Source organism: Osmerus mordax, chromosome 8 (genome assembly GCF_038355195.1).
Source record: "Osmerus mordax isolate fOsmMor3 chromosome 8, fOsmMor3.pri, whole genome shotgun sequence".
Lineage (NCBI taxonomy): Eukaryota > Metazoa > Chordata > Actinopteri > Osmeriformes > Osmeridae > Osmerus > Osmerus mordax.
The window spans coordinates 6746474-6858284 of NC_090057.1; the positions used below are offsets into that span (position 1 = coordinate 6746474).

Sequence of the window (111811 nt, forward strand, 5' to 3'; positions counted from 1 at the left end):
AGTAGTGGGTGTGGTGGGTGTAGGATTTAATTTATTTTTTTGTGAACTTTTAAAGCAGGTGGAAGACACAGATGGATGTGGTTTGATCTCAGCTTGCTGGAAGACAAGACAGGCGGAAGGATTTGTGCAGGAGTATCCTTCATTTGTATGATGCTAATATGTAGGCCCATAGCCTAATATAAATGTGAGTAATGTAATGTTCATTTCAGTATATTCTGCCAAATATATGAATTAAAAAAATTATTATGATGAAGATGTTAATACATAAATATTACCAAGGCAGTTTTCCATCAATGTAATAGATTTGATAGACAATGAGGAGCCTTCGCTGTTACATTGTTTTATTGATTCAAGAGCTGCAGACAGACAAGCCCTGCAGTGCATAAAGATCAGGAAGGAGACACCCCAGACTAGACCCTCCCCTGCATGTGTCAGGTCAGGACTCTCCCAGTAAGGAGCAGCCACTCCAGTCCAACCAATCCAGAGTCTCCTCCCTGAGCCTCACAGAAAGCCACCGCCCCCCCTTCCCCACACACACACCAAAAGTTTATACTGTATATTCTCAGTGTTTTGATTATATAGTGAAACATGAATGGAATAATACAGTTCCATCACAGTGTTCTATGTACAGTAGAGACATTGTAATTTATTTTGCAACGTTGAAGGGAGCCAGTGGTACATTTATATACCAGACCAATTAAATGAGCATTGCCCTGTGGCCAGGACACCATCATTCCAGATGGCAGCCCATGGATTCCCTCATCATTAGTATCATCACACAGTGAGACTGTTGGGATGAGGTCCAGTGTCCCCACATCTATGTGCTCAGCAATAGCTTTTTTGCCAAACAGACAGTTTGAGAACCAAAGACAAGGTGGTTACTGGCAACCATCCCCTCCTTTCTTCTAATTATCAGTGAATCACTTTGTGTCACAGCCTCGCCCATCTGATGACAGAATCCTAGACAGATACGGGTTCTGACGAATGACAGGTAGATCTGTCAGAGACATGGTTCCCTCAATTGCAGTCAAGATGGGTTTTTATTCCCGAGTCTGTCGAAATCTACAGTGCCTTCTCTGCCTGTCTAAGATGGGGGAGGGGAGAGAGAGACAGAAAGAGAGAGAGATGCAGAGCGGGAGAGAGAGAGAGAGAGAGAGAGAGAGAGAGAGAGAGAGAGAGAGAGAGAAAGGGAGGAAGGGAGGAAGGGAGTGGAGATAGCCCTCTGAGAGTGTGAAGAGAGGGTCGAACCATTAGAAGCAGAGGAAAGGTGAAGTACTAAGACAGGAGATAACATCAGCCATAGCCTGCTCTCTGGATTTCAGTTGAATGTGGGACACAGACTGCTGCATGTGGGCATGTGTGAGTGTTCAGCCAGGGAGTGTCTCCCCCAGCCAGACCCCACTGTGACCCCCCAACTCAAACTCATACCCTGCGCTCTCATCCACCCCCCCCCACCCCACCACACACACAAACACACACACACACACATACCAAAGTATATGGCACACATGCTGGCAAGCGCATAACAGTCTCTGAGCTGTCAGCCGGCATTACGTAATGTGCTTCTTTCTGAAAAGAACAGAAAAAAAGCCTCTGGGCGTTGTCTCGCCTCCTGAAACCTGCCTGGAAACAAGGCAGGCTCAGTCTGTGCTCCAATCCTTCCAAACCTTACCACACACACACACAAAGTCACACATGCACATACAAACGCATGCACACACACACACGTCTGGTGTCTGTTAGACCCAGCAGAGCTGTATTGTTAGCCATACCAGGGAGCTGGCATGGCTAACAGAAGGTACAGAACAAAAGGTACCTTCTTAATACAAGAGTGAGACTATAGACAGGCATCCCATTACATCCAAACACCTCGCTCTCCAACACAACATCTAAAAACAGTACATGGACAGTACAGTACAGTACACCGGAACATTTACAGCTAATCAATTTGTGGTTTGCAATGATACAGCAATTCCTCACACTAGACTTTTTAATGCTCTGGTATGCTAAGCTTGTTGGCGGTGGAACTAATTCCTAACAATTCGTATTTTTAATTTATTTTTTCAGTAGCATGTGAAAGAATAAATTCTAATCAAGATTAAAGGGATTGGATGTCATTATAGCTCAATCAATTTCACACCATTGATTTGTGTGAGCTCAAAATGCTGAGTCACGTTGATGCATCGCATCCTCTTCCTGCTGGTGCACGTCACTCATCTCTGTATCGGGCTTAGTCATGCATCCCAGTCTACCTCTTCACCAGCCACTGAGGCAATGGCATGGAGCTGGCTTTCAGCCTGGATCCCAAATACCAATATAATGTTTTCTAGTGATTATAGGCTACTGGGTTGGGTAACCTGATTCCAGGTCAGCTGAAGGAGTTCATAATTATGTAAAGTTCAACAGAGATAACAACGTGAAGGGCCACATGAAACCAGCGAGAGGTGGTCCATGTCAATCATTGTTGGCATGTATTAACTTATGTGGAGGCTTTAAACATGGAGACTGCATTGTGCCCCTACCCCCATCCCCCTACCCAGCTAGATAATGAACATGCTTAATTCCCTGTGAGAGATGCTGTCGTCTATTGTACATGTGTTTCACTGTGAGAAAAAATGAGAATGAAGAAACCAGAGTTGTGTTCAAATCTTTCATCTCACGTTTCATACAGTACAAACTGATGACCTGCTTAAGAGTACTGAGAAAGAAAGTTAGAGAGATGTTATATTTTTGAAGTGTGACTATTATATATCAATCTTTGAAAATTACAGAAGTTTTCATCTATACAGCAATGAGTTGTGCGGGCAAGTAATTAGTTCTTATTAGTGCAAATATGGGAATAATATTTTATGAAAATTAGATATGGATTTTTCAGTTGAGATATCTGGCTCATTAAAGTTTGATGAAAGCTTTGCTTGGGAAAAAGCAAACATGATAAATATGTGCACTCTCTGTTCTACTTTTGGGATTCCCACAAATATAATATCTAAAACTTAATGGATATCACACTATTCTAAGATCAATCAGCAATGGAAAATACAAATTGTCTGGAGTGCAGAATGAAAAGGAAACCGTAGAGTGTATGTGAGGATAGACAGTACTGAGTTAGGGGACAGTTTGAAAAAAAGAGAAAAGAATTATGATTAAATTGATCTGTCGCCATACGGATGTATGAGGGGGCTCTAATAATTCTGTAATCAGAATGAGACGGAGGCAGGGTAATGAGAGTGAGGGAGATAAGATGACAGAGGAAATGCAGGCAGGGAGCTCAGGAAGTAGACAGATAGAGAGGAGTAGGTGTGGAGGTAGAGCAAGGCGGAGAAGCTCCATCCAGATACTGTAGATAGCTAGATATATACATTTTTTATCATCTTGACATTGTGTTCCTAGAAAACAAAAACTGTTACCATGCAAACAGATTGAGTTTATGAGTTATCTCGGTCTATGAGCTGTTTTGTTCCACAGACTCATGCTTTCTGAACGTGACTTGTTTAATTATTATCCATCAAATATTTCCCTATTCCCTCTGTGGTGAGATCAAAGATCCCGCAGACACTTTCCCCAGCGCCACACCTAAATGCCTCCCAGTGATTGAGCATGAATAAACAATGAGAAGAGCCTGACTAATGGAAGAGAACACACTGAGTCACGACGCCGGGAAATATTAGACAACAGCACAGCTTACACAAACTACACTTCAGTTCCAACTCCCCAGTCGTGCCTGTGGCTGTTAGCTTACGGTGCCCCAGAGGCCCTACCCTGCGGACCCAAGAGGAGAGCACCCGAGGAAAAAAGGGAGAGTATGGTGAACACAATCTGATAAGCAAGCTGGAATTGCCACATGCCATAACTATCTTCTTTTTTTTGCCACTATAAATGCATGTTCCGGGTGAGCGGTTGGCAGGAGCATGATGTACTGTAGAAATAGTGGGTTATTAAGTCTGTGATTGGTTGGTGTTGAGGATGTGTGGCTGCACAAAAGTGTGGGGAGGTGAGAGTTTTTTGAGCTGATATTGAGTGGGTGCTCATGCACAACTGAGGACACTGAAGTGAAGCGATCCATAGTCTGAGGGCTGTCTAGTAGCTAGAGTGACTACTCATGGCTACAGGGAGTCAGGTGGCTTAGCGGTGAGGGAGTCGGACTAGTAATCCGAAGGTTGCCAGTTCGATTCCCGGTCATGCCAACTGACGTTGTGTCCTTGGGCAAGGCACTTCACCCTACTTGCCTCGGGGGAATGTCCCTGTACTTACTGTAAGTCGCTCTGGATAAGAGCGTCTGCTAAATGACTAAATGTAAATGTACTAACCATTGCAACACCTTAAAATAATACTCATTGGTAAGTATGTACATACATAATACATGGTCGCCAGGGGGGGCCATGGCCACCATTGGTCAGAGAATGGCCACCCTGCCGCCACCCCCCCCCCCCCCCCAACCTCACAAAAGAAAAAAGTGACACAATGCATCCCTCAAAACTGACATTAGCAATGTGATACTGGATAACACAAAAATTCTTCTTGCTGATAAACTAGGTTTTCTTTTACTCCAACACCCTTTATGCAGTCACACCATGGAACTCATGTCACTGTCAAAATACAACCACAACTAACAGAACCTCAGGTAAGAATTCTACAAAAGCCTCAGAAAACTCATAAAACTACTTAAAAGAACCAGGTGTGGCCCTGCTCATAAAACAAGCCCTACTGGGAAACCAGTGGTAAGTTCGATAGATGTGCAGAGATGGTCTTCTGACACCCCTAGGCCAGCCTTAAAAATGGGTCCCTGTGTCAGTCAGGCCTTTGTTTACCTCTGCTGTTTTACCATCTCTTGGGGAAACTGTGGTTTTAAAGCCTGAAGTGGTAGTTTATGCATGTCAGTGTCATCATTTTATGTCTGCAAGTCTGGACTTAAGAAGATAGGACAGGAAGAAGTGGGCAGATGGAAAATTAACTAAACATCTCATAGACATATCTGTCTGCGTGTCTCTCTTGGTCTCTCTCCCTCTGTCTCACAGCTTTTTGATTTGATTTTGGAAAACTAAAACTCACTCCAGGGAATCCAGATGTCACCTAAAAGAAATCCAGAGAGACCAAAAAAAGAATATTAGATATCTAAGGTCATTTTTGACCAAACAATGCACTGATCAAGAGAATATTACAGAAACCCTGTGCTCTAGTCTGGTATCGCCAGACTAGAGACAGGTCTAGCAAAAGGGAAATTGTAAATTTCCAAGGGACGTTATTTATGGGCACAGACCAAAATGCCTCTGTACGCAATTTGATAGAAATGGATATGCACAACCAAACCAAGCAACAAAGCGTTATCTTGGTTGTTTACAAAAATGCATTTTAAGAAGAAAGCAGAAAGAAGAAAACAAGAAGAACCTAGTAAATTGCTACTATTTCTCTCTTTAACTTTGTATGTTTATTTAGGAGTATTAGGTCCAGGACAAATATTTAACAAATGTGAACCATGCAGTAAAGTAACCTGCGGTAAACCAGAACGAAGATAGAGTGAGACTTTTGTCTTCTTGACGGGCATGTTGTGACTGGAAAAAGAGCTGTTGTTTTAAAAGTCATCACAGTAATTAGTTTTGCTGCTGCATTCTCATGCGTCTGCTGTGCATGGATTAAAAGCCCATTAGAGGGGAATATGCTCCCACCTCAGTTTTTTTTCTCCTACACACTCTCTCTCCCCCCCCCTCTCTCTATCTCTCTCTCTCTCTCCCCCCCCCCCCCCCCCTCTCTGTCTATTTCTCTCTCTCCCCCCCCCTCTCTGTCTCTACCCCCCCCCCCCCATCTCTCTATCTCTCCCATATTCCTCTAATTACACGTGGGCTAATTTGTCTTCTGGTCTTCAGTGCATGGAAGCTAGCCATGATGGGATGGTACACAACTACTCCGACATGCACACAGCATAATGTTGTCCTTCTCGTGTGAGTGTGTGTCACATGGGCTGAGGAAATGTTGAGAGTGAGAAAGGATACTCAAAGAAGGTCTCCCATCTCTTGTGTGTCACATGCAGAGAGGCCGAGCCCCTCTTTTTATCAGCACAGAAAGAGTGACATTGATTCTAAAGATTGGCTCCCACAGGCAAGGCTCAAAAGAGGAACATCAATAATGCAGATCATTAGCTGTCTTCTTCAGGAGGCCTCCTTTTAGCTTGGGGGAAATCCATCAAACAATGGGATTTCATCGCTCTCCCTCTCTCTGTGTACATGAATCTAAGTCACCATTACCTCCTCAGACCTCTTGTGCTGTGAGACCAAACCAAACTTCAACCTAGCAGGCTGACCTGTGTTCCCTTACCTCTGAGTTCCTCACTAGGCTTTCTGGAAGCACTTGCAAATCTTGTGAAACACATAAAAAGATCACACAGTCATGTACTTTTAAAATACACATTCAGTCCCTTCCTCTCCACCATTATAAAGGTTTTATAGCCATTAAGGACTTTTGAACATGCAGCCATTCTAGGGTCATGATGAGGAATGTCACATTTGGGCGTAAGGCTGTACTTTGAGATCCCCAACTGAACAGTTTGTAACAGTGCACCCCAAGTTCAGTTGGTGCTCCATACAATACTCTGTGTTCCGATCCAATGTTCTGACTCCCATGTCTGGTTAAGCTGCCCTCCTCTATTACGCTGAGTGGAGGTTTCCTCCCCCAAAGAGAGAGAGAGATAGAGGAGAGGGAGAATACATGTGAAAAAGATAGAAATAGGGGGGAATGGGAGAAGAAGCCGTAATGCGTAATGGGGGGGGGGGAAAGAGAGAGACAGAGATAGGCAAAGAGAGAAATAAAGAGAGTGGGGGAGTATCCGAAGACACTGCCCTGCCAGTAAAGACGAGACGGAGAGATCTGAGGAGGAGAGAGGGAACGAAAGGTACAAAGATAACACATTGTAAATGTCCATACCTGTTATTTTAGATTTGTGTTCTGGATGAGTCTTTTATTGTGTGTGTGTGTGTGTGTTTGTGTGTGTGTGTGTGTGTGTTTGTGCTCCTATGCTAACTCCAGTCGTGCTTGACTAGGCCCGTGCGTGAATGTGAGTGTTCCTAATCAAATGGGTAAGTTGAAATTAGGCCTCTCAGCTCATCATCTGCCCTAATTACAGCCAATTAGCTTGTCTGTGGGGCTGCACCACCCACAGAGCTAACACAGGGCTTCCAATTCTCTGCTTCTATTTCACAGCTCAGAACAATTACCATAAATCTTTCTAGTTCATCTTTTCCCCCTTTCTTCTGCACTGACAGCATTTTTCTTCATGTGTGTGAGAGCGTTCGCCATTGTGCATACATGTGTAGTATGTGTGTATATACTGTGAGTGTGTGGTGAGCTGCCCTGAGAACACACTGGAAGATGAGGCTGTTGCTGTGTGCTTGTAGTATGGAGACCACATGAATAATTCAGATCTCTCCAAGTGGACAGCATGTTAGGTTTTGCTCACACTTTGGAAGGAGCTCTCACTTGTCATTCACTGCAGCCACGCCCATCCCCCCTCCCCCCCCCCCAAGTGTCAGGCAGAGAGTGTGTGTGATGACCTTCACCAAGGTCCCTCCTCCCTCTATCCGTCTCTCTCTCTCTCTCTCTCTCTCTCTCTCTCTCTCTCTCTCTCTGTCTCTGTCTTTATTTCTAATAATACCATCCCTTAATCCCTCCCTCCTCTCTACTTCTCATCTCTGCTCCACTTCTGTCTCAGTCCCCATCCCACCCTTCCTTTCTCCACCCTTCTGCTATCTTCTCTCTTTTCCAGACGTTCTCTCTTCTCAAGGATGCTCAGTATCTCTCACTGTTGCGTGGACTGTGTACCTGCTGTCTGCAACCAAGACAAAGGCTCACCATACTGTAACTGCTCTACTAAAAGCATTGGAGTCAAAACATATTTTGCTGTTCCTAAGGTATCTGCAACACATATTCTCAGTCCTTTCAACAGAAATAGGATATACCTCAAGAGGTATCTCAAAAGTATAAAAGACAGGTTAATGTATTCGAATAAGGTTCATTGATATGTAATAACAACAGAAACACTGTGACAGAGATAATACCAATCGGTGTCAGACGATCAGTCATATCTCATCAAATTCTGAAACAGCAAGAGTGTACTATGCAGCAAGAGTGTACTATGCAGCAATAATTTACTATGAATCACTATGTTTAAGATGAAGGTATGTCACCAGTCCTGTGTTGTAACAACGGTGTTTATTGCACACTCTGCCCACTTAGGTCTTCAACAGTCAATTAATTATGTGTTCCCAGCAACAAAGGAGGTAACTGGGGCTTCATGATGAGAAGACAACAGTGAGTTGCTATAGTAACAATAGTTAAACAAGCAGTGAGGATGAACCAGCCTGGGGGACATTTGGTGGTCAGGGTGACTTGAAGGGGTGGATCCCAAGGAAGAGAGGAGTGCATCTGTAAATTCTAATGTAAAATGTTGGATCGATTTTAAGGCTTACATTTGTGTTTGTGTGTGTGTGTGTGTGTGTGTGTAGCCTGGGACACATCTGAATAGACTTGCACAATCAAACACATGCCTTGTGTGTTCTATCTTCTTCTTCCTGCTGCCACGCTTTTCCCCAACACCATCGCAAATGCCCATTGCCACTTTAAATAGCCTCAGAGCTGTTTAAGTTGGAGATCTTTCTCAAGCTGCCTCTCAGTGAATAAGCAGGAGAGAGGGAACGGTGGAGAGTGAAAGATGGAAAGAAATAGAGTGAAAAGGAAGCACTTAAAGTGAATATATTGGATCTTCAAAGACACACAAACAGTCAAACACATGATGATAAACTAATCACTTGTTTGATCGAGTGGGAGAAGACCCATCTTAATTAAACCACCAGTGCTTAATTACACCAATAGTATTAAAGCCCAATTTGTAGCAAAGAAACAGAGTACGTGTATTTTAGAAGGACGATTGAAGAATAATCCAGTACTAAATGTAAACATTACTTATCAGTGGATGACATGATTTGATGAGTGCACTGAGCAGGTCAGTCAGATGTTGAATTGCTTAAAGATTAAAGACGAATAATGAAATATCGACAAAGAAGATGCTCAGTTAGGCTTCTGAAGTACCCAAGAGACCCAGAAAGAAACTCAAACGCAGCTTTGATGAGAACGTAGCAGTGTGAGAACATCAAGCTGTAACGCGTCCACCCACATCCCTCGCCGTCCCCGTACGGAGGAGGAGAGGAACGCAGCCATTACACAACAGGTGGGCGGCGTCCCACACAAACCCACTGAGATTAGAGTGAATTACTGTCATATGGAAAGACCCACTGCAGCTCTACCTCTCTGTTCTGCTCTTCTGCTTTTCTCATGTGTTCCACAATGCTACTGATTGCAGCGAATGGAATAAAATTTAAGCTTTAAACATGTGGACTGAAGTCATAGTGGCTAATAGACCTACCTCAACTTTAGGTATCTTTTTTACCTTTAGGTAAATGTGTGCTGATACAGGCAAATACTGTAAATTAGTATTTGTTGAGTTTATACAAGACTAACGGTACAACATAATATAAATAGTATTAATACAGTTGCTCCTTGAGTTTGTTGATGTCCTTAAGCAGCACAATGTTTGTCATGTAAAAATGATAGAGTGACTGTGAAACCTCACAGAAATATCCTGTGAGTGTGGAGCCAGATGGTCAGGTTTAGGAGCACCCTTGGCTTCGCCAGAGGAGCTGCAGGGCTTTCCTGCCACCACCGAAAACAGCCTTCTCTTCCAAGTTGGCCCTCACAGAAAACAAACCCTTTCTGTAATGTACATATAGGCTGAATGAAGGAACAGTACAGTACTTAAGACAGTACAGTAGCTCTCCACAATTTGTATGTTTTTCAACTGATCGCGGAATAGCTGTTGATTTGGCCTAAAGTGCTGGTAACTAGTGAGTGGCCCACCCACACACTGTTGTTCTGAGTGTGCAGAGGTATTAACAAGGAGAAAACCAATGCGCATGGTTTGTGTGTGTGTGTGTGTGTGTGGGGGGGGGGGGGGGGGGGGGGGAATGAAAGCTATCCGGCTCCTGCTTTCAGGAGTACTATGGATTTTTGGATGTCATCATGGCCCAGGTGGAGAGGTTGTGAGCACACATCCTGTTACAGAGGAGTCTTGTTGAGATGGAGGGGTGTCTTGTGCTTCGCTCAGTCAGAACGCAGTGGGGCTGGTCCTCTGGGACATCCCTAAACACTCCCCTACCCCCCATGGCCCTCATGTCATCTCTCCTGAGAGCATGACAACCGAGAGGACGCTGTTCATCAAGAGCTCCAGAAATAGCCGGTTCTGACTTGTGTTGTTATCTCCTCGCCTGACATGCAGCCTTCGTTTGTCGCTCAGAGCTCTCTTGGTTCACTCGATGGCTTCCCGATGACAGAGAAGTATACACAGTCTTTATTTTTGTGAAACTTTGTTTGATGCTGTATTGCATGATTACATGCTGTGCTCAGGGGGGATGGATGGAAGTTAAATGCTACAAAATGCTTTCCCTCCGTTCTCTCTCTCTCTCTCCTTACCTATCTCTCTTTTTGTTGCTCAGGTCCTTGAGGATGTTCCCCTCCAACCCTCTCTGTCTGTCTGCAGCTAATGCCATTGGACAGTGTTACCATGGAGACCCCATCCGTTTCCCCAGGCCTCCCTTTGTTGTGCCAGCCAGGCAGGGACTGCAGGGTCAGCCATGGTGGGGGGTGGGCGAGGGCGATAGCTTTTTAATGATACGGATTCAAAGCAATGTTCCTTTCTTTCTATCAGTCTTAAGACAGATAATGTCAATACACCAGTCAGCTGGTGTAAAGATATAACTACAAATATCAATAGTGACAATATTTTCAAACACGATAGCCGAAACAGTCTGCCTGGCTACGTGAAAGACATATGGTAAAAACTAAATGTTTCCTATGACCACAGAGCTGTGGTAGATCATTTAGACTTCAAATGGAAACCTTTACATTGACTGCTCTGTGCTCTGTACCGTACTATCTTTTACCAGGTTTATGAGTGTATCACCAGTAGTCAGTGAACAGGGCTATAAAGTGCTGCATAAACAGGTCAGTGATCCCAGGATGTGGTGAGCTGGCACTGGCTCTTCAGAGGTTAATGAGACAATGCCCCTCCACAGAAAGCAGGCGGGCTGACACTGCTGTGGACAGCCCTCTCTCTCCACCTGCACCATCATCACAGCAGGCCAGTCCACTCAGGTAGAGGGAGACCAGAATCACGTGGGCCCATTCTCAGGCCTGCCCCTGGGTCAATAGTCATTAGAAAAGGGGTGAATTATTGTTGACGGTATGCTGGAATAAGATTCATTAGGTACGGGGGAGGAGAGCCAGGCTTCCATAGATCTTCTGAGCATATGTGATATTAACCAATAACCTTGTGGATGATGGATCAGACTACTTTATTGTACTTTGTTGAGTGTAGCTGGTACTCCATGGTTGTTACATAAAGGCAATCAAGCTAAAAGGCTTTGTCATTGAGATCTGTTTCGCATACGAGTCTCTTAAAAGGTCTTTGCTGGTATTCTGAATGTGAAAGAACACAAAAGGTAGTCTGAGCATGAAAACTTCTGCTACAATCAAAAACATAACGTTTTTAATCTCTGAGTACTTTCCACATCTGTGACTGGCCACTCTCTCTCACAAGGTAGGCCAGGGACGGACAGCGAAGGTTAGTCTTCCTACATTGTGCTGACTAGAGTTTATGGTAATCGTGTTGGCAGGCCCCATCGTCACTCAATTACCCACTGCTCTCAGTACCCACCTCAGGGAAGAAAACGCTGCTAAGGGATATTCAGGTCTGTACCTGATTCAGGCTTTCACTACCAGAGACAGGAAGCCAAACACTTGGGTAGAGGGAGAGAGGAAGGCTTGGGCTGGCCCTTCATTATTCACATTCCCACACGGAAGGGAGATTGGGTGGGCTCTGTGGTGCTGCAGATCGACACTGAATTGAAAACGAAGCCCGGGGAGCTATTTCTCATTGTCTGTCTATGAGCAGGTGTTCTCATGAGTGCTAGTCAAGGTTATAATGCATGCATACACACACTTGCACACACACATACACAGAGATGCCAAATACCTGCATCTCCTGCACCTCATTCATGTTCAATTTACAGTCTGGCTAGCTAGCAGGGAAGTATGTATGGCTCTCCTGGTGTTGGTGACAGAAGCCTATGTGTAGACAGCAAGTTTCATTTGGCCAGACAGCAGACTGTTGACAGGGTGCTTGACTAACTGCCATGGTGAGGTCACCTTTTCCAGAATGACAAGAGAAGGCTCTCCTGTCTGAAACATCCCACAATACATGGTGAGGGGGCAGTAAACAAAAGATGGGGACTGTTCATCAGAGGACCTTGGACCCCCCCCCCCCCCCCCACCCATTCTCACAAACAAGGAAAACACTCTGTACTAATGCTACATAACCACAATCCCACCAGCTCTCCAGTGTGTGTCAGTCCGACCAGCTGTGCTTGTGGATATGGTAGTGTTCCACTGTGGGATTGCAGCTGAGGGGAAACTCCCCCAGTCTTCAAAGTTACTATTGCACCATGGCGCAGAGGAGGGGGGAGAGAGGGGGAAGTTTGAATGTTTCAGCTCAACAACGTCATAACACAAAGAATGTCTCCAGACAATGGAGGGGGTTGGAATTGGGGGGCTGGAGGATGGGTTGGACAAACAGGGATTGTAGGGTGGCAGGGAGAAACATAAAGAGGTAAAGATAGATAAAGCGAAAGATATGGAAAGAGAGAGAGGGAGCGGGGAGAGAGAGCAAAAACACACAGGCAGAGAAAACCATTCAGGTGGGGGAGGGTGCTGAACATGATAGCTTTCCTTTCACATTTGGTTACTCCAACCGTCAGTGTGTTCTCTTCCCATGTACCGACTCTATACTGTTTTAACCAGGTTCTCTCTGAGAGGTCACAAAAGGTGCTGCTTTGACACTGTTACAGCCAGAGCCTCTACATCGAGGAGCTTAATCTTGTCCAGACCTGACCCCAGGAATGTTCCGGAACTCTTCCTGTCTCTCTCTGGCAGGTCTGGCATGGGGACAAGGGGTGGGGTGGTGGTGCTGAGACAGAGAAATGGGTGGTGAAAGCAAGGGGAAAATATTTGTGTGAAAGGTCCTGAGGGAATTCTCCCTCTTAAGACATAACATGGCATTACCTGGATGATTCTAGGAAATGCAAGAATATTGTTCCCAGAACCCTAAGTGAATTCCTGGAGCAGTACAAGTACACACTGTCTATAATGTTGCCTAACTGTTTAATGTAATAAACCAATAACATGAATGTCACAGTATACAGTTATTACCTGTTAAATGGCATGTAAAAAAAGGCTTCATCATCGTGATTCTTTGTTTGGCCACTTGACAACAATGGGCAGCAAGCAGTTTGGATTAACAGTTTGGAAATACCAGTTTGGATTATGCATGAGACATCCTCCACTGAGGAGGCTGCTGAGCTCCGCTGTTGCTATGGAAACCCTCACAACTGAGGGGTGGGCAGCTGCCAGCAACCCAGGGTTTGAGCATCTGTGCAGATCTGAGGAGGGAGGAGGGGGGATTGATGGACAGATGCACCTCGCCTTCTCTCATCACTCCGTCTTCCTTCATGGTTATCCTATCTATGGTCGCTCGATGATTATTCCGCATTACACGCTTCTGTTAGTATTGCATGCTTTGTAAAAAACCATCACACAGAGGCGAGAGATCTGGAACTGTGTGCAGATTCTAACCCAGTCTGTTTTTGTAGGTTTTGGAGCTTGACCAGTATGATTTATGGTGTGATGAGAGATAGTAATGATAATCCTGCTTTGGGGCTGTTGTGTTGGAAGAGTCTATTTCGGTCTACAGTGAAGCTAGTCTTTCAGACAGACCCGTTTCCCCAGGGAGGGTCTCCTTCCTGTACAGGCAGGGATAGGCATACGCGTTCCCACATTACCTCACCCCGGAAACATGCTGCCCGGGCTCCAACCTTGGGGCCCTGGAATGTGACTCCAATCACACCACAATAGTATGCAAGAGAAGAAAAAAAATAGGACTGGAAAGAATTTGTTGTTCACGGTTCACATATGTGAGAGCTTCCGAGAATGCTGCGGAAGATGAGAGATGTTTGGTTGAGAGAGTTAGGGTTGAGCCTCGGGTCGTGGAGAAAAATATGAAATCCCTGTGTTTATCCCAATGTATGATAGAGCCATTTTCATTGTGTCAGAGGAAGAGTGGTGAGAGACAGAGAGGGGGGGGGGGAGAAGAGAGATATAGAAAGGGGGAAGAAAAAGGACTGAAATATTAATGATAGAGGCATCTAACACTGGCAGACCCTGTGCCCCTTTTTTCTGTGTATTTTTCAACAGATTGTACCACCAAGCCCACACATCACCTGACAACCTACGCCCATCTCCTCCTCCTCCTTTACCATCTGTGAAACACAAAGAGAATACAAAATCTGCTGGTCCACAGCGAGAGCAGCGACTGTGCATATCAGACTGTGCCGTGTTTGTGGTGTGTAGGCAGGGAAACAGGCAGTTACTGACTGTTACTGATTTCCATAGACAACGGGGCTTTACTTTGCATAAAGAATTCAAAGGCAGCCTTGGAGGCAGCAAGGCATAAAAACTGGACCTTTGGAGGACAATGTGTCTCTTTTTAAGCAGCTTCACTGGAAAAGGCAGTGGCTTTTAGCTTTTAAAATGGGAGTGTTATATAGAGCACAAAGTATAGGCTATCTGTCTAATGCACTGCTGTACAGGCACAATATCGTAGCCTCCCATTGCTAGGATGTGTCCCTGAGTCATGGTTGCCTAACAGTGTTCCGCGAAAATAAACAGGGTCGAACATAATGACAGCAGAAGTACAATATATCAAATAGGACTAAGCCTAAAACCTTTGACAAATGTATAGCATAAAAATGCTTTACTTTCTTTGAATCTACCCACGCCATCTCCTTCTCCCATGTTGTAGTTTCCATGGTGCTTTTTCATGCTGTCACCACCCCCGCACTATCATCCGCAAACACACCAACATAGGCTACGTTGACCCGAGTCAAATCCTACCGACAAAATGGCCCACCGTCAAGTAAAGCAAAAGGGATGTGCTGTATTTACAACTCTTCTTTAGTAAAGAAGGGTCAAGAGAAATTATCCCTGAAAATGCGATTTTTAATTTTAGTTATCACACGGTAGAAGAAGAGACCAACGGATAATTTAGTCAATTTCGCCCCCTATTGTTAGATCTTGCCGTTGCAACTTCGGGAAAAATTCTGAAAGTCTTATCGGATTTATTTACGTGTAACACACAGGAAGTTTAATTTCAGCATGTGAGTGAGCTAGTTAGCTACATCTTATTTAACTGTCACTTGCGGAAATGGACGAAGAAGAAACGGTGAGATAATTTCGCAAACCGTTAGACTATGTATTATATCGATATAAATACCAACTATGCTAGAAATTTACGCAAGTATGGCTTACAATTAGATAACCAGTCAGTCACTGTGTGCATGTCTGTATCATGCCTCTTATGCTAGTTACTTCTCCACAGGGAGGATACAGAGAGCCCTGTAGCATGTGTGCCGCAGTGGACTGGGGCATATCCGACGAGGGCAGGTTCTATTGCAAATCTTGCCACAATGTGATTGAGGTAAGCTAAGCTTGGTTCTACAGTACAGTGGTCAAGGATGGTTAGATTAATAAAGATTTGCTATAACCATTCATATTCCATTTACACAGAGGACGAGAGAAGTGGTGGATACAAGCACTTTAATGATGGGTTGCAGTAGGATATCCTCTATATCAAAGTCCTCTAAAACCAAAAAACTAGGTGTGTTGTATGAACTTTATTCTTCAACAAATCAAGTGTTTCTGTTTAGTCAGTCACAAGCAACAATCTATGGTATGTCTGTTTCAGAACATGGGTGGGAATGGATGGTTTGTGAGGGTTTTCAGTTCATCCTCAAACACCAGGCTGAAGCCCTCCTGGACTTGGGAGTCTGTTCCTACTTTAAGGTATGCACACGCCTGCCAGGGTTAGGACAGCCAGCTAACTTTAACTCACACCGCATCTTCCAGTATGATCCAACAATAGAAAACACTGTACATGTGTAGGGTTGGCTAAACATCTGTCATGCATGTTCTGTTTTGTAGGACGATGTTCTATGTAAGTTTTGGAGGATGTACCTTCAGAAAAGCAGACAAGCCTACACCAACGACCCTGTCAGTACTTCCAAATTTAAAGTGGTAAGTAAGGGTCAAGCCAAAGTCAGAGATGTATGTGCACAGTATTACACAAGTTCATTCTGGACCATTACATTATTGTGACATGGCAAGCAACAGCTACAAAGTGGCATTAAAAGAAAATAAATGCTCATTTAAAGAATTATTAAAATGCAGTAATGGCAGTAGAAACAGTCAAAGTTAGCAGATGCAGCAAGAATGACATAACAAGCAGTGAGACCAGTTAGTGGGGAAAACAGCAGCAAATAGTAAAAATATATCAGAGAGAAAAAAATCTAATATAGCGATAAGAAATAGCAAAAGTATAGAGTGCCAATGGTTATTTTGCCCTTTAGTGGTCATATCTGATATGGTGTAAGCCTGTTGAATTGGTAAAAATCACTCCTCAGCAGTTTACTGTCTGTCAGTTGCTGAATGAAAGAGCTTGCTATTTGGTGGCATTGCTGTCTGAAGCAGTGTTGATGAGAGTTGGCCCGTTGCATGTGTGAGTTAGCAACAAAATCAAACCTGGCAAGTAAGGGTAGAAGTGATATTTACACAGTGACATTACTTTTTACATTTTATTCATTTATTAGACACTTTTATCCAAAGCAACTTACAGACAGTGCATATAGAAAGTACAGGAGAAGGTCAAGGATCTGAAGTGCACAGTTCTACAGTATTTCAGTGGTCAGTGTCAAGGAATGGTCTGTATTTACTAGCCACATCTCAGCTACCCGGCACAAGGACATCTAGGATCTAGACTAGTCTTGAAATCCCCTGTTCTCTCCTCCTACCAGCGCACCCAGGACTCCGAGTCAGACAGCGCTCCAGAATCCTCCGTCTGGTCTGTCAGTGAGACAGAGGAGCTGGGTTGGAGCAGCGGAGCAGGCTCTGCAGCAGGTACTGTTTGTCCATCTGTGTGTGTGTGTTTGTCCATCATCCATTTGACCTGTGGGCGCTTTGTGTCTGTATGTCCTGTGATTTGAATCTCTCAGAGAACTTGAGCGATGGGCTCTCGGTGACCTCAGGCTCCGTGGACGCGTCGTTCTATCTCACCCCACACCAGCGCAAGAGTCCGAGGATGATGAGCATGCCCAAGACCCTGGCGCTGTGCTACCTGGCACTGCTTTGGGCCCGGGAGGCTTTCACACTGGCAGACCTGCTCAGGTCAGAACCACAAAACCCTTACTGGGAATCCCACGTCATCATACTAAACACCATCATAATCATCCTACTTAACAGCATCATCATAATCATAATCCCTATACTTAACTTCATAATCATAACATCACCAGAATCGTGTCTAGAAATCACCAGTTCACCATACTTCACAGCACGATTAGTAGGTGGTCAGATTTAATAACATTTATACCATTACACGAGTTTATGAGTGAACTTCTTTCCCACATTCCTGCGTGTCTGTGTTGTGCAGGTTGGTGAGCGAGGGGTGCATCCCCTATGTGAACGCCCACGAGGGCTTCCCAGAGGAGATGAGGCTCTACGGCCGAGACGCGCTCATCTTCAGAGTGGAGGTGAGCTCCCGTCGCCATATCCCAACCTCAAACTCAGCGGCCGTGAAGATACAGCGCATTTTTGATCCGAGCACAGTCATTTGAACCCATGTCCTTACCGAAACAGGTGTTTGGCTCAGGGCCAACCGAAACTACAACATGTTGCTACACGCCCGTTCACCTGCTCAGTCTCCTGTACGTTTTACATGTCTCTCAGCCCATGTACAGTATCCCATGCGTAACACTGGGTTGTTACATAGCCGTACATTTGTAACAACTGGTACTAGTTGTTACATGTGTAAAAGAGTTAAATGTAAACAACAACAACAACACACCATAACACCTTTGTTCTTGGGGATGGCTGACGGGAGTCTTTGTGTTCTGAAGTCCATCCCCTCTCACAGGGCCTTGCATAAGGAGGCCTGCAGCCTGGCTGTGTTCCTGGACCTGCCCCCGTTCCCCCCCATCACCCAGGACTGCCTGTTGCACCCCTCCCTCCTCACCATCCGCTACCTCACTGAAGTCAACCTGCCAGGTACGTCTTTCCACAAAACACATTCTGTTCATCCTGTGGTTAGGCTTACCACTGCTGTGATGCTGAATAATTGTGGCATTGCATTGAAGTGAGATTTAGTATTTGTTCTGCACGGTCAATTGCTTCCACTTCCAGGCATTCCATTCTCAACACATCCGAATCATTCCGAGGTGCACGCGGACGCGTTCGTCACTGTCATCTACATGTCTGTTCTTTTGGTCCTCAGATGAAGTACAGGACTTTGTGTGCCGGGTGATAGAACAGGCTGGTATGGAGGACGAGGCCCTTCACAGCTTCAAACCCATGAAGTCCAGGTGTGTTCTCCCTCTCTACGACGTCCAGGCCGCGGCCCTGATCCTCGTCACCATGAAACTACTCTTCAAATTGGACGACAGAAGAGAATGGTAATCAGATATGTGTATCTACTAATGGGAAAGTTTTCCTGTATGTAATGTAACTGTTTCGTGTTGTTCAATTGTAACTTGTTTAACTGCATGCTCTTATGGTTCTTCCCTTTGGCACTTATTTGGTTTTCCACCATGTATGTTTCATGTTTTTGCTGCTCGCAATGTTTGGGGCTATCTCGTTGTTATGATCAGTGACCTATGCTCTTTTGTAAAGCTCTCTCTTGGAAGTCGCTTCGGATAAAAGCGTATGCTAAATGCATAAATGTAAAATGTAAATGTTTCACTGACCCTTTTCAATTACCTGCATCTTAATCTCTAGGGATCTGGCAAACACTGCCAGTGACATGAATAAAGAAACTCCAGGTAAATATTTGGTCTTATTTTGTTCCTAGATTAGTGATGCACAGAGGGGTACGTTTAAAGGGACACTTCAAGATGATAAAGCTCTGCTGGATGTGGTCACGTCATTGCAAACCTTAACAAGACTCATCGGTGCACATTTGAAAAAGCACTGAATGAGTTTGGATCTAGATTATTGACAAAACGTGCCAAATGTCATATATTTTCTTAACCGACATCCAAGGGGTGTGACGTTTTTAAATGTTTGGTGGAATGTTGCATGCACTGTTTGACTGCATTCCCCAGCTCTGACTGCCCCATCCTACAGATGTATGGTTTATAACCCTGTCCTCCCTTGCATTCTCAGACAAAAATTTGAAGAATTATCAGTTTAAGTCATGTTTCTTCTCAAAGTCAAAAATGTAATTAAAAGTTTTTTTTTGAAATGCAAGTCTCAGGTGTGCACAATTCTATCAAGTGTTAATCCAACGGTTTCTCCCTTTTCACTTGTCCAACAGGGGAGAACTGCTTCAATGTAAGGAAATGGTACAAGATGGTGGAGTCTGCCCTGACCAGAGCTAGACAGAGACAAGAGGAGAACATTGCTAGGTAGCAGAAAGAGAAATCGACATCAACCTTTATTTGATATACTACACCTAGCAACACTATTTTTAAACTCAAACTGATGTTTTTTTCTGTTATGGTTTCTCTTTAGAAAGCATTGGAAGTCCCAGAAAGTTCTTTACACGTCGAAAAAGTACAAGACTGTTGTTCTCAAGAGAAGACGTAGGTGTCGCTCCAAATCCCTTTAACAACCCTTCATGTGACCTCAGACACCACTATTTACATTGTTAACAGGCTGTGAAATGAGCCGGAATGACCGCACTACACTCTGTCCCTGTGTCAGTCTCCCTCTCTATTCCTTCGTTCATTTTCTAACAGTAGTCTCAATTTCCCATAAAACATCTCACCACACGTTCTCCATGTGTGTGTCCAGGTGTTGCGGAGCAGCTGCAGATGACCTTCCAGAAGCTGTCTGGCTCGTCTCCCAGCCCCCCACCCTCCTCTCCCTCCAGCTTCTGCTTCTGCTGGGGGGAGGAGGACGAGGAGCACGGGGCTGTGGACGGGCCCAGCTTGCACCAGCAGAACCTGGGCAGCCTGGTAGTGTTGCGAGATGGAGAACTCCAGCCTTCCAACCCGACGTACTGGCACCCCTCCTTGAGGGTCTGCCAGGACAGGTAAGGCCTCCCTCCCTCCCTGGCCACGTAGTACTTCCAGGGGTTAAGCAAGGAGAACCTGTTCTGTTCTTATATATCTCTACTGCTTTTTGTTTTTTTTGTTTACTGCTTACATAGTTGCACTGCCAGTACATATCATGTAATTCAGCTCAGGCAGTTTCTGCTTCTTTCTGTTAGTTGAGTGTGGATTCAACCGGTCATGGTAGACCTTATGATGTGGTCATTTCTACAATAATTCGTTTAATGTGGGGTTTGTATTGTATTTTCACTCTTGCATGGTCAGTCTCACTCTCTTTGTTATGGTTGTCTTTGAGATGCAGTGACCACTCCCTCCTTACTTGCTTCACATGGATTCTTCCAGTTTCTGGTGATGGTATGGTCCATTTGTCACCAATTAAAGTAAAACTAAAATAGTAGTAATGGGCCAGATGCTGTGCAGACACAGACACATATCATAGATATTGTGGAAAGACTTACCAAACAAGGGATGAGAAAAGTATAAGATTATTACAATAACGTTTCTCCGTTCCACCCCAGGGGCTGCAGGAGTCACTATGATGAAGTGGAAGACACTCTGCCCAAAATGTTTGTTTGGTTGCTGCAGCTATTCTCCTTCATCCTGAATGTCCAACCAAGCTGTGTGTACGAGGAAGTCCTGAAGGTAGAGAGACGTTTCCTCCGAAAAAATCCCAAACTAAAGTAGGAGCAACGCCCAGAAAAACACTAGGTAAACACCATGGAAACAAACTAGAAAAACACGTTCTGGTGACTGAAGGAAGAGACTCATTTACCTAATTACTGTGGAGTTCAGATGTATTGGTAGACAGGTTTTGTGTGTGTGTGATTTGCTGTTGTATATATTTTGTCCTTTTGTAAAATTGGTCTTTGAATAAAAAATAATTTGAAAATTTCCCATACTTTGTCTACTAAAAACTTTCAGCTTGTTATTTGTGGTCACATAAACTTGCTTCTGGGCAGAGGGGGGGGGGGGGGGGGGGGGACGACTAAGGTTTGGACATTTGTGACAGTGAGATGGCTATTGTTTCACTAACTATTTAGTTCCTCATTTGCATGAAATACTTGAGACTTTTGAACACAAGTGACTCCAAAGGTGTGACATATCATGAAACTTCATGGGCAGCACTTGTCCCTTCGGTTTGAGAGTTTCGCAGGTACATTTATTTCAAAGATGAATATCTGCCCGCAAGTGTATTGATTTGGATTCAGGTGGCTTTCCCCATGCATGATGTGGTGCGGAACTGAACTGTTTTGAGAAATCTACCTGCAAACCCCGCCCCAGACTGTAGGCCTACGTCACAGAAATAATCATACCGGATCCCGGCTAAAACTAGGGTGAAAAAAGGTGACTAACTTGTTCTGTCTGACACTACTGACATAAGTCGTGCCACTAGGATCTTGTCAGTTTTCATAGTGGACGGATCGGATTTACCGTTCCAACTCGAAAGTCCAGTCCGACGGATCAAAATGACACAGGAGTCTGCCAAGTGAGTAATACAATAGTCCAGTTGTAACTGTTGTTTGAATATGAACTACCTGTTGGTCACTTGGGAAGTTATACTGTACTTCTGTTTTGACGTTTTTTTATCCAGTTTTTCTTTGACTGTTTTGAATGTGTCTCTTTGTCAAGCCTGGACAAAGTCTATTTTTAAAGCAGCGTTTACAATTTTAATAATTTAATACTACTTTTGTCTGTTATTATTCTTTCTGGTATGCATTGAACGGTCAAGTTTTAAAACCAAAAGAAATGTTTAAAAAAATTACCAACAAAGTGTCGTCAGAATAATAGAGTTTCACAGTGAGGAGACAGTCATGAGGCAGGTTGTTAGCCGAGCCCTAGCACGTGTCAGACCTGTCTCACTGGATGAGCAGGATTTGGTTTTCAGTGCTCTTTACCTTACATGTTTCCTCTTTCCTCTGCTCTTTCGTTCCAACACATGAACGCAAATTATTGTTGCAGTTACACACCAACCGACCTCGTTATATAGAAGATACACATTCAGCTCAGTTTTTTGGGTTCTACTCTTGCATAAATGTTGGCTCACCAGTGCCTATCCCTGGCCTCATTGTCTGTGCAGAAAGAGGGGTGGCTTGGTGGTGCAAAGTGACCCGTCATATGATGGCCAACCCCAGGGATTCATCGAGGAAGACAATGCCTGGAGAGCCTTCCTGGAGAACCCTTTGACAGTTGCCTCCAAGGCCATGATGAGTGTGAATGGGGATGAGGACAGCGCCAATGCTCTGGGTCTCCTCTATGATTACTACAAGGTACCTCGACCCTCCGCTCTCTCTTACGGAGGGTCCAGTACCCCACGTCATTCCATCTCAATCTCAATGCTGGATACTAACGGCTGAATGACAAATGCTCTGTGATACAATGGTTGTTTTAGCAGTAAGGGATACAGACATTTTAGAAACTGGATAATTACAATGTATTGCTTTTTATTTTGCAACAGGTGCCTAAGGAAAAGAGGACTGCTGGACATCCCAAAGTAGAAGTACTCTTAGGAGATTCTGAATCAGACAAAATGTAAACCTTTTCTTTCACATGCCATAAAAAGCTATAACTGTGGCATTGAATAATCAAATGTGTCTGTAATAGTATCTGTTTTGGTACCGTCACTGCATTGTACAAGAGCCAAATTAATTATTGTTATTCTGACAAGTCAAACGTTTATAACCCAAACATGTTCTCCTTTTCCAGCAACTTCTCCCTGCCCGTCCAGGAGACCCCTCTGGCCATGACCACGCTGAGGAACGTCCCTCTGAGCACGGTGGTGCAGGGCATCTCTGGCAGCCGCAGGAAGAAGACTCAGTTCCCGGAAACCGACACCATGGGCTCCATCCCCTCCTACTCGGGCAGCCCTGAGAGCACCCTGCAGTCCTACCCCTCTCTCAGTCTCCACGAGACCCAGGGGTCCCACTCCAACATCATGACCTACAGCCGCCACCTCAACCAACACCAGTATAGCTCCAGGAACCAGGACCCTGACTCCACCTACGCCGACTCCTACAAGGACAGTAGGAATGAGGTAGGGCTCTCCTCCGGTCACTCTAAGACAGCACAACAACCCCCTTTCAAAAGGCCCCCAGTCACATGCAGTGTTATAAATTCGGATAAAAACGGGTAGCCCTATACATTGAAGTGTATATGTTATTTAATCTTCATACTGGACTTAGCACATATACTGAATGCACTGTCACTTATGCAATCGCCATCAATTGTCTTTCCAGGTGTTTCCTCAGCCTGAGGAGCTGCAGCTAAGGATGGCGCCCATCCCTCCCGAGCACTACTCTCCCTACAGCACAGCCTCCAGGTAACACAAGCAAACATACAGAAGCTCCAACTGTACAGCCCTGTCAACACAACCAGTAGCATCATGATGCGGCTTCTTAGACATTCTGCCTCTTTCTCTCTCCCTCCTGCTCTCTCCTTCTCCCCCCTCCCTCCCTTGCTCTCTCAGTCAACACTTTGAGTACATGCTGGAGGCCCCCCAGTCGCTTCGCCCGAAGCACGGTTCCACTCAGATGAGCTACCTAAACAAGGGACAGTTTTATCCCATCACTCTCAGGGATCTAGGTGGTGGAAAGGTGCCTCCCCAACAAAGTACCAGAGCAAGGGTATGATATATGAAATTCATATTTGAAAATGTAATTTACTAACAGAAAAACCGTACTTAAAACAATAAATGTGGTTATTTAGCAATGGTTGTCACAGCGTTTGCTTTATGGGTTTTCAGAGTGTTGTGATGCTGCTGTTTGGAGATGAGAAGTTCACGGAAGACCAGCTCAAACACTGGCGGTACTGGCACAGCAGACAGCATACTGCCAAGCAGCGCTGCATTGATATTGGTAAGGACACACACACATGCATGCATACACTGGGAAAATACATTTACATTAACACAGACATTGACTTGTTTACTTATGGCTCTTCTCTCCAGCAGAATGTAAATAATCATTTATGTGCACTGTGCTTTAACCAGCGGACTACAAAGAAAGCTTCCACACAATTTCCAACATTGAAGAGATTGCCTTCAATGCCATTTCCTTCACATGGGACACTAAGGGAGAAGGACGGGTGAGATAGGACTACCCTGTTGTGTGCTTTGTTCCACATTACAGTGTTTTCTCAAACAAAGGAAGCAGTAGCATGAATTGCCCATGAGGGGGCGACTAACACAATGAAAAACACGTAATGCAGAGGAATGAGTTAGGAACGCTGTCTGAAGTGCATCGTACCTGAAACGTCTAACCACATGTCCTTAAGTTTCTATAAACATGATTCATGTTATATAGTGTCCTTCCTCAAAACATGCCCATGTTACATACAAAACGGTTAAATATTTCTTTTTTGCCTGGCCCTCAGATCTTTGTGTCGGTGAACTGTCTGAGTACAGACTTCTCCCCTCAGAAAGGGGTGCGGGGCCTGCCCCTTAACCTCCAGATTGACACCTACCTCTGCGGTAGCAACAGAGACAAGCCGGTACACCGGGCCTACAGCCAGATCAAGGTGTTCTGCGACAAAGGTGCCGAACGCAAGATCAGGGATGAGGACCGGAAGCAGAGTCGCAGGAAAACCAAGGCCCTTGACCCAACTTTAGCATGTAAGGAACCTGATTCAGTCAGAAATCAATTGGTTTAAATGCCAAAATCACTAGCATGTTTTATTCCTAAATATAACATTTAATTATATATAATTTGTTCCATGTTCATTAAGTTCAAATGAAAAACTTGAAATGGAACGAAAAGCAGCTGTCACATAATAACTCCCTATATAGAAGTAAAAACCTTGTGTAGGAAATACGAACTCCGTCTGTTACATACTGTTCACTGAGTGCCAGCTGTAAACATCATCTGAAGACGCCTGCCTTGATGCGAAATACTAATCCCTGCAGTCGAAACACACTGTACTAAACCTCCATACAGGCAGCCGTTCCGGACTGCACACAAATGATACCTGGCCTACCTCTCTCCCCCCACAGCACTGCATGGCGCGCTGCACGGGAAGCCCCCGCAGGACTTCACCATGTTCAAACCTGTGAGCGACATGGAGACGGAGCCTGTCCTCTTCATCCCGGACGTCCAGTACGCCAGCAGCCAGCGCCACGTAAGCCTCTGACGCTGCGGCTGATGCCCCGCGTGGCTTTGGTTTTTGTTTATCTGCTTGTGTACATATACTCACACATACACACAAACACAAATGAACTCACGAAACCCAGTTATGGGGCCCTGCTGATGATACCGTTTTAGAGTGTTCAGTAATCGTGATTAAAATCATCCTTTTCATTGACGTGTCCCTCATCAGGATCTTCCTCTCTCTCTCCTCCTCTTGATCTTTTTACTGTCACCTCACAGACAGGCCTATCAGAAGACACTGAAGAGAGGTGTGTGCATCTCTCCCTTTTTTAATTTCACAGGACAAAATCAAGAGCAAATCAAACTGATAAAGACAGGACAATGCGGACAACTTACTCGAAAACAGCTGTTAACACTCGAGGACATGTATGTTTGTGTTTGTGTTGTTTTAGCCTGGGCCAGAAGAGACTGCTTTACAACACGGTAGAAGACTTTGACTATTTGCAGAACAAAAGAACCCGGAGAGATGATCCAGAAAAAGGTAAAGTGCAAAGAAAGTAAGAGAATGAGTTAGGGGTGGGGCAGAAAATAATCTGAACCTGCTCTTTGCTGTGTTAGTAACTGAGGGTTTGACAGCCTGTTGCTGTGTTTAGAGAGAGACGTAGACTGAGGCTTCTGACTGGCGGTGCTGTGACTGCAGCTGTGGCTGCTGCTCTGGCATGCGCCCACCAACACCAGCTGACTGGGTGCATGTAAACAGAGGCCACGTGTTTGCAAAGCACTGCCCACTTTGATACACAATACACAGCCACACTGGCTGGGGTTTCGAAGGAAACGTGATCATTCTCCTAGCCTAGCTGTGTCTCGGGACTGCTTTTCACTCATATGTACGGGGGGGGTTTTCTCAGAGTGATTCAAGCTTGTTTGCTGTTTTCTGTTGCCACTCTCTCTCAGGCTCAGTCTATTGTTGGACAGGCTCTTGGCTAACTCCCTAGACACCAGGAGCAACGAGCACGTAAACACACTGATTTGGACTCCATTTTGTAGAATGCAAGTTAGCTGAATTTCTCTCCTATGGGTGAGAGGTGGGAGTTGTCTAACCATGGGCACCTGTGAATGTGTCACTTCAAGCCGTTCTTAGGACAATTGGAGCATATCTCACCTCACATTCAACCAGGGACTTCTCTGTATTCTTCTGTCAGACCCATACAAATATGACCACTCTAGTGTAACTGTCCTGAATAACAACTATCTCACGTCTCATTTCCTCTTTTCTCTTCCACCCACACCCCTGTAACTCTATTTCGTTCTCTCTCTCTGTCTCTGCAGTCCTTCTTTACGTCCGGAAGGAAGCAGAGGAGGTGTTTGATGCTCTGATGCTGCGGACGCCCACTCTAGCAGGACTACTAGAGGCAGTGAGTTCATTTGAATGCTTGTCTTCTTCACTTTGCCTTGGGCCTTTTTAAAATGACAGGCAGTTCAGCCAAGCATCCTGTGCCACCTTGTGTCACAGGAAAAGGAGTCGTTTCCTGTTTGTTTCTGACAGGACGTGGTAATTTGTCACAATGCACACAGCCATCAATAGTGATACAGGGTGGAATGTGTTGTATTGACTGGTCCCTGCAGTTGTAATACACCTATAACTCTAACCAGACTATCCCCATTGTTGTCCTTGTCCCTTCAGGTAACAGAAAAATATGAGCTGCCTCTTGAGAAAATGGGAAAGGTATACAAGAGGTGCAAAAAAGGGTAAGGCTTTTGTACTCTTACAGTAGAGAACATTCCTGAGCCTCCATTATAATGGAAATCTTAGACGTTTCCCTGATTGGACCCCTTCTATCTCCTAATTAGGATCTTGGTTCACATGGACGACAACATAATCAAGCATTACACCAATGAGGATGCCTTCCAGATCCACATGGAGGAGGTGGGGGGGCAGTTTCTGCTGACTCTGACTGAGATTTGACCTTAGTCCGGGGTTGTGGATCTAGGCAGCATGGGCCCTGTGGAGGTTGAACTCAAGGGGTCTTCCCAAGGGCCCTCAGAACAAGATTAGTCATCTGTTTACACAACTGTACAGGACCTCTTCAAGGAAAATTATATTTTCCTGACGGCTGCCTGTCATATACAATGCCCTTGGATATGCTACCTCTTGGACAAAAACAAAAAATTAGACATTTCAGGTTAATTTGACTGGTGTTCATCGGCAATGCAACATTTGGACTGTTCACACCAACCATTTGACAGAACATTTGTGACATTAGTGTTCATGTAAAAGTATTCCATGATTGAAGACTTCCAATGTGTTAAACATTGTGTGTGTGTGTGTGTGTGTGTGTATGTATGTATAAATGCATATACATAAGTTAATATGTGTTGTATTGTGTATAATTCTTTTCATGCAGGCAATTTCATCTTGTGTTTTAGGTGAAAATGTATTGGTGTTTTATTTTTCTTGTGTCATTTGGTGTGTGGGTTTGCAAGTTTACCAATCATGTAAACTAAAGGCTAATATATGAATTGATATGTATTTATATGTGCATAGCTGGACAATAGCAGCAAAATTTTTCTACTTGTGTACAGAATCTCTGTGATTCTGCATAAATATGAGAAATGCCTATCTTGCTGTGAATGTGAATCTTTTTTGGCAGAGAAAATGTGGTAAGGAAGTAAAAAAATACAGGAAGGGTTTGTTTAAAAACGGTGTCTTTTGAGAATAAACCATATCAATTCTTTTTAAGATGCTATTTTGTTCTTGAAGACCCATCTGGGCCTACACAATGGCTTTGTTCAATAGGTATCCCAAACCCCACTGCTCAAAAACATGACTTCTTATCACCTTAAGGTCAAACCTGTCCTCTTCTGTTTCTTTTCAAAACACAGTTACAGTCCTCCTGAATGTCTAACAATGTGTCAGAGTACAATATATGATAAGCCAGAAAGCAGCAAGTATGTTGCCACTTATAAGGAGCTGTAAGCCTTCTGTAGTGTCAGCAGTTTGGGACAAACTCTGTCACCTTCAGCTCGTGGCTGTGGGCCACATTCATCCACATGTGAATTAGCGAAGTCTTGTGAAGTTTCTGTCCAGATCCATCTCCCTAACTGTGTGTGTGCGGGTGAGAGTGTGTGTGTGTGTGTGTGAGAGTGTGTGTGTGTGTGTGTGTGGGGTGGAACACCACCGGAGCCGGGCAAGGATGAAAGGGGTACGAGGGTGAGAGACGAGCTCACTGCTGAGTGTTGACTTGATGAGGTTCGTCACATTACAAGTCAAATTAGATGATTTTATTTGAATGTTTGACACTTACTTCACACACTTGACACCACTTTTTGACTGCAAACCTCTGTTAAGAGTCTGCCAGATGAGAGACATCAAGATTACAGAAAACATGTAACATCTCAGTACTTCAAACCCTCCCTTTTTTGGTGTGTGTGTGGTGGTGGGGGGGGATTACCTCAACCCCACCCACTTCAACACACACCCTTCTGTATAGGCTTGCTTAAGTGGCATTCATTTCCCTATGTGCGTGAGTTTCTCCTTAGTGAGGCCACTGCTGTTTGTTCAGTGTCCCCATGGAGGAGGGGCAGGGGGGGGCTACATCTGTTGCCCAGAGCTCCCAGCGGCCTTATTTACTCCCACCCTGGCCCCCGGCAGGTTAGCAGCTCCACAGAACAACTCAGTGTTATACGACTGGGTGCTTTACATTTGGGAGAAGAGCCTGCAATAGTCTCGAGTCTGCTGTTTGTAAACCTTGTCCCTATATGGACACGGTTATTGAGTGTTTTAGTCCCAGCTGTGCAGAACTTGTAAAGGTCAGAACATGGAAGTGAAGGGGAGTGTTTCTTGAGAAGAAGTTGCTGCTACAACAACTAGATGTGACCTGAGGCCCTCCTCAAGTGGGCCCTCGTTCTAAAGCTCACATTCACATGTGACCCAACAGCACCACACAGATGCAGATGTCACTTGATGAGCTGGAAGGCTACTCCCCAACTCTAGTGAACATTGATCAGATTTTCTTCCCAAATGTGTTTTTTTGTTGCATGCTAATACCAGCCATGTTCTCTTTTACTTTGGCTGAAGTTCCTTTTCCTTTGTCATTTCACTACCAGTCCATCACGTGCCATACACCAATCTAATGTCTCTTTTGAGTCTGGCAGAGCAGACACGCCTTGGTTTTCTCCATGTTCCGTGGTTACCAGGACAACAACCATCCAATTAGCATCTCATATTGCCATTTGTCAGTGTGATTGTAGAATTTTGATTATTTTTTTCCCCAGTGCTTTGCAACTCTCGATAGACTAAAACCCTGATCACTAGTATGATACAGCCATATATAGGAAAAACATGAAGACACATGGAAAACATGGCAACCAAGATTCAAGAACCAGGTTTGTATAGCTGTGTGTAGAAATATGCCTTCCTTGTTCAAATGATTTCATTGACCATAAAGAAATAAATTGGCTAAGATTCATTTAGCAAAACAAAGCAACCTTCAGTTGGAAACCCAACCTGTACATGGAGGATCAGAAGAGATGTTTTGGAGCTAGAGCTCATTCTCCTTGTGGAGATGAACAGGGAGAAGCTTTCTGCTGAAGAAATTTCATTTGTGTACTGACACTGTTTTGAGGTCTCTCTGGGGGAGTGTTCAGCTGACAGTGTGTGCGTGTGTGCCGCCGTGCGTGCATGTGGGGTTGTTCTCAAACGAGAAGCAAAACATCTCACACATTTTCTCTCCTCGTGTCTCTCAATTGGTCTGAGTTGTTGTCTACATGTTTACAATTCTCTTACAGAACACTGAACACAGACTTCTCCCACTATCACACAAACCAACATCACCTTCCCCATATTCTCAGCATGTTGAACAGACTCTTGCAGAAGAGTAAGCAACATCTTGAACAGACTCTTGCAGAACCACACCATGTCCCCAGAGTGGTATGGGAGAGCTCGCTGTAGGCAGGTGGAACTGGTGGTCTCATCTGGAACACTGCTAAGTAGAGAGGTGAACTGAGGCAGCTGTAGACAGGGTTTCTTTTCTTCTGCACCAGTCCCTCTCTTGACTTTGTCTGGGTCTGCTTAGTGCCTGGGAGGATGGTCTGTTTTTCATTTGATCCCTCCTAGCCCCATTTCACTTGGAAATGAATATGAACTCACCTCACCCCAAGCCAGTCTGAACAGTATAGGATGGAATAAACAGCATATCTGGCTATGAGATTTGTCCTCAGTGCAGTTTTTTGGGAGCACGTCAGGCATTAAATCAAATTAAAACCACACTAAAGAGTATATAATAGTTATTTTCAACAACAAAAAGCTAAGTATTTGAAGCATTACAATAGCACATGTGATGCATATGTGGGTAGATTTTTATGAAAGTAAGGATGCCTTTTTTTACTATTCTCATTCTTCTAAGATTATTGACAGAATATACACAATTTGTCAGCCTTAGAGATTGAAATGTGTGCTCTCTGGGTTAACAGCCTTAAGTGAGACAACAGGAAGAGAAACATCTCTTTGTCTGCCTCTATTGCAAACAGACTGACGTAAACCAACCCCCAGGATTCTGATAAGATTTTGTTTTTCCCAAGAATCTATGCATTCTTATTTTTTCTTATTTATTTTTATTTTTTACCGAAGTGGAGCTCATCATCTGTGATCCTGTCCAACGGAAAAAAGCAATTCGCCATGTGGCATTCGTTGTGGTTATCACAGAAACTGAAATACAAAGGTCCTTTTAAGGGTTAATGTACAGCCACAACAAAGGAGGTGAGGCTGGCTCACAGGCCCCGCCCTGAAATTCTTTACAGGAAGACGGTTACAGCCTCAATGCATAGGACAGGAGTCCTTGGGTTCATACCCAGCGAGGGGAGGGGAGGGGAAAGGGGGCGGCAGAGCAGGGTGTGGAATCAGTCACTGACGACTACTGGGTAAAACTGAACAGGAAGAAGACAATGAGACAGTGTTATGTTATTTTAAGAATCCAGTCCTTATTTTTCACAACTTAATAATAGTTTCAAAAAATCGTTAAGATTTGTTTTACGCATGCAGAAACTATATTTAAATAAAATAATGGGGGGGGGGGGGGGGGGATGAGTTATGAATGAAATATCACACTGACAAGCAATGACAACAAATTAAATCGAGATATTTCAAATTAATAAAGAGTATTTGTAATTGTAAGCTTCCAAATACAAGAGCACACGGGTAGTCTTTAATCCAAGACGTAATAATAATACCTTATATACATTTATTTTTTTAAATAAGCACCTTTTTAGCATTGAGTTCTTTGTGCGTCCTCATTTTGCGCATGCCGCGCGCTCTCTTGGCAAGGCAAACCAGACGCGTGCAAGTATCTCACGATTCGCCTGTTCGCCGTTTCAACCTTTCCCCTAGTTTTCGAGCGCCGAGTTCACCGGGTTTACTCTGACACCGCTGACTCCTCCGTCACGCCCTCCAACAGCCACGCACCCTGTTTCCTCCAATCGCGCAGTAGTCACGTACTGATCACGCACTTCATTCGCTCTCATTGGACAGCATCCGCTACACCTTTGTTTTTGATTGGTAACATGTTACCACCCGCCAGTCTGCTCTGAATTTTGTTTCTGTTTTTTTTTCCCGTCGCCCCGTTTGATTCACTCAGCTGAGGCCAGTCTACGCTATTGGCAACAGCAATACTTGAATGTGCTGAGGACTCATTTGATTAGTCGCCTCTCTTCTGTCTGTTTCTTTTTGACCCATACTTCCATATGCTGACTTTTACATCGCAAACTAATCCACAGCAGCCTTTTCGGGTAAGTTTGTTATTTTAATTATTCAATTTTTTAGCTAAATTAGCTAATCGAGTTGTTATGGATACTGTTATGTTGACTAAATAATTATTCAAATTTATGTGTATCATAATTTATAGCAGTTGTATGCTATCAATCAGCCATGCTCATATTAGTGCTGGTATGTCATGGCAGGCTGGTTTATTTAAGGTCAGACGCAATAAAATGTATCCATACCCCTCAGCCAGAGTAACGGTCACTGTATCATTTATGGGATCTCATAATGCTACATCCACTGAACACTATTGTTATGTCGTAGCCTAAATATATAGCTACATTGGATTTGTATTTTAGGGGCCACAATGAAAGGAAAAGAAACAGAACATTGTGTTTATTTTTGTATTTATGTCAAAGGACTTGGCTGTGTGCCAGTTTGGATGTAAAGCTGAGGCATTTCCAGTGAATGTTAGTGTCTCTTAACATCTTAAACATGCTTTTTTACAAAGCTCAAATTAAGAAAGAATATTATTTATGCAATTCTGATTAGAAGGTATTGTTGAGTTACTGTTTATTAGGTGAACATTGGATAGGGGTTCCTACTGGTGCCAGAATAACATGCTTGCAATTGCACAGGAGTGTCTCCAACCTCAATTAGAATATATTTTTTCCCCCATGGAGGTATGGATGGTGCTTTCTCCACTAAACTGTCTGATGTGGGTACCCTCCCCATGAACCACACAATTGTACATGCTAAACTGGGGTGGGGGTAGTTAGCAGGAGGGAGGGAGGGAGGGGGGGGATAGTTGATCCAGCACGTCACACACTTCTATCTATTCTTGGTTAAGGGAGGTTCCCCTCCCATGTCCAATGTTATGTGAGACACTGGGTGTACCCTGTCTGCTGGCTGTGCTGCAGTGGGGGCCCCTCTCTCTTCCTCCACCCCTCTTAGGCAGCCGCACTACGTGCAGTTAAGCATTCAGCAGATGCCAGCCAACTATAGTATGTAGCCGTAGTGGCCTCTGAAGCCCCCTTGTTCATGCCTAAATAACAAAAAGTGATAGATGTTCCTGTGTGGAGACAGTAAGCCATGATCATGTACATGGTACTTTTAAGTAGGCCATCCTTTTACAGTCTAGCTTAAGTGTCGTATAGAGGATGGACGTCAATGTTGTGTTAAAGAGAGCAGCAGTGAGCAATGCCAAGGATTAATATGCCTCCATCTTGTGGCCTCCTTCAGGCTGACCTAGCGGATATCAGAGTGGTGATGATGGAGAGGAACAGGGATGACAGTGAGCAGTCCTCCTGTAGCACCTTCGAGTACCATGACCTGGAGGCTGCCGAGGCCCTCGTCAGCATGAGCTCCTGGGGTCAAAGGTCACACAAACCACGCCCGCTGACCCCTACCTCAGACTCCTGTGACTCCCTCCTTCAGCACAGCGAGATTAATGACTCTCCCAAGGACCTGATCTCACTCTCATCGTTGGTAAGTGAAATCTTATACCACATTAGGAGTGATGTCTGTCTACAAGAGTAAAGGTAGAAACCCCAGAGGAAAAACAGACATGAAATTTGACAATGAAGAAGGTTATTTTACTGAATCAGCTAGGTTAATAAAACACACAAATGTTTTGATAAAATTATTTAGATTTTAATGTATGACTCCTCCCCATGTTTCAGTGCATGACTCCTCCTCACAGTCCCAGCTTTGCTGAGACCTCCACAACCACGGCTGTCGTAACTTCAACTTCCACTATGGCCAGCTCAGTCCCCAGACCAGTCCTCACCCGGCCCAGACTCTGTGTAGGTCTGACCCACCAGAATGCTCCTCACCTAGGCCCACAACTTGTCACCACCACAATCTTTGAAGGCTCAGACTCTCAGTCACCAACAGAGCTGTCCACCGCTCTTGCAGGTAGAGCCATGGCAACCAGCGTGATCAGGCACACGGCGGACAGGTCCCTCAGTCACAACATTCCTCTTGGTTTCTGTGGCCAACAGACAGACACCTCCTCACCTCAGACCACCGTGTGTGCCTCAGCTCATGTACCTGAGGCCTGCCTAGTGCAGACTAAACCACAGAGCTACACTGGCTCATGTATTGTAGAAGACAAGCATGGAGGCCCATCCTCTGTTGGCGGTGCAGGCCCATACACTCCTACCCTGGCCTCTCCATCCCAGTCCGCCCCCGCGTCCTCGTCTCCCATCTCCAGCTCTCCGGTCCTGTGCCAGGTGTTTCCAGTAAACGGGCGGACAGGGATGATCTCTGCGTTTGTCCAGGCCCCTGTCCAGATGCAGACCCAGGGTCAGAATCCGATATTACCCCAGACGTCCACCTCCTTCCCACAGCCTCTTCTGGTTGGCTCCCAGATGACTCAGGGGACTGTGATGTTTGTAGTGCCGCAGCCTCCAGTGTCCCAGGCCCATTCATGCCCACAGACTGTGGTGACCCTGGGCAACACCAAGCTCCTTCCTTTGGCTCCAGCTCCAGTTTACATGTCCTCAGGCCAGAGCAGCAGTGCCTGTCAGGCTGACTTCTCTCGCAGACGAAACTACGTCTGTAACTTCCCAGGCTGCAAAAAGACCTACTTCAAAAGTTCCCACCTCAAAGCTCATCTCAGAACTCACACAGGTAGGCATTACACATGACATTCATAAAATGTTAATTAATATACTGCATTTACTTGAATAGTGACTGAAAAAATAAAAATTAATGTACTGTATGTATGTACATGTACAATGTAATGTGTTACTAACCAGTTGCTTTGAATGTCTTCCTTTCTAGGTGAAAAACCCTTCAGCTGCCATTGGGAAGGCTGCGACAAGAAGTTTGCTCGTTCTGATGAACTCTCCCGCCATCGGCGAACACACACAGGTGAAAAAAAGTTTGTGTGTAATGTATGTGATCGGCGTTTTATGCGCAGTGATCACTTGACCAAACACGCTCGTCGTCACATGACCACAAAGCGGGCCTCCGCATGGCCAGCTGACGTCCGCGACCTCAACAAAACGGCTCTGTCAAAGGGTCAGCTGACCAGCTCCAATCTTCCTCTCAGTGTGCTGGTGTCTGCCTCCAATTAGCCCAATGTACTGTCTACCGCCACACACCACCTCAGGAGTATGTCTCACCAACCCCACAATGGACAAATGAAACAAACCAGAAAGGCTGCTACTCATTCATGGACAACAAAAAAATATTTTACTGACCTTGCACTGGATTTATGTTAATTTTATCATGCTTATTTTGTACTTTCCATTTATGTTATCATGTTTACTTAATATGTAATGTTTAGCAAAATGTATGCACTCTTTTTGCCAAAGCCTTTGCATTGTGCTTCTCTTTTACTTCTGTTATTTGTCTGTGATTGTAAATATGTACAAATCAATATCTATATATGAATGTCATTTGTATTCCAATCTGCATTTATTGATACATGAATAATATTATTGGTATTTTAAAATGTCGGTGGACAGTATTCCTCACTGTGATACTACCAACTTTCCCGCTATACATATTTAATAAATAATTGTTCTATAAATGCTGTTTTTGATAGCTTGAACGTTTTTGGCATAGTGTAGCCAGTATAAAGAAATACCTCATGTTATAATTGATAGCATATGTGAGTAATCCATTACTGGATATTATGGTCACTGTTGGGTAACGTGCTGTCCCTTGTGCAGTTTGACAAGCTTTGTATATTCAAGTTAAATTACCTTACAGTTTAGGCAATGGTTCATGACTCTTGTCTAACAATAATAAAATAAAAAAACATCGTAACTAGATTGATCATTGTTGTCTGCACCGTAGCCTATATCAGACGATGAGTTACTGAAATCGCATTTCACAATACCCTTTTATATAGTTAATAAAAGAAAAAGAAAACAAATCGGGACGAAAAAGTTAAATGGTCTAGTGGAGGACCAGGCTCATAGACAAGTCAAGAATGTCAAAGGGAAGCAGATCTCACATCTGCGGGGTCGAAAACACACCAATTCTTTTTGTATATATATATCTATAAACCCCCGCAGTCGGTTTGACGACACAACATTACGTATCCCGTTACACAACTACAGTCAACCGCCACCCGACCCAGTAACAACGTTCCTCGAATCACATTGCACCTTTTCAGAGCTTGAAGGGGGTGTGACCAATTGGAGACGACGTTTATCTGGAAACGTGATCTAATGACTTCTACTGGCTGATATGGTACCCGCCCATATGCCTTACTGACCGACATTCACAAAATTGAGAGAGAAAGAAAAAAAGAGATCCGTGTAAGCGCCTTATCTCAAAACGAACTCAACAGCACACCTTAGTGGGTGTTTTTGTCGTTAATAATAAAAGCCTAATATAAAAAATATGGGACCAAAGTGGCGTTTGGCTGCACAGAGAACGAGACTAATGTTAACATATAATTGACTGGTGTATAGATGACACTAAGTACGGTAACTTTAGTCCTAGCTGTCGATCTCTGCGGCTCCTTTTCTTTCCCGGCAAACAGGTGCGGGTGCGGGTAGATATTTCGCCGCCAAACCAATAGGCGGAAACAAACTGCCTTTGCCTGAACCACGGAGCCAACAGCTGACAAAACATGGGATACGCGTTTATCAAAACATATTTTCCTTATAACTTACAAAATCAATAATTAGGAGACATGTAGGTCTATGACATCAGCTATAACTACAAGACAAATGTACGCCTGATAATATTCCGTTTATTGATGTGTAGGCCATAATCGCTCTGGTATAGGATACATTTGTGAAATAAAAAAGCACATCTACAGAAGAATCTCAGAATAACTGCCTAAATAAAAGCTAAAGGAAGTATTATAATACCTACATTGATTCATGGCCTAATTGGAACTTGTCATGTTTGCTGGTATTTACTATTTAGTAAGTATCTTACTTTTGGTGGGAAAATTGGCATTCTAAAGGAACTGTTTCCACCCCTAATGGTGGCGGGAACCACAGGACAGGCATTTGTTTGATGTCAACGAAGCGAAATATGATATGTTACAACCACAATAATAACGTTACGGTATAACGATTTAACTTTTGTAAAGATCAGCAGCAATTGGTAATTTGCGCTTTAGACGCCTAAAGTAGGTTAAACAGTGTCATAGTAGCACCATCAGGCATCGTAAGCAAGTCATCGTAAATTCCATCCTTTAGTTCACGTGGATAATGTAGGCTACTGTAAAATATATTTCCTAGAATCGGAATGTTGAATGAATGTATTTATTTTTGGCAGATAAAAACAATTAATCTGCGCGCGCCCTTTCCTTACCGTTTTGTAACTTTCCACCGCCTTGATTTTGTAACACAAACAGCCGCCATATTGGGGGTTGACACATGTGCACATAATGCACCCTGATTGGTCAAATTAACTATACAGTGACGAAACTAAACCAAAGCATTGCTTCTATTGGTTGTTTCAATCGAGCGCCAGGATTTCAATAAAAAGGGAACGCCGAGCAAAAGTTCGGATACTTCCTCAACCAGAACCCGAATATTCACAGTACTCGATGCCAGACATTGGATCCGTTTTTATATTCATTTCCTTCGTTTTTACTTTGCTTACTCGTCTTTCGCTTGAAAATGCTCGCCGCTCGCTCTCCTCTTGCCAAGAAGAATGAAAACGCCATCATCTCTCAGCTTGATGACATAACACTTATTGACAAAGAAAACACTGTAAGTAAGACACGGTACACTCGTACAAATCGATATTTTAAGTTTAATAGCATTGGCTAGATATATAATTTGCTAGTGTGCTGTGTGAAAAAAGATGTTTAACTAGACTATCAATTTTCTTTCAGCCTCCCAGCTTGAGCCACAAACGGGTTCTTGCCTCCAAAACGGCGCGTAAAATCTTTGAAGATCCTGAGGTAAGCAAGTGGTTTAGCTAGCTATGCCGTTACGTGCCGTGGCGGTAGCTTTCGTTCTAGTTAGTCTGGCTTGCTGTTTAAACAATAATGCAATCGAGTGCAAAATTACATTAGTATTTTGGGTTCAAAATAGCGTAGGTGATTCTTGCACTGGTGGACCATGTTCGCGCCAACACGTTGGTGACTTGCAATCGGCATCTATTGGTCTGCCTATAGCATATATTTATAGAAAAACCTTTTCTATATTATGAAGTTGGACTCCATGGCGTCTGTAAACGCTCACATTTTGTCCGTTTTGTCGAATCTGCCTCCACGTAAGCACAGGCAGCGGACAGTCTTTGTTCCGGTATATCAGCGTTCATGTAAATTTAAGTTGGCTAGTCATCTAACGTTACATGTCCGCACCTTCATTCTTCTAACTTTTAAAATTCACTTGATTAATAAGAAACGGATGGTAACGTTGAATATTTTAAGGGTTTGGTGCCATGTTATATATGTATGAGCTAACATTGTCTACACGTACATTATACCCGAATGGCTAGCTTGATTTATCTTTTTTTTTTAATCCGTTCCCAGGATAAACCAAAAACGACAAAAGACAACACACAGGAAGAGCCACTTTTGAAAGACAATCCACGCCGTTTCGTCATTTTTCCTATTCAATACCATGATATTTGGCAGATGTACAAGAAGGCAGAGGCCTCATTCTGGACGGCGGAGGAGGTAAGAACGTGCTTTGTATGCCAACAATGGTACTTAATAAATCCCTTCCTATTGCTATGGAGAACATTTTCTCATTATAACACGTATCCACCCCCCACTAGGTTGATCTATCCAAAGACGTGCAGCATTGGGTGTCTCTAAAAGATGAGGAGAGGTACTTCATCTCCCATGTGTTGGCCTTTTTTGCTGCCAGTGATGGGATTGTCAACGAGAATCTGGTGAGTGATCTTGAGGGAAAGGGTTTACTGTAATTAGTCACATTGCAGCCATATTTGTTTGTCCCTTGATTTTGTTTCTGATTTTGACATAATTTATTTGCCATTAGGTGGAGCGTTTTACACAGGAAGTCCAAATCACTGAAGCGCGGTGCTTCTATGGCTTCCAGATTGCCATGGAGAACATTCACTCAGAGATGTACAGCCTGCTCATTCATACCTACATTAAAGACTCCAAAGAGAGGTCTGTCCTACTGCTATATATTTTTTTTTTATTCACAATGAAACATATCCAAATTCAGTGTTTGTACATGGTAGATTCTATGGCGATGATGAGACGCGCAGGGGTACGGACCTCAGCTGATAATGGGAGCTGAGTGTTGGTGCTGTATCTCAGCCCAGAGGGCATGTGGTCCGCTGGCTGGGGGTGCCGACACGATAAAGACGCCCGACTGAGCCTTGTCATGCCGCAGTTAGCACTTCTGTTCAATGTTTTTGTTCTGTAGTGTATCAAGATGGAATCAAAATGTCTCATAATGGGAGTGTTCCCTTTCCTCACTATCAGAGAGTATCTCTTCAATGCCATTGAGACGCTCCCATGTGTCAAGAGGAAAGCTGACTGGGCGCTGAACTGGATTGGCAACAAGAAGGCTGAATTTGGTATGTTTGGTTGCTAACTAGTCAGGGAGTCAGGTGGCTGAGCGGTTAGACAATCGGGCTAGTAATCTGAAGGTTGCCAGTTCGGTTCCCGGCCATGCCAAATGACGTTGTGTCCTTGGGCAAGGCACTTCACCCTACTTGCCTTGGGGGGAATGTCCCTGTACTTACTGTAAGTTGCTCTGGATAAGAGTGTCTGCTAAATGACTAAATGTAACTAACTACCACAAATGACTCTTGAATGATGCAAATAAGATCAGGTTTGACCTGTTCATCCCTCATTTTTGATGCTTGTATTCCAGGAGAGCGAGTTGTGGCCTTTGCTGCTGTTGAGGGAATCTTCTTCTCTGGCTCCTTCGCTGCCATCTTCTGGCTGAAGAAGAGGGGTCTCATGCCTGGCCTGACTTTCTCCAATGAGCTCATCAGCAGAGATGAGGTAGGTCTCACATTTACATTTAGAAATACTTGATTGATTTGGCAGCCAGCAACATGAGGAAGGAAACATGACATTAAATGTGAAACAAATGGAACATAAGTAGGCAAATGGTTGTTGAATTGTATTCACTTTGATTTAACAGAGCAAACCCAATGCTTTTCAACGGGCATGTACCATGGGCTGATTCCCTTTGCAAACATTATGGTCCATCTAATGTTTTTCTTTTTTCAGGGCCTGCACTGTGACTTCGCATGCCTCATGTTCAAGCACCTGTTGAACAAGCCTTCAAAGGAGACTGTTACAAACATAATCAAGAATGCAGTGGAGATTGAACAGGTTTGTGAAAAAGCAGGGCGCAGTCTACTTTGGAAAAAGACTAATATTTGCATCAATCTGAGTGGTTTGTCATTGTTCTGTGTTTGTTCTTTTGTCAGGAGTTCCTTACCAAAGCCCTGCCCGTGAAACTGATAGGCATGAACTGTGAGTTGATGACGCAGTACATTGAGTTTGTGGCTGACAGACTGATGCTTGAGCTGGGCTTTGATAAGGTAAGAATGACTACCCATGATTTCATCCATTGATGTGTTCGAACTTCTCAACAGAATCAGAATACGGTTTATTCGCCATGTATGTTATACAAACACTGAATTTACTGTGGCAGGGAGGTGCAAAACACTAAACATATACAGATCTTAAATTAAGTAAAAGTACCAAAGTTTAACTATTTCTAAGAACTAAACAATCTAAGAATACAACAATTTAAATATAAAATAAAATATATATAAAAGTTGTTAGTTGTTAGTATGTGGATTTTGTTAAGTAAATACATTTGAGGCGATGATGAGGCGCACAGGGGTATGAACTTCAGCTGATAATGAGAGCTGGGTGTTGCTGCTGTATCTCAGCCCAGTGGACATGTGGTCCGCTGGCTGGGGGTGCCAACACGATAAAAAAGCCTGACTGAGCCTGTCCCTTTACTAGGCTTGAACTGAACGATGGATGTATACCTGTTGGATGTGTTTTGACCATACATGCCCAAACCCATCTCACTGTGTTGTACTATTGTATTGTACAGGTGTACAGAGTGGAGAATCCCTTTGACTTCATGGAGAACATCTCTCTAGAGGGCAAGACCAACTTCTTTGAGAAGAGGGTGGGGGAGTACCAGCGAATGGGTGTCATGTCTGGGACCACTGACAACACTTTCAGACTGGATGCTGACTTCTAAGCCCTGTACAGGCACAATGACACTTAATGTAAAGACACTTGAAGAGGACCTGGGACAGAGTGGACCACCTCCATATTCTATTACTATTTTTATTCTATTAGAATTGTTATGCTTTTGTATAGATGTATAACATTTTTTTCATCCCTGCGGTAAATAAATGTTTTAATTTGTGGAGCGTATGTAATGTATGTACCCTTAATTTTTTTTTTTTTTTATGAGGGAATTTGTAATAAAATTCTGAACGTCATCATGCGTGTGTGTGTATAGCAAGAAGTGAATGGCGTTTGCGTTGTGAAAAACGCATGGTTGTCTTTGGCTGTAAAACGTGCCTCAACGTCTTATGTTAATGATGGACGTAATGGTTTGTGAGGCGGAGCTATAGTTGTCCTCAAATCTTATTGGTTGAAAGACGATCGTCATACGCATTTAGTATGAGGAAGTAAACAAGGCTGTTAATGAAAAGCTCGGGATACTGGTCTGGCTCGAATTCTTAAATTATAGCGTGTGTGCGCAGTGTGTTGACTGCCAAGTTTAACTTATTTAAAAATGTCGATTACAAACCCGAAACAAACATTCATGAATCCGGTAAGTTAAGACTGATTATAGGACCATACATCTTCTAGTTACACTAGCAAAAATTCATATAGGCAAGCGACAATTAAACGTTGGCCGCTAGCTCCTTGCTAAGCTAGATAGCAGTGGCTTCGGTCAACACCCGAGCGAATAGAAACACGAAAAGTTCGACAAACCAATGTTGGCCAGTTAACTGTAACCAAGAAAGTGAACTGCTCTAACATCCAAATCTCCAATTTACTCCACAGACCATCCCCTTTGCGGGGACAATCCTTGGGGGGTTGCTGCCAGGGGAAATGGTTATTATTCAAGGTTCGGTTCAAAAGGATAGTGAAAGGTAAATTCACATCGGAAAGTCATACACGACTAACTCAATTGTTACAAAGGGGTGACATGAACGAGAGGGAGATCATTCACTTTTGTGCTTTATCAGACTAGTTTATGTATTTTGCCCTCAGGTTCCAGATTGATTTAACATGTGGAAGCAGCACAAAACCGAGAGCGGACGTGGCCTTTCACTTCAACCCTCGATTTAAGAAGTCTCCTTGCCTCATCTGTAACACACTGCAGAGAGAACGTTGGGGCAAGGAGGAGATATTGTATAAAATGCCTTTTGCACTTGGGGCCTCCTTTGAGATCATAGTATTGGTGCATCAAGATGTGTTCAAGGTGAGAATTTCAAACCAACAAATCAGTGCTATTTAGATAGGATTGTTGATTTCCTGTCAACCCCCTTTATTACAATGAAGCAGGGGCATAGTTTTGTTTTCAAATGTGGGTGGGACAGAATAAAAAAAAACTGGATCTGGCTGTTAAATATAATTTTCATAATAAAGATGGGGTGGAACAGATTTACTGTTATATCCCACCCATGTATAATGAACCCTATGCCCATGGAACAAAGAGGGTTCAATTATTGTTCTGAAAGCAAGATCTGTTTTATATAATCATGCAGACAGACTCCAGAATCCAAATTATCTCACTTCCTTGTTTTACTGGTTAGACAAACAATTCAAAACAGCTACTTAGCCATAAGAGAGTAAATCCTTAACTTCCAATTCCCTTAACTTCCTTTTTAGATGGAAGTTGAAACATTTAAAGCCATCTCCTGTCAGAAATGTTCAGAACAGACAAATGCGATTAATGTGAGTTAATCCCTGTTGGGGTTGATATGTGTCCTCTTTTGCCCACCTCAGGTTGCTGTGAATGGGGCACACATGCTGGAGTATAAACATAGACTTGACCTGGATAGAGTGGACACTCTGGCCATATCTGGAAAGGTCAACGTTCAGGCCATAGGGTTCATCCCAAGCTCTGTGAGTAGGCTGAATGCTCATCATGTTTTGTTAACTGTAAATAAAATACTTTTTTATACCTCAGTCTCTTACCTCTGAATAATACCTGTAAGGAAAACGTGTTTTGTGATCCAAATTTTTAGAACTCAATTCCAACTCCACCTGATGTAGTGAACAAAGTCACACAAGCGAATGTAAGGAACTTACGGAACTTGTCAGAATTTCTTTTTTTGGGGTGTGACGCATATAACTTCCTGCTGAAATGTTTTTTATTATTTTGGACAGGCGTTGGTTTCATCATCAGGTGACTTTGTAAGTTTGTGTCTTTTTTTAAAAATGTTTACATCAAAACATTATTTCCTGATTTAATATATCAAAGACATCAAATGTGGCGTTATCATTGCTTTCCCAGAGCCTACCTTTTAGAGGCAAACTGTTCAAGGGGCTGAGTCCAGGACACACCATCACGATCAAAGGACACACCAGCCCCTACCCACACAGGTACAGACAGTGTTAATGATGGTTAACAAGAAGCAGTAAAAAAATGCTAATTGCTAACCCCTGCTCTGGCATCAGTAGCTACTCGTTGACCAGCACTGATCCTTGACCACCGGGTGTGTCATGTTTTCTTCTGTGGTGTTTGTTGACCTTGCAGCTTCTCTGTGAACCTGAGAGTGGGAAACACGGAGGACATAGCGCTGCACCTGAACCCCCGCTTGAAGAACGGGGTATTTGTCCGCAACTCCTACCTGAAACAGTGCTGGGGTCCTGAGGAGAACTCTTTGCCCAACTTCCCCTTCACACCCGGGAAGTACTTTGAGGTTAGAACAACCCATTCTTATGCAAGTTTTACTGTTGTAAACCTCCCCAAACTCAGCAGTCTCTCATGCAGGACAGACAAAATCACTGTTCTTCATCACACTTTCATTGCTCTTAAGTCATTGTGACCCCATGTTGTGTCTTGTTTGCTGTAGATGATCATCCTGTGTGAAGCCCAGCAGTTTATGGTGGCAGTGAACGGCCTTCACCTGCTGGAGTACAAGCACAGAGTCCAGGACCTGAGCCGTATCAACGAGCTGGAGGTCCAGGGAGACGTGCAGCTACTGGACGTCAAGATGTGGTGAAGGCTTTCGTCACTCCGCCTCCACAACCTTCCAGAGATCAACACTCGCCCTCTGAGAGTCCTCCAACTCTGGGACGACCCCCCCCCCCCCCCAGCCTGTGCGGCTGAGCAGCTTTCTAGAAGAACACCTCACTTACCCTCACTCCACTCCACTCCACCAAGCTAGGCTGCAAGGCCTCTACCTGGTCCTTCATATTCATTCCTCTGTGCATGAGTGCTTTGAAATGTAGCGCTATTAATGAAAGTGATGTGGATGAGGTATTCATAAATACCTGAAATATTGCTGTGAGGCTGACAAAATGTAATTAACAACTGGTCTGTAATCTGTTGAGTCAGATATTTCTAAACAGAGCAGGCCAATATAAATGATGTGATTATTAATTTATAAAGGCCAGCATGATTAGCTAAAGATATTGATCTCATTCATAAGTGTGTTTACTTTGTAATAGCAATAGTTAATCAATCATTTTGATCATTGATCCTCAAAACTCCTCAATTGAATTGTAACCACTCAGATGTAATGCATATTTGAATCCATTATGTTTTGCTTTAATGTATGTTCTACTGTTAAGGGCATCTAAAGTAATTACTGCTTTGTATTAGTAGGATACAGTGCATTTGTTGCATTGCTGCATTTCCATTCTAATAACAGTTTAGGGCTAGTGCTAAGTACATCTCAACCTGTCAGGGACTCGGTGTATATAAATACTTATAGATGGTGTTTTATTTTTAGTTATCTTGGCTACTTTGGCAATTTGACCAAAATGAGGATCATGTGTTGGACAAAAACAAAGGAAACAGAAGAAATATAGAGTTGTGAAATCAGGAAGATGTTCATAACATTATACCGTTCATACCCAACAAAATGATGGTCATACACTAGCAAAGAGTCTCTTGAACAAAATGTTGTATCCATCACCCTCCTATGCAAGCATCCACTGATCCTTCACACTATGTGATCATTTATTACGTGCCTACCCCGACGTCATCGATCATGTCTGTTTTTTGGAAGATGCTCATTCTTTGTTCTTAATAAAGTATCTTTGTGTATCTTCAATCTGGATTTGAAAAGCTCTCCTAACAGAAGGATCCTATGAACAAGTGATGCTGAATTGAAAATGTAATAATAATGCATATCCAGTTGGTTTAAGGCAAGGTTGCCTCAGCCTTTATATCCACTAGAGAGCACTGTGAAGCTTCAATACACTGATGATAGCATTAGCATCGCCTCACTAGCCTAGCACATGATCGCTTATCTTGACATGACATTGTTGTCAGCGGCCCCAATCCACAGAGGTGAGCACATCATACAGGACTGATAAAGTAGCTACGTATAAAATGATCTATGGTATTGTCATTGTGTAGGCCTATATGTAAATGCAATGCCATTTCAAAGGGCAGACTAACAAATGAACAGAACATGCTTGTACAAACAGTTGTGAATTTATTAATATCCACAGGCATTCATGTAACAGCTGGAAGTCAATGAAAAATCTTGGCACAGCATATTATTGACTGTTTTGGCTTCACATTTGATCAAAATGTAACTTCTTCGCTTCACACTGGAGCTGATGAACACCACCAATCACTATTAACAGTATCCATACCCACAATCTCAAACAAGGGTCATGGTTGCAGGCCAGCAGCCCCTTGCTAGCTGTCTTCTTCTTTATAAAAGAGCATCACCAGACTTGATGGGCACATGACATCACAAAGTATAAACAGGTTCTGCAGTCCTGATTCATGTCTTTTCAGTTGATCATGGAACCTGAAGAGTTATAAAAAAACATCTTGCTGTGCCTTCTTATGGCGTAAAATCAACAATATCAACCTTTAAGTATGAGAGTTTGATGGAAATACATATTTTTTTTCAATGCTGATGCAGGTACAATGATATTTCATGAAGAATATGGCCAGAGGGTTTTGGCAGGCAGCCAGCTACCCATTTCTGTGCTTGCTACAGCTGGGACTGGCTATACTGAAGGTGGAACAAGCTGGAAGCCTGACTTTGGTCCTGGTTGAGTGCAATGAAGAAACTGAGAGGATTTGTTTGGCACTGGAGTAGCTTATCTCCACAGGTGAGTAGAAGATTTGGGTCTTGGGGCGTGTGACTGGAAGTATGGCTTTGGTCCTGAGCCGGCAGTGGAGAGTGGGAGAGGATGTGTCTGGAGGGAGTCTGGAGGTGGGGCTCAGACCGAGCTGAGCTTGACCAGGCCCCGGACAGAGTCCTCGTGCAGGGAGTCCTGGCTAGCCGGGTCGTACAGCTGGCCGGTGTGACCATGGGTCATGTGAATGGCGCAGGGCAGCGGGCCGGGCCCTGGCGGCGAGGGAGTTTCCTGGTCCGGGCTGACAAAGTGATGGTGGTGGCAGTGTGCGTCGGAATCCCTCAGAGTCAGCATGTCCCCCGCGCAGCTCAGGCTGGGGATGGAGGAGGGCAGGGAGGGCTGTCCGGAGGCCAGGGACACACAGGGCCCCCCCAGAGAGCTCTTCCCTGGGAGTGGAGCCCCCCTGCTCAGCATGACTGGGTCGCTGTGGAGCAGCGGAGTGGCAGCGGCCTGTAAAACGAATTTGGTGCTCTGAATGCACTGATGTTGGTCACACTGAGATGTGGGGAAGTGGAGGGGAGACGGGCGGAAGGCAAGAAGGAGACGGAAAGCGGACAGGAGATAAAGTAACGAGTTTTGAAGGAGGTGTATGAAGTGAACAGAGCAAGAGAAAAAGTATGGGAAAAAAGGAATGAAATACACATTGATATGAAGGTTAACAGAAAAACACAAAAATAGAAAGACGAAGTTAGCAATACCATAAATACTGTATGATTCATTATCCTACAAACAGTATATATACTGTAGTACATAAAATATTTTAACGAGCTCTTACATACAACCATTCCATTATAAACATCACCCCTTCGCCATTAAGGTTAAGGCAGTAATAATAAATAGGCTATTATTATTCCGCTTGATGATAAATGACTGTCTGAATTTTCAAGAGAGTGGTGTTTCAAGCCTCAGGACCTCTCATCAGTATTCCCCACCCCGGGCCCAGCAGTCTAACCCTGGCTGTATTTGGAGGGAGAGTGACTGGGTTGCTTCAGCTATTACGACTGTAGCAGTTACCAAGGGGATGATGCCACCCAGTGCAATTCAAAAGCTGAGCTGCTACAATTTCAAGCACAGCTGTCAGGATCAAGATAGACAGAAAGTGTAAAAGAAACACAAGAGATACACAGAGAGATACAGAGGAAAATAAATGAAAGGTAGAGAAAAAGAGATAGGTACTTCTCAGCATGGACACTTTGGGTGAAGGAATTTCTGTTGCAATATTTAGAGGTGAGGTCACTGACATCCATCTAACTCTGAAACAGCAGAGGAAGTAAATACTAAAGTGTCAGCCTGGTCTGTCAGAACACGAAACATCTAACAAGTAGGCTTTAAGCCTTTTCTTTCTTTCTCCACATGCACGCACGCACACACACACACACACACACACACACACACACACACACACACACACACACACACACACACACACACACACACACACACACACACACACACACACACACACACACACACATTGCTTACCATGTGAGTGTGAAGCTGGGTGGAGGTGTATAAATTGGCCCCATTGGAGTGGGAGGCAGGCTGGGGTGTGTCTGGCTGGATGAAACCTCTTCTGTCAACCAGACTGGATAGACAGGAGATAGAACAATGCAGGTGAGCTGTGTGTTAATGAACATGCTTGTGTGTGTGTTTGTAGGTCTGCAAGAACCTGTGTGTGTGTGTGTGTAGGTAAATGTTCCAGGCTGGATTCCTCCATGTGTGCCCACGCACACAGCAGATGGCAGCCACCTGTCAGTGCAGAGCACTCCCCCCCAACACATCCCCCAGAGGTAACAGGAAACTTGTTAATGATGTGTGAAATTCCGTCAAGACTGAGCTCATACACCTACAGAACAAACCGCACACATAATTCAGCTCCTCTCCACACCATCTGGATGGGATTAATGGAATTGGGGGTGGGTAATGAATCATTAATATACCATATGTATGAAAACAGTGCAATGTTTCTGTCAGAGTGTTCTAATCAGGCATATCTCTCACAGTCAGGCTAGCTTGCATTATGTTGAGATGTAATAACCCTCACCCATATGCTGGGGAGAGGAATAACAACAATCTGCTAGGCTCCAGTCAACTTAATGTGGAAGACGAGGCAATTAAGTTTCCCTTGAAAAAATAGGACGGAAAATGATAGCATGTGTTGAATTATTCCTGCTCGGCTCTGATGACTATCTTGATTGAACTCTCGTTAAGCACAGTTTAAGGTCTGATTCGCCCTGAGGGAGCGCGTTCTGTATCTGCTGGCTAAGGGGAAACAGAATGAGATACCAGGAGTACAGAGGGGAGGCTAGGGTGACAGAGACATGGCAGAGGGAGGAGAGAGAGACTGAGAGGGAGAGAGATACAGGATGAGACAGAGAAAGACAATGAGAGGGAGGGAAGGAGAGATAGGAGAGAGTGGGTATGGGAGGGAAAGAGAGAGGGAGGAGAAACAGAGAGGGAGAGAGATGGAGATAGAGAACCCCCCCTCCCCTTCCCCCCCCCCCCCCCCACCCCCGCTCCCTCTACAGGGCCCGTGTCTCGAGGGCATGGCTATGTGCTCACCTAGGTGGGAGGGGTCCACAGAGAGCGGCACAGCAGTTGGTCAGGATGTTGCCGTAGCTGTAAGGGTTGTAGTTGTCCTTCCCACGCTTGGTCGACCACGAGCCTTTAATCTGCCAAGGGGACCAATCAGGAGCAACGGAGACAGGAGAAGAAGGATAAGGTGTGGTCGCGGGGAGCGTTTGATTCCGCCGAGCCACAGCGAGAATGGGGAAACCAAGGAGAGGAATTACACGGTGCCCTCAGGCATGAAATGGTCCTTGATGTCAAACCGTACAGATATCTCAAAGCCTAGGAGTGGAGGGCGGTGTGGGTGAGGGAGGGGGTGAGACGATGCCGGCTCGTACTCACGTCTTCGTTTGTCGTCTGATTGGAGCTGATCAGGTAGGTGTGGAAGCCGGACAGGCCGACAATAGACCACACAGAGAAGAAACACACCACCACCTCCAGCACAGTGAAGGACGTGGTCAAGGAGGAATTACACTGTAGACCGCTCTCTTATACACACACACACACACACACACACACACACACACACACACACACACACACACACACACACACACACACACACACACACACACACACAGCAAGGAAGAATACACATGCATCATCATCCCCTCAACTAATCATACAAGATAGTCTCCTATGAGTGTGGTTACCCCAGTATGTGACGTTGGTGTGGCTCAGTGAGACATATCGACCACCCAAAGATTGTGTCACACACATTGATTTGCTAGACAGCACACTACATGTAGTCTATTAAATAGCACTGTGCTATATAATGCCCTGAATTCCTGCAGGTAAAATGGATACGTAAACACATTCCTATTGACTCATTTATGCAATAGATTAATAAAACATTTGAATAACATGCCACAGAGAGAGAGCAAGGCAAAAATGGAGAGATGGTGAGAGAAAGAAATCACATTGGGGAAACACAAGCCCTGGCCCTACCTCACTCTGTCTGGAACTCACTCAGCATGGGAAAACCAAATGAGCGTGTTTGTGTGTGTTAAAAGTGTGCATGTGTGAAAGTGTGTGTGTGCCTGTGCACGTACAAAAGTGCGTGTTCATGGGATTCCAACGTGTGTGTGCGTGTGCTCCATGAGTGTGTGTGGTCTCGTCCCTAGCCGCAGGTTGCAACACCCCTAAATGTGTGTGTTTGTGTGCGCGCGTGCATGTGTGTGTTTGCCTGTTCAGGATCTAGCTGGGGCATGTCAGGTGCGTGAGGGGCCAGAGGCAGAGACGGAATGAGAGCAGCAGTGAAGCTCCTGCTACTTAGTGGAAATCAGTGTCTCAGACTGAAGGGAGAGGCTGTCTAGATACCCTCTCTATATCTCTCCCCTTAACTACATGTGGTCGTCAAGGACCCTGGTCATGACTCAGACAACTTTACCCACCAATAAGAGAGAGAAAGAGAGGTGGAAAGAGAGGAGCCTACTGGAAGGATATCTGGCAGGGCTGTCTTTAAGTGCGCTGAGGAATCCTGTCCGGTTGGATCCTGCAGATAAAGACATGAAAAGTTGATGTTACGTGACGCGCAATTTAACACTTAACATGTCCACAGCAAAGGCAACCTTCTAAACCTCAATCACAGAGCTTAGCAACAGCAGCTTTACATTCTACCAGCCGACCAGTGACATATCTGACATGAATATGAATCCATCAAGGGCTTTCCCTTTGATCTTTTTGGCTGGCTAAGGGTTGGCAGAGAGATACTATCCTCAGAGGGCATAGTAAGTAGGGCTGCAGACTAGACTTCAAGACTCAAGCTCATCACCCTGAAAGCCTCTCAAGTCCTAACAGTGGTGAAGACTGGGTAAAACGAGGTATACAGGCGTCAAGTCTGGGACAAACAACAACTCTGCACTCAAGACTCCTAGAACACTGAATGATTGACAGCGTGATTTCGAAGCCCTCTCCATCATCCGCTCACTCTACACAGTGGGAGAGAAAGAAATCAAACCAAACCCAATCAACACCCCTCTCCCCTTCCTGCCCCGCACAATCCACCTCCCCTGATGCAGTAACTGCATTGGATGTCTTCCTATCATCGTTAATCAAGACCTGTTCACTAATCCACTCATTATCCCCTGATTTAATTTAGAGGAAGCTGTTTGTCAGCAGTTCAAGGTTCTATACTGGTTCTGCTTCCCTGGGCCCCAGACTGGAACAACTAACCCTGTGCTCCCTAGACTGTGACAACCTGCCCCGTGTTCCCTGGGCCGGGGCACTCTCCCCATGCTCCAATGCTTCTGCTGTGGTTGATTGATCTGTGTTCACAAACACAGCAGCAGAGGCAGCTCTGCCCCCAAACCCCCATCCCCCCACCCAGAGAAAGAACAGCGTCAGCAGCTTGGAGCACAAGCCTGGTATACCCAGGAATAAGGCAGAGGAAGAAGAGGAGGAGGAGAGGATGAAGAGAGGAGGAGGAGAGGAGGAGGAGAGCAGGAGGAGAGGAGGAGGAGGAGAGCAGGAGGAGAGGAGGAGGAGAGCAGGAGGAGAGAAGGAGGAGAGCAGGAGGAGAGGAGGAGAGGAGGAGGAGGAGAGCAGGAGGAGAGGAGGAGGAGGAGAGCAGGAGGAGAGGAGGAGGAGAGCAGGAGGAGAGAAGGAGGAGAGCAGGAGGAGAGAGAAGGAGGAGAGCAGGAGGAGAGGAGGAGAGGAGGAGAGCAGGAGGAGAGGAGGAGGAGGAGAGCAGGAGGAGAGGAGGAGGAGAGCAGGAGGAGAGGAGGAAGAGAGCAGGAGGAGGGGAGGAGGAGAGCAGGAGGAGGGGAGGAGGAGAGCAGGAGGAGAGGAGGAGGAGAGAGCAGGAGGAGAAGAGGAGGAGAGCAGGAGGAGAGGAGGAGAGGAGGAAGAGAGCAGGAGGAGGGGAGGAGGAGAGCAGGAGGAGAGGAGGAGGAGAAGAGATAAGGAGGAAGGGGAGGAGGAAAAGGAGGAGTTGAAGAGGAAGGGTGGAGGAGAAATAAGAAATGGGGGGGAGGGGGAGGAGGTGGAGGGAGGAGGGAGGAGGGAGGAGGGAGGAGGGAGGAGGGAGGAGGGAGGAGGAGGTCTGGATCAATAAGAAAGACCCTCATTTAATCCATTACAGAGATGAAGTGCACCATGGAGCTGCTGTTTCTCCATCTGTCTCCAACATTGGCCCTTTGTTTATCTGAGAATACTGCTGAGTGCGTTTAATACACATGGAAATCAGGTCTAAACTGTAAAATCAATGTTGCAAATCATAGTGTACAGTGAGTTACAGTATCAGGGCATTAACATAAAGGACTCCAGAGGTGAGAACAGCCTACTTAGTTCTGGATTACAGTAAGACGACTGTTTGTTGCATCTGGACACTTGTCATCCTCACACCAGGACCAGGTGAATGGCGGATCATTTTCCACATCCTTTATGTGTCAGGGGGACATTGCTTGAGGGAAAGCAGTGTGTGTGTGTGTGCGTGTCACAGGGCAACTGCTCTTTGTTATCGGCGCTTGAACAGTGTGCGTGTGGCTGCGACAGGCATTACTCACTCAGGATGACGTGGGTGACCACGAAGGCAAAGATGAACAGGGTGAGGAAGGAGAGCGAGAGGATGAACAGGTAGAAGAAGCGGTAGTTTCTCCGGCCCACACAGTTCCCCACCCAGGGACAGTGGTGGTCAAAACGCTCTGGGAAAGGAAGGGAGGATCCGAGGAGAGAGAGAGAGAGAGAGACAGAGAGAGACAGAGAGAGGGAAAGAGAGAGAGGGAAAAAGAGAGAGGGAAAGAGGAGGGAGACAAAGAAAGAGAAAGAGGAAGCAAATGACAGAAAGAGAGGGAAGGGGATGAAGAGAAAGAGTGAGAAGAGGAGAGAGCAAGAGAGGGGGGGGGTATAGCAGCACCAAGCAGGAGTGAAAAGTGAGTGGGTTTGGTGGTACATTCTGTATAAAACAGTCAGCCTTCTATTTTTGTTCGAACATAGACAGAGAGCGTGCATGCAGCTCCACTCACCCACACAGTTGTCACACAGGCTGCAGTGGGAGGCGCGCGGCGGCCGGAAGATCTTGCAGGTGAAGCAGTATTTCAGCTTGACCGTCTGCCCGTTGATCAGCACTTCCCTGGTTCTGGGTGGCCGGTATCCTGGCCCACTGGACCCGTTAGCTGCATCTACAGAATCCAGGGTAGAGGATTGCTACATGACATGTACACATCAGCTCTCCTATGGTGGATGAGATAACATCTTATTAAGAGAGTCAATCTGTGGATGTATCAACAAATGATTCATTCCTATCCACTAAACCAATACCTAACTTAACCCTAACCAGTTGTTAAATATCAGCAAAGTTGGAGTTCTGACATTGTGCTCATTGGTAGTATGAACATCTACAGCCTGTCTACATGTGACTCTCAAAATAAAGAGTAAACATGGATGAACCTATAACTGTGTATGGTTGGATGGTTGATGATGCAATGTATTAAAGTAAATGTCCTAGTCAGGAGAAATTCCCAGAAAACAAAGTCACGCCATGGCACTAACCGAGTATAAAGCTTCTGAGTGAGATGTACTGAGATGTCACAGTCAGCATATTTTACTGGCACTTTTTTCACAGATGCAATTTACTGCGCCGGGGGGGGGGGGGGGGGGGGGGGGGGGGGGGATGGGTGATGGAGGGGCACAGGGGCTCACTGTTTACTTGACATTACATTATTCATCTGCCCAGCAGGACCCAGCACTCCACTTTGACAAACACACACGGCACACACACCGTCAACACACATGCACACACCCCCAACACATCCACGCAGACTCACACCCCTGACACCACACATGAATGCACCTCCTCAAATAGGGGGTCACACCTCACTTCCCCAAACTGGATGATTTATTCTCCTGAGTGGGGTCTAAAGAGGGGGGCCCTGGGGGGGCCAAAGAGACAGATTCCTCACTGTCGTTCCCCCTCCATGCTCCAACTGCTGCAGAGTGTCAGCACTTCTGTCTCAGCCTGTTTTCGTAAAATGTGTTGTTCCTTGTTAACATTTCACTAGGCCTTCATTAGTTTATGGTTTAATTTAAGTGAAGTGTAAAACGTTAAGGAGCAGAGCCTTTTAGGTTTAATTTGGGGTCTGACTAAAGATGAGAAGTAGGAAGAATGACAGAGAAGTAATGAAAACGTTGTTGTAATGAGGGCTGAGAAATTGAATAATATAACTTGTGTAAAATACTTCCCAGTTCTTAAACTGAGCAAAATAAAAGAATTCCACATATAGTTGTTTGTTGCTAGTGTTTGTTGTGCTCCACTGTCCATCTTGGCCTTCTTAAACAGGATGCAGAATGTTATTCCAAGATGTGCATCAAGAAAACAGGGACTGTCCACAGACAAAGGCGGCCAACAAACAAAAAGGTTAAAAATAACAGAAAATTCTTTCCTTTCATTTATAGCCTTCCAAATGGCTGAGGTAGACAGCTTTCATCTACTAAGGAAACACTGTTCAATGCCTAAATTTGGTAATTATCCAGGGCTGCCCTCTCGTGATTGACAGGAATGTTACAATACCACCCAACCTAAGGCAATCTAAATATACATCTAGACTTTCCTCCAGCAAAAGTTTCTCTGACTGAATGTAACTGATTCTTCTCAGTGCCCAGAAGATGTAAGACACGAGCGATAAGGCCTAAAGATCTTATCATAACCGACCTCTGAAAACGTATTTTCATTAAGCTGCAATGCCTTGTGGCTGAGCCAGTTCTGCTGATCTGCTGATTCTAAACACAAACGTTTCTCCTTATCATCCCAAATACCATTTGGAAAGAAAGCAAACTTAGAAACATTTCACAAAGGCTCAGTCGAAGACTGAAGTTCACATTGATAAGCAGACACATCTGTCTAAATACTTGTAAACCACAGACACAAATAAGGACAAAGCGTTGAGGAAACATCCCAGTGCTCGGGGTCTGCGAGTGGACGTCCAGGTCTCGGGCTGCTGCTCACCTATCTGTCTCTCCAGATCGGCAGCCTCGTCGGGTGTGGCGCGAGGCAGGACGCCCGGGTCGGTGAAGCTGGCTCTGAAGAGCATCCCCACCACAAAGGAGAACAACACCCCTCCGATGACTGGGATGGCGGGGGTCAGGTTGGACGCCAGGAACGGGCAGCTGCAACACAGACATGGACAAAGCTTTGAGAAAGGGGGACAAAGGTCACTAGTTAGCAGTTGTTGGTTTCTTTCTTCTTTTCTTAAGGAGGGGAAACGAGTGAAAATCTGTACCACTAATACCAGGCCTGTGCCAATCCACTTCATGTCGGGGCCTCAACCCACTCGTAACTTTTGATTTCTAAAATTCATTTTGAAAGCATTAGAAGACAAAGCAGGGAGCAATGATCTTTCTAGAAAGAAAATATGAAACTGAATAGAATAACCTTTCCCCCTCCAAGCCTTTTAAACTACAGGCATCCGTAACCAAACTAAGTAAATAAAAGGCATGTACTCATGTCTGTTCAAAGGATTATGTCCACTAAAAAGAGGCATCTTTTTAAAAACAAAACTATTACACATTCTGAAACATCCATCAACACAGTAAGGCAATTTCCCATGGTTTGTGTCTTTATGTATATATAACGGTCTGAGACATTTGTGGGTGGAAATGAGAGTCTTAGATCCAGCTGTTCTTGGCATGGCATCTGGAATTCTCAAAGTATTCTGTCTGTAGGTCCTCTCATGCCCAGATCATCGTGATAGATCCTATGTAGGGCCGGGCAGGATCTTAAAAATAGACCATTCAAATGAGATTTGAGCTCCACATGGCTCCACAGGCTCAGGAGACGGAGCAAGGAGGAACATCACAGTATGACACGTGCTTCAAGTGAATATCTCTGAAGAACTTTCTACATTTACGGATAACAAATCATGGGCGAATATTGCACAGGAATGTTGTCTCCACAATGATTTCATTAAGAATTTGCACTTCCAGACAAAAGGCAGAAAAGACTATCTGATCAATATAGTTAAATCTATATTTATTAAGGCATATTTACATCAGCTCCTTATGCGTGAGACAGATATCCCAAATAGCTGTAAGCCTTTATTTTGATGTACTAGACAGCTAGACTGGAAATGAATCAGTACAGACAGGTCTTGAGATCTTATCTGATCATCATGCTAGGATTGGAAATAGCAGCAGCTTTCCAAGTAGACCCATTTAAAACTGTTCTGCGCTGTCTGACTGGAGTGACTATCAATGGATGTTATTGTTGGCAGCCTTATTCAACAGGGTTTATATCCTGAAGCTGGCATCCAGACTCATGTTTCAAGTGGAACGTCATTCAAGGGCAATAAAACAAATGACCCAAAACATTGTTATTCCAACTATTTTAAGTTCCTTGATAAATATTAGCAACTTTTCTGAAGCAATTCTTTAAGGATGGGGACTATTTGGAACACGTTTTCATCGTTTCTGTAGAATGGGGGAAAAAACAAGAACGTTTCTGTGGGCCCAGTGCTATAAACAAGTATGAAAGCAGGAAAACAAGTATGAGCTCTGTCAACAAATATGAACAGTTGATTCAAGGTTTAATCACAGTGAAACCCTGCCTATCATAATGTGAGTTCCTGCAATATAAATGAAGGATTTGGGGTAAGTTGACTTCAAAAGCTTGGTTAAAGAGAAGAATACTTTACCCTCAGCCGAAAGTCAAATACAACCAAACGAATGTAACTGGGACAATCTGCGACTCTCCTCCTGTTACCTTGGCGACGCAAGCTGTCCTACAGGACACAAAGAGCTTGAGAGGAAACGGTTACCTTGGAAACGGGAACACTGGGGTGCCGTGCCTTGGAAGTTGTGGTATGGAATGTGGGAGGACTGAAAGACCACACAGAAAAAGCGATGGGGGGATGGGTAGACAAGGAAATCTCAGACTCTCAGATCCCTCGCTCATCTGTTTGCAAACTGGAACTGGCAGTTGTAACAACGATTCGCAGTAATTTAATAATACTGTTACAAAATGGAGTTCCAGTATGAGCCACTGCAGTGACATAATGTTGCATCAATGGCAAGTCATTACTTTAAAAAGACTGTAATTGGCGGCAAATCATTTTCAGCTATTGGACCAAAACACGCAAATTTACAACTGCATTTGAATTGTCAAAATGACAACTTGGACTTGAGTGGTTCCCGTGAAACATTGTTGTGTACAACAAATGCTCAACAGGAGACCTGGAGAACCGTCTGAGAGAAAACACTAGCCATGTTTCAGATGGAGTAACCTGTGAGGCAGCATCACAGACAGAGGGTGACCATGTGGTTAGCTCCCTTGAAAGAGAGGGTTTGTCCTACACTTCCATCACAAGACATCCTTGTGTTATTTCTCAGCATGTCAGGCCTCTAGGAATCAAAATACAACTTGGTCAACTGTGGAATGTATGGAGTAGCTCTCTTACTCACCTGACCTTTATGCACATGTTCCTCATTACCATTACCAATATGAAACACACTTAATTCTATAAAGTGTTTTTTTCTTGATCAATAAGACACATTTTTGTGTAAGGTTGGATTTTTGCCTGACCCAATTAATATTCACTTGATAAAGAATTTGTTAATACCAATACATAATTTGCTAAGCAAAACACATGCCGTCTATTTCCAATAAGAATTGAAAATCAAACACTCTTCACCTGGTCAAAAGGCAAACCCATGTCTGCCTGAACCCATGCTTGGAGGTCAAACTGGGGAAATAGGAAACCCTTGGGACTCACTGTTAAATGAATCAAATGGCATTACATTAAGACCATTCTATGACTGTATCCCACAGGCCTTCCTGCAACCGTAAAGGCGAGTTACGGTGGATGTTTTGGAGTTTAAGTTTGGAGAGGGGGTCAGAATAGCTGAATGAAACACAACCACAAAGTCTAATCCAAAACAATCGTTAGTTTTGGTCTACGGATCAAGCCTACTAAATATGTGACTTAGTAGCCTACCTACAGTATAATAAACTCGATTCAAAACAATGCGCTCGTGCGCATCCTGGTGGATAGGGTCTTGCCTGAGGTGTATTTGTACAAGCACTTACTCGAAAGCAAAGAATAGCCCGCTGGTGACCATAATAAGGACCAGTGTAAGGTAGAAAACGCCAGTCTGTCTTGCCATCATGATCCTTCCATTACAATAGAATTTATTTCTTCCAGGAAAGATTTGCCATTTCCTCTGGGGTATTTTCTTCTTTTTATGCGAGGAATCCATAGGCGACGAGTTGCGCGTGCAGATCTGATTGTATTGGCATTCCCGCACTGGTTCATCTAGTCCGAGATGCATCTGTGCACCTTTCACAACAATATGGAAAATAAAAAGGTATTTAAGGAAATATGTGAAATTGTAGGTTATCGGCTATGCTCCCCACTCTCGAGTGTTGTGCAAGTTGATATGATGCTATCCTTTACAAATAAAAAAATCGCATAATTTAATGTACTGGACGATGTTGCATTGGGTCCTCAAAGGTCGGGCAAAAGGGACTCCCCGTCACATCTATCTTATCTCCCTCTTTATTAAGAAGAACAAAAAAAACATTTGTTTGAATAGTTCTTCCATTGTATTTTAACCAGCAATTTAAATTGCGTTCCTGATAGCGAGTATTTCGGTACGTTATCCACACAAAACGAAACAAAAATCTCGAAAGAATCAAAGCGAGTCCAATGAGAAACCTCCAGACACTGAAGAATACGTCCTTCGAGTGTCCTCGGTGAAAGCGCCTTTCCTAAATCAACGTGGAGATAAATGCATTGTCCAATAATTCAGAAACTGGTCATAAATCAAAACGAGAGATATTTCACTCCGACTTATAATAAAGCTATATCGGCGACATGGAAACAGAGCATCTTCCAGAAGAGTGCAGACGGAGGAGGAGGTGCACAGCTTTCGTTGCAGGCTAGTGTAACGTAACGTTCACATGTTTTGCCTTGTTAGGGACTATTCGTCCAAACACCGACCATTACAGACCGCGTTTCTCCATTGATCCCACCCGTTAAGACAGTCTGTGTTTCAAGAACGTTACTAATTTGTTTCTTGAGCGAGTGAGAACACGGGAACTCGATGGAACCACAGCATGTCACCTTTCTCACGTTGCCTTGTCTTGCACCCCAATGAACCACGGTACTCAACACAAACTGTAGGGTTGCTCGTTTCATTAGAAAAGACGATAATGAAACGGGCGACAGAAATTGCATTCTCCAAACGGATGACCAGAATGTGACTGCAGGAGTCAATACAAAATGAGTCAATACCTAAACACAAATGCAGTCTTAATATGTAAGTGACTAGACCTGTCGCTTTTTGCACTATAATTTAATATATTTGGGTATTGATGGGAATTCCTCCCGCGCCAGTAAGCAAAGTGTTGACAAACTCGCAGGTTTACAAAACGTGCGGACCTACTCGCAGACTTGAAGCTTCGTGCATGTTTAGCAAGTGTATTTCATTGTGCCAAATGCAATGTATTATTCGTTTATCTATTTTAAATTAAAGTGTTACTCTCGACCACTCTCAGCTCATACAAATGTATGTAATTGTTGCTAAAAACACTTCAAAGCAGAGGTCTTCAAAGCAAAAGATATGTTTCAACATGAATGAATGCCTATGGTTCCGACTGAGCTTGTTTCTACGGGAAACTTATTAAGACGGACAAGCTAAGGCAAAATGACAGCTGAGAAAGAAAACACGAGTTTGAATGTCAATGCATCAATTGGTAACGACAATGACGACAAAAACAAACTGCAACTACTCAAAGGTAATGGTTGTGCAATAAATGTTTAGATTTATGGAATTGCTGTTAATAATATTTGTAGTTATTTCAGAACTATCTCAGAACGCTAGCTAGCATAGGCCTACGCTGCAAGGGCAGACAAGTGCCCAGCTGCAGTCTTATGAAAATGAACGATTCTTAATGGCTTGACTAACACCATGCATATCCTCATATTCAACTTTCATCGTTTCTCAGGTGCAGCTTACCTGACTACTGTGGCTTCTGCTGGAATGATAGCAGGATTCGGCTCCACATTAGCCTTGGCAAAGAAGAAGAGTCCAAACTGGTTTAACAAAGTATGTTAAATTATATTGGTTTAACCAAATGAACCATGAATCCTAATTCAAATAGTTATGTTGCATCCCTGTCTGTGTATTAGTTGGCTGCACCATTCTACCAGGTAGATATACAACACAAGCTTGGTTATTGCATAAGATTGTTTGCAACAAGACAGAGGAATATCAGTCTTCACTTGTCTTTCTCAACCATAAAAAGGCAGACAAAGAAAGCCACCTGTCTCTTTACAGATATCACCCAGATATAAATAATATGTTCTAAATATCTCAGCATAGTGTTGAATGTGAAGTATCACAGCTGTTTTATGTAGCAGTTTTCTAAAGCTTCGACAAGAAAGTGTTATTATGTAAGTTGTTTTTACTTGTAATCTCAGGAATTGGACATCTGAAGTGCTACTTTGCCTTACTAGCATGCAAGGACTGTCTCTTACCCAATATCTCCAATCGTAATGGCATGCTTATTGGATCCTCACGAGAGCCAATTACCAATAAATCTGAGTAGAACCACCACTAGATTCCAACATTATATTCGTTTTTTGAGATTCACTTAAAAAAGACCACATACTGGGGCCTTTGTTTATTTTTGAAGTCTATTTAAGTCACTGGCATGTTTTTTGTAAACACCAGTCTCAGTCAAATATGCCTTGTAAAGTGGTTAAATTAGATTTAGTGTGGCGGGGTATGCTGTTGTGAGGTCAGTGAAAAAGGAATATATTAGGATAAGCAGCAAGTTCTGTGTATACAATGAAGGCCAACTGGGTTTTCAGAATCTGACCACTCATGCATTAAGCCGATTCTTTGAGGAGTCACAAAAAAAAAGTGATCAGTTATTGGCTTCTGTTTGACAAATAATGTCAAAGGGTAAGTTGATAATTGATTAACAGACACTTAAAAAATATGTAGACATTTACTTGTTTTATAGGATTTCTTCCCAGAAGAAATCAGGAAAGCATTAATCAAGGCTCTTCTCGGGTCTTTCTTATCCTGCTGCTTGTCTCACCAAATTCTAATAATAGGTAATATAATGACAAAAAGCCATTTTACAACAGAAAGCAAAATTACATTAAAAATGGGAAATGAAGTTACTGGTTATGTCTGTTTTCTAGATGGCTTGGTCTGTCTTGAAGCAGCGCTCGCAGGCCTTGTGTCCTTGTCACGTCAGCTAATTGCAGAATGAATCTGCCAGTATTCTACCAGTGCTCTAGTTATACTGTAGAATCATGTTGACCAACTAGTGTTTGACTCCTGTGTGTGTGTTCTCCAGGGGGTGACAGCCACAGCAGCTCTGCCAGAGTCAGGGGCCTCCCTTGCCCTGAGGGCCCTGGGCTGGGGCTCCCTCTACGCTTGGTGTGGTGTGGGCCTGCTTAGTTTTGCCATTTGGAAGGCCATGGGAGTCCACAGTGTATGTATTAACCACAACATACCATATTGTGTTGCGGGTTTGTAGAAGCCTAGAGAGGATCTTTAAGTGACCACAACCCTAACCAATATTAGCAATGGTAACGTCTCTTGTATCTAGCATAGGGAGAATGTGTGATGATTTAGTTTATTGGCAATGGGGCTAACGTTATTTCATATAACATATATTTCTTAACTGATATCAGTTAAATGAATTATCAATTGGTTTAAGAGAGATTTAAACCAGGGGTACAGTGTTTGGCAGTAGACTCGATAGTACACATGCTTACCCACTGAGCCTCAGGGTTCCTGCAAAGTTACTTTTAGTTTCTGCCAATGCCAAGTTATAAAACAGAATACTCTGTCTTCTAATCAAACTTACAAAACAAGTGAATGTTTGCTGAAGGATTTCTAAGAACTCGTTCACGAAATACAGTGTCGATAAGTAGACTTTTCTTTAATAGACTCATTATTTCTGCAACACGGTTAAAATATTAAACAGAAATGTACAGCTTACCATCTATTAGGGGTGGGAATGTTTTGGTACCTTTTGATTCTTGGGGTCTCCATTCGATTAAAAATCGATTCACGATTTGTTAATTGTTTTATAAAAAAAAATAAGAAAAACGATTTTTGAAATTTTGTAATTGCTAGAAGACTAAATCGCGATTCATGTGAATCTATTTTTTCCCCCGCACCTACTAACTAATAATGAATACCACTACATTTCCCAACCATGTCTTATGTCCCAGTTAGATATTGTCAAGTGTGTTTCAATTGTAAGATGATCATACAGTGATACAATGTCATTTTCATTTTGGCAGTTAACAGAGTTCAGGCAAACGATGCAGTCGATCTTCCCAGCGATCCCTAAGAATGAGACAGAACAAGCAAACGCAGAACCTGTGGACTGGGATTCCATCTTCCAGTCCAAATGAAGGGGATTATCTGCCTCACCAGTGGTTAAAGCAGACTTCAGTAAAAAGACACTCTGTGACTCAAGAGACTAATGAAGGACGTGAGGGAGAGGAAAAAGAACTTCTGGGGAGCACTTTGTTCCCCTTGTCGTCACCCAGGGAGACCTGTGATGGACAGCTGCTTAAGGTTGTCTGTACATCTTAAACCCTCCTCTCCTGTGATGTTCATGTCGGGCATCAGTTCCTAAGGGGGCAGGTTTTCATCAACTCAGAGCTTTGACTGGAAGGCCCCTGAAGTCAAGTCTCAAGCATTACTAATGGTTTTGGGCTTCCTAAGCTCACCGTCTCATAGCACAATGCCACCTTGATTTGTCATTTGTGACAGGTGCTGGTTTGTTTTTATCACAGATAAACCTGTAGATGGATGTATTGTGCTTGTAAGGCCAGAAATTCAGAAACTGAAGAAATTACCTTCTTCAGAGTTACTGCTGAATCAACTATTGTCAAAGCCATCTATTTATTCTCTGTTTTTGCTATTCTCATGTTCATCAAAGAGCAGACTGAACCATCTTGAACTGTACTGGTTAGTCGTATAACGAGGTGGATAAAAATACTGGTGTCTGCGTCAGTGCCAATGCGCTTGTGACTGCCCCTGATGTTTTGGTACACATTTAGTCTGCATAATCAAGTTTGGCGCGCTGTGTCATATTAGCTGAACTCCAGAAGTCATACACACAGACTCTCTGGGAGGAAAACATATTTCAGTCTGAACTTTGAGTCCTAAAAATACATCAAAATGGTCCGACTGCGCTGATGTTTTCTCTCACAAGTCAAATAAAGAGTCGATAGCATCCGTCACAGTGCTCAACCAGATTTCATTTACATTTATTTTTAACATGTGGAACATATAGTATAAAGATTTCATATTGAATAAACAATGTTTATCAAATGAAAGGGGAGGAGACCTGTAAGTAAGAGACCTTTACATTTGTTAAACTGTTTTGTGTCACACGTCATTTTCAACAACATTATTCTGGAATACAGTTCTGCCCATCTTGTTCTGCAAACTGTACAATCTAAATACATTTGTTTTTCAGACATGATTAATCAAAGCAGAGGCCATCGGAAGGTCCCTAACAGACCTGAATAACAGACCATTAAGAGACCATTTTAAATACATCAAGTGACCGAAACCCCATTTTAAGAGAGCAACTAAACAGTCAAAATTGAAATGAGCAAGTATGATAGTTAGCATGACCGCTATAGTAAAGAGCTTCACTACCATCACTAATTCAGACCACAGTTTCTGGAGAAGAAACCAAACGAGGCTGTCGAATGTACAACTTCTATATACAGTTGGGCCCACAGATGAGAACCTCTCAGAGGAAACGGAAGGCTTGCAGTACTGTTCGTTCAAAGTTGTGTCTACCTGGCAGTTGCTATGGTTACAGACGGAGCCAAGCGAAAAGGATGAGTCCCTCCACTCACACTGGTATGGTTCTACAATACTGATGGTAAAATTGTCTGTGGTCAAAAGTCATTCACATTTGATAATCTACCCCCCACTCCCAAACCAGCCAACTAAATCCTATTGCACAACAGGTCTTTTTTTCTTCTTTTTTTTCTTCTCCAGAACAAGATACATGTACTGTAAATTCTGAGTTTTAAGAGTCAGTGTTTTATCTTAACACATGGCAAGAGGTCTATCTACAACATGTCTCACATTTTAAATAAATCTGCCCCCCCTCTTTCCTGCCCCCAAATAAAACAACCTAACAAAACAATCCCACAGAAAACACATAGTTACAAGACAGAAGACCAAGATGCCCCAAACTGTTGTTCTTTATTGTTGGATGTCAACTTTGGCTGAAACAAATAAACCCTCCCCCAAATTAAAAGAATAGAAAAATTAAAAATACCAGGTATTAAATATTTGTATTAAAATTACTTAAAAATCCCCAAAAGAAACTTGTGGATGGAGCAGAGCTGTATATACTCTATATATATTCATTTGTATGAAAAACTTTTTTTATGTTATTTTATTTAAATAAAAATATAATAGCGCCTAGTTCATTGTTGTTCACTGTTCACTGGTGGCCGGGTTGTCCCCTTTCAGACCAGGCCGACCCCCTTGTGCCTGTGTGTGTGTCACGAGCGACCGATCTTAAACAGTACTTCACACATGATGGCCGCTACAGAGGAGTTCAGCACTGAGGACAGGGAGATGTCCAGCAGCCGGCTCTCGTAGAGCACAAACTCGGGCCGGTTCTCCTCCACCTTGGCCAGGGCGAGCAGAGCCTTGGCTGCGCGGCACATCATGTTGATGCTGGGGGGCTCGGGGTGGGGGGCGGTTGGGTGCAGCAGGCTGTGGGGGCTCTGCTGGTACTGGGCCATGGTTACGCTGTCCTCCAGGAAGCCGATCAGCGTTCCCACGCTGCCCTTCTGCAGGGCGATGGCGCGCGCCGCTGTGGGGTCTCCCTGCGCCAGGTTGGAGAGGACGGCCACCGCCATCTCCCGGCAGACTTGGCTTTTCCTCTCGCCCACGTGGCGCACCAGCGTGGCGTACAGCTTCTCCTGCCGGCTGAAGGGCGGCGTGGCCAGCAGCAGGTCCACGTTGGCGTCCTGGATGCTCAGCTTGCACAGGCACTCCAGCACCAGCCGCTGGGGCGTGAGCGAGGAGAAGCCCCCCGCTGCGGTGAAGGGGTCCTGGGCCTCGGCCGAGGGACACACCATCCAGTGCAGCAGGCCGTCCAGGATGGGCAGGCAGATGCTTTCTGGGTACAGCGACAGGTCCAGCTGGCCTGAGATGTTGGCCAGGGTGACCAGGGTGTTCTCCCTGAGCGCCGACAGGCAGTCCCACCACCACTCGTCCTTGCTGCAGGCCCGGCCCTGCTCTTCCTCCCGCTGGTAGCTGGGTGGCGCCCGTCTCCTGTCGGGGTGGAGGTGGTGCAGCAGGACCAGGCGTCCCAGGACCAGCACCAGCCCCGGGTGGCGGGACATCTCGGCGTCGTTGCCCGGGACGAAGGACAGGCTGCGGACGATATTGGACACGCAGACGCAGCGCTTGGCCAGCGCGTCCTGCCACGGCTCGGCGACGGAGAGCGGCGCCTCGTCCCAGCAGCGCGGCTCGTCCTCCAGCAGGGGGAGGAGGCTTCGGCTCGGCCCGCCGCCGCAGGGGAAGGGCTCGGCCTTGCCCTCCGACAGGAAGCCGGCGCTCGGCACGTCGTCCGCGGGGGCCGTCACGCTCTTCCCCACGCTCGCCGCCTCGGAGTCCGAGTCGTCTCTCTTCTCCTCCTCCTCGTCTCTGTTCTCCTCAGTCTCCGTCTCTCCTTCCTCGTGGGTCCACGCCTCCTCCTCCCTCACCAGGGGCTTGTGGAGGCGAGGCCCCCCGGTGCGTCTCTCAAAGTGGGTCTGGATGTGTGCCGTGGAGTCGCCCCCTCCAGCCTTCCAGTGCAGCAGGCCGCTGGTGAAGCCCCTGGGCAGGCTGAGCCCAGCCGAGCACTCCTCCACCGAGTCCTCCTCCTTGTCCTTCTCCTCCAGCTTGAGGGGCAGCTTGTCGTACTTACTGGCCTGCTTGGGTCTGGGCTCAGGGGGCTCTGGTTGCTGGACGGGCTCAGCCTGGTTTGTGGGCGTCCCCTCCTCCATCTCCTCCTCTTTCACCGTGACCACCACAGGCTGCTGCTCCTCCTTCCTCTCCTCCAGGCCCGCCCCCTCCGTGCCTCCATTGGACGTAGGTCTCTCTGTCCCCGCCTCGGAATTGCTTTCTCTCTGCTGCTCCTCCTCCGATTGGCTGTCTGGCTCCTGAACGGCAGGAGGCTCCTCCTCCATGTCCTCTAGGGCATCAGTGATTGGTCCCAGCAGTGTCTTCTGACCCTCTGTGCCTACCTCATATTCCTCCAGGATCCCAAAGATCTCCATCAGGCATCGGCGGAAATACTCCACCACCAGCTCCAGGAAGCCAGGCATCTGGGGAAGGACAACTGACGTCAAACACAACTCCTCTCTCGCATTTCACCTCAATACATACACGGGTAAATAGGTGCGGAAGAACATTCCTCTCATGAGAGAATGACTATAGACAACATGTATTCATGAAATGTTGAGTACTAGTCGATATTTGATGGTTCCTCATGGCAGGACCAGTGTGACTGTAAGGTTGTGGTCAGGGAAGCGGTGTGACCAGGGCGTGAGCGGCAGGGCGTGAGCGGCAGGGCAGGGCGTGAGCGGCAGGGCGTGAGCGGCAGGGCGTGAGCGGCAGGGCGTGAGCGGCGGTCTGACCTGTGTGAGGCTGAAGGAGGACACTGTGTTGTCGTCGTACAGCAGGATGTTGATGGTGTCCAGGGCCCACGTGCTCTCAGCCAGCAGCCCCGACTTCAGCGACATCATCACACGCCACGCCTCCGGGGTCCCTGGTGGGGGGTACGGAGGTCATAGGTCACAGAGGTCAGGGAGATAAGACTTTGATTCTGGTCGTTTGTCAGTTTTAGTTTGGATTTTCTGGAGTTATTGTTCCTGCCTCACACAGTGTAACCCATGTGTTGTTCCTATATGTGCAAACCCAACCCACCTGACAGTCCGGGTAAACTAAAGCCTGATCGTATGTCAGCCCAGGGGCTGGATCCTACCTGTGTCCTTGGAGGTGATCCTGCGTCTGGGTTTCAGCTGGGGCTGGGTGGCCTCCACGGAGCCAGACGGGTAGTTGATCTCCCTGTGGATGGGTGGCATGGCCTGGCCTGGCAGCCCTCCGCTGTGAGAGCCTGGCATGGCCCCGGGCATCCCTGCCTTCTTCATGGAGGCCAGGTAGTGGCTGCTGTTGGGGGACAGGGAGCCGCCCATGGGCCGGGGGTAAGGGGAGGGGCTGGGCGCTCTGGAGATGTGGTTGGACATGGCAGGGTTGGACTGGTACGAGGAGGAGGGCTGTCGGGGGGGCATGGAGGAGGAGGAGGTGGAGGAGTGGGGTGGGTAAGGGGGCTGGCGCTGGCCCGGGTGGTTGGTCCACTGGCCGTCTGGGGGGCCCCTGCCCTCTGGATCCTCCCCCCGACCCATGCCAGGGTACGGGGGTCCCTGGGGCTGCCGGCCAGGGTAGGGGTAGCCCATGTCTGTCCTGGGCCACTCTCCAGAGGCTCCAGAGGAGGATGGGGGGGGTCCCCCGCTCATCATGCCATGCTGGGGGGGTCCCTGGGCCCCAGGTGGCATCCTCTCCCTGGGGTAGGGGTAGGGGTACTGGCCCTGCATGGGCCTTCGCTCGGGCCCCATGTAGCCCCCCCCGTACTGGGCGTACACGTCGCCCTGCTGGCCCCCGTACTGCATCCCGTAGGCCTCGCTCTCGTGGCGTTTGGCCGGGGGACCGTACATCCCCTCAACCGCCCTCTTGTACCCCTGAAAAGTCAAACGACACGTCATAAACAAACAGTCGCCATCACTTCTCAAAAGACGGCACAGTCGACCTATAGTCTTGTCAAGCACTGAACACCGTCTTCACTTGTATACATTCTACTACTAACTGTAGCTATTTCTACCCCCAAAAAACATGAATTGAGCGTCCTGGTTATGCATGTGGCTGAAGTCAAGTATGTGTGGTGGCGCGCCCTCTAGAGGCAGGGAGCTGACCTGCTGCTGAGGGTACATGCCGGGCTGGTGGGAGCCGTAGGGCATGCCGTGAGGATACTGCTGTCCGTAACCCTCGTGCCCAGGCCTGTGGAGGAAAACACGCATGCAAAACGCTCAGGAATGGACCGCAACCATGTGGTATGTTATCTCTGTATGTCATGCTCACACACACATGATCTGCTCCCTCCATCTTACACATTGGCCATTATTCACACACTCACCTCTGGTGAGGGAATCTGTTACCAGGATACATGCTGGGGTCGTTGCTGGAAGGCCCCATGTTGTTCTGACCCCCAGGGGGCACCATACCCCCCTCTGGCCCCATCACATGGTCTGGTCTGTTGGGTTAGAGGCAGAACATGAGCAATACGCCATATGAGACGTCTCCATCTCAAGCGTGGCGTGAGGGAGAGACTGCCCACCTCCTGTCGTAGCCGGGCCCGTAGGGGTACTGGGGGCGCGGGCCCATTCCCATCCCTGGCATGGCTCCAGAGGGCGGGCCACGGGGGTACATGTCTTGCATGGCACCGGTGGGCATGGCACCTGGACCATAGGACTCACTGCCACCTGGTACTGGAGGAGGAAGGGGAGATGGGGGGGGGGGGGGGGGGGGGTTAGAGGGAGAGAAGAGCGAGGGAGAAAAAGCGCATATTTACATTATGAAGTTGGTAGGGATGTGGCACATTATTCTCAACACCAGAGGGCAGCGTAGTCTTAAAGAGAACTGACAGACTCCCAAAGAGAGAGATATTCCAGGGCTGCTACCAGGCATCAAGGACAAGTAGATGTTTACATTCAGACTGCTGGAACACTGAGTTGCACTCCTAACCCTATAACATTACACTTGCCCTCATTTTACTACCATTAATCGCAGCTCACTGCAGGTCTGGTAACAGAAGCTGTCCAGCCACTCCATCTCACCATGTCAGTGTTCGATGCATCTTAAGTGTTTGAGTACAGAGCGTGCATGAGCCCTCACCTTTCCTGGGGCCCACATAGGGGTCCTTGTTGCCGTCGTACTGCATCCTCATTGAGGGCTCTGCAGTACCTCCTCCCTGCTGGTAGGAGGCGGCGGGGGGCAGGGGCCCACGCCTGTGGAACGCTGGGTCACTGCCCTCTGAGAACGGGTCCTGAACGCTGATCCCAACACTGTTCCTGAGAGACACGAGCAATGGTTACAAACAGCCCGCACACACAACACACACACACACACGACAGGAGCGCTCCCCTACCTGCCGCTGGACTGCAGGCTTATCTGGCTGTGGGGGGTGGAGGCCGGGGTGGGGGGCTTCAGGTCCACCGGCATCTCTGTCATGGAGCTGCTTCCTGTAGACTGGGGGGTGTGGGGGCCCTGCAGGGAGCCAGAGTTGGCTGGGGGAGGGGAGGAAGGGGAGACAGTGTGAGACTAAGTGAAGGGAAGGAGGGAAAGAGGCCTCAACATTTACATTTCAAGTGATTTAGAAGGGAGATGTGTACTTTGATATATTACATCTTGGCAGGAGGAGGGCAATTCATGCCAGCCACAATTTATAACCTCTTCTTATTCTCAGCAAAATACATTTTGTTCCATAAATCTAGATTTAATGAAAAGCGATGAACTGCAATAATAAAGGAAATTAGCCTCATCAAAATATGCACTGGACTGAGGAATTCTGGCAGAGAGAGAGAGAGAGAGAGAGAGAGAGAGAGAGAGAGAGAGAGAGAGGGAGAGAGCGAGTGAAAGACAGAAAGACAGAGAGACTGGGTACTCTCATGAGGACTTCTGCTTGATCTTCTGCCAGCCTCCACGTGTTTGAACTCCAAAAGTAAACAATACAGCCACGCTCTCTCTCTCTCTCTCTCTCTCTCTCTCTCTCTCTCTCTCTCTCTCTCTCTCTCTCTCTCTCTCTCTCTCTCTCTCTCTCTCTCTCGCTCTCTCACGCTCTCTCTCTCTCTCTCTCTCTCATCTTCCCTCTCTCTCTGTCTCTGCGTGTGATCTCATGTGACCCTCCCTCCCATACTCAGGCAGAGAGAAAGAGGAAAAAAAAAAACTGCTGCCTCACTGGTCTGTCTGCGGGAAAGTAGGTCAGACTGAGGTCACTTTTGTTTATATACCACACTCCTCCCCTATTAATCTTCTCTGGGGAATCCCCCCCCCCCCCTGCTGCTTGACAGCTCTCTCTTCTCTCTGACATCACCAGCGCACGCCCCGGGGGGGTAGGGGGGGATCCTGCTGCTGGCCGCTTGACAGCTCTCCCCTTTTACTCCCCCCTCCCCCCACCTTCTCCATTTCTACAGCTTTATTTCCCCCCCCCCCCTCCCCCCCCTCTCCTCCAGTGTGACACAATCACCTGTCAGATATAAATAGGCCCGCACGCCCGCAGGGGCGAACAGAGAGCGTGGTGAGACAGAGATGGGGGGATGCTTGTGGGGGGAGGGGGGCCATTCAGAGACAGCATCAGACTGAGGTATAGAGTTCATCTCTTGTACAGAATATGAATAGAAACGATATAGGAATATATATATCATGTACAATAAACTATATACACGATTTTTACACAAGCAGAACTACCTTGGGACACATTGCGTTTAAGAACATTCAACCCACAAACAAAAATCTGAAATAGCTATAACAGAAGAAACTAACTTTCAGTGGGAAGGACTCTTGCCAGGATCATCCAGGCCCCTGACTGACACGCACCCCAGGCCCAGAGCAGGCGTCTACTCACCGGGGGAGGGCGGCTGTATCCTGGCCTGGTGGGCCTGGTTCTTCTTGTCTCCAGTGGCCAGGATCTCTGGAGGGGGCTCCTCCCCTCGCTCCACCTTGCACTCGTAGGCAAACAGGTACTGGATGTACTGCTTCTTCAGAGAGCTGGCCGAGCTGCTGGACGTGCCCACGCTCAAGTGGGTGGACAGCTCGCGCCACTTCTTGTTCTTGTTGACCTGCGGCAAACAAGATGGCCGACGTGAGGATGTCATTCTTCAAATGATTAGGTTCTTCACCGGATATCGTCTGATATTTGGGGATTTCCTTCAGTTTTCTCCAAAACTACATACTACCTCGGTTCTGGCCGTTTGGAAAACCATGTCATAATTCTTCTATATGGAAACCCTACAAAAATATTGATCTTGCTTCCTGGAGAAACCTTACAACGCTTCAGCTTTTATCTGGCGAACCAGCATCTGTCACCCACCATGGCCAACCCTCCAATCTCCCGCACACACAGGTAGAGGCGGCACAAGTCCAGGGGCTTCTTGCCCACGGCGGGCAGGTTTGGCACAGGGGTGCCCCTCTCCTCCATGAAGGCCAGGTAGCGGTCCACCCACATCCTCCTCTCAGGCTCACCGCCCATCTCGTACAGCCGCGTGATCTTCTCATTGGTCATGGTGGCAGGGCTGGGCTTCTGTAGGGGCGGGGCATAGGAGGGGGGGAGACAGGCAAGGGTCGGAAAGGCTGTTCGCTATAGGTGAGCGTGTTATAGATACAGCCATGATGAATGGATAACAAACAAGGGAACACAAAGACAACTGACACCCCACCACAGGTCAAAGAGGCTTGCATGCCATTCAAGCCCTTTTGAATCGTAGGTGTTCTCCTTCAGAACTGAGCAGCAGGAGGTGAGAACACTCTAGAACACGGCTCACATTCCCATCACATGCTAACCATGACTGATGACTTTCTCATTAACACAGTGAGGGTTGTCACATTCAAGGTTACTGTGCCCCGGCACCAGCACGGTGGGTAGGGAGAGAGATGAGTCATAGCAGGTGGTCATTGAAACGGGTGCGCCTTTATCCAATATTACACACCCACACACACACGCACTCACGTCTTAATAAGAAAGTCTCTTTCACAAGAACAGCAACATGAAGTCACACGTGAACGAACACACTGACAGCAAAAATATGAACGAAAAAAAAAAAAATACAAAAACGATTAGCTGGTTTTTGAAGAGAAAAGAGAATCTTTCAATCTTTTAACAAAATGAAAAAAAGAAAAGGAAAGCGAAAGCAGACGGTGCTTGCGGCACTTACGGGACTGGTCGGGTTCTTTGGCCAGGTGGGGCTGCTAATGCTATCGCTGTCCTCCCCGTGAAGAGAGGACAGGCTAGCAGGCCTGGGGGACAGGGGACAGGGGGTGGGGGGCTGGGACATACACACACAGCTGTAGCTGTCCTGTGGCGGAGAACAGGGGGACAAAAGAAAACACGCACACACGCAAACAAGCATACCGCACGCACACACACACACACACACACACACAACAGGGCCCATGTGATGAGAGATGGCAGGGGAATGTCAGTCTGTCGGTCAGTCAGGCTGTGCCATTTGACCCACGCACCATCCAGGCAGCGAAACCTGCCCTACGAGATGTCCTGTGAGTGAGCAGCCAGCCATCGTCAGCCAATGCATGCACAAACACCTGTCTGTTTGAATTGAGAACATTTGTTGGCATAGCCCTGTGAATATGCTAGCTCTGGTTCTCTCTCATCCTGCTCCCCCCCCCCCCCCCACCCACATGTTCAGTACATTCATCCATCAGACCCCCCCCCCCCCCCCCCCCCCCCAGGGTGGACAGAGGACAGGACATGACAGCAGGATCCGCAGCACAGCAGGCGACAGACAGGACGATGCTCTCCCTGCTCACAGCAGAGACACAAAGCCATGCTAGTACCGCCCCCGACGTGGTGACGGCAGGCAAAACAAAGCAGGTGAGTACATATAGGAGCGTTGTGATGAACAGGCCAGGGTGGAGACACACACACAGAGCGCCGGATCTTCTCAGATCCTCTCGGCTCGGCTGACAAGAGACTCCTCAGTTTGTGGTGATCAAGGAGCGCCCATCTCGCTCCAGTAATGAGGTGAGGAGACGAGGACGCGAAACACGCAGAGAAGAAGTTGGGAACTTCCACGACTCCTGTCTGCAAACCAGGGGAGCATGGAACCGCAGAGAACGACTTGAAACAAGGAGGGGGGGGGCGATGGGGGAGGAAAGATCTAACAAAACAAAAGATAAGCTCTGACAAGAGAAACAGGAGCTCTTGAGAGAACTGTGAGCAGCGGTAACAAGTTCTTTATTGGTGAGAAATGGGTTATTTTGGTACACCCTTGTCAATTCCAGATCAGTCCAAAGACAGGTGCGCTCACACTCCCAGACTTGTCCGTGAGAGAGTTGTAATGAACGACTTTGTGAAAAGATAAAACAACCGCTACTAAGAAAACATCACAAATTATGTTTTTGAATTGTCTCTCCCCAGTAAGTACAAAAGTGACAATATAAATAAATATACATATGAAAGAAGTAGAGCGAGAGAGAGAGATAGCGAGACAGTGACGCAGCCCAGAAATGTTCTTCCCTCTTTGAGAAACGCACACATTTCCAAACACAGCCTCCCCCCTCCCCAGTCTCTGTCAGGGAATGTTACTGTGGCATTAAGATGAGCTGCTCCAAACGCATGCGCTGCTACAACATGCTCTGAGGGCCACGGACAAAAAACAAGAGGCGTGCACGGGGCCTGTTGTAGGGGGCCTGAATCAAAGCTGGGGGGGGGGGGCTGTACCTTAGGTTTTGGGGGCTCGGCCACGGGAGCAGCCCCTTCCTTGTTGAGCTCCACCCTCTGCTTGGCCTCTGGGGGACCTCCCGGCCCGTCGCCTGACATCATCATGGGCCCTGTGGAGGGTAAGGTTAGGTTGTGGAGGAGCCGTTTCTGTCAATACTGTTAGCCTCTGACCTCCACCTGAAGCATTTGCTAATAACTATGGTTTTCACCGTGGATTGTTGATGGAGGTAGTCGTACCTGAGGGTGGGGCGTTGTAGGGGGATCCTTGTGGGGTCATCCTACCAGAATTGTTCCCTGGCTGCTGGCTGTAGGGGGCACCGGGGCCCACCCCGCCCATGGGAGACATACCCGGGTAGCTTCCCTGCCTGAAAACCACAGAGGATCGATGAGTCACAACTGGGAGATCACCCCAGGAGTGTCAACACCTTTTTTTTCTCCCTCGAAAATATTGTTTTGGACACAGTAATGACAGGCAGAAGGAGATGGGTTTTAGTAGGAAGAGGAAGATGAATTATGCATGTCGTTCATTAGAGGCAGTGCAGCAGCAGCTACTGAATGGCTGGGTGTGTGGGAAAACAGGAGGGAGGAACACTAAACCAAACACTGAAAAGAGAAACAGCATTTATTCTTTCAATTAGTTTCTTCTGGGATCCTTCCTGCAGAGGCCGTACACCACACACAGAGAGAGAGAGACAGACAAAGAGATAGAGAGACAGAAAGTGACAGAGGGAGAGAGAGTTCCGGAGGGCAGTAACTGATCCCTGACATTCAGACTGTCTCCCACTGTAATGGGTCCATTCAGGAGTAGGCCCGTGAGTGGCTCAGTGATTTGCAGAGTATTAGCCCTTGGGCCATGTAAACACACACACACACACACACACACACACTTCATCCCATTTTACTTCTCTTTGAGACTAGAGGAATAAAAAATGCACCCCGAACCCCCCCCCCCCCAAAGACGCCTAACCACTTAACCATGAGCCTTCCACCTGAATGCAATCATTCATACCCCCGACCCCCCCGCATACCCTAATCACTGAGCCCGATAATGAGCCAATCAGCATTTCCAATTAAATCAATACTAAACTAATGGAGCTAATGATCCCATCGATGCTGCGGGACAGAGTTTCCTCTGGGCTCTCTGGTAGCGTTCTCTGCCACCGTTCCGCTGCTCGTCATTCCACGTCGCACGCACTCCCAATACACACACGCAACATATACCTCAGGAACTCAAAACCATCACAAACATACACAACATGGCTGCTTTCATCCATCCAGATGTCACGTTCCTGTGTTCAAGATAAAGAGGTCCCCACCAGGCAGGCAGCCAGGGAGCATGCCCTTCCCCCACCCCTCCAGTCCAGGACTGGGCCCAGGAGAAGCCATGCAGTGACAGAGACACCTCAGAGTCTGCTGTCTGTTAGTTATCACAGCACACTGGGTCTGACTGGGACACCAGCAGCTTTGGTGTTGTACAGGGCAGAGTAGAGTATGGTAGACTAGAGTATGATAGAGTAGAGGAGATCAGGGTCTTGTAGAGTAGAGCAGCAACACCAGCTCATCCCAGGGTTAGTGTTGCCAGGCTGTTTCCAGAGGATGGCAGACATACTGCAGCACTGAGACCTACCCGCGCTGCTCAGCCAGCAGCATGGTGGGATGGCCCAGAACACTGCTGACCTGGGGAGGGGGAGGGGGGGGGCGGATGGGGGGGGAGGGGGAGGGTGAGGTGAGGCTTGGGGACGGGGGTGAGGTGAGGTTTGGGGATGAGGGTGATGGTGAGGATGAGGTGAGGATTGGGGCTGAGGTGAGGCTTGGGGATGAGGGTGATGGTGAGGATGAGGTGAGGATTGGGGCTGAGGTGAGGCTTGGGGATGAGGGTGATGGTGAGGATGAGGTGAGGATTGGGGCTGAGGTGAGGCTTGGGGATGAGGGTGATGGTGAGGATGAGGTGAGGATTGGGGCTGAGGTGAGGCTTGGGGATGAGGGTGATGGTGAGGATGAGGTGAGGATTGGGGCTGAGGTGAGGCTTGGGGATGAGGGTGATGGTGAGGATGAAGTGAGGATTGGGGCTGAGGTGAGGCTTGGGGATGAGGGTGATGGTGAGGATGAAGTGAGGTTTGGGGATGAGGGTGATGGTGAGGATGAGGTGAGGATAGGGGGTGAGGGTGTGGTGAGGCTTGGGGATGAGGGTGAGGATTAGGAGATGTCTGGGGATGGGAGTGAGGGTGAGGTGAACTTTTGGGATGGGGGTGAGGTGAAGTTTGGGGATGGAGATGAGGATGAGGTGAGGTTTGGGGATGAAGGTGATGGTGAGGTGAGATTTGGGGACGAGGGTGAGGGGAGGGTTGAGGGTGGGAGTGAGGATGAGGTGAGGGTTGGGGGTGGGAGTGAGGATGAGGTGAGAGTTGGGGGTGGGAGTGAGGATGAGGTGAGGGTTGGGGGTGGGAGTAAGGATGAGTTGAGGGTTGGGGGTGAGGATGAGGGGAGTGCTGGGGATGGGGGTGAAGATGAGGTGAAGTCTGGGGACGGGAGTGAGGATGAGGTGAGGTTTGGGGGTGAGGATGAGGAGAGGTCTGGGGATGGGGATGGGGGTGAGGTGAGGTTTGGGGGTGAGGATGGGGTGAGTTTTGGGGATGGGGGTGAGGTGAGGTCTGGGGATGGGGTGAGGTCTGGGGATGGGGGTGAGGATGGGAAGGGTGAGGAGAAGGAGAGAGAGGAGGGCGCGGCCCAGGCCAGGACGGCCCATGGAAGGCGGGGGAGCGCGCGTAGGGAGGCCTGGAAGGACGGATGGAGAAAACATCCTCTTTGGTATTTCTCCACACCCACATTGAGATGAGGAAACATACATTTGGCTTATTAAAGTGTGGGTCACGTGTGACAAACTGCTGGGAAAATAGATGTGGTGCACAGCAGAATAACAATATATGTGAGGGAGGTATGACAGTGAGTGAGGCTTGTTGACAATGTAAGAGACCCAGAGCCCCCATCTGGACTCACCTTCCCTGGGCAGAGTTGGCCGCCTGCATGGCGTTGGGGCCCGCCTCGTGCGGCTTGCGGCTGGCGTTGGGCGCAGGTGGTCCCATGCCCTGACCGGCGGGCTGCGGCATACTGGGGGAGGTGGGGGCCATGGTGTTGGTGCCCCCTGGGTATGGGCGTCCACCGGGCCCCGGCCCCAGGCCTCGCCCGGCAGGCATAGACCCGCAAGGCTGCCCGGGACCCTGGCCGTGCATGGGGCTGCTGGCGTTCATGCCTAGGCTGTTGCCCATGCCAGGGCCAGGCCCACTGTAGCTGGCACTGGGAGCCCCTCCGTAGTTAGGGGGCCTGGGGTAGTTACCTGGAGACAGAAAGATGGGAATTTTCTAAGCAACCACTTGAAAGAGGCATTGCTCTGTATGCATGGTTGGCTTTGCAAAACTTCTTCTAGAGAGAGAGGTGGTATGAGACCGTCAGAGCCATTGATGTCGCTGTTTCTTCAAGACCAACCATACCAGTACTACACAGGACTAAGAAGTTGTCTAGTCAGGAGGAGTACCGAAGCCTGCTAGGGCTTCACAGGCAGACAAATCACAAAGTCAGGATTCAGGAATAGAAGGGACGTTTTTCCCCTCCTAGCTCTCATCGCGTCTCCAGAGGATGTGTTGTGTAACAGGAACTACAGCAGCTCTGCCAACCACCACTTTATGCACAATTAGGACTGCGATTCCCAGCCTGCCTTGTTCCAGCTGCTGTGTGTGAGATGTGAACAGCGAGGAGCACTGCGTCATGTTACACCACCCCTCCCTCAGGGGAGTCCTCCTGCCCCGGCACTCTCTGTTCCTCCTCCCTCACAGAAGAGCCTATTTCACAAGAAGGAAGGAAGGAGGGAACACACTTCTGATGTGGGAAAAAGAGCTCCAATAATACATGAACCGGTTGTGAGAGGGAGGTGTGTGACTGTGTGTGTGTGTGTGTGTGGGGGGGGGGCTCTATTCCCCAACAAAGATGGACAGAAGGAGAGAGAGAGGTTTTCTTCTGGAGAACGGCCAATTATATGGAAATTCCCTGGCACTCGCAGGCCCACTGTGAAGTTCTGACCCGTAGCTGGGATAATCCCAGAATTCCCCTTGAGCGCAGTTTGCAACATGGATATGACACACAGCCCCCTCCCCAGTCCTCCACTCCCAGCCAGGCTCTCTGCAGACTTATTACAAAAGTCGGCTGCCCCCTCACTGGTAAAGCCGGCCTCCATCACGCCGTTAAGACACAGTACGGGCCTCTGACGCCGACAGCAGAGCAGCACGACTGCTCTGAAGAATACCAGTGTTGAGACAACAGACATCAAACCTTCCCTAATGACTCAGTACAGCCAGCCCCATTCATCCGAGCCAGGCGAGGCCATGACCAGAAGGTTCTGCTCCGGAGCGAGCTGCCGGCTAGTACGATAATATGGCAGGGCTCCAACACACACACACATTCTCCTCAGCCTCACGAAAAAGTACAAGCTCCAATCAACCCCCATCACATTTTCCACACGTCCTTCTCCAGCGGCTGTCCACCTTGTGTGGCACAGGGATGCCCCATGTGCCAGGCCTCAGCGGGGGCAGCGGGGCAGCGGGGCACCGGGGCAGCGGGGCAGCGGGGCAGCGGGGCAGCGGGGCAGCGGGGAGGATTGTTCAGCCTGGTGGAAAGAGGAGGGGCGGACGACGCTAGGAAAACACACAACACGCGGAGCGCAGCCTAGCATTCATCATACGGCCACGCCAGATCACACAAGACGGATTACCATAACGATCCGATGTGTGTGTGTGTGTGTGTGTGAGCCTCTCTTCATGTGAATGCACACACTCGGGCGCGTGCATGAGCGGGCGCGCACCCACCCGCGCGCCGCACACAGGGTTGGTTCTCATCCTCAGCTGAAACAACACCAGAGATTGATGAATTGAGCACGCCAAGCTTTCATCTTGTCAGCTGAAAGGGGGGGGGGGGCTGGTGCGCAGCACGACGTCCGCAGCTCTCGCTCTGCGCGAGACGACTCAACCCCAGAGAAAGTCTGGGCCAACCCTCTGACAACAAACACACTTTGAAAAACGCTGAAGACGCTGGCACTGAGCTGGTTGATCCATCAAGGCCCAGACGGTGGTTGTGTTTATGTGTGTGTGTGTGTGTACCTGGGGGGCCGTACTGCCCAGACTGAGGGCCGTAGGTAGGGGCCCCCTGCTGGTAGGAGCCATGGTGCATTGACCCCCCAGGAGGAGGGTGAGGAGACATGGGGGGGCCAGACTGCTGGGTTCCAAACTGGGGGCCCGGGGCATTCCTCTGCAGGGCAGGTGGGAACCCTGGAGGAGACACACACACACACACACATCTCAGTTTCTAGAAAGTGTGAGAGACATTGAGTATGTCTCTGATCATACTTGTAGCAAGTCAGTTGAACTGAAGAAAAACGACTTGATGAACTACAGCAATTACAGTTAGCTCAGGCATTTAAAATAGGCAGAGTGCCCTCCAGAACTTCTCATGTTAGCCAAAGAAAAGGGTCTGAAAAGAGTCTTAAATGGAAGCATTACATTTCTCATGCTTAAACAACATTTCCCTCTTCCCACAAAATAGTTTTTTTTTTTTTGATGAATCTCTTCTTTGTTAATACTGTGAGTGTGAAGGTCAAAAGGAACAAACAGCTGCTCAGATTTCTTTTAGGATTTTGATGGCTACCAGTGATGACGGCCGATACGGTAAATGGGAACTATGATCCCCTTTTATTCTCAAAGAGAGAGAGAGGCTTGTGTGGATGACCCAAGAGGTGCTTTGTTTTGGATTATTGGTCACACCTACGTCACCGAAGAGCGCTGGAGAACAGGGTGGTTGGCCCGCCATAGAAAACAGTGTGACTGGGCTTGGGATGAGGTCACCGGCTACTGAGGTGCTTACTGGCAGGCTGTGTCAGCCTACTGGCAGGCCTAGTCAGCCAGCCAGACTCAGATAGAGCTCATCTGTGGAGTGCAGAGCTGGGGGTTTGGGCCCTGTGCTGACAGGGGCAGTGTGGCAAAGAGAATGGAGTCTGCCGATTGAAATGATTTTAGAAATCGTTTCAATTCAAATCGGTGGTTTTGTCTGGTACAACAAACACCGACAACCTGTTTTTATCAATGCAAACCCGACCAACAGCAACAGGGAACACTTAACATGACATTCAAAGTAACAAAGGATTTTTAAATAGCATTTCAACCAGCACCCAACACATGAACCCATTTCAAGGCTCTGAGCAGAACTGAGAATCCTCTGACTCACACAGGACCATCAGGAACTGGGTCCGTCATCAGTTTCCTGCTACGTCCAATTAAGAACATGACAGGGCCAGAGAGCATAAAGAGGATTGAGTCTGTACTTCCTAAGTTCTGACTCACGGGTTACTGGAAGTGAAACTAGGATGGTGTGACCGGACAGGGGGGGATGTCATGGAGGGGTGGAGCCTCACCTCTCTCCTGGGACATGGGCGACCGGCTCAGGGTGGAATGGGAGCCCACGTCTGACACGCTCCCGTGGGTCTGCGGCGCCATCTGGCTGCCTGGAGGGACGCAGGACGGAAAGACGTGAGGGGGAACGAATGCTCAAGCACACACAAACACACACGCCAAACACACCACACAAACAGTTAAGAATATCCCCTCCACCCACACACACAAACAGAGGAAAGAATAATTGTTCCACAGAAAAACAGTGTCCCCCAGTGACAGTCACTTAGCTGTCCTATGGTGTACCCAGCTACAGTAAGTCCCTGTGTGTCTCAGTCTGCTGCTTGTAACGAGCACTTAAAGGGGGCAAGGATGGACAGAGTGTGTGTGTGTCGGGGGGTGGGGCATATGCATGCTGTTCCCGTGGCGATACGGCAGAGATCACAGGTCATCGGTGGTGGTGCTCTAATGGCTGGTCGTTCTATCAGTAGGGGTTAGACTGGGCCTCCTGCAAACCTCGTTATCAACACCAGGAATGGCACAGAGCAAAACCCCCATAGCTTTGGACGCATAGAGACAAAAAATAAAAGAAGAAGAAATTCTACCAACTAGCCCTCATGTCAAACAGGGAAGGCCAACAATGTGCTGGTCTGTGGGATAGTAATTGTGTTAAAAGTGACTCCAAACTGCTAACATAGTTTAGAAACTATTTTAATGACTGAGGCCTTTGTCTTGGGGCTGTACTGGAGCTCCTCCCTTGACCCAGCTGCCTCGCTGGAAGGAACAGAACTGTGTCCCCCACTGTGGCCAGCTACTAGACAGACGAGAACACACTGGTCCAGAATGAACCTTCTCATAATGAGAGAAAAGGCCTATTTTGCTCCACCGCTGAAACGGCCATGAGGGGGTAGATCATCTGTGCATGGTGTCCAAGGGTGGACTGTGGAGCCGTCTGAAAAACGACTAAAAAATAGGCTGGTTGAAATCTAGCTAAATCACACCTTGCTCCTTATTCCATTTGGAGTGAATATGTGTCTGTCTGTGTGTGTGTGTGTGTGTCTGTCTGTCTGTCTGTCTGTGTGTCTGTCTGTCTGTGTGTGTGTGTGTGTGTGTGTGTGTGTGTGTGTCTGTCTGTCTGTCTGTCTGTGTGTGTGTGTGTGTGTGTCTGTGTCTGTGTCTGTGTGTGTGTGTCTGTGTGTGTGTGTGTGTCTGTGTGTCTGTCTGTCTGTCTGTCTGTGTGTGTCTGTCTGTGTGTGTGTCTGTCTGTCTGTGTGTGTGTGTCTGTGTGTGTGGCTCCATACCTGGGACACTAGCGGGTGATATGGGTCCGGAGCGTGATTGGCTGGAGCCGACAGGGGAGCCGACCGGGGAGGGGGAGGGGCCGCTGCGTAACCCAGGGAGCCGTGGCGACACGTGGGGCGAGAAGGGCGACTGGGCGGGGTTACTCTGCTCGCCCTGGCTGCTGGTGGAGCCCGAGGCGCTGACGGCCGAGCTGATGGCCACCTCCGTCCCTGTGGGGAGGTCGTCGATGGAACCCGACAGGTCCTGGGAGGGGAGGAAGAGAGACAGGGAGGGAGGGTTGAGGTCAGGCCGGGAGACACGGAGGCCAAAGGCCCAAAGAAAGCAGTGATCCAGCCAGAAGAACATTAGCCACCTTGCCAGAAGCAAACATGGACACGTTCCTTTACCAACAGGTAGTTCAACTGTTGGAGAGCTGCCTCATGACCTGACATCTATGCCATTCGCTAGTATGGATGGACATGAGAACGGTGGAAATGGGTTTGGAGTCCAGCAGGGCTTGATTCAGTTGAAGCCAAGCCCAAACCGACAGCAAAATGGAAACTATTCCCCCAGTCAGGCTCTGTAGCGCTGCCTCTCTCTGTCTGTACCACCAGCGCCCGGGCACCCGGAGAGGAACGTGACCGCGGTAACCATTCATCATCTACTTACATGTTGAGAACAAAATGGCACAGAAGCACCTCTCTGGGGACTTGGGCAAATTTCACAGATTACACCCAGAAGAGAGCAATGGCAACAGCCTTAATTGCCAAATTGCGAGTCTCGCCAACAAGTGTTTCCTGGTGCCAAGGAATGTCTCTCCAACATGGCACGAGACCAAGTCATTTGCCTCTCACAGATTTGCAGTGGAAAATGGGAACTGCTAAGTCTTGGCATGGCCATGTGACCTGCAACCTGTCATTATGACACTTAAGCAGTCACTGAAGTGATTCCAGTGAACAACACACACATGCAATTTGTACCCCCATCACTATTTCACCTAACAGTGTTCCTCCTTTCTCCTCTGAAACCCTTACACAATCTGCAATGTCTGCTTGTTACTCTAAAAACTGTGCATTCATTTCACCCTTTGAAAGGCATTGGAGGGCCACTTAAACCTTTTGCATATTTGCTGAGACTCATGCTGCCTGCATGATTTATGATCATAATTATTTAGATTTGTTAGAGCTCTGCCTTCCTAAATTGATGAATATAATTATTCAGCTTCATTGGTCATTCAGCACCCCCACCCACCCCCCACCCTCACCTCTACTCGGCTCTGCAGTGGAAAAGAGGAAGAGAAATAAACGAGTGCAGACGGGCTCTCTTTGGGCTGCTCCTTCAGCAGTGCCTCTCTCTCTCCATTATCCCCCTCTCCTCCTCACATAACTCCCTCGAGCAGCAGGAGCAGACAGCTTCTGCCTAGCCGCTGCCTAGCTGGTTGGCTGCTTAACTGGCTGGCTGCTTAACTGGCTGGCTGCTTAACTGGCTGGCTGTTTGGCTGGCTGGCTGAATGATCGTGTCGTGCACTCATCCTTCATCATTCCTCCTGACAGAGACCCCCCCTCCCCCATCAGCTCGAGCCAATTAAAACACAGAAGAATAATCACGTCGTAATTGGGGAGATAGGCGTTGCACCGTAGCCTTGCATATCAGCCTCCCGCCGCAGCCAATCAGCAGCCGCGCACAGACTGCCTCGCTGTCTGTGTAGCGCCCTTGACTCCATTACAATACAAACACGTACGTCCAGCTGCTAAAGACCTCCGTGATTGGTTGTGGATGATTTCTCCGCCTCAGCAATCCATGAGGTGTACAACAACACACCTTGGAGAGGCGGTCAGCGCTCTGCGCTCTGTTCGCCAGTGGGAAATCTCTATCAAGCTGACTCTAAAACAGACAGGAGTACAACCTTTCCCTCTCTACCTCCCTCCCTCCCTCCAACTACGAGTCAGCCTGTGATGTAGCGGGACTGCAGGGAGCAGTGCTCGGTGTAGAGAACATGCACAGCTCTAAACCATGCTAGACACTCTGAACAACAGGCTCCAGCACAGACAGGAGCACCAGGACGCTGCACACGAGACGTTTGATTGGCTGAGAGAACGCAAGACTCGACAACAAGCCCACAGTTTCCCGTCTTCCCTCGGGTCCGCCATCTCGATCACATTCCCAAACGTTAGATGAACAACCCCCCAAAGTGTTCAGAGAGCCTGGGCCTCTGGGCCCCTGGGCATCCATCTCTCCCCCATCCCCAGTGTGTCTCTCTGGGCCCTCCTGTGCAGCAGTAGGGGACAGCAGGCCTGATCAGACACCGTGATGCGTACTCACGCAGAGACGTTCACCACAGACAGGGGGAGAAACCTGCCCCCCCCCCCCCCCCCCCCGTGAAAGCTCACAATCTGAGAGAGCTGGCGTCCTGGCAGTTTGATGAGGGGCTTCTAGAGACAGCAGGAACGTGCTCCTCGGCAGAGGGATGGAGAGGGGATTAGACAGACCTGAGGAGGGAGTGGGGGCTGAAGTGTGTGTGTGTGTGTGTGTGTGGAGGCGCACTAGGACTGAAGAGGCACGACTATGCCGTGATTGGGATGAGGGGCAGGTTTTTCCCATAAGGACACGTCAAGATCAGCAGGATGGCGTATATCCAGTGTTTGGATTCCTTCAACTGAGGATGACACTGAAGACTAACGTGTGTGTGTGTGTGTGGATGGACTGACAGCTGCCTGAGCTGGGCTCCATATGAGAGGACCAGATTACTATTCCTCCATCTGGCCCCACTGTGATTGATGGAAGCATTTGTTAGCATTGTGTTTGTATGTCAGGTTTGCTGGGGTAGGAAGCTATACTAGAAACCCTGCTTTGAACACAAACCCCACAAGCACTACAAAGCAGAGAGACAGGCAGGGAGAAAGAGCGAAGAAAAATAGCAGACTCAGGCACTGGCATAGAATGGTAATGAGATCCTTTGTGTGTGTGTGTGTGTGTGTGTGTGCGCGCGTGTGTGTGTGTGCCTTATTGTTTCTGTGATGAGAACACATGAAAGAGAGGTGAAGGTTCTTCATCAGTTTTCTGCATACTGGAACCTACTAGAATACATACAGGCAAGCTAGTTCTCAGACACTCGCTCTGGATGAAATACCTCAGCGGAACAGAAGGAAGACCATGCCCACCAGTCCAGAGTGCTGTGACCAGAGGGCTGTGGCCAGAGTGCTGTGACCAGAGGGCTGTGACCAGAGGGCTGTGTCCAGAGGGCTGTGACCAGAGGGCTGTGTCCAGAGGGCTGTGTCCAGAGGGCTGTGACCAGAGGGCTGTGTCCAGAGGGCTGTGTCCAGAGGGCTGTGACCAGAGGGCTGTGACCAGAGGGCTGTGACCAGAGGGCTGTGTCCAGAGGGCTGTGACCAGAGGGCTGTGACCAGAGGGCTGTGTCCAGAGGGCTGTGTCCAGAGGGCTGTGTCCAGAGGGCTGTGACCAGAGGGCTGTGACCAGAGGGCTGTGTCCAGAGGGCTGTGTCCTAGGTCTAGTCCAGCCACAGCCTCGCTGTCCACCTCCTCTCTGCCCAGCTGACCTCCTGTCACACACCCGCCCCTCAGCCCAACGGCACACACAACGAAGGGGAACGCTCTCGTGCCATCCCCGCACGGCACACACACACACTTGTCTCCCGTGGTTACGGAGCACCCTCACGCCCAATTAGATATTGATGGCACATGGAGCCTCGTGTTGTGTTTGATGTCCCTGTTTCAGACAGCGCCCCGCGGCGTGGTGTGGCGTGCCTGTATGTGTGTGTGTCTGTGGAGGTATTGCTTCTCTCAGCAGGTGACCTGTCTGAGCCAATCAAACCATGACGGGCTGTCCTGCTGCCTGGAGCCAACACGTTCTGGGGACATGCTCAGCCAATCGCAACTGAGGAAATGGGATGACATCATCTTTCGAACCACTGCTAATATGAAGGTGAGTGTGGGTGGAGGGGGGCTTTGACAGGCATGGTAGATGACAATACAATAGCCCTAACCAATCCCAAATAATCACTCATCGTTACAGAGGAGCAGAATTTACACCGCAATCATGAACAGCACTCGTGCCATGCAGCGCTGGAGATAATTGGACCTTAATGACGGGCTGTAAGATCCAATGTGGAACGAGGACAGTAATCTCAGAATGATTTCTCTGAGGATTGTGTGTGTGATTGAGAGCCAGCACATGTGTGGCGGCAACAACCAAATATAGCCGTGCAGTATCATTAAAACAATATATTCAGCACTGGGCTTGTGTGCTGCGGGACATGCTTCGTTTGGGGGGGGGGGGGGGGGAGATTCATTCTAATCTAGAACAAAGGAAGAACGGAAAGCGAGAGAAAATAAATGAAACACACCGAAACATTTGGGACCTGTCCAAGACCTTCATTATCTTTGATGTAGACGAGGAGAAAAAAAGAAAGAAAGGCGTAATTAAGCCAGTCTAATTGCCTTCTCAGCTTCCTCTCTTTCCCTCTCTTCCTCCAGCTAATCAATAAGCACGGGACAGAGAGAGAGAGACAGAGAGAGAGACACAGAGAGAGAGAGAGAGAGAGAGAGAGAGACAGACAGTAAGAGAGACAGAGACACAAAGAGACAGAGACAGAGAGAGAGACAGACAAAGAGTGAGACAGAGACAGAGAGAGAAAGAAAGAGACAGAGACAAAGAGAGAGAGACAGACAGAGAGACAGACAGAGAGACACAAAGAGAGAGAGAGACAGAGAGACATAGACAGAGAGAGAGACAGACAGAGAGACAGACAGAGAGAGAGACAGACAGAGACAGACAGAGAGAGAGACGGGAGCGATGGGGACCGCGGACGCCCCCGCTGCCTGCCTGATCCCACCACCCCTCAGCCTCGCTGGAGCTGGCACGCCGCCAACTGGCGCCTTTGTCTGCCGCCTTGGTAACTGCACAAGCGCCCGCCTGGTGATAGGCAGAGGCATTGATTGGCTGCATTTCTGTCCACGGCACGTCCCATTCTTCTATTATCAAATGTCTAGACGGCATATGTCCCCTACACTGGGCCTTATCGAGGCACAGACGTACATCCAGATAAACACACACACACACAGCAGCACGATGAAGAGACCTGGCTGTTGTGTGATCGTCTGACCCGTTCTCTGCTAGGAACTGTGGCCAAAACAACAACCCGGAACCCAACAGGTGCCAACTGTGGCTGAACCAGGAAGTCCTCTATTCATACCTCCACATCAGTTATCCCATCTCATCTCTCGGCGTGCCGAGAAGCCCCGCCCCACGGTTTGACAGGGGTGTGTTTGAGGGAGAGCATCCGGATTGAACCCTAACTAAGACGAGCTCGCTGGCAGGCGCTTTGTTCCAAGTTCTCTCTCTCTCTGTCGTGGTGAGGAAACAGAGAGGTGGGAGATAAAGAGATGGGGGGAGGGTGGGGGGGCAGAGGGCACACCACCTCGAGAGCGTCGCTCTGAAAGAGTGAGACACGGCTCCTCGCACGCTTTGAAATGGAAACTAAAGTCTCAGGTGATGCTGAGAGGGGGAGGGAGAGGGGGATGAGGGGAGAGAGAGAGAGAAGCTCTATAATAAAGAGAAATTGACGGGTAAGTGGTGGAAGTGGAGGGAGGGGGAACGACAGCGTGGGTGCACCCGTCTGTGGCCCGCTAATGTGATCAGAGCACTCATCTACCCTAACCTGTGGAGCGGGATGGGGGAGGTCCCGTAGCGACGGCTCATTCGCCAACTCACCTGTCCGTCAGACCACAGGAAAGCCGTGTTAATCTGTGAGCCTTTTACATCAAACGGAAATGAAAGATGAATCAAAATCCAGAGCCGTTTGGCAGGGCTGTACCACCAGGGCCCATCCAGGGGTTCATGAACACTGTCAGTCAATAGCAGACACTGAAATGACGTTACCTTGACTAGTGTCCATGTGTTTCATCTGACGCTGCACAGGGAATGCTGATGATGTGAAAAGCATGAAGGGGGGGGGGGGGAGGGAGCGTTCTGCCTCATCTGTCTCTCTAAGTAGGCTTGCACATGCACACACACGCACATCCCTGTGCATGCATGTTCCCATCAGTGCTGTGGTGGGTAGGATGGGCTGTTGATGAGCTGAGCTCCCAGTAGAAGCGGTGCAGAACACAGCACAGCAACACAGAGGGAAAGAGAGGAGGCGAGGAAAGAGCAGAGGGAGGAAGGAGGGAGAGAGGAAGGAGAGGCACTGCGCTGTAGCTTCCATCCCCTCTTCCCCTGGGGCCCGAGCCAGCCAATGGCAGCGCAGCGGCCCATCCCCCCCACCGCCCCTTGCCAACAGCTCAGCCAACCGGCTCTGGTTCTGACTGCCTCGGCAGCGCACACCCCCGGCCCTCTCCCTCCTCTCCCCTCTCGTTCGTGTTCCATCCCCCCCTTGTGCGCATTCTAATTATGGAGAGTGAGCCGCAGCGCACAGAGGGAGAGGGAGCTGAATCAAAAGAGCGAGGGAGAAGGAGAGGAGAAATGAGAGGAAGGGTACGGGGACGAGGGGGGGGGGTGGGTTGTCTACATTCACAGGATGCAGATCAGCCTCTGGGGCTGAGGATAAACAACACTGCTTTCAGCCTGCAAGTAAATTAGAATGCTGTGTGTGTGTGTGTGTGTGTCAGCTCAGGGGTAGCAGAGAGGGAGGGAGAAGCAGGCTTCAACGTCAGTGTGTCAGGCCGGACGTGTCTGTTTCACTGCAGTTGTGCTCTCTGAGGCAGGCAAGCCCCCGCTCTCCCCCTCTCACTCGCTCCGATATACTGCCCCCATATCAAAGCCCAGGCACATGGGAAAGGACAGGCGGAGAGAGGGGGGGGGGAAGCAAAACAGAGAAGAAAAGGAAAACGACACATGGGGGAGAGGGACGAGAGAGAGAGAGAGAGAGAGAGAGAGAGAGAGAGAGAGAGAGAGAGAGAGAGAGAGAGAGAGAAAACAGAGAAGAGGAAAACAACTAGGGAGCAGAGAGGAGAGAGAGCAGGCTTGTGCGTGTTTGTAAGAAAAGACAGCAGAAAAGACAAAAAGAGGAGGGAGGAGGGAGATGGGAGAAGCTGGTTGTTTTAGAGGATGTACTGAAAACCACCAGAGAGGCAAACGAGGAAAGCGAGAGAGGGAGAGAGAGAGAGAGTGAGAAGGAGAGAGAGCGGAGGCAAAAGCATCAGAGAAATGCAGGCTTTTGGCGAATCTCTCCTCCACTGTAATCTTTAAAAACTCTGCAGCCTCCCTATTGCGTCGCTGGTTTATTTATCGCAGTGCGTTCTCTGCCTCAGAAACTAGTTCTGGGCTCTCATCCCCCTCTAGGCCTTTTAATCATCTTATGCCTCATATTCTCCTCTCTCTCCATCTCTCGCACTCCTCCATCTGCCTCCCTCCTTCGTGGGCTGGCTCTTTGAGCTCTCGTCTCTTCTCCCTGAAGTAAACATTAGTCTGTTCAATTGTTTTGTTATTTAAATATTTTCTCTTTCTTTAACCTATCCCTTTCACAGTCAAAAGAGCTCTGGAAGTAGATAGAGAACAGGGGTATGGGATGGCAGGGAGGCATGGGTAAATAAACACACACACACACACATCAAGAACAGCCTGCCTAGGACCGAGACAGTCACAGTGAGTGTGTGTACCTTGACCTCAAAGTCTGCCGACGCTCCTCCCCCAATTGCAGTCACAGTTTGTGATAAGGGGGACTAGGGGAAATGGAAGCTAATTAAAATAGAGGAGTCAGGTGGCTGAGCGGTTAGGGAATTGGGCTAGTAATCCAAAGGTTGCTGGTTCGATTCCCGGCAATGCAAAATTACGTTGTGTCCTTCTCTTCAGCACTTTCTCACCCTCCATCCCTCTCTCCGTCGAATACCCACACACACAAACCCCAATCTGGGTCAATTCTCCAGCCTGATGTGTCTGATGGCTGACAGGTAGGTTCCAGTGTGTGCGCTAGGTCTGTATGCCGCAACAGGAGAGAATTCTTTCATCAGCTTTATGTGCTGTGGTAGCCAACCTGTGTACGCAGAACCCACAACCCAGCCTAGCCCCACTACAGCTGGGCTTAGATGGCCTCGCCAGCCAGCCTGCCTCTCTCTCTCTCTTCCCCCTCCTCCCTTTTTTCTCCCTTCATTTCTCTCACCCCTTTTCACCCTGTCCTTCCTCGCCCTACCCCCCTCTCTCCTCCACAGCTTAAACCTTGTTAGACCCTGGGAAAAAAGAGACCACAAAAAAAAAGAGCGCCAATTACTTCTCGAAGGCTGACCACATGTTTATTTTATCTCCCCTTAAAAAGACTCTGTGATTAAATAAATAAGAGTGGGAGGAAGTACATTTCAAATTCCCTTTAATACAGCATGATGAAAAAGGAAGGGATGAAAAAACCCATGTTCTCTGAGGCGTGCAGGCCCTATCAAACACAGCCAGCTATTAACTCACGAGAGTTCACTACTCCAATCACACTTCGTTATTGTGTGTGTTGGTGTGTGTGTATATGTATATGTGTGTGTGTGTGTGTGTGTGGGGGGGGGGGCGGGGGCACACTAGCCTAGCAGCTGAAGATGATACGGAGTACCTTCAACACAAGGTTAACTAAGAACATTCAAAGCTATTCCTCACTTTCCTAATAACTCAGTGTCTGACGTATCAGCCCCCCCGAGATGGAGGGTGAATGATGGGATCCATTGAGACACCTGGGCATTAACACATGTGGGTCCAGGGCTAAGGTTAGGGTTAGGACTGTGGGTACAGGTCAGTAGGTATGGTACTGTGGGTACAGGTCAGTAGGTATGTTACTGTGGGTACAGGTCAGTAGGTATGGTACTGTGGGTACAGGTCAGTAGGTATGTTACTGTGGGTACAGCTCAGTAGGTATGTTACTGTGGGTACAGGTCAGTAGGTATGGTACTGTGGGTACAGGTCAGTAGGTATGTTACTGTGTGTACAGGTCAGTAGGTATGTTACTGTGGGTACAGGTCAGTAGGTATGGTACTGTGGGTACAGGTCAGTAGGTATGTTACTGTGTGTACAGGTCAGTAGGTATGTTACTGTGGGTACAGGTCAGTAGGTATGGTACTGTGGGTACAGGTCAGTAGGATTCAGGTTCCTCACCAGTTGAATGGAATTCCACACCAGAAGTGTGGCGGTACAGAACAGCCAATGGGCTCATGTTTCCCGCCCAGGTTCTTCCTGCTCCCATCACTCCGAGGTCACAGTGTAATGGTCTGCCCAGCTGCACCCACCCAGGGATATGCTCATTAGAGCACCGACTCTAAATGTGATGTCAGCTGCTACAGAAGAGCTGGTCTGCGGTTGTTCAGCTGGACACCAGTGGAGTGGTTATCCAGGGAGGACCACAGCACTGTGGAGTTCCACGCTTCCCAAGAAATCCTCCTGCCTTTTAAATATGGCATTGAACTGCTGGACTGTGCTGAATAATGTGGGGCTTAAGGCTATAACTCGAGCGTCTCTCTCTCTCTCTCTCTCGCTCTCTCTCTCTCTCTCACACACACACACACACACACCACTGCCTGCTCCAGAAGCCTTTTTACCGTGAGAGCAGGGTGTAGGGTGGGGATGTGACAGGAGGGCAGAGTGCTGCAGTGCGAGGCGTGCTCTCATGTCAGCGTGGTGTGCTCTCTCTGTTCCCCACACACTGCTCTCTGACAGATAAGGGCACCGTGGACAGAGCATGAGGCGTGAAACACACACACAAATCCCCCCCTCCCCCGCGGGCACACCTCCCTCAGCCTAGCGCTGTGTCCCGTAGAGTTTCTGTCATCCCGTCAATCAGTGGGATGGTGGTGGTGTGTGTGTGTGTGTGTGTGTGTGTGTGTGTGGGGGTCACTGTGCCCTCACTGGCAGATCAAACTGCCGAGCCATGGTGTACTACTGTAAAAGTTACACAAACAATCACCCCCCCCCCCCCCCCCCCCCCCCCCCCCACACACACACACCCTCCACAGGCAGGGGAGCAGAAGCCACCGTGGGCTGCAGGCCAGGACCAGAGCTGTTATGATGTTCTGACAGACCTTAGCAGGAGAATGACCGTAGCGTTCTGGTGACAACAGGCTGGTGGGCTGCGCTCGGCAGGTCAAGGAGGCCGGGCTCCACGGGGCAGGAGAGGGAGCAGGTGCTGCACGAGCGAGGCCGAACCTCTGATGCTGTGTGACTGGCAGCTGAAGAGCGCTGAGCTCACGAGGATCAGGACAGCTTCGTTCCCCATCAATGTCCTCTAATCTAGCTCGTCACCAACAAACGGGGTATTTATCAAACGTTTGACTTGATTTCTGCCTGAGCTGAATGTTTTATGAGAGCGAGCCGGCTAGATGACCACATTTGAGCTAATTATCTACATGCTTTTAACCCACTTTGTGTGAGGGGGGCAAGCATTGAGTTCATTTGTTTATACTTGCCGTTCCTCCTGTCCAGTTTCGTTCGGAGAAGGTAGACATTTAGAAGGCTGGTGACATGTTAGAACCAAGACTATCAGTCAAGAGGACGAGCTGCATAGTCACTCAGCTAGGAAAGTCTCCCCTTCCCTCTCTCCATCTCTCCCCATCACTCTCTCCATCTCTCCACATCACTCTCTCCATCTCTCCCCATCACTCTCTCCATCTCTCCCCTTCCCTCATACATGATCAAAGCAAATACTGTATTTCACTGTGACTTGCAGATCACAGTGAGGTATGTGATGCAGTCCCCATTTGAAATGTAATGCAGGTTATTCTCTATTAAGAGCAGAGCATCATCTGTTTCGCACTAGAGTCTAAATGCAAGCAGGGCGTATAGGCAGAACCATCAACCCTTGAATTACACCTATTTGCTGCCTGTAAATGTGTTCCATTTTACAGTCAGTATTTCTGATTTATTCATCTTTTACACTCTTCACAGATCGCTCCAACCACACCGCTTCCACCAGATCATATTTCAGCCAAACGTTCGAGCTCATAACTCCTGTTATGGGCCACACAGCTCTCCACACGTTGTGTGTGTGTGTACATGCGTGCGTGCATGTGTGAAGTCTAATGGATTCCACAGCGGTCAAGGGGTTCTGCGGAAAGGTAAGTACCAGTATCTATTGTTACAACACTGTTTATGGTTGTACAGTAAACCATTCACAATCCTTGTCAAGTCATGTTAGCTAGAGAAAGATAAAGCTCTGAGTGTGGTACTTAAGCACTTAAGAAACCTACTGTACCAGTGGTGTACACACACACAAACACACACACAAAGGCCTGGCAGCAGTCCAGTACTCCAGCTGGGTGCCAATCACATGGCAGAGCTGAGAGCCCCAGAGCTGCATAGGAGCTGCTTTAATAACACAGCCATCAGGACACAAGATTACAGCGCAATCAGGGCCTTTATGCTGCAACAGGCAAGGCACCAAAACTCCCAGATTAGAGAACAGCCTGGAACAGTGCTCTGGTAAAGCCAGGCCCCCTAATCAGCCTGGAATGAAATGAAGTGTATGTGGACGTTCCCTGAAGGCTTCCAGTCGCCCAGGACACACACACACACACACACACACACATACTTAAGAGTGTACTGCAAAGAATCATCTGCAGGGTGCTTCAGATCATCATCTCAGATTCAGCCTCTGGGTAGGATAGAGAGAGCAGGAGGATTTCAAGCTGCCGAGCCATCTCAACTAAGCCACACAAGGGAACTGATCTTCTCAGGGACTGATCTTCGTCCATCTGCATTGTCTCACACTCGCTACAGTAAACGGCATCATGTGTTTAAAGCTTGAAAACACCGGAGTCCGAGTTCCCCCGTTCCAGAAAAATCTACTAACTCCGTTTTCATAGACCTTCCAGAGGTGCTGCTGAGGCAGAAACAAGTCAACATCGTGAAATCATTTTTCCCCCCCTTCTTCCACGGTTCCCTCAGCTTCGAAGCGCATGGCTAATTCCCCATGGCCATCTTTTATCCTGTATTCTAAAAGCCATTTTCCAGCCCATGTAGCCGCTTTATCTCCATTAGAGATGTTTTAAGGGGAGGCATGTCTCCAGGGTGGCTGGGAGAGAGCGACCAGTGCCGGCCTACGCTCTGCCTTCTGACGGGAGGGGAGAGAATACGCTCCTGCTCCGACCAAAGAAAGATTTCTGGAGCAGCGTTCAGAGAGACGGTGCTGCCTGCCAGCTTCCTGAGAAGCATCCGCCGTGCGTGGGTCTCCCGCCCCGGCGCTGGGGCCGCGGCAGGCCGGGGTGGATTTGATCACGTTTGAAAAGGGAAGAAGAAGGAGAAGAAATGAATGGCCGTGCTGAGAGTTAATCATCCTGTCACTCTTCAATCAGAACACCGGACGCTTGGAAAACCAACAAGAGGCACGGCGGTTACATTCGTAGGCAGATTGATGGAGAGTGGAGCACAAACCCCCCCACCCCCACCACCCCTTCATCTCTCCCTCATCTCTCCCTCATCTCTCCCTCATCTCTCCCTCATCTCTCCCTCATCTCTCCACCTCCACAAAAACTGTAATATTTTCAAAGGTTCTGGGTATTAATGAAATAATCATTGCACGGCTCAATACCAATCTTGTTCTTTATGTGTCCAAAGGCCAACTGTTCTCCAATCAGACGTGTGGGTATGTTGACTACAGCAAATCTTTTCTAAACAGCGAGAAGGAGGTGCTGAGAAATGATCTGCTAAAATAAACTAGGCAAGATGAATCACTGGCAGTACACAATGTTCTACTGCCTACATGCCGGCAAATGTCTCTCTCAAAATAAAATATATATATCCTGAGTATGAATTAACATTAGTAATAAGAAATTCCATCAGTATAACAACGTGATTAGTACATCAATCAGGTCTTTATGCATATTTTCTGAGGGGGCTGTTTTGCAGCCTGTCGCCATGGCAACACCACTGGCACCCTAACTTCAAAGAGAAAGAGCGAGGACGGCGTCATAGCAGACAGAGAGAGGGAGAGTCATAGCAAGCAGAGAGAGTCATAACAGGCAGAGAGAGGGAGAGTCATAGCAAGCAGAGAGAGTCATAGCAGGCAGACAGAGAGTTATAGCAAGCAGAGAGGGAGAGTCATAGCAAGCAGAGAGAGTCATAACAGGCAGAGAGAGGGAGAGTCATAGCAAGCAGAGAGAGTCATAACAGGCAGAGAGAGGGAGAGTCATAGCAAGCAGAGAGGAAGAGTCATAGCAGGCAGAAAGAGTGAGTCATAGCAAAGAGAGAGGGGGGAAAGTCGCAGCAGGCATAGAAATAGGAGAGCTAGAGGAGAGTAGGTTGGGTCCTGGACCCGGGAGCTAGTCTGTCACTGAGACATGGGGAACCATAGCATATAGAACGTGTGTGGCATTTAACCCCACAGATGTGCAGGGTGGTTTAATACTGCTGACATGACAGTTGTACCAGTCAGGAGGGCATCAGTGGTCTGTGCACCTTAGCCTATCTGCTGACAACACCCATAAGGGCTGAGGAACGGTGAAGTGTTGGTGAGGGTTGGGTAGAGAAGGGGTGAGGAGGGGCTTAACAGTTTACTTACTGTAAGTCGCTCTGGATAAGAGCGTCTGCTAAATGACTAAATGTAAATGTAAATGTAAACAGTTATGACCCAAACAGCCATATATACAGTTTCAGCTGCAGGCTGTGTAAGTGTTAACCACACCATGGTGAAGGGCATGTCCAGGGTAGACTTGCTCAACTCTCTCAGAGCTCTCATCCGAGCCAAAGCAGGATTCCACAAACCTAATCAATTCAAATTAGCCGCTGGAATGGAATCCTGCATTGCAATTCCCTGCGTGCACTTTGGCGGCTGCTCTCGGCCCTGATAAAAAAAATGGCATGCAATTACTGCTAAGTTGACCCGCTTAATGATTCATCTCTCCCAGGACCAAGGAAGACGAACGAGGTGAGAACAGGAATAAAAAGGTCTACCCAAATGGAGTGGTATGAGAGCCAACCAAACAGTCTTGCCTAATGGAGCTTCAATTCAAGCAGTCAAAACATAAGCCATGTGTGTAAAATGTGGTAATAAGCTAAGAAAATTACAAATTCCCCAGCGCAAATCTTACAGAAACAAAATGTGTACTTTGGTGCAAGGAAGCCTTGGGATTGGTTGAGGGGAGTATGGGCCCGCCCTGACTGATGGGCCTGTGGTCCAATGGTGTGCTGCCAGCTCAGCCCAGGAACAGTTGAGAAGAGACTGCAGCAGAGAGAGAGGAGGAGAAGAGGAAGGCTGGGAGCTGAGCAGCTGGAAGCTAGCAGGCCCTTCAGCAGACAACCTTCCTCTTCACATCGCTTCTCCATGAGACAAGCATTCAAATTGGGCCTGTGTGGGCAACAACTTCCCCTTAAAAGGAGAGCCAGTCCTCAGAGAGATTAAGGGAGGGAGAGCTAGAGAGGGAGACTGGGAGAGAGAGACTGAGAAATAGAGGCAGACGCTTTGAATGGTGAGAGCTCCAAGTGATGTAGGAGACTTTGGTCCAGATCTTAGCAATGAGCGAAAGAAAGAGAGAGAGAGAAAGCGAAGAAAAGGAGTGAGGAGTTGTACACTCTGATAGATGTTGCTAAACCTGTGGCAGGGATCCAGAAGGTTATGTCAGCCAGACGTGTAAGGTCCTGCCACTTGAATACATGTGCCATGAGCTGCTGATTGGGGTGTGGATGTGTGAACTCACAGGTAAGCTGGATGGTCTCTCCTGTTGGCTGAGGCCCATCTCCTCATGGCTGGGCTTCCCAGGGGTCATAGCAGACTGGCCCCTGCTGCCATAGCCATCCTGTGGCACCTCCTGGGGGAGGACAGGAGAGAGAGAGAGAGACAGCGAGAGAGAGAGAGACAGAGAGAGAGACAGAGAGAGAGCGAGAGAGAGCGAGAGAGAGAGTGACCGGTGGGTTGAGGGAGCCCAAAAATGCAGGAACATAACTGCCAAGCTATTTAACTATCCCAATCCAATCCAATCATCCATTTCTGATAGCATTTGCTGTCCTCTGTCTGTGGAAGTCTGTCATGTTGCTAACTGTTGTTCAGTAAACAGGCTATGACTCACACGAGGGCGCCAAGTGAGCTTTAACACCCCCCCCACACACACACAATCGGAGGCACGGTGCATGGCACGGCTAGGGGAGTATCATCTTGCCTCCAGTTTGCCCGCTAACACTACTGATAATTGCGGTTTTTGAACTCTGCCAGGCTAGCACCCTCATATTCCTTTTTTTGCCAGACTACTAGCATTGGGGCAGATGGTTGCAAAGCCCGACCAAAACAAACACCACCACCACCACCACACCCTCATCCTGTAGAAAAGGGATGACTCGTACTTTTAGGTGGATGTGAAGCCTACAGATTACAACGAGATGGCCTGACGTCCAATGACTGGGCAGGTACAGAGTCTCTTCTGTGGAAGTTTACTCTGAATACTCTCCTCAAACGTGACCCTGACACAGCAATAGGTAAGGAGGGCACCATGATTAAACGAGGGGTGAGGAGTGGCTGCATAAATCTCGGAAAGTATGGCCAGAGAGTGTGTGTGTGTCCTGCCTTTACATCCACTAATTGGAAAATGTAAACAAACGTGCACCCCCTGCTAATGGAGAGCAAGTTTATTTGAGCATCGGTGGAAATGAGGCTAGGGGGGGGGGGGGGGGTGGACACCCGCTCTTGTTCAGTGGCCGACATATTTACTGAGGGCTGGCTTACTTCTTTGCAGTGCTGTGATAGTTGGGTCATGGCCAGGTCAGACACAGGTATGTGTTTACACTCCACTCATGACATCAGCGTTCCGGCGTGCTCGTGTGCCGTGTGGAACAGCTGCTCTTGCTAGATAAAGGCCACTTCCCTCAACAGGGGCCGGAGGCTGGGGGGGGGGGGGGTCTTGGAGGCTGGGGGTGTGTGCTGGGAGGGGGGGGGGTGCTGGGAGGGGGGGGGGGCTTGGAGGCTGGGGGTGTGTGCTGGGAGGGGGGGGGCTTGGAGGCTGGGGGTGTGTGCTGGGAGGGGGGGGGGGGGGGGCTTGGAGGCTGGGGGTGTGTGCTGGGAGGGGGGGGGGGGGGCTTGGAGGCTGGGGGTGTGTGCTGGGAGGGGGGGGGCTTGGAGGCTGGGGGTGTGTGCTGGGAGGGGGGGGGGGGGGGGGGGGGCTTGGAGGCTGGGGGTGTGTGCTGGGAGGGCCTGGAGACTGAAAGTGCCAGGAAGGGAAACACATCATAGTGAAGGTATGCAGCCAGCAAGAGGCCAGCTCCACCCCCACAGAGAAACCAGATGTACGTCTACTTGGTTTCTGCTCCAGAAGGGATTGAGTGTTTCATCACAAGACTTCCACTGGAAAGAAAGAGGGTGGGTGCTTCGGAGGGAGGTTCACATATTATAGAATGGAAATCTGAATTAAAATCCCTCAGGAGATGAATGCAATAGAGCTGTGAAGGTAACCCCCTTCCCTCCAACATTGCAAAACCACAGCGTTATTTCATAACCTTCTATGGTCGTTTGATCCTCGTTTAATGGTCGATCTCCATGAGTTGTAATGTTTATGACGCTCTGTCAAGCTGCGAGCTTTGCCTGGCAGTCAGCGGTACTACACACAAGTTAGACATTAAAGGCGAACAGCTTTACATTCGCAAATGCCTGGCTGCAGAGCAATGAAATGTTCAGAGAAATAGTTTGAAGTGCACGAGGGGAGAGCATGATGTAAAAGAATTAAACAGAATTCATCCTGAGAGTTTCTGCCCTGCCAAAGCGAACCATGTCCAATCAAGAAGAGAACACTGACTGATGGCCCTTTATGTGTTTGAGGAACGGCGTGTGGGATGGGGGGAGGGGGGCGTGGGGGGTGGGGGGTGGGGGGAGAGGGTCATTTGAAATGTAAGAGCAATCAAGCGGTAGTTTAGTTAAAATTATCAAACTCTATTTCAAATTGTATTTTGTTTCACCTTTGGTTAAAAAAATTAAGAAAAAAAGAATTCTGGCGTGTTCCACATGCTCCACAAGGAGCGATCCATTTGCTAAAAGGAAGATGTGGATATGTCCAGAGAGAGGCACGGCGGGCCCCATCCACACAGCTTTCAGAAGGCCTCTCACCATCTACACGACACCTCTTCATTATGATGGATCCCCAGCAGAGTGGACCGTGTTAGAAAACACTCATCAAGTTGTGAGAAACACAACGGAGGGAGTGCTGTTGCCATAGTGACGCAGACAATGAGTGGGGGCTGCCTGTGTGTTCCAGTCTGCAGGCTGCTCTACCCAGACACACTGAGCTGGGAGAGCAGCTATTGTTTACTCTCAGTCGACTCTAAAGGCCAGAATCATCCTTCCTTTGGAGCAGGCTATACCCTGGAGCCATCCCAGCTGATAAAAGGCTCCTTGGCTCGCACGAGCAGCACATTAATATTGGCAGTTAAATACCGGTTTTAGAACTCGACAGCTGAGCAGGATTTTTTTCCCTACTCCCTCAACAGAAACTGATCTTTTCTCAGACAAGTCCTAACAGCAAGGCTAAAGTTACCCCCAGCGTACTTCATCAATGAAAAGCCCACGTCAAAAAACAAGGTATTTTTTTTGTTCGCCTTATTCTCCCGGCTTGTCATATCAAACATGCCTATTTCTTTCCTGTATGTAAACCGCCTCATTGTTTCACACAAACACACACACACACACACACACACAAAGCTAATTAAGGCTGTCAGTAGAGGAGAAAGACAGAGCCGCAGGGGAAATACCCGGCGCTCTGAGCAGACTGGTACTGTGCCCCGCCACGCAGACACACACCAACAACACAGAGGCAGGGAACGGCTCTTTGATAGAGGTTATCGTCTCCTCCAGCGCTGCGGACAGGATCGAAGGCTCTTTCCGTCCTGTCTGGCGGGCCCTCGTACTGCAAGTTCAAGGTATCGCTGTCGTTAGCGGTTGAGCTCCATCATTACAGCCTCCAGCTTCACAGTGACGCGGCGCTAACGAGCACAGCGGCCATCTTTAGTAGACTCCCAGATAGCAGGGGTTAGGGCAGAGACTGTTTCATTCCACCTGTTTATTCCCCTATCATCTCGGTCAAAAAAAGACGCACAGGGCTGAAACCGAAAACAATTTCCTTTATCAGCCTGACTGAAAAATAATAGCGTTGGGGTTGAGGGAACAGACGGTGGCTGAGCTACATGGAGCAGTGTGGCTGCAGCGTGTGTGCTCTGCTTGGATATTACCCTGACACCCAGGAGGCTTTTACTCAAGGTCAGTTCCTCATTAGTTCAGCCAGCGTGGTCGTACACTTCTACTTCTCTCGTTGTGCATTTCTCCTGGCCATTCTTGAGTCAAATATCAAAACTAAACTCAGATATACGAATATGGACGGGTTAAAACAGGTAGTCACCACACGGGCAACACTCCACACAGGCTACACACCACACAGGCTACACACCACACAGGCCACACACCACACACAGGCTACACACCACACAGGCTACACACCACACACAGGCTACACACCACACAGGCTACACACCACACAGGCCACACACAGGCTACACACCACACAGGCTACACACCACACACAGGCTACACACCACACACAGGCTACACACCACACACACCACACACAGGCTACACACCACACACAGGCTACACAGGCACACACCACACACAGGCTACACAGGCACACACCACACACAGGCTACACACCACACACAGGCTACACACCACACACAGGCTACACAGGCACACACCACACACAGGCTACACAGGCACACACCACACACAGGCTACACACCACACAGGCTACACACCACACAGGCTACACACCACACAGGCCACACACCAAGTCAGGGTTTCCCTTGAAAAAACGAATGCGGCTGACCATCTCACCCCTCCCCGCACCCACCCCCAGTGGGAGCAGCTAAATCGCTGACTCAATAACCGGCCAGGGAGACTGGACTTCATTACTGCCCCCGGCCTTTATGAGACCAGAGCTGGAGAGCAGATGGCACAGATAGCTGGAACTCCAATCTAAAGAGGACCCCCACCTCCATGAGTGGGCTACTTTTCATATTGATTTCTTTTTTTCTCTCTAGAATATAGGGAGACCGCAGCTGTACGAGGGATAATAAATGAAAAGGTATTGAGCCGTTAGGAATGAAGCTTCAAATATAAGCCCTGCTTTGCTAAATTAAAAAGTCAAGTGCTGGTGAAGAAGCTTGCTTTGAAGCTCCGCCCCACACCTGATTGTCTCCTTTATGAACAGGGAGTGACAATGGTTGATCATGATGAGTATCCCACTGCTGCATGCCATTTTCCACCCAGTCCCAGAGATTGCACAGAGAGCAATTTCACTCGAACACTCGGATTTTCCTCCGGTGATCAATAAAAGGAATTGAACTGAAAAACGTTTCAACAGGTTCCCTGCTGTTCCTCGGCAGGGCATTGTGGGAGTTGTGGTCCCTCTTACCTGCTGTGGGGGTGGGCGTGGCTGCATGTAAGGTGGCTGTGTGGGGGCGGCGGGCTGCTGTTGCTGCTGGGCGGGGCTGAAGTACGGGGGCTGCCCCTGCTGGCTGTACCCGCTCATGCCCTGCTGCTGCTGCTGCTGCTGCTGCTGCTGCTGCCCATACTGAGCTGCCATCTGCTGAGGGCCAAGACACGGAAAGCTGGTCAGTTACACACACACAACAAACACAGTCTCCACTTCCAATCCACATGGATCAACTCAAGTGACTACTTAAGCCCCGTGTCCTGGGCTGGCCTTGTTGACCAACAGCGCTGTGAAAAAGTGATGAGCTAGGCACCGGAGATTAGTCTCCAACCACTGGGCCCCTGCACAGTCTGTCCACGCCATTACTACAACTACACAGCTTCTTCCTCCATTCACCGCAAGCTGTCGTTTGGAAGTCTTACGTAACCTGTTTTGGGGAACATCTGCTATTGGCACATCCCCGAGCCTCAGCTGGAGTCACTCACATTAGGCAGGATGTCAAACAACAAGGGGGGAAAGAAAGGGGAGGGAAGCTAAGAAAAAAAAAGAAACACCCACTGCACTGATGAGAAATCAGTTTGGGACCAATTTTATAGAGCATCATCAAATCAAGGGCTTCTAATCTTACTATTTGATGGTAAGGTCTTTCCTTACCCGGGGTCAATAAGTTAACATCTACGTTAAACCAAAATACCCTCCAGAATTTATCCTACAGGAACCAATGGAATGTATGCTCCATCTGACCTGAGGCAACAGGCAATAGTGAAAAACATTTTTGGAAAAGGGGAAGTCGGTCTTTCAGTTCTGTATGCATCAGCGCATTATCCAACCAGGTCACTGCTCTGTAGGCCCTCAGGGCATCCAGTCTGTTTTTCCACACATAACATAGGCTCATCACTGTGGAACTGAGACAGTGATGACTGAGTGTCTACCCTCCAATCTTGACCTCATTCTCCCATCTCTCTCTCTCTCTTTTACTCTTCCACCTACCTCTCTCCCTCTCATGTCTCTCACTCACTCTCTCCATATCGCTCTCGCTCTCTCTCTCTCCCCCATCTCTATTTTCTCTCTCTCTCCCCTCTCCTTGTGTGTTTCCAGGCCAGGCCCGAGCACATATCAACCCCCAGCAGCAGCACTGCTGGGAGACACCAGAGGGAGAAGTTTTCACCTCCCTGTCTGGAACGAGTCTGGCTCTGATGGTCCCTGACAGTCTCCCATCTGATTACAGCAGTAATCAATGTGTACGCAGGCTGCAAGACACTGGAGGCACCGCTGACATGCTAATACTTCAGCTGGCTTCATCAGATACTGCCAGCCGCTCTGAAGAGACCACTGTCAATTGTCATTAACAGCTGGTGGTGATTCCTACCTAGCTAAACAGAAGGGCCTTTAATTATGTTATGTGTTGGTGGCAATTCTATCACAATGGTTACAAATGTCTGCCCTTGTATTTAATTACTCTCTATACTGTGATAGAAAAATTGGCTAGTTATAAATCTGGTTTTGCACGACCCTGGAGAACGCTCTCTCGTCTGGTTTCCTGTTGTGGCAGGGCGAGGACATTAACAGTTAGGTAACCGTCTGTAGATAGGGACATGATGTCTTCCATTAACCCAGCTGAGTGTAAGGCCATTAAATAATTGTGCATCTCCAGCAATCTCTACATCAGACTCATACATTAACTAGTTCTAAATGGTCCAGAACCCCACCACCAGGATAGTCATGGTTCTGAAGCCTGCAGAAGCGAAACAGCCTTCGCCCAGAGACCAACGACAGCAGGGAGAAGTGGAAGGATTCAGAGACGTTCCGCCAAGCAAGGAGCCGAGAATGCATCATCGACTGAGGAAAAATCCATTCCTAATTATCTTGAAATATTAAGCCTGATCTTTGAATGGCATCTCAAATATAGGCTGTCTGCTCCACTGCTTCCTGCATGCACACGGCCACGCTCCCTCCTCATCCTCCCTTTATCCTGCTCTACCTCTCTCCCCCATGTCCTCCTCCACCTCCTGCCCCGCAGCCCCCTCCTCACCAGCAGGACAAGCCATTTGGCCACTCAGAGCAGGGAACACAATCAATAGACGAAGCGCTGTGGATCCCCGCTGGTATCTGACCAGTTGAAACATCCAATTTCAGGTAGGATCCGTGAGGTAATAAAGGAGGTGTCTGGAGACCATCTGGAAAAACTACATTTTTCATTTACACGGCTGGGATGTTTTATACTGAAAGGCCGCAACATAGAATTTTCCAATTGGAATAATGATTACACATGGGTATCATCTCACGGACTATCTGCCATCTAAAAACAGTGAATAGGCCACTAGAATTATGACATTTGTGAAAGACACAGTTGAACAATTCAGCATGATGTCATAATGTATCACCACCATTACCAAAATCGGCCAGGAAAAAGTATCACAGATGGGGTGTGTGTTTGTGTGTGTGTGTGTGTATGGCGCTTGTCTTGCATAAATTTTGCCTTTGGCTAAACGGAGGGCATAGAAAGCAATTATCCATTACTATCAAAGTGGGTTTCCATTAATATGTTTTCATGGCGGGAGTGAAGAAAGGATCAGGGAGATGAAAGAGACTATTGTGAAGCCGTTGCACTGAGATCTGACTTCAATCAGGAGCCCAATGACAACACATAAAAAGAGATACAACAGTATATTCAAGAGTTTGTGGGTGTGTGTTGTGCAGTCCAGGTTGTGGTGGGACCAAAGCTTCAACCCCACACTCACGCCATGTCAGCAGTCTGGGCCAAAGTCAGCAGCAGTCTGTCTCTGTAGGGGCATAAAACCCAAACCAGCAGACTGGGGCTAAATATAGCTACAGTCAGTCTGCACCCAGAATAACTTGACCCAGCACCGCATGGCCTGAACTGGCTCGCTTCACTCATAGACATGTGTGTCAACAGCTTCCGTACACGGGAAACCCTCACAGGGACGGCCACAGCTTCTCAAGACTTGTGACGGGAGACCAGACTCGCTCTCTTCTTCTTTTTTTTTTTCTGCGAGGCTATTTAACTACTGTACACAAATAGTAAACCATGGCACGCTGGGATGTTGGCAGCATCCATACCTGCTGTTGAGGGTACTGCATTCCACCCATGCTCATCTGACCCCTTCCAGGCATTCCCATGGGGTAGCGGTGAGGAGGGGGCGATCCATATGGCTGGCCAGAGTAGGGCCCTGCCTGCTGCTGGGAGTACGGATTGTTGCTCATGTTGTAGAGTTGGGAGCGCTTCATCGCCATTGCGTCCACGGGTTGAACCTAGGTGACAGAGAGTAAACGATGAGAGCAATCAATGAAGTTTGTTACATTTCTCTGTAACGTGTAGACCTCAGCTACACGACAGAGCAACGTTTCAGATTGATGAAAATCAAAATACGTGAAATATTGTGAGTACAAGTACGGTGACATAAAATTGGCATGTTTTATAAAAGATTCTATCAAATCAAACATGATTTGAAGAGCTCTTTTAACTGGCAATGGTTGTTTTTGGTCGTATTCCACAATTGGTAGTCACCTGGCTCATCACCAATCAAAAGGCCCTCTCCACTGGACCAAAGATGCCTGACATGGGTCCCAGGGTTTGAACAGATATGGAGGCTAATGTGCCATCAAGTGCTCAGAGTCAGGTTATCCTCAAGTGGCGTGGCCGTGCCAAAAAAGAGTGAGAGAGCAATTGAAGCTAATCTTCTCATGTCACTGCCAAGTTCAAGCCAATTGAAGCAGCACTTAGAGAAAATGTGAGCAATCGAGAAAGCCTAGGAGTCCACTTTAAATGGGACCAAGTGTCAGCAGTCATGCCTGGGTACCCTGCAAACCCTCCAGTCCGACACACACTCACACTCAGTAACATTTAAGAGAATTGTAGGTAGAGGAACCATAGAGGAAAAGACTGAAGCACTGTTTTTTCCAGCTTTGATAGTATTGTCTGACATTTAAAATAATTCAATATGTTTGTTAAAAAGCATGATTATTTCCTCCCTGTTTAAGGTAACTTTTTAAATAATTTTTTTATCATTTTGATTCTAAGAAAAAAAGGGAGGGATAAAAACTGGCAACTTCAAATGGTTTAATGAAAGAAAACCACATCCTTTAAACTACATAGACTACGCTATATCAAAAGTGTCTAATGATCACAAAAAATGTTTCAGGTAAGAGCAGTAAATATTTGATATGTTGTTGTTTTGGTACATTTTACAACTTCTAAATGGTTTCAATCCTTTCATTAAAACAAGATATTTGTGGGTTTGTTCAGTTCAAAGCTGAAACCACAAAAAACAGGACAAAATCAAGTAAATTGCTCACGAGACAAGAATGGCTGGTATTTTTGGTGGGAATTGTAGAAAGAAATGAGTCAAATGTGCTTCTCTCTGGCTAGAAAGGCTGCCAGACAATTCACTTTAAATTCAGAAACTACAAGCCAAACACAGACTGCGCTGCAGTTCATAATCTAACTCAAGTTTACTATAGTTAGACTAATTAAACTAGAGTTTAGAACCATTAACGTTACAAACAGGAAACAAAACTTTTAATGACCATAATGATAGCCATGCCACCAAAATATCAACTGAATGTCTCCCTCAGCACTTTGAATACTAAATCTCTCAGTCTATGTGGGAATGAGAGCAAGCTGATAGAAAAACAGGACACGTCCTCTTTAATAGAGCTAATTTAAGATTCAATTACAATACCTCAGCAAAGATCATTGACTTCCAAATCACACATTTTTACTACAGGCCTGTCTGTGATTGAATGTCATCAATGTAAAATTGAACAAGGAAAACTAAACTGGTAAAAACTCAACAATGTTTACGAATTAGCCTCAAATCTGAATTATAGTTTAAAAGATTACCAAGAATGTAAAAAGAGTATTGAGTATCACCTAGATACAAATAGATTAAACAAAAAGAGTAGAAAGAGACTGACAAAAGCATTTCACACCCTAATCAAAGACAGAAAAATATGTTATTGGTATAAGCAGTATCTGTTATTTGAGGAGGAATTTGTCTGATTGTAGAAATAGCCACATGGCTAATCTGCATGTGTGAAGGTCAGGGCGGCAGGCAGCACCACAATGGGCTCCCTGCCAGAACCTTGGGATTATCACAATGTATTATAAAATATTTGTGAGAGGTATCATTACAAGAATGTAAACAGGACACATTTGTTTTTTGTTTATTTTTGACCAGGGCTTTATGCACTAACTGTGAAGCACTTTTCACATTTGGTCAAACAAGACTAGCAAGGTGTTTAAATGCCTCATACTTTGAAGATTAATTGGCTCCAATAGCTCGCTTCGGGCCTTGTTGTTGTGGCTAGCTGTAGCATATTAGATTTTTTACTTAGCTAGCTAGAAATGTGTAGCGTTAGGTGTTCACCGCTCGGTGTTATCAGGGCACATGCGTCGTTTTCATGTTGGCCAAAATATGTTAGCCAACTGAGTGAAATGAACGTGTGCGAAACGTGTGCAAAGCAGGCAAGAAGACAAACATTGAAATAGTTTTAATAGACTGAGCTTCCGTATTGTTAGCTGGCTGCAATTCCAATGCTAGTAAAGAATGCACTAATGTTAGCCTTTTAGCAACTAGTGGCTAATGCTAAAGGTACATTTGTTTTAAAATACGATTTGTTGTCAGTCACGTGCCCGAACTATACTGAAACGCATAGCCACGACAAAATGCACAGTAATTTTCCATGGTTGCCAGATTCATCACGATAATACATTGCCTAACCATATATTCCAATATGACAGTATAACCAAGTCTGACCTGAGTTTGAATCAAGCTATACATATCTGAATTGATTTGATCCATGTTAACTGTCGCCAAAGTGTCAAACTTAAAAATAAAGAAACGGGCTGCAATCAGGAAGAGCTTAGAGCTAGCCACAGAGGGCTCGCCCGTGTACCGACGGGGCACCAGAAGTTCTAAACGAAATGCCTCTTAGCTTAGACAGGCAATAATGCTCGCTAGCTAGCAAGGTTGTGTCCCACAATCCAAGCAGAAGTCACCTTGGACATGAATTGCAATACCGTTCTACCAGCCAACCCGACTAAACTTAGCGTAGTCTACTTTTATAGAATATGGAGAATGGAGGAAGGAAGTCGTCTTCATATCCCTCTGAAAATGGCCAGGAGGGAAATAAAATTGTTTAAAGGAAATCAAACACTAGCGAGTACATACTGCACTAGCCTAGTTGGCTAGTTGCTGTTAGCTATGCTAGCTAGCTAACTTTCCCATCTCTGTCCACTAACGTAAGGTTGTTGAAAACTGATTTGCAGTCTGACTCAACGGAGAAAAGATCAAACTGAGACACATAAAGAAAGCATTCAATACCTGGGACCTGCTGCCTCCTTGTCCGTTGTTCCCAGGGCTCATTGTAGGGTGATTTCTTTGTTGTCCTCCCCAGCCATGAGTAGCCGAACCATATTGAGAGCCTATGTCTTTAGCCAGCCCCATGCTTGATTGTTGTTGTGCGGAGGGATTACTGTAATCTTGATAGCCACTGCCATAGCCTCGCATCATCGGACTTGGAGATGTCAGTAGCTGGTTTAGAGTCGGGGTAGCCCCCGAAGGATGCTGCTGACTTTGCCCTGGAAATCTTTGAAATCCTCCTACATTACCACTCGGAGAAGAAGCAGCAGACATGGCAGCTTTGCTATGATTAGCAACAGCAGTATTGCTGCCCGGGCCCATTATGTTATTCCCCTGCCGCGAGGGGCTCATCATTCCGTATCCACTGTTGCCGTAACCAGGTCGATAGTTCTGGTAGTGGTTATACGGGCTATTGTGGTAACCTTCGTGTGAGTTCTGAACTTGATCCATAGTGTTCTGTACCGAATGCATTATCCCAGTCCCGGGGCTTTGTTGTCCGCCATGTTGATCAAAGCAAGGCCCTCCTCTTCCATTCCCATAATAATTATTAAACTCTGTAACTGAGCTGTTCCCACTTTGAGACGTGTTGTTGATGTTGTTATTCGTTGGTCCCGAACTGGCATGATCGTACCTGCTGTCCATCCGGTCCTCCGTTTTGCACTGTTGGTTCTCCTCTTCACTTTTGTTCATCAACTGCTGATGGCGTTCGACTTGATTCCCTAAAATATTCTCTTTTCCTCCATGTTGACGGTTTCCACTCTCTCCCTGTGTTGGCGGTTGGTTGTTCGTAATGTTGTTATGAATTTGGCGTTGATGCTGGGTGAATTGATTGAATGGCAGCGACTGTTGCTGTGGAGGTGTGAGGTGGTGAGATGGAGGAGGAGGATCTCCGCCGCTAACATTTTTCACTTTATGATTACCAAGCATTCCCGTCTCCATACTTGAAGTCATGCTGGAAATCGAAGTAGAAAAAAAATCTGATTTATCTTCCCCTTCTTTCTCAAGTGGATACGTTCTGTGCCCTGTCGAAGCTCGAGCTAAACTGGTTGGATTTAGTTCGTGGGCATGCGTTCCATGTTGCTCTATATTCACAGTGCGAGTCCCATCTCCCACCACGGGTTTAGCTTCTCCACCAGATTTACCAGATTTCAGATCTTGACTGACGCTGCTAGTTAAATTCGACCTTTTCTTACCATTTGAAGTTAAGGCTGATGACACTTTTGCGGCCATGATCAAGCACACATCTCCGCGGTAGGAATCCAGTCAAGATAGAGTTAAGCTGCACCTAGTTTGCTGTTAAAAAAAAATTCAGAGAAAAAGGAAGAATAACATTTAACGACCAACCAGCCGTGGAGAATATAACGTGAGCTCTCCGGGCTTCAGAGAAGCGCAGCATCAGCACCACTGCATCGTAGTTAATGTAGACACTTCAGCAAAGTTGAGGTATTCTGACATAAAACTTATTTTCTGGCACGCCTTGCTCGGATTAGCACTCCCCCCTAGCAGGCTATCGAGAGTGAACCAGTTAAATGCCGACTTTGTAGGAGATATGCAATTCTATCATCATGTAGCCTATATTAAGATGAACCCTTGATCGCAACAACAATTAAATTGTGAATTAGAATGGTTTACAAACTGTACTGCAACAAGTCAACGCTAAATTGTTTGTTTATAGAGCACATAAGCAATCTGCATTTTAAATTCAAGCTTTATCCCACACCATCCAATGAAAGACTATCAACCTAGTCAGACAGGCCCCCCCAAAAAGTGAGAATGTATCATTGAGAGTGAATATACATGAGCAAATATTAGATCTATGTATGAAGGAGGCTCTGACTCACTTAAGGGAATAAGTGGCATGTTCGAGGGGGAAGGGGCTGGGACCTCCTCTAGCAGAGGCAGCTACAGCAGCGGTGAAGTCAAGCAGGGAAAGTGGGTCAGACAGAAAACCGCCAGAAAGCAGCACATGCAATCACATTAAAACAACGTATGTTTTCAACGCACAGTGATGCCCTGTTGTATGAGTGAAAAGGATAAATGATGAAATAATCATCTGCAATACATTCTGACCAACAGAGTCTCCATTTCAAGGTTGAGTGATTTACAACATTAAACATTGATTTGTTTACCAGCATGGGCTGGAATGGTGAGAGTCTGGGCTTTTGGAGACTCAGTTCCAACAGTCATTTCAATGATGGCTGAGGGGGAACAGCTGATCATTGGAATATTTAGATCCACACTACTCAGAGATAGTGTGCCACATAAACACACCCTAGACATTGTCTAGTGCACTATGATTTACTCCATGGTTCTTCTACTGAATATCACAAAGGCACCTCAGGAATGACCTACGAGTTTAAAGTCTACTTTCACTTAACATAAATTCAATAGCAATGACAATCAGGACCGTTAGTTTCTTGATTTTGAAACCATGTAAACTGTAGGTTCATAACCCTGAATCATGGATTCTATTGTTCGACACTATTCATTTTGTGACTATAGAATGCTGTGGTGCAGTCTATTGCAAGCATCCCCACCTGACCCACAGTCACATTGACCCTACCCCATCAGGTTGATCTTGAGCGCCACTCTTTTAATATTCCACTTAAAACAGCAACATGACAGCTTTAGGTGCCGGTTGGCTTTTAATGGACAAATTCACTGAGACGTGCCTTAGGTTGGATCTGGCAGGGGACCAGCCAGCAGTCTCAGTTAGAGGCCTGACACTGATTGCATTTCTCCTAATTAAACCTCCCCTGACCTTGGCAGAGGTAAATCATTAGTTTCCCATTGTAATCATCACACGGCCACGATTATACTCCATTGGACCTACATTTGCATTTAGACGCATCTTTGGCCATGCCAGAAAGAAAAATAAGGGATTTTTTTTACAATGTCACCCCATGGAACACAGACTTCAGAGCCCACTGTTGAAACTTGTCTGTTACTTTCTGTTTCAGAAGACGACAGAGCTGGTGGTCTACAAATCCCAAGTATTCGTAGAATGTTTTAAACATTGTAAGCAATAGAACCTATGGTGGGGACACTTAACATTTAACATAATTGCTCATTGCATGTTAATTATATCACTATGCTATTCAAATAGTAAGATTAATTAGAAAGTAATGCCTCTTCTTAATTTGAGGTATAAAATACGTCTCACAATAGCAGAGAAGATAATCAGGGAATTACGTGCACCATTACTAATTCATTACTTCGTAATAACTTGTCCTTTCCTACTGGCAGCGGCCTTAAGTAACTAACAAGAGGTTGCCTAGCAATAACTTTTATACACTGGATGAAGATGTAAATCACTGAATCAATTCCAATCTATTTAATTAAAATTTACATTCTGACCATGTACAATCATTTCCATAAATCTGACCTTCAAGCATGAAAAACGTGACGTATCCCAATCTTTATGTGCATACTGAAGAGAGACAAAGAAACTTAAAACTCTGAAGATCACTGTTCAATTTTATGAGGCATGACAGTAATCAGTACTGCACATACATTACAAGTTATGCTGTGTAGACATGTACAAGTGCACAAAGTGAAGCAAATGTTCACAACATGACACGCAGTCTGCGACTCCAACAGATCCCATCTCACATTCCATGATTCCATGATTCCATGGTTTCATAATCCCCACACCATGTTCAATTTCTTTCTCACAAGTATATGGACTCCAGCCAGCATGTCCTAACAAGACTATTTCAATTCATCAGGGATTACCATTAATCATTTAACTACCAGAATGGTGGGCCAGGTGCTGGGTTAAGTGTAGTTCTGGTGTACACCGAAACTGTCTCTCATCCTGTCCATCTAGAATTAATGTTTTATAACATGACAGGCTCCTGGTATGAAGCCAGCTGGATCACTGACATGCATCTTGTTGTTCCACAGATGCGTACACATGTTTAATGGTTGTTTGTGAATGCCTGGCAAGGGAAAACCACCCGTCAACATCTCCCTAGATCTCACCTCTCCTAGCAGGAACCATATGGCAAGAGTGTGAGGTTTAACATGGCGATTCAACGTCTGCCTGAACATTTGTAGGTACAATACATTTGGTAGTCTGCATCGTAAAATTTGTATAGACTGGAGGGAAGGCTAAATGTACGAATGAACGTTTACTCACAAACACGGATATACTAATGAAAGAGGGAGTCAGATGGCTGAGCGGTGAGGGAGTCGGGCTAGTAATCTGAAGGTTGCCAGTTCGATTCCCGGCCGTGTCAATTGACGTTGTGTCCTTGGGCAAGGCACTTCACCCTACTTGCCTCAGGGGGAATGTCCCTGTACTTTCTGTAAGTCGCTCTGGATAAGAGCGTCTGCTAAATGACTAAATGTAAATGTAAGAGTATTTAAAAATAAAAAAGATCCTATGTGATAATGGACATAATAAGATATTGCCTGACCAACTAAACAATATAAAAACAACTAACACAAGCCAAGGCTTTCGTGTCCCTACCTACAGCAACTACTACCTACGGAAGTTAAGTCTATCCTATACAAAAACAAATCTAGGAGACAGCTGTATACAATTTCCAAATATGGAACATTATTTTCTTTACAGAAATGAACAACATTTTTATGGTCAAGTGGTCAGTCATGAGTCTGAAGGAATGTTCTTTGGTTTAAGTGCTCCTATATTTCCTAGGCTTCACTCATGGAGTGCTCCTTTTCTTAATATGCCTTGGTGCCCCAGACAATTATAAAACCACATGCTGGTAAACAACTACAAATAATTTGAATAATATGTCAGGCTTTCTGTTTATAAATGTAATACTTTTCTGATAAGGCTTTTTCCGTTGATGGAACATGTTGTGGCATGGTCTGCAGGGCAGATGGTCTTATTTAGGCCAATGCGTGGCCGATGTATCTGGGTAAGGGAAATTCCCATCATTACAAAACCATTTCTGTCTTTCTGTC

The 111811-nt window shown here is 46.9% G+C and overlaps 8 protein-coding genes and 2 non-coding genes across 15 annotated transcripts; 8 read left to right on the forward strand and 2 right to left on the reverse strand.

The window, feature by feature from the left end:
• Positions 1 to 15314: 15314 nt before the first annotated feature.
• On the forward strand, positions 15315 to 21149 carry taf1b (TATA box binding protein (Tbp)-associated factor, RNA polymerase I, B). Its single transcript, XM_067241783.1, has 15 exons — positions 15315 to 15373; positions 15530 to 15628; positions 15718 to 15808; positions 15896 to 15993; positions 16132 to 16224; positions 17001 to 17103; positions 17199 to 17370; positions 17636 to 17735; positions 18102 to 18249; positions 18476 to 18653; positions 18976 to 19019; positions 19514 to 19604; positions 19711 to 19781; positions 19993 to 20233; positions 20771 to 21149. Exons 1-15 carry the CDS (start codon positions 15356 to 15358, stop codon positions 20934 to 20936), a joined length of 1713 nt encoding a protein of 570 aa, XP_067097884.1. The 5' UTR covers positions 15315 to 15355; the 3' UTR covers positions 20937 to 21149.
• A 457-nt stretch (positions 21150 to 21606) lies between these two features.
• On the forward strand, positions 21607 to 28070 carry LOC136948029 (grainyhead-like protein 1 homolog). Its single transcript, XM_067242288.1, has 15 exons — positions 21607 to 21738; positions 22330 to 22519; positions 22708 to 22781; positions 22956 to 23283; positions 23486 to 23568; positions 23716 to 23872; positions 23992 to 24103; positions 24238 to 24332; positions 24621 to 24858; positions 25237 to 25361; positions 25610 to 25638; positions 25783 to 25871; positions 26660 to 26745; positions 27015 to 27079; positions 27182 to 28070. Exons 1-15 carry the CDS (start codon positions 21719 to 21721, stop codon positions 27294 to 27296), a joined length of 1806 nt encoding a protein of 601 aa, XP_067098389.1. The 5' UTR covers positions 21607 to 21718; the 3' UTR covers positions 27297 to 28070.
• A 3889-nt stretch (positions 28071 to 31959) lies between these two features.
• On the forward strand, positions 31960 to 35869 carry klf11a (Kruppel like factor 11a). The gene is made up of 4 exons (XM_067241689.1): positions 31960 to 32113; positions 33327 to 33572; positions 33767 to 34718; positions 34872 to 35869. Exons 1-4 carry the CDS (start codon positions 32069 to 32071, stop codon positions 35165 to 35167), a joined length of 1539 nt encoding a protein of 512 aa, XP_067097790.1. The 5' UTR covers positions 31960 to 32068; the 3' UTR covers positions 35168 to 35869.
• Positions 35870 to 37596: 1727 nt separating this feature from the next.
• Positions 37597 to 41409, forward strand: LOC136947420 (ribonucleoside-diphosphate reductase subunit M2). 2 transcript variants are annotated; one of them, XM_067241494.1, is made up of 10 exons: positions 37597 to 37777; positions 37903 to 37971; positions 38548 to 38694; positions 38796 to 38912; positions 39020 to 39153; positions 39475 to 39569; positions 39869 to 40002; positions 40234 to 40338; positions 40437 to 40550; positions 41078 to 41409. In XM_067241494.1, exons 1-10 carry the CDS (start codon positions 37685 to 37687, stop codon positions 41228 to 41230), a joined length of 1161 nt encoding a protein of 386 aa, XP_067097595.1. In that variant the 5' UTR covers positions 37597 to 37684; the 3' UTR covers positions 41231 to 41409. The 2 variants fall into 2 exon arrangements, with proteins under 2 accessions (XP_067097595.1, XP_067097596.1); XM_067241495.1 differs by lacking the exons at positions 37597 to 37777; positions 37903 to 37971 and adding an exon at positions 38340 to 38425.
• On the forward strand, positions 39233 to 39370 carry LOC136948598 (small nucleolar RNA SNORD94). The gene has a single exon (XR_010877367.1). It is a non-coding gene; the product is annotated as a small nucleolar RNA SNORD94 (small nucleolar RNA).
• On the forward strand, positions 40834 to 40971 carry LOC136948600 (small nucleolar RNA SNORD94). Its single transcript, XR_010877369.1, has one exon. It is a non-coding gene; the product is annotated as a small nucleolar RNA SNORD94 (small nucleolar RNA).
• Positions 41410 to 41616: 207 nt separating the features above from the next.
• lgals8a (galectin 8a) lies at positions 41617 to 45278 on the forward strand. The gene is made up of 9 exons (XM_067241496.1): positions 41617 to 41815; positions 42052 to 42140; positions 42262 to 42472; positions 43000 to 43119; positions 43242 to 43292; positions 43384 to 43410; positions 43511 to 43599; positions 43754 to 43919; positions 44073 to 45278. The coding sequence occupies exons 1-9, from the start codon at positions 41777 to 41779 to the stop codon at positions 44220 to 44222; spliced, it is 942 nt and encodes a 313-aa protein (XP_067097597.1). The 5' UTR covers positions 41617 to 41776; the 3' UTR covers positions 44223 to 45278.
• A 404-nt stretch (positions 45279 to 45682) lies between these two features.
• On the reverse strand, positions 45683 to 58155 carry zdhhc14 (zinc finger DHHC-type palmitoyltransferase 14). Of its 2 annotated transcripts, none has more exons than XM_067241043.1 (9): positions 57914 to 58155; positions 54839 to 54999; positions 52860 to 53015; positions 52401 to 52538; positions 50341 to 50389; positions 49237 to 49339; positions 48889 to 48998; positions 47809 to 47911; positions 45683 to 46776 (listed from the first exon to the last, which is right to left on the reverse strand). In XM_067241043.1, the coding sequence occupies exons 1-9, from the start codon at positions 58153 to 58155 to the stop codon at positions 46411 to 46413; spliced, it is 1428 nt and encodes a 475-aa protein (XP_067097144.1). In that variant the 3' UTR covers positions 45683 to 46410. The 2 variants fall into 2 exon arrangements, with proteins under 2 accessions (XP_067097144.1, XP_067097142.1); XM_067241041.1 differs by having other exon boundaries at positions 45683 to 46821.
• Positions 58156 to 59515: 1360 nt separating this feature from the next.
• Positions 59516 to 62888, forward strand: tmem242 (transmembrane protein 242). The gene is made up of 4 exons (XM_067241044.1): positions 59516 to 59623; positions 59834 to 59934; positions 61199 to 61336; positions 62157 to 62888. The coding sequence occupies exons 1-4, from the start codon at positions 59533 to 59535 to the stop codon at positions 62268 to 62270; spliced, it is 444 nt and encodes a 147-aa protein (XP_067097145.1). The 5' UTR covers positions 59516 to 59532; the 3' UTR covers positions 62271 to 62888.
• A 1107-nt stretch (positions 62889 to 63995) lies between these two features.
• On the reverse strand, positions 63996 to 107967 carry arid1b (AT-rich interactive domain 1B). 4 transcript variants are annotated; one of them, XM_067241037.1, is made up of 20 exons: positions 106838 to 107967; positions 103572 to 103763; positions 100470 to 100643; positions 95724 to 95834; positions 81132 to 81375; positions 79854 to 79943; positions 78547 to 78714; positions 76397 to 76733; positions 73637 to 73764; positions 73400 to 73509; positions 71033 to 71242; positions 70568 to 70781; positions 69092 to 69230; positions 68839 to 69014; positions 68282 to 68432; positions 68081 to 68197; positions 67860 to 67944; positions 66875 to 67628; positions 66528 to 66658; positions 63996 to 66215 (listed from the first exon to the last, which is right to left on the reverse strand). In XM_067241037.1, exons 1-20 carry the CDS (start codon positions 107825 to 107827, stop codon positions 64398 to 64400), a joined length of 6339 nt encoding a protein of 2112 aa, XP_067097138.1. In that variant the 5' UTR covers positions 107828 to 107967; the 3' UTR covers positions 63996 to 64397. The 4 variants fall into 4 exon arrangements, with proteins under 4 accessions (XP_067097138.1, XP_067097139.1, XP_067097140.1 ...); XM_067241038.1 differs by having other exon boundaries at positions 100470 to 100640; positions 106838 to 107951; XM_067241039.1 differs by having other exon boundaries at positions 100470 to 100628; positions 106838 to 107683.
• Positions 107968 to 111811: the final 3844 nt, after the last annotated feature.

Bases quoted from the DNA above. Each gene is read 5' to 3' on its own strand.
- lgals8a (XM_067241496.1), top strand. From the start codon at position 41,777: ATGTCGATTACAAACCCGAAACAAACATTCATGAATCCG. The intron at 42,473-42,999 runs GTGAGAATTTCA...TGCCCACCTCAG, and splicing joins TGCATCAAGATGTGTTCAAG to GTTGCTGTGAATGGGGCACA. The intron at 43,120-43,241 runs GTGAGTAGGCTG...CCAAATTTTTAG, and splicing joins TAGGGTTCATCCCAAGCTCT to AACTCAATTCCAACTCCACC.
- tmem242 (XM_067241044.1), top strand. From the start codon at position 59,533: ATGACAGCTGAGAAAGAAAACACGAGTTTGAATGTCAATGCATCAATT. The intron at 59,624-59,833 runs GTAATGGTTGTG...ATCGTTTCTCAG, and splicing joins CAAACTGCAACTACTCAAAG to GTGCAGCTTACCTGACTACT. The intron at 59,935-61,198 runs GTATGTTAAATT...TGTGTTCTCCAG, and splicing joins GTCCAAACTGGTTTAACAAA to GGGGTGACAGCCACAGCAGC.
- LOC136948029 (XM_067242288.1), top strand. From the start codon at position 21,719: ATGACACAGGAGTCTGCCAA. The intron at 22,520-22,707 runs GTACCTCGACCC...ATTTTGCAACAG, and splicing joins TCCTCTATGATTACTACAAG to GTGCCTAAGGAAAAGAGGAC. The intron at 23,284-23,485 runs GTAGGGCTCTCC...TTGTCTTTCCAG, and splicing joins ACAAGGACAGTAGGAATGAG to GTGTTTCCTCAGCCTGAGGA.
- zdhhc14 (XM_067241041.1), bottom strand. From the start codon at position 58,155: ATGCATCTCGGACTAGATGAACCAGTGCGGGAATGCCAATACAATCAG. The intron at 55,000-57,913 runs GTAAGTGCTTGT...TCTGTGTTGCAG, and splicing joins GGGCTATTCTTTGCTTTCGA to CTGCCCGTTCCTGGCGTCCA. The intron at 48,999-49,236 runs GTGAGTACGAGC...TCCCCTTGGCAG, and splicing joins ATCAGACGACAAACGAAGAC to ATTAAAGGCTCGTGGTCGAC.
- taf1b (XM_067241783.1), top strand. The intron at 15,629-15,717 runs GTAAGCTAAGCT...CCATTTACACAG, and splicing joins CTTGCCACAATGTGATTGAG to AGGACGAGAGAAGTGGTGGA. The intron at 17,371-17,635 runs GTCAGAACCACA...TGTGTTGTGCAG, and splicing joins ACACTGGCAGACCTGCTCAG to GTTGGTGAGCGAGGGGTGCA.
- LOC136947420 (XM_067241494.1), top strand. From the start codon at position 37,685: ATGCTCGCCGCTCGCTCTCCTCTTGCCAAGAAGAATGAAAACGCCATC. The intron at 39,154-39,474 runs GTCTGTCCTACT...CCTCACTATCAG, and splicing joins ATTAAAGACTCCAAAGAGAG to AGAGTATCTCTTCAATGCCA. The intron at 40,003-40,233 runs GTAGGTCTCACA...TTCTTTTTTCAG, and splicing joins AGCTCATCAGCAGAGATGAG to GGCCTGCACTGTGACTTCGC.
- arid1b (XM_067241037.1), bottom strand. From the start codon at position 107,827: ATGACTTCAAGTATGGAGACGGGAATGCTTGGTAATCATAAAGTGAAA. The intron at 78,715-79,853 runs GTGAGGCTCCAC...TGTCTCCTCCAG, and splicing joins GCCCATGTCCCAGGAGAGAG to GGTTCCCACCTGCCCTGCAG. The intron at 67,945-68,080 runs GTGAGTGTGTGA...TTTCCTCCACAG, and splicing joins AACAGATTCCCTCACCAGAG to GCCTGGGCACGAGGGTTACG.
- klf11a (XM_067241689.1), top strand. From the start codon at position 32,069: ATGCTGACTTTTACATCGCAAACTAATCCACAGCAGCCTTTTCGG. The intron at 32,114-33,326 runs GTAAGTTTGTTA...GGCCTCCTTCAG, and splicing joins ATCCACAGCAGCCTTTTCGG to GCTGACCTAGCGGATATCAG. The intron at 34,719-34,871 runs GTAGGCATTACA...CTTCCTTTCTAG, and splicing joins TCATCTCAGAACTCACACAG to GTGAAAAACCCTTCAGCTGC.